Source organism: Python bivittatus, unplaced genomic scaffold (genome assembly GCF_059951505.1).
Source record: "Python bivittatus isolate LINGU-HERP-01145 unplaced genomic scaffold, Pbiv_v1 ctg000850_np1212, whole genome shotgun sequence".
Lineage (NCBI taxonomy): Eukaryota > Metazoa > Chordata > Lepidosauria > Squamata > Pythonidae > Python > Python bivittatus.
Genome location: NW_028277112.1, coordinates 2349619 through 2493797, shown reverse-complemented (window position 1 = coordinate 2493797; position 144179 = coordinate 2349619). Strand labels below are relative to the sequence as shown.

Sequence of the window (144179 nt, the reverse complement as noted above, 5' to 3'; positions counted from 1 at the left end):
TTGGCTCATTGCTCAAAATGTTAGACAGTATAATGAGGTAGTCCACCTATGGCATGCGATAAAATGATAGCTCATATTAATCTAATGGATACGGCTTGATCTATTCATTCTTAGTCTTAACATTGAAGGGTGGAATTCTGTGAATATACTTTTGCTGAAGGAACAAGTTTGTCAGTGAAACCAGAGAATTGGTGATTTCCATCACTCATGAATAGGTTGGGATGCTCCAAAAGAGATTAGGAGAAGATCTTTAAGGGGGAAGAAAGAAGCTTTCCCTTACACAGCACTGGATCCTGTCCAAGGCCAGTTTCTCAGACAAAGAGACTCCGTAACAATGTTTATGCTTTAGTGTAACTGGTAATGCTGTCATTGTGATTTCAGAGATCCTGAGACTTTGGCTAGACGGGATGATGGAAAAAGAGAGAGTGAGCACATTGCCCCGTCCTGGCAGACCCAATGTCTTGACAAAACATATGCTTGGTCAAGGAATCTAATCACTACCATGGATGTAGGAAGCCCAGTTGTCTTATTCTATGCAAGGGACTGTATAGTTCCTGAGAACTGCTGTTTACCTACTTCTATACTGCAGCCACCACGGCCAATTATCTTCAGGAAAACCTTCAACAAAGAAAAGAACAGCCTGGAGCACCATTGGCTGGTTCTTTTACACTGCACAGGACATACTAAACTTGTCATCAGATAATTAAAGGTTTTGTCTCCTGACCTGATGACTTCATCCTTGTAGGGTTTTTCCATAGCCTCAGAAGCATGTGATTTTCCTTTTCTTCTTCACCTCCCTGTTGCCTGATGCAATAAGCAGGCACGATTGAAACATTTGATTGCTGGTTTGCTGATTGTGTGACTTGCCAAGTCTGACTGACCCTGCCTAGCAGAAGAAGCTGCTCTGTTGACCTTGTGAGTTTATGAGCAGCATTCTTGTATGAAGCCACACAAGAGTCAATCTTACTCTGTGAGTCAGCTGATAAGGCTGTCTCCACTGCTCTCCTGATATAGGTATTCTGAAAGGCTCCTGGGGGGTAAATTCTTAATCTTCTTTGTACTTCATTGTAATTGTCACTTTGCTTACCAGAGAACAAGGGAGCAGTGATCCATATCTAAAAGCTGTGGATGGATTACTGCAGTTTTCTGGTATCTGTAATTAAAGGGATGTCTCCTAGCAGTGGATTTTCCCAAACTGACAAGGTTTAAAGGGACTTTAAAATGTTCAAATTTGGGAAGCCATTTGGGAAAAAATCTTTTATTCTGGCAGGTAGAGTACCTACTGATTGAAAAAACACACTTGTTCTAAGAACAAAGGATAAATAAATAAAATGGAATCATACTCAAAGCCCATGGTAGGTATTATCTTGATGTTGGGAGTAAGAGTGCAGTGCAATGAAAGAAGAGTGATGCTGACAATTATTTTCAGAACAGTAGATTGGCCTCCTTTCCTAGTGGACAGCCTCCATCCCACTGTGAACCTCAAAGCAAAACATGGGACCCCAAAGTGATGTTTATCAGTTGGTTTGTTCAAAGATTCAACAGACTCTATTGAATAGAGAATCCTGAGAGTACCATTATATTATTTTCAGTATGAACTATTACTGTGTGGGATTCTGTCCTTTGTCATTCTTACTTCATGGAATTTAGTAAGGATTTTGTTGCCTAGCCCAGAATATAATAAACAAAATGCAACTCTATGAAATGGGCTAGTACATTTTTTAAGAAGCAGGGCTTTTGAGTATGTGTTGGTAGGGCTTTTACTGTTCTTTGATTTGGATTAACTAGCTGCCAAGGAGTCTTCTATCATGGCCTCTTTTTTCCCCCACTGTCTTCTAATATTTCACTGCTCCAAAGCACATAAACATTGCCCGCTTGGTTTTTGTCAAAGGCATATCACTGTCAACAGGCTCCTTCCCTTCCTGGCTTCTTAGGATTGGGTTTCCCATCAGTTGTGCAAGTGAATGGTGAGATATTCACAGATTCATTCCAAAAGACACTAGCGTAGATGATGCCCCACAGAAAAGACAGGTTCTTGGGGAACCTCACCTGCTAGCATTTCCTCACTCAACTCACATGCCAGAATTACCTAGGAAAAGATGCCTGCATTTTCAGAACAATGAATGGCTATGCAAGAGTGCCAGAAAATGGGGAAAACATTTAAAAAGCTGCATTTCACATCTTTATGCTTCATATAAGGTTAATAACAGCATGTAACTGGTACATTTGCTTTCAGAGATGTAGAATGGCCTTCTAAAGAAATTGTCAAAGTGCTGGGTCATATGGAGTTTGCATTAACTATGAGTTTGTAGAAAAATCCTTGAGAAGGGCAAATGTAATAGTACAATGGAGACCTTGAAAATGATCACTCCTTTTTGCCCAGAACAATGGCTGAACTTGAGGTATCGGTTGTGCTGGAGGAGACAAAAAATGTGTTTTTTACACATAGTGGAAATGCTACATCGAGAAAAAGAAGATAGCTGAAATGGAAACAACATCAGACTTCCATCTCTGCTGCTTCCTAGACCTTGTACTTCATCTGAGAAAGAGAAAGTCTTTCATGTGCTCATAATCACTAGAAAGACTTCTGTCCACTCCTTACACTTGTGCTAATGGAAACAGACTCTTAACTCAGTTGAAGGGAAAACATCCATTACATGCTTTATATACAGAAAGTCTCAGCTTCCATTCCTGTTCACCAGTTAGAAGGATTACATATGCCAGAGACATTGGAAAGGCGCTTCCAGTCAGACCAGATATGGCTGCCTAGTAGGACAAATAGCTTGATGTGATATAAGGAAGCTTCTGGTATAAGTGAGAAGCGTAAGATGCTAAATCTGCTGCCAAATCTTGCCTCTGCTAGCGCAGCTACCCAAGAAGAGAACAGAAGAATTTTTCTCTCACCTCAAGCAGGGATGTAAAAGATGTAGGGTTTGGGGGGTTGTTTTTTGTTTTCTTCCTTGAGGATTTATGGCAGGATGAATGCTAATAGCGCTGAAGCCCGGTTAATATTCATTCTTCCTGTGGGGGAAAAATCCATCTCCTTTTTGTAAATGTACAAGGCAGACCAGTCCCTTGGCCTTCCCTTTCTTGTTGCAGCAAAGTGTTCTGCTTGGCTATGGGCTGAACCATTTGCGCAGGCGGCTCTTCTTTCGCGATGCTTCTTGGACCGATCATGGGACCACATAACGCCGTGCAGAGAAGCAGCAGCCTGAACACAGTTCCTACTGTGCTATAAGGATGCGCAATGCTTTTGTTATTAAAAAAAAAATAAGAAGAAGAAAGAGGCAAAAACGTGCAATTTGTAAATGTTTGAGATGGCTGAGGGTCTTGTTTTCTTTCTTACGGTGCCAAAAATACTTCCCCCTCTCACAGCAGGGCAGGATAATGAGCAGAGGCGGCTGCTTCTTTGTGCTGCTTCTTGGAATGACGACTATGTGAGCATTAGACGTGGCTGGGGCCACCTTTTACAATTCAAAAAGCATGTTGGATCTATTATTATTTTTGTTTTTGCTGCTGTTATTTTTAGAAAAGACAGAACCCTAACCAAACTATGTTTTCTGCTAGCATTTGTCTTGCTATGAATCTCCTTTGCTCTCAGAACGACCTATGGCAGAGTTTTTTTGCATCCCTAACATGTATAGGATTCCACCGTTACCAAGCGCCCAGTCATTCATTGTAAGTTTTACTTTACTTCTCTTCACGTCACGTGGATCGGGTGCTTTGAGCACAGGATCTGCCCATTTTGCAAATTCCTGCCATTATATTTATTTGGCAACATACTATAAACAAGAGAAATGGTAACGCTGTATCAGCAACAGATGTTCAGTATAAAGATGTCAGGATGAAGGACGAGACTGTTATAGAAATGCCTGAAATTAGGGCAATGCCATTTATGCAGGCAGGAGCTATGAGAATGTCGCCTGGCGTTTTCTCTGTTGCCTTCTGAATGGGGATGTGTTTTTGTTGCACATTCACACATTTCATTTGACTTGGTTACCATTCCTTGCACCAGCTGCAAAATATGGGGATGTTTTGCTCCCTCCAAGTGGTGTCAGGTCATGTTTAGAAATCTATTCCATTATTTTTTCCCCCCTAAGTGTTTCTCCAACTTCCACAGTAAATATGTGAGATGTTATCAACACCCCCTTTAACAAAGCTGGCACTGAAAATACCTTCACCAAAAAGTTCATGAACTCGTCTTTCTCTTTCTTTGCCTAAAGGTTCACCTTGGTTCGATAGAATATGCTGAACCCACTGTGGATTCTTTTCTCTTCTTTTCTCTTGATTTACATTAAAATAACGATGCACTGAGACAACTGGGCAAGCAGAGAGGGAATTTCATTTTTCTCCTCCCTCCCAGGAGCCCCTGGTTTTGGAATATTACTGTCCATCCTTTTGGTGACATCATTTGTTGAAATCCCGAGCCTCTGTTGAAACTCATAAACTAGGTAGACCTGGGAGACTGCATTTCGCCCATGGGACAGAGATTTCTATCCTGGAATACAGGTTTGTACCCTTTCCTACCAAGGCCAGCAAAATACGCTCCGATTTAATTTTAAATATTTGCCAAAATACTCTTGAAGTTCCTTTAGCAGGATATTATCTCTACCCGGATATAATACAATGGAATTGCATTATACAATTTTGAATAAAACATTTTAATTTAATTTAATTTATTAAATATATAATGTGTATTATATAATTGTTCTTGGAAGTAATATGCATGACATAGGGATTGTGGCATATTTGGGGCCACAATCACTCATAATTTAACATAATCATCAGCTTATATGTCCCTCGGAAAATCTGTGTTGGTGGACACTTGAAATAAAGCTTTTTCAGTAATAACACTCTAACTGTGAAATTCCCTGTCACTGGGGTTGGAAAAAATAAAGAACTGGGTAGGAAAATGGAATGGCCAGTTGGAGGGAAATAGAACTGGCAAACATTACAATGGAGTCCATTTAGCCTTCACGTTTCAGGATCAGAATACAATTACCAATTACTTGAGAGCAATCACAGGAGAAGATGGTTGTCTTCATCTCCTGCTTGTGAGTGCCTAGTAATCACTACAGTTAGATCTGCTTTGGCCAACCTGATGCCATTATATATTGCAGAAATTATGAATCTCAATGTATGTGGAGAATGCCAGTTTGGCCAAGGTTGACCTAGATGGACAGTTAATCTTATTCAGCAAGGTGCTTCCTATATTTGTGATTATTTTGTCCAGTTGTGGCCTATAAATTTTCATGGAAAAGTCAGGATGACTTTAGGGTTCTAGGTATCTTTGTTCTGATCCTGGCTGCCTAAAACCATAGAGGAAGTAAAAGCTCTATCTGTTAGTAAGTGGAGGATAGCAACAAAGATGGCAGTTGATTTGATAGTGGTTGGAAATACAGTACAGGATAGGCCTTTGGTTTGATCTAGTGTTTTGTTTTGTTTTCACATTACAAGGTGATAGGCTCCTGTAGCAAAAGCAATTAGCCTTGCAACCCTTTAAAGATTAACATTTATTGTGGTGTAGTTATTTCTATTCATCAGATGCATAAGGCGTTATTTTCACTTCCAAAGAAGTGCTCAGTTTAATTAATTTTTTTGAATGCTGGATTTGGCTCCATTTCTTCTGCGGTATATTCATGTATATGTTGACAACATTGGCCACTGAAGTGGATGCTAGTCAACAAGAACTTATGCTGACTTTAAGGTGCCGTAAAACTCTTCATTGTTTTATGAATCCCTCCTGGCTCCTTTGAATGATGCCAGCTGTTTACTTCATTTCCTGAAGTATTTTGCAGCTAAGGAAACTCTACAGTCTGAGAAAGAAAGTTTGGAAAGCAGAGCTCTGCTGTTGTCTTGCTTCATCTTCCCAGTGCAAGGAACAATGGCTTGAGCTACTGTGGTTCAAATGTGGTTCAAATAGGCCTGTCAGATGAGTTGGAAAGGCGGTTGTAGATGGACTTAGGAGCTCCTGCAGTAAAGCATGTTAGAAAACGTGCAGGTGATGTAGATTAATATGATAGATATGAATGCAAACTGAGGTCACTTCCGTAATGGATACAGGAACTTTTCTTAGATCAGAACAAATGATTTGCAGCAGGTTTTTTGCTGTTGTTACAAGCTGACAGTGGCTGTCCAGGATCTCAGAAATTCTTATATCACCATCTCAGGGGAGGGATGAAACATAGGACCTTCTGCCCTATAAAACATGTGATCTGTCACTAAGCTATGGATGAAGCTGTCCATTTGTCATTCTTTACAGAGGACAGTCCTATGCTTGAAGGTGTCCTGGTCAATTATAATGACCTTAAGAAGGAAGGACCTTGAAGTAGCCTATCAACAGATTGCACCTGAGCAGGTACCCTAATCTGGTTAAAAAATTCCTCCCTATGCTTGAGAAATTGTAGTTACTGCTTCAATCTTTGTTGTGTATGTATATATTTAGTACCCCAGCTTTCATTTAGGGGTTCAAGGTACTATACATAGCACTTCTTTCCTGACAACATTAGCCCTGTGAGGTTAGTTGGTGGAAACTGAGTGATTGGTCCAAAGTCACCAAAACTCACCAAAGTGAGTTTTCGTGACTGGTGGTGGTGAACTTGACTTTGGGTCACCGTGGTTCTACTCCAACACATACATTTCATGCATGTCATTTTGATTTTGAGCTGGGATGATGCATTTCTTCCTTCTTGGTAATACATAAGTAGCCTTCAATTCTTGTTGCTGTGTTGCCAGTAAGGTGCCAACTGGCCCTTTGTGTCCAGAAAACCACTGCATTGGATGACAGGGCTGCAGTGAGCCATACGGGAAACTTGAGGGGTCTAATAATCTTCACTTAGAAGCAGTACCTAGAATTATGTGTTAAGTCTGATCATAGGTGCTTCAAAAAATAAAACAAAGAACCACTGGGGGAAAGATCCCAACAGAAAGCAGCTCTTACAAGCATTTGATATGGCTTAGAAGAATTCCTACAGCTATCAGTATGATTTAGCAATATTTTGTTTCCAAATATATTTGCTAAACATTAACCTAGCCATTAACTCCATAATCAGACCTTTCCATTCATATGGATCTTATGTACTCTGGACCTTAGAGTTAATGTGTCTTCATTTTACAGGAAAAAAGACTGGCTCACATAACCTTGCTTTTTCATGCTTCTTAGTAGGACCTTTTTTGTGTATTGCTTGGCAGGATACATATCAGAGCTTTGATTACAGAAGACTTACTTAACAGTTTCACCTCAAGTCCGAAGGTTCAGCCAATCCGATATGACTGCCCTTTCTGTGTAGTGTGAGTCAGAGAATGAAGGAAGTGAAATTTTGCAGCCAACACCACACTGGTTCCCATCCCCCAAATAAATTTTGAGGAATGTTAATTTGAAGAAGGAAGCAAAGCAGAGTCTGGGAAAAGTAATGTGCAGTCAGGCAGATGCTTACTAGAACATGTTCTAGATTCTTTTTTATGGGAATGTTCCCATCTCAGGGGGTAGATGGGTGAACAATTACAAGGTGCTTATATTTATATTTGCAAGGAACTTGTATAGATAACTGCAATATTCTTATCTCAGGAAATAGATCAGGGTTCTCAACTTTTTTGCAACTGAGGACAGGATCAGGCTAAAAACAGAAGAATAAGCATTAATAACTGCTGACATTGAATGTGTGAAAGCTGCTGTTCGTTCCACTGATGGAAGTCATTGTGTTGTTGGAAAAGCTAATTGGATTCTACCCTATTGGCATAAGGTAGTGGGGAATTTGAGGGATATGTCAACAACCACAAATATATTGTGCACAGTGTTCTCTTATTGGGAAAGTGGCAGGTGGTTATTTGCTTAAGAGGACCAGAAAGGAAGACATTTCAGTTACTTTTTTCCAAGGTTGCTTAGCGGATTAGCACGCTACACAAACATTCCAGACATTGACAGTTGCACTGGTCAAGTCTTCACGCAGCAATGCAGAAATTACTAAGTATTAGTCAAAACTGAAGTGATTATCAAGGAGTGATTGACTTAGTGGGGTGTTTAATGGGCAGTCATTCCCTCATTTAAGCCTCAGACAGCATTTTTGAGACAGACAAGCCATTAAAGGAAGCATGCTCTTTGAGTGAGTTACAACCAGAATTGGCGACATTCTAAACTTTCAGGAAATACTGGCCCTTGAGTGTTATTCTGTTGCAACATTCAAAAGCTGGCTAGGATTCAGCCATTTTTATCAGGCCTATCAAAATGCATCTATTGAGTCCTCCTCTTTTGTGACAGTTAATACTAAAAAGGGATGTATCCACAACTGAGCGTATGAGTGAAGAGATGGAATCCAGACTGTTGGCAAACTTTACTAAATAAAACTAGTTCAACAGGAGCTCATTTGAAGAGAGTGCTCAGAGCAGTTGATAGGCTTGACTGCAGTGCATTATATAACACATTATGGAGAACATGCTAGAATTTCCTTGATTTCAGCTAATCGTTAGTCAGAGTAGATGCAAGCTGATACATGTGCTCTGTATCCTGGTCAATACTTGCTATCACACAATCTTTGGATCCAAAGAGAAATCAGCCCTGAGACAGATCCCTCCCTTGACTCTTCTGTGCCAGTGCTTCTGACCATGTGGCATGGCCAGCCTCCCAGTATATATTGCTGGTAACTCATGGGTGGCACTTCCACTCAGCAATGGAGAACATCTCTATATTTGGCTGCAGAGCCTGTCTGAGATTCATGCTTAGTAGATTGCTCAGTGTGTATGTGTTTAACAATGTGAGAGATTGAAGACAGGAAAACATATTAACACCTTTTACAAGGTGATCTGAGAGGTTGTAATTTCTTGTTATATTTGCATGAGGGAACTTCAGATTTGTTTTCACTAGAAACCCCAGTTCCACCAGCTAGAATACTAGCAAAATAGTGGTTCCAGATTTGGAGGAATTGCTTACCACCACCCATAAACCATATACTGAGATGACCTACATAAGATTCATTTCAGATTAAGGATTCTAACAACTAATGCACAGGAAAAACACATTGCCATTATTAAACAGGTAGGGGTCAGAAAGCCTTGCTGAACTGTCTCCAATCTGTGTTCTGCCAAAAGATCTCAATTTATCCTGGAACGTGTTCTTTGGCTGCCTCTATTAAACAGGTTTTGATGCTTTAGAGACAAGTGGGAAAAAAGACCAGTAGAGAACTCACTGAACAGTGACCCTTATTCTGCAAAAGCAGTGACCCTTCTGGTCAAAATACCATCTGGCAAGATCAAGAACAACCCAGGCTGGTGACCAGGTCTACCCTCAGTACTACTATATACACCTATACAGCTTAGCGGCGGCTGCTTGCTTCCTCTATCACAGGATGGAGGCAGACCTAATGGTTTGTCTCATGCACAGAGTTCATAATTCTTCACCAGTTCTTTGGTACACCTAGGTATTTCTGTTTTAAGAGTCACCAGGAAGAACTTTTCTGAATTTGTCTATTTCTTAGGTAATAGGCCTGGGCAGACAATTTGGGCCTTTCCAAATTCTCCCTCAAATCTATGAAATGTATGAAACAGTCATACATACTTACAATTTATTTAATTCCTCTTTCATTAAACTGAATAATAACCAGTAGGGGAAAAATTATCTTCTAGGCAACACTACTGATTTCCTTGTTATATTGCTGTGGGTTCCCCGCCCCTCCCCTCCCCCCCCCCCATATATCTATATTGTATCATTGATTGTGCTGGACTCCTGGGATAATGAGGAACTCTCCTGGGGAAATTGCTCTTGCTTTCTTACCCTTGTACCCTACTCTTGCTTGTGGACTCTCATGGATGTTTAGCTGACCATGGTTGGAAGTAGAACACTAGGCTAGATAGTCCCTTGGCTTGAACCAATAGGCTGTTCCTCTTTTCCCATGGTCCCAAATTATGAGGAGGTTTCTGTTAACATGAATTAGATTTGCAGAAGGCTGGGGTAGGTGATTATTCTATTCATTTTAGTGGCTCAGGCACATAACATCAGACTATCCAAACGCAAAGACATTTAGATCCTAAATGCAGTTCTTCTTCCCATCTACCACTGAGTCTTATGAAATTCATTAAAATGGCTTTTGGCTACATTAAATTGTATTCCCTCTTTTGTTCCTAAGCAGTGGATCTTTCAGAGCTGTAGTAAAGAGTGTGAAGCCATGAATGTGGGAAAGAAGGAAGAGGTATGGTTGCAAACAGCTCTGAACATACAGTGCATGTATTAAAAAGCTTCGAGTATACAAGATACTAGATACTATACTTTTATACTAGGTTCTAGTATAAAAGCTAAAAATACTGGTTACTAGGAAAGTGTAAATGTGGGAGCATTTCAGTTCAATGAATCAAGTCCAGTTTGAGATAGAAGATAGATTTCTAGGACTCCATTTCTAGGACTCTCATTTCTAGGACTGAATTTCCACTGTGGGTAAGGCATGCATGCACTATATTGATTGATTGATTGATTTTCTATACTGCCAGATTTCCCAAAGTGGTTGTTTCGTATTTTGTAGAATTATGCAAACATTTTAGACCACTGTAAGATAAGTTTATGAATTTTATGCTTTGGACAGAAAAGAAAAATCTGATGAATCCTGCCCTATTTACAGACCTAAAATAAGAAGCCATGTTGCTTTTTGGAGTGGAAGTTTGGGTTATCCTAACTGGGAGGATTTGAACAGGAAAGCTCTAGGGAAAATCAGAACTGCAGAATAGATTAGAAAAAAGAAGAAAAAAACCCATTCCTTATCATTTCCAAGAATGCTGCCCATAGACTGTATTTAGCAGAATGCAGATTAGATCAAACTTGGGATTGCAGCCACCAGGTTTACTTTGTAAGAACTCTTAGGAATTACCGCATTTTTCAGTTTCACATTATAAGTCCTTGCTCTCTTAGTGTGAGTTTTGGTTTCAAATAAGTCTATATCTTATGTCATACTTGGCCAAATTTTAGATCAGTTTAAGATAGGAGCATAACTTAGCTTAGCTGGTCTGAAGTTTCATCCTGGACCTTTTGAAAGCCGGCAGAGATTTGCTGAAAAAGCCTTCAGTGTCAAACCATTCTGCAGCCTTAAATGGATCCAGCTTCTTCTTTCAGCTACCTCCAGATTTCTGAAAGGAACGTTCAATCAATTTTGCTCTTTAGTAGGTTTGGGAAGTGAACTGATGTTGTCAGCCAAATCCAAGAATGAATGGCCTAGTTTATTTTATTTCTGAGTTTTGCTGTTTAAAGAATTGCAAAGCAGAAAAGAATTCCTTCCTTCCCACAAAAAAATCCATTTAACTGTCTTTGTTCTCTCACTCAGTGACATAAGTATGAATAAGAATCCCTTCTTACTTGCACAGACCAATTTGTCAGCCATTTTGTAAAGTGTAATTGGCATCTTGAATGTGTGTCACTACACTACGTGTAGCTCCTAGTTGGTGGGATGTGGGTAAAGTATGTTGGCTTGCGAGGTAATATTTAGACTAGGGATCCTAACTGGCACAGAATTGTGTGAGCATGCATAGAGTAAAACTGAACTTTGATTGTGGTTGTAGTGGCCAAAATGTGTAGGCCAAAATGTGCCAAAACTGACCAGTACTGTCCTTTCATCAAGCAGGGAATATTTCATGTGATATACATGCAACCAAGGCAGATAACCTAGTCTACACGTCCTCTCAAAAGCATGATGTGAAAGCCTAGTTTGACCAAAACCATGATGGGCAGCAAGAGATGTATGTATGAGCCCATATGTTGATTAACCATAACATATAGAAAATTGCAACTTGGAATGTAAGAGCATGAATTAATGATGGAAGTAAAAGAAATAAAAAATGATATCTTGTATGTCCATAAAACTAAGAAAAAAGGGAAAGATGTAATAGATCTGAATAAGATAGCCTGATCTTAAGGATGAATACATGCAAGGAATTAAGTAGTGTAGGCTTAAAAAAGCAAAAAAGCTAAAATATATGTTGTAAAGATTACTTTGGTATCCTCTAAGTTGTTGTTGAATATGAAAGTAGAAATCCATGGATTGCTGATAGTTGCACATTATGCTTTAGTAAATGGTGATAATGGAGGAACCAGAGTTGAGTTATGGTAAAAACTGAGCAATGTTCTGGATAAATGCAATCCGGGGGAAATTTTTTTCTGCTAGTTGCAATGAATATATAGGTGCGAATGAGAGAGTTCAGAACAAGTGATTTGAGCTTCACTCTGAATTGTTTAAAAGCTGGCAAGCCAAGCGTCCAGTGCAAAATAGGTATTTTGATGTTTGATCATATAGAAAGAATGAATTTGTGTAGAATTTTATAAAAATAATGAAGTACAAGTGAATAGGTCAAGAGGAAGTAGAAGATAAAGACAGTCGTGGCTGGATGAACTTGATGAAATCCTGAAGAAGACAGAGGTGAGAATTTTAAAGAATAAAAGGGAATGTATGGAGTGCTATATGGGTATGGTGGAAGCCAGGATGATTCTCAATTATAAAAATGTATGGACAAATATAGTGAATGGCAAGGGCACCTGCAGGAAGGGCAAGGGGAGGGGGCAAATGATGGTATGCATATAACAGTGGCATCACACAGATGCCACCACTTAGATACTTGCATCAGACACTGGGACTCAATAAAGTATCACATGTCATTTTAGCATCATTGATAGAGCCAAAGGTCTTCATATAATGATACATTCCCTATTTTGGGAATATAGTTCTTATTTACATCTTTAACTATTATGTTTATTTCCAGAGTTGTGTTTACATATGCTATAATTTGAAACAAAAAACAAAGCTATGGCTGAACAAGACCAAATCACATTAACTGAAGAACCCTCAATTTTTTGGTAACACCAAGGCCAAAAAAAAAATAAAAAAAAATCTGATATTCAGCTCTTTTGAAACATCCATTCTGGGCACCAACAGATACAAAATAATATTTTCTAACAAATTAATGCCATTCTTAAGTCATAGGAAGTATGTTTTCCCTTCTTAAAACCTGGACCCATTGAATTTCCAAATTGGGTATTTCAATTCTCTTTTTTAAATTCCATATAAAATTGAATTGTGGGTTTCGCTTCAAGCTCTCCATTGATTAAGGTTCCTGGGATTACTGGTATCTCTGAGTCTATTAAAACATCTGAGTTAGTATTTAATCAGTACATTTCAACTCTGTATATTGCTGAGTGGATGTTATAAGTAAATCATATTCAGAACACCATCTCTCTTAACAACCATGATAAATCAACTAATTAAAGGTATTTATCCCTTGTTTGGTGCATGTGTTTCAATAAAACATTTTCCTTATTATCTTCAACTTTGAGTTATACTACAATGTTAATTTCTCATGCAATTTAGGCTGGCCAGTGACTGAAATAAAGTACTTTGTTTTACTCTTCATGTGATTCTGAATCAATATGTAACTGTGTACCTTTTAAGAACCAAATATGTCTAGCAGCTTTCAGAGCTGGAAATGAAGATTCCCTATTCAATATACTTGGCCCCTGAAGGTTGCCAAGATTTCAAAGGGGTTACACACTTGCTCTCCAAAGAAGCCCTAAGACAGCACTATGCATTTATATGGTCCCTTTGAATGAGCGTTGACTCCAGGCAACTGCCTGGACTAGTCCCTGCAGTTTTCTTGGCAGCATTTTTAGAAGTGGTTTGCCATTGCCTTCTTCCTCAGGCTGAGAAAAAGTGACTAGCTCAAAGTCACCCAGGTTTCTATCCTAGTGGCTTAACCACTACAGACAGTCCTCAACTTATGACCATTTGCTTAACAACTGTTTGAAGTTACGACGACACTGAAAAAAGTGGCTTATGACTGGTCTTCGCACTTATGACCATTGCAGCATCCCCACGGTCACGTGATCAAAATTTGGGTGCTTGGCAACCAGCATGTATTTATGATGTTTGCATGTCCCGGGGTCATGTGATCGCCATTTGCAACCTTCCCAGGGGGCCTCTGACAAGCAAAGTTAATGGGGGAAGCTGGATTCGTTTAACAACCACGTGATTCGCTTAATGACTATGGTGATTTGCTTAATGACTGCGGCAAAAATGGTTGCAAAATTGAGTGCAACTCACTTAGTGACCATATTGCTTAGCAATGGAAGTTCTGGTCCCAATTGTGGTCGTAAGTCAAGGGCTACATGTACACTAGTCTGGTGCTCTGGTTCATATATATATATATATATATATATATATATATATATATACACAGTACATACATGAAAGCTTAATGGTACAATGGAAAATCTGGCAGGTTAAAGCCACATTATCATAAAGTTGCCTCAAGTTGGCCAAAGATATTTGAGGTACTTTGGGATGCATAAAAAAGTTCTCATTAGTTTGCCTATCTATAAATTATCTGACAAGAATTAATACTAGAATCTCTCTTAAAATATACATTAATCTGAATGTAATATTCATTGAAGACATATTTAATTCAACATATTGTAATATATTTCGAGAAAAATATAAATCCAAATATTTTATGGAGTCTGTACAAATTAGAAGTGCTAATTTCTCACAGTATTCTATATATATTGTAGATCCCAAAGGCAAAGATTGTGTAATCAGAACGTAAATCATATTACTACACCTCAGTGAGCTTTAGTAATGACACTAGATAATTATCCAAAATGACCATTATACCATTAGTGTATAGAAACAATTTATATTCAGTATCAAGTGCCACCATACATTTAATATCTTCAGACTGTCTAATGAAAGAAGCTAAGGGTTCAGGAACCAAATTAAAGATTAAAGGAGATATGGGTCACCCTTGATGATACTGCTTGCTGGGTCGAGAAAGAAATCTATTTGTAATGGCTCACGCATTACCAATTACCTTATACATTATCTCCACACAGGGTATAGATACCAAATTGCAATCCAATAGATGCTGGAACCCTGTATCTTCTTAGAACAGACTTCATAAATTCAGTCTGAACCATATCAAAGACCTTTTCAGTGTCCGAGATTAAAACAGCCAATTCTAATTTATCTGCCACAATGTCAAAATATCAATTTTCAAAAAGATATTATCAGATGTTTGTCTATTTTAATAAATCCACACTGAGATGGGTGAATTATCAATGGTATTACTTTCTGTAGCCTCCTGGCTAGTAGCACACTTAATGTTTTAGTGTCCATGTGAAAAGGTAACTTGCACATCTAGTGGGGTCTTTCTCAGATGTTAATATTACTATAACATAGGCCTAACAAAAAGATGGAGGGAATATAGAAAGATTAAACAATTGATTTTAAACTTATAACGACGTAGGTGTTAACAGTTCCATTAAAATTCTATACCATTCAACTAGAAATCCATTTGGTCCGTAAACTTTCCTCAACCCATAAGTTGTATTGTCTCTATCATTTCTTGTCAATGGTTGTGCCAGGCTTTTAAAAAATCTTCCTAAATGTTTCCTAAAAAATTACTAATTTGCCATTCAGTTCCAGATATCTTCAATTTATATTACTGAGTATAAGAATCATAAATGATAATTAATACATTTGGTCACAGTACATAACTGAAGTTATTGGCCAGAAATTCAGATATAAAATGTTTTTGTTGTTTTCAACCAATGAACCAACAACTTTCCAGGTTTCTTCTCTGATTCCGAATAGTTATGATAATGCATTTCAAAGAATATTCAGATTGTTCCGAATATAGTGCCCCAATTTAACCTTAGTTGTTATAAATAGGATTCATCTGTGAGGTCTCTGGCTTAAGAGAAAAGTGAGTCTTTAACCACATTTTCCAGGTGTATAAGATTGTTTCTAAGTCTCTTTTTTGTGAGACAGTAGCAATAGTGGATCCACAAATAAATGCTTTAAATGCATGCTCACATTTTCCCACATTAAATATGTTGGGTTCCCTCCTTCATTATTCTGGACAGTCAGCATGTTCAACCCTGAAATGGCTATTTCAGGTGTTCTGAGTGTGAAACAAAAGGTATGGTTGTGGTTAAAACCACCTGGTGAAGCATCACTTTGAGTGGCCTTATGAATCAGCTGCCTTTTTTCAGACTTTTTCATTATAGCCAGTATTGCTCTAGAGCAGTGTTGTCCAAACTTGGCCACTTTAAGATGAGTGGACTTCTCCATGGCTGGCTGGGGAATTCTGGGAGTTGAAGTCCACTCATCTTAAAGTGGCCAAGTTTGGACAACACTGCTCTAGAACCAGTTCGGTGTAGTGGTTAAAGCATCAGGCTAGAAACCAGGAGACTGTGAGTTCTAGTCCTGTTTTTGGCACAAAGCCAGCTGGGTGACCTTGGGCCGGTCACGCTTTCTCAGCCCTAGGAAGGAGGCAATGGCAAATCACTTCTGAAAAACCTCACCAAGAAAACTGCAGGGACTAGTCCAGGCAGTCGCCAGGAGTCAATACTGGTGACTGACTTGAAAGTACACATGCACAGAATTGCTCCAGGGACCAGTCACATTGCTGATGTTACTGGGTTACATCGGATGGAACAAGGTAGGAGTGGAGGGTTGAGAGAAAAGCAGTGATTAAGGGCATGGCCAAACAGGAGACTACTCATGGCTGCCTACCTGCTTGGGAAGTTACTTTTTTTTTAAGGGAAAAAAAATGTTATGGGAAAATTAGTTTTCCCATTGGAGTATAGGTAGGTTACATGTGTTGTGCTATGCTTCATTTTGCAGGTAGCTAATGCACAGGTCTGTGTACATGTACTATCCTCTTTCACACTTAGGTGTCGCTAATGATATTGAGGTTGTACAAATATAAAGAACTACTGCTGCAATATTGCTGTGCTTGGTCTGTTAAGCTTAGGTGGGCTTGTGCGCTCTATACATGCTCTAGTGTCCTGTCAATATTGAGCTTCAGAATGCATTTAAAAATGCCAACATATTTTGTTGGTTTAGGCTAACCTTTGGTATGGGCGTGCATTCTATTATTTAAATACATCATCATCAGCAGCAGCAGCAGCATCAGCATCATCATCTTCATCATCATCACAGCCTGCAGGTACCACTAGGTACAAGCAGAAACATCAGCAAAAAACAACAGTTATTTTTGCTGGCATGGACCTGGCAAGTAGGCTAATAATTCGTCAAGGATATGATTTTTTTTAAAAAATCAAAACGTTAAAAAAATTATAGAGGAAATGTCCTGACCTCCCCCCACCCCACAAAAATGAGCTGCTTTATTTGTTCTGTAACCTGTTAGCTACGCAATCCAATGGGTCTATTTAAATGGAAAAAATCCCTTGTCTATTCACTTTACTTAGAAGGGGTGGTTGTGGGAGATGTTTGATAATAAATTCTAGCCTAAATGTTAATATTTTCAAATATGATTTCAGAATCATACTTTTTACCAAATTTTCTGCAATGTAGGTTTGTAGGTAGCACTTAGGGACTATGACCTTACATACTCCAGTGCCCTTGGTGGGGAGGGGGAGAAGAATCCTGGATTTTCATTGTTTTCTAGGGTAAAATATTCAAAGTCTTTCAAGTTTTCTCCTGGAGCAACACAGAATGTTATACTGAAATGTTAACATATATTTTATTGCATATTTCACCAACTCACTAACATGAAGAGGGATTACATTTGTGGCCTTGGTCCCCAGCCTCCAAATATGAAACTTTGAACTTAATCAGCACATGTACAAATTATTATTCTATTTATATTAAATGCCTATCGCCACTTATTCAGTGAACCAAAAGTTAGCTAAATCGGTACAGTTTGCACCACAGGCTAGGTTGAAATTTCATGTTTTAGTTTATGGTTCTCTGTGTTATGCAGACTCAACATCTATCTCTTGAAGGCTTGATCCTCATGTTCAGGGATCCAGATGATTTTTTTTTTTTTTTTTGCACAAGTTTCTTGATTATTTGTATAACTTGTTTATATACAGATTTTATGCAGGTAGAGCTAATTAAAAGGCGAAGGTTAGGAATGGGTATAGCAGGTGTCATCTAACTTTTTCCTTGATGCATTGCTAATACAAACATTTGGGGTTTCAGAACAGGACTCTAAGCAGTCTTCTCTAACCTAACACACTCTCCGTTTTTATCACAACTCAAGGATTCTTACACTGCACTAGCTGCGAATTTTGGGGACTATAGTACTGTATACCTGGAAGGCCCACAGCCTTGAGGAAAGTAGTTCATCTGCATTACTGCAGTTGTGAAATTGACATGAGTCCATTCTAACAGGGGTTTCTTTTTCTTTCTTCCTTGGCACATGTTGGTTTTTTTTATAGTCACTATGCCTGGGGGAATAAAAAGGAACTAATAAAGACTGGTCAGAGACTTTTCATGTGCTGAGAATGGAATGAAGCAATTTCATTCATGGTTAGTGCAGTGCTGAGCAGTGTTGAAAAGTAACACCCCACGCCTTTGCAAATTTCATTTGTTTGCTTTCTTCTGAACTGGTTTGTTGACATGGGGAGGAAAGAGATCATATAAAAAGCAAGGAGAATATGATAGTCGTGAAATATGTTGAGAGAATCTGCAGCCTACAGCCCCTCATATACTCCTCTCTTGGAACTGCTGTCCATTCTGCCCAGGAAGGGACAAAGTCCACTGAACTGAACAGGCTTGGAAGCAAAGGAAGGAAAGAGCAGAGCAAAAGCAAAAACATGGATGCTATCAGGAGTGTCTGTAGGGTATGGTTAAAAAAAGTCAAGATGGTGGCTGTGACTAATGCACCATCGTGGCTTACATCTTGACTTTTTTTTATTATACCCTGCAGATACCCTTGGACACTGTAACCGTTAGCTGTACATGCAAGAGTAGGATGCAGTGCACATATTCTGGGGGTGCAGGGACACCCAGTGATCTCATAAGATGGAGAAAGGATGGAAATTTGTGGGGGGGGGGAAGAAAAGGAAAAGAGGAACAAAGCTCTTGTTCAGGTAGTTGCCACTCTTGGGTTACATTTTGCATAATCAAGGCAAGGGCATCTCGTTGATTACCTGCATGGCATACCAAAAGGTTCTTGTTGAGTGCTGTAAGTCATGATGAGTGTTTAAAAAACTCATTTCGCTGCAGTAAAAGCAGCCACCTTTTCTAAGAGAATCTGATTCAAAGCAAAGGGGATGGGGGAAAAAGAGAGCAGAATAAATGAGCCTTTAGAGCTTATTTAGAAAAGTGTTCTAGCAGGAATGTCGAACAAGGAGAGACTGATTGGAGTCAATGAGATTGTGTTTCTCCTTTTGAACACAGTGTAATTATTGAATACCCCCTTGGCACACATTGTTATTTCATGGCAGAATTATCTCTCATATATCTTTCATCTCTGTAGCAAGCTTTTTTGTCAGGCACTAGACAAGAATAAATTCATTTTCTAATGCTTGCTGAAGCCATAGGACTATTTGGGGATGATCAGCATACAGTTGAACAAAGGCACAGTGGTTGTTCACTTGAAGCATGCAGGATCCAAACATCAAACCTGGCATTAGCACCCAGAACACTTGGGCAGCTCCAGAAGATCCCTGCAAGCCACCATTTTCATCATGCACAATATCACTATCAGTATCATTGCAGAAGTTTGTGAGAAACTTGAAGGGTTTCCTGTTGCATCCACTGCCAATGCTAGGTAAATCCACAGAAAGGGCTCAGAGGGAGGCACTTGCCAAGGGAGCTGTTGCTGTCAGAAGGTTTTCTTCAAGGGATTTCCATAGTATTCCAAAAAGAGCAAACCATCGTTCATTCATTTCTCTCTCTCTTGCTTTAATAATAGTGAATGAGTGGGAATGGGAAGTAGAAATAGACTTTGGTACTGGCTGGAAAAGACTGAATTTTCCCCTGTGTGCTGCAATCCTAATCCAGTTTAGAAAAGAACTGACAACATATTTAATATGACATATATTTTAGTCCCTAATTACTAGAAAAAAAATTAGAAGTAGTCCCTTCTTTTTCCAGTTTAAAACTCCTGACTACAAATATTTCCTTATTTGGGTATTATGAAACATTGAGGATTGTTGCATTAAGGCCAGACTAAGATATTTTAGTGCTTTCCATACTTTCATGGACAAAAACCAATTAGATGATCATGATTGCAAGAAGAGCATCAGGACAGTATCTTTATCACATCTAAGAAACCCGGTTTAAGATCATTTCTGTCCAACCCCTCGTGGTGGTTTGGTCTGTCTATATAATAGCAGAGCTCACCCTGCATTTATTTGGGAGAAAAGAGTGCAATTTATATATTTTCATTCTAGCACACATCCTGTGAAACAATCTGCATTTTTAAGCAGCTCCATGCCATAATCAGCCAATTAGCCTTTCTAGAATGCCCTGTATTTCTTTTGAGAAAGAGAAATGCTTTGCTGGATCAAACAGGTCTAGGGGTATACGAATTGAGTCTGATCAGATTTGAATGACCAAATCCAAATTTTCCACAGCTTAAGTTGATACCCAGCACTGATTTTCTAACAGTAGCTGATGGTCTTGGAAGCACAGCATAAAGAAAATGCCTATTTCTTGTGCTTAATTTCAGAGCTGATTTTCAGAAGTACATAGTCTTTCTGCATAGCAGCATACAGTATCACAGCTGCTAGAGAAAAACGTAATCATTTAAAGCTCAAAATAGTGGACCTTTGCATAAACATCTAAAGCAAATGTATATAGTGCCCAAATTATGTAGAACAGAGTTGGTTACAAGATTGATTGAGATTTAATGGCAGATCCCTGGGTGATTTGCACTAGATCAGCAAGGATTTGGACTCCCAATTATTTAACCATAGCAGCAATGAAATTACTCCCATTGTAAATGATGGTGACAGTGATAATGTTCATGTGGATCTGGAATAAATAGAATTGTATTATTTGGAATTACTAAGGGTCTGTTCAGTTATGATATTCAGAACCAATTCAGATTTAAAATAGATTATTAAATGGTTTGAAGTTATTATTCTGTTTATTGTTGTATTATTATGTGAATAATATAGGACAATGTTTCTCAACCTCAGCAACTTTACGACGGGTAGACTGCAACTCCCAGAATTCCCCAGCCAGCATGCACTGATATAGACACTTCTCAGAGTTTGAACTGGTTATACAAATCTTTTAATGAAATGAAATATCTTCAGCACCAGGCTCTGGTTAATAAATCTTGAGGTTGTAGTAAAAACCAAAGTTAATTCTGAAATATGCCCATCCATGTAATGGAAATCGCCTAAGCCAGGGTTCTTCAACCTTGGCAACTTTAAGATGGGTGGACTTCAACTCCCAGAATTCCCCAGCCAACCTTTGCTGGCTGGGGAATTCTGGGAGTTGAAGTCCACCCATCTTAAAGTTGCCAAGGTTGAGGAACCCTGGCCTAAGCAACTTTCAAAATACTACTGTAATAATGCCATTTGAAAGGCCATCATTATCTATACATTTACTTAGCAAGAGCAATAAATAAAGGATCTAATTTCAGGGAGGCTTTCCAAAATCTCATGGCACCACAGTTTCCTTTTATCCTCAACCTGGAAGCTTCTGTTCACGTTCCAAATAAATTGAGGGATATATTTTTTACTCTGATTTGGTTAAATAACTTATACATGCAGGGTCTCTCCATTGTGTGTTTTCCTTTGACTATCCCATGAATTTCCCATTATATTCTAAGAATTGTAACCCATGACTATTGTTAATTGCTTGTCCGTTTATGTTGTTGTTGCTTATATTTTCAACCCCATTTCAAAATAAAATTCCATATTAAGAAAAGAAAAGACGAAGAACTCTCCTTGAACTGTATTGTTGCACTTACGCAGGGCATTCTACCACGAGCCAGCTTATTTTTTGAATAAATGCTATATACCGCTTGTGTACTCTACATAGAAATAATTCAGGGGAAATAAAGATGCAAATCATGTTTTCTTACATCAGGTTTGAAAAGAGAGGTTTTCGAAGGGCAGGAAATGAGAGCTGCTGAAAAAGCATTGGGTACAGTTTTGCAGAGAAGCCATGTCGTCACTCACTGATTTGAAAATACTAGATGGAAGCCCTAGAGATAACTGTATATGCAGAAAGAATATTCATTTGCTTCAGCAAATGCTGCCACGCTTTGTGGTACACCTAGAAGCCATTTCACATTGTTTTGTATAAACGGTGCTCTTCGGTTTTCCAAAATGTTACTTCCTGATTTCAGTTGACCTCCAGCAGCTAAAATGTTCCTCTTCTTCTCCTGTTGTCAGTTCTCACTACAGGTTGTTCCTTGCTTATCACAGCCTTGTCAGTTTCCATGGAAATGGGAGCAGAAGGATAAGGGAGGTAAGGAAGTATCTCATGAAAAGGAAGGTAGATTTTTAAATAATTTCTTAATTTATTTTGCAGTCATTGCAGGTACCGTCTGGGGCATCTGGGGTGGGGGTGGGGGCAAAATGTCAAGGTGGCATGACCAAATTAATTTTTTAAAAATCAAAGGCTACCACCTTTTTACATGCGTTGCATGTGCAACACTTATGAAAAAGGGCTGGGGCTTCAATTGCATGGTTGTGCCTGCCATCTTGAAAATTTTGCCCCTCTCCTCCCCTCCCCTCCCCTCCCCTCCCCTCCCCTCCCCTCCCCTCCCAGGAAGATCCCCTTGGGATTTTTGTTTCACCTTTCATAAGGAAGCAATATTTCTGAATTAAATATTACTTCCTTATTGAGTTTGGGTATTATCCACACATTCTTGAGTTAGCAGAAAAGTATTCTGGAATGACATTTTCTGCCTCCACCCATTGATCTCTATCCTGCCTCTGTGTCAATCTATGTCAACATGTGGTAAGCAAAGCAATTGGTTCATTCCTCCAGCTTTGCTGCCTCTGACTACTGTGAGTCACTAACTTTTATCGCACTATGACATGAGGCAGAAATGGGGCAGGTCTAGTTACAGGTCTCAACCATCCCTAGACTCTTTCTTGACCCTTCTTTCTATACTTGAGTTGAATAAAGTGTTTTTTTTTTTTTTTTAAGAAAACAGTCTGGAGTCATGAAGGGAGCTTAAATCATAAGCAGAACATATGGTGTGTTGTATCAGGAACTCTTCCTCCAGTTGGGTCATTGGTTGCTGCCCACCACAACTATTTTATCCTGAGCTGCTGGCCTGGTGGAACTTGAAATGCTTTTTATAAAAGTTCACTGGTGAAATGCAGAAAAGCTGAAGCTTTTTTTAAAAAAAAAAAGTCAGGTGAAAGTGACAAGAGTTCTGCCTGTTTCCCCTTTTAAACCAAGTGATGGGAATAAGGATAAAACTGTGGGTTTTCTTTCTTTTTACTGGTCCACTGAGGACACATCAACTAGGAAGGTGTCAAGTAGTTAGTGGAGGAGAGCTGACACAAAAGATCTGTCAATGGAGCCACATGTCCTCAAAGACCCACCCATGAAAAGGAAAGTGACTAGTGTTTCATTTCCTTGAGTGGGTGGGAAGGTAAAGAAGCAGGGTATCAGCACCTTGAGGTAGACCAGATCAAGAAACGAACACTGCAGATATTCCAGGAATGCTATTTTTTTGTAGTTGGGCATATTAACTGAATCTCGAAAGCCTGTCCAAAGCCTTCTCTAGCCCCTTTTAGGACAACAAGGTCAAGGCAGGGCAGTTCTGAGTCTCCTTCTCATGCTTTCTACTTTCCCAGGACTGAGCAATTGTTTTCTCTCTCCTACTTCTTCTCAAGGCCAGAGCTAAATTCCTCTAGAAGGAATTTCATTAATCCACCAATGGAACAATGGTCCAGACAGAACACCAGCCCATCCCTGTGGCTAAAGGGACGGAAGGGATGGCAATCTGGAAAGGGATTTCCTACATTGGCTTCATTTCCACCTGGTTTACATAAAGGAGTCAAGCAGCTTAAGACTGCAGTGTGGAAATGCATACAGATGAAGTAGACCAGACTCGAGAATAAAGAGGGCATGCCTGCATCAGCCTGAAATGACCAATACACACCATTTCAGTCTGACTCTGTACTAGTCACTTGACTTAATCTCAGTGACAAAGCACTGCAGAGTATATTGTACATACCTTGTAGGTGCAATTGACTAAAGGGGGAAAACCTCATCTTATCACCAGTACAACTAAGGGCAATTCAGTTCCTGGGCTGGAGATGAGATATGGGGGACTTGGCCCCTCAAAAGATATGGCATGTCAGGACCCAGCGGGACAATAAACTTTTTCAGAAGAAGATTGAGCTGATGAACCTGGGAATTTAGATACTGAGGAATCAAGCCACCCTACTAGCACTGAAAGCCCAGATGCAGATCCTAATACTTCCACCTCTGATGCAGGGACCTCTGCCTTGGGCCTGAAGACAAAACCTCTATTTCCTGACAAGGCACGAGGCGGTGGTTGGTGGTTGGAGAGCCAAAGGATAGCTAGGCAAAGGAGTGGCCACTGACAGAGGAAGGCTCCTGATGAGACTTGAAGCTTTGAGAAGCGAACTCCAGTTGCACCTAAAAGGAAGTACAGAAGATTTTGGAATTTAAGCCTCCCTCAGAAGGCAAATTCTTTGCTAATTTAAATTTGGTGATACAAACCATACTTTGGAGAGATATGTCTGCCTATGTACCTTTCTTAATCTCTACACTGCACCCAACTACTGCAACTAGAGTAGTACTACTATCACTCAGTGCTGGACATAGATTCCTTGTTGGTACCTTGGGAGTTGGTCTGACTTGAACGCTGCTACTCTTTGGCCTCTTGCAACTCTGATGAAAAGTTGGTAACAGATGTATGATGCTAAGTGGGCTTCTTTTATGACTATTCTGCCAATTCCCTGCTAGTGCCTTGCTAGGCTAAATAATCAGGACATGTTCTAATTCAACAGCCCACTGGTGGGTAACTTGTTGCCCTCTATCCATGTGTGACTCTGAATAAATAGGACTATCAAATTTGGGTTGCAGAACCCCAGATGATCATTAGGTGGTTTCAGAGAGATACAAAAAAATGCTTAGTCCTCATTGGCATCTAGTGATTGGATTTTTGTACTTCAGGTCTGACAACCTTACTTTTTACTTAGCTTCAGAAAGCCCTTTATAAGGGAACAGTTTAGACAATGGATATAGTCCTGGTTCACACGACACATAATGTGGCTTCTTTGGTTTTGACTTAGCATAACAATTGACTCATCCAAATGTAGTTATCAGTAAACTATCCTGAAATGAATTTTGCCTTGGAGTGATGAAACTATGCTGACTTGAGGTTATACAGCTGGAGGGCACCAGGGCAGAGAGGGCTCACTTAACATACCCAGCAATAATTTGGGTCCCATTACTATTAAAAATTCTAGCTTCCTGATCTATATCAAGGGATAGATGATAAAAGTTGCTGAGTAATATTTTTTGTTATGATATATGTAAGAAAAGTTTAGCTTACGAGGCTAGGGTCTACCATCTGCTGAATATACAGTATATGCCTGAATTTACTTTTTTGTAGGAAAAAACATCCCACAACATATACATAAATCCTACAATTCCCCTTTTGTATTCAGGTGCAAGCATATGGGGGAGGTATTTGGAGGGAGGATGGTGGTAATCTAGAGTGGATTTGTAATCTCTTGCACGTTTCTGAGACTACATAAGTCTTGTGGCCTTACCCTCATTCTTCTTGTCTTATACAAATAAATCATTATAAATGTAGTCTAATATCCAGTTTTCAGTACAGTTACTATTGACAAACAATAGCTGGCAATAAGGCCTTATTTACAAATCAGAAGTTGGAATAAAATGTTATTTTGATATCCATGATGACTCATAAACGATCAAGCATGAGGCCATATGTTGCAGCTTCTTTAATGCTATTGTGATATATTCAAGAATGTTACAACTGAACAAGAAAGTATTTCAGTGAGTCTTGTTTGTATGTCTCTAATATATCTTCTTGCAATATGTAGGAATGGGGTAGCAAGAGGATATACTGCCGATAATCATATGTTGTTCATATTGATCAACTTTACGTTAGTTTCTCTATCTGCTGTTTCTACTCCATTTTTATAGCTCAGTTTCAGAAGTATATTTTCCAGATTAGAGGAAGTAATAGTCTTCCCTATTCTGCATTGGTCAGATCCCACTTCTGTTGGAAGTCTAAATCCAATGACACTAAATCTTCAGCATCTCATGACCTATTGCCCATAAGGGGCGGTGGGCTGTAGACAGAGAATTAAGGATTTACTCTCTGTCCCCACTTTGTCTATCAGTCTACCTGCTCTTCGTCTAAGAGATTGCTAATCTGAAGTCACTTTCTTCTGTCTTTCTTCCCAAACACATACACACAGAGCATACACTCTTTGAACTTCTTTCTGGTAGGATATAACTAGCTAGGTGCTAGGTTTTGCCTGTTACTATAATGCATTTTCTGTAAATAAATTCAGTTTCTGTATTACAAAACCTGCATAATTAATAACTGCTTAGGTCAGGTTCCTGCTTGTACACAGAGAGAACATTTCACTCCCAACAACTTCAAATATTGGGTAAAATTTTGGGCACCATACTTTAAAGCAGATTCTGTCAAACTGGAATGGGCTTAGAGAAGGTGCCAAGACTCATCAGAAAACTTGAAACTGACTCTTCCATCCTATACTTTTTTCACACTCCAATCTCCTACAATGTCGCTTGAAACCAACCTCACACATCTTCACTTCTGCTGACCTTGAAATATTGAGAATGTTCAGGGAATACCATGAATCAGTCAATGCTCATATCTATCTGACAACAGGAGATTGCAAAAGCCACAGTCCAATCAGAGTCCTGCTCCCTGGTTTGCTATGGATCTTGGAACAAGGCCCTCTCCCAATATTTTTAAAAAGGGAGATACAATAAATGGCCAATGCCCCCATCCACATTTTCATCAAGTACAGTTTTATGAAAAAATATTTGTCCCTTTTGGATTTTCTGAATTTGTGCATATCTTTGACACTGAAAGAAGATAATACTGACATTTGGCCTTTGTTTTATTTCTTTAACAAGCAAAGTCATTGTACTTGCAATATGCTAGTGTGAAAAAGTAATCACTCCTGCTAGTTCAATCAATCCAATTAAAGGAATAATTAGAGCATTTATATCCATATTTCATTTAACTATTGGGATGATTTGGTTTTTCTCACCACAGCAAAGTTGTCCCCCCATGGATTGTAGAGGCACAGTATGTTGTGCTCAATTTTTTTCTGTAAAGGTTAGTGATGCCTATCAATCCAGAAAAGATTACAAAACAACTTCTAAAGCTCTAAGGTTCTACTGATCCTTGTATCCTCAGTCAGATACAATCTTGAAATGAAGAAAAAGTGGGACAATAGTGAATCTTCCCAAGAGGGCTTACCCTGTTAAAATCTCTCCAAGAGTGCAGCATAAAATTGCCCATGAAGTCACAAAGAACATCAGAACAACATAGAAGAATCTGTAGGCCTTTCTTGCCTTGGGTAGAGTCACCATCAGAAAAGTGCTGAGTAAAAATAGGATTTATGGAGGAATAGCAAGATGGAAGCCGCTGGTCACCAAGAAGAACATTGATGATACTTTTCTCAAATTACTAAAGAGTACCTGAATGACTTTTCAGACTTCTGGAGAAAAGTTTATAAATGGATGAGTCAGAAGTAAGACTTTTCAGGCTACATGGGTGTCATTATGTCTGATAAAAATCAAACGCTTCATTCCACAATAAAAACCTTATACCAATTGTCAAGCATGGAGGTGGAGATGCTTTGCTACTTCAGGATTTGGAAAACTTGCCTTAAGAAAGAAGATAATTCTACAGGAGACCATTGGACCATCTGCCTGTCAGCTGAAGTTCAAGTGGATTATGCTGTAGGATAATGAGCCCAGAAGAAAGTTCACAAGAGAACAAGCATTAAAGAGCAAATCAGGTTTTTAGAATGGCTAAGTCCGGACCCAAATGTTGTAGCTGAACCTGAAATGAGCTGCTTATACTAGAAAATCCTGAAATGCTGAGCCGAAGCCGTTTGCCATGCAGCAATGTGAGAGGTGTGTCATCAATTACAAGAAGCATTTGGTTGACGTCATTGCAGCTACAGGTGAGGCAACCAGTTACTGATTCTAATTGATTCTTTTTCATACAGACTAATCCTTACTTGCCAAATTTGTGAGTAGAAGCAGAACAGGGCCAGTCCCTTTCAGCAGAAAAGCAATGCTGAAACTCTCTCTTGGTTCATGCCCATATAGTGAGTCTCTAGGATTCACTCCTGGAGTCTCACTATATGGACATATCCAAGTTTCAATATAGTATTGGGCCCCCATTGCCTTCTTCCAGAATATCACATCCCTACAATTACTGCTGCTTAATAAGTCAGTTTCTTTTTAATGCCTATAGATTTTTTAGGTATGAGCAGGGTATTATCTTGCTTAGTAAATGTGGTGAGCTAGTCAGCTTCCTCACTATGATTTCCTAGTCAAGGGCATTTTATGAAGATTATGTTGCACAAAGTTGTAATTCCAAGATAATTCTGTAACAACGGCACTCTGGACCTGAGCATTTGCTAGCTTTCCTGTTAATTGTTTACACAGGTTATGAGACAAAGCACATTTCCTTTTTGGTCTAAGGGTGGGAACTCAATCCAGCCCAAAGGCTCGAGTTGTTCATTTACCATTAATAGTTCTCAGGAGATATTGGACTGAAGATGAACTAGAAGATTAATGGGTACAGAGATTACTTTTAATCTACTCATTGAGCTGGTGACAATGATGTGATCATTTTCATTCTGACATTTAGCAGGTTACTTTGAAGGAGAACCATAGCCAAAGCTGGGATCAGGGTTGTACTAAAAGTGTGGTATAAAGCAGATGTATGGAGAACAAGACTAATGAGCAAATGTTTCAAATTCTATCACAGGACATATTTTTGGAGGCACATGCTGGTTTTGTGATACCCCTACACATGTAATCAGTTCCAAAGCTGTGTACTCCATACCATTATTTGTTAGTTTCTAGTTCAGCTGCTGGGTATCCAAATTGACAGAAAAGGGAACTTTCCTTTTGCCGTGATGGTTCTGCAGATTGTCTTTTGTTCAATTGACGAATTCTTGCTTCACCCTGCTTTAGAGATCCTGGAGTTTTTCAGATAAGGATGAGCAGAATGCTAGCAATTTTTTTTCCTTTCACTGTTGCAGATGTGGGTAGGTGAAAGTGCTCCAAGGCTGTATTGTTCCTAGAAAGAAACTTCAGTCTCCAATTTAATATGCCTGTCTTCAGACACAGGAATGATGTGAAGTTGTGGGTGAGGAGGATTTTGTTGTTCTGGAATCCATCAGATCTTTGCTCAAATGACTGTTTTGTATGGACCCATTAGTGTTCCATGATATTTATTCTTTCTAGAGTCATCAGTGAACATGACTTCATAGTTAGTTGGAAAATGATTTAAAGGGATTGGGAAGTGAAACAATGGTATGAGAGAGTGCCTGTAGTTACCTGGTTAAATACCTTGGCTTGCTAAGGTATTCAAGGCAATCAAGTTATCGCTCTGTTTTAAAGCAAGAGAATAGGGAAGGTGATGGAAAAATATACTTTCTTTCACTGTCTTAAACAATGTTTAAGTGCAGAAACCATACACAGATCTTTACAATAAAAACTGAGGAATTTGCAAAATTATTGAAAAGTCAAATGGGCACAAACCTACACTATAATTAAAATTCAGGCTTCCAAGTGAGGTCTAATGGTGAACTGGATGTACCTGAAAGAGCAGGGATGGCATTGCAGTGGAGATTGGTTGCCAGATGGCAAATTCTGGTCAGCAGAGTCTCTCTGGACAATGAGAGACCATGAGATCGCCCACCTCCACTCTGGACAGCTGCTCCTCATGAGAAGATCACAGGAATTGTGGCTTTTGTGGCCAACTTGTGAGTCAAGTGGCTAGGAGTTGAGGGATTTCAATTGTGCTCACATCTGCAATGTAGCCTATAATGGACATAAGGTTCACAAACCCTCATTTTCTTAATCACTAATGGATAATAGTCAATTTAAAGTTAAAGAGAGATATCCTGATTGGCAGGATAAGGGAAAGCTACTTGATAAGTCAACTGTCTTTCTGGATCAACGAAAGTGAAAAAAATATTTTAAAGAATTTTAAATTACTAGCAAAAAGCTTAACGAGGTTTTGATGTAAGAAAGTTTAAATGGATAAAGGGGACGGTAATTTTGAAAGATGAATTTTTGGTGAAAGTGCTTTAGAAAATATTGGAACTAATTAGACAAACCGACCAGATTTTCATGGAAATGTTTGTTTAACATTAAAGAATGCAGACAACTGGTGGATTTTACAAAACAAAGAAGATAAAGGCAATATGAGACAGACTGTATGACTATAACTAATGGAGTGTCAAATGAGACTAAAGTATTAAGGACATAGGAAGGCAAAACAGAAAAAAAGAGGAAGCTTGCCTTTTAATTTTTTTCCCTTGTAATTGAGACAGTTTCACTTCTGGATTACAATATTAGAATGCCAACTACCAAAAAAGTGGCAAAACAGAAGAAGGGAGGAGAGGTGTTAAAGCAACCTACAGAAAAGAGGATTACCCCAGATATGTTGCAGAAAATGAGGAATTGGGCAAGAAGGTGTCTGAATGCTAACTTGGCAGCTTTTGAAGAGAGAATGGAAGAAAGACTTATAAAGATGAAAGAGAAAATGAAAGAAGAAGTTAAGAAGACTGAAGAATCTGGAGGATGAGTAACTGGAGATGTAAAACAAATTAATGATAAAGTGGACATTTTGGAAAGCAAGACAGAAGTTATAAACAGACAGCGGGGAAAAGGTTTAGATAATTTGGCGCTATTAGAATTGAAAGAGAAAGAATTCTGCTTGAGATTCAGTGTGATTCCAGAGGATTTTGGTGAAGATATCAGAGAAAAGGTTGTTAAAGCAGTATCAAACTTTTTGGAATGAGATGAAGAGGATACAGAGGCAGAAACCGACAAAGATTTGTGAAACTAAGAAATGTTCCAAGGGATATCCTTGTGCACTTTGTCAGGAAGAAGACTGGAGACCAAGTTCTGCAGCAGCATTTTAATACTGGTCTGAAGATTGATAATATAGATGTAATTGTGCTTAAAGAAATTCTGATTAGAATACCGCACAAGAGAAAAGAGTACTTCTTTCTGAGTGACAGACTTTAGCAGAAAAAGATTCCATTTCAGTGGGACAAAACAAATGCTCTTTACTTATAAACAGCAGAGGTTTTGACTGTATTCTGTGCAGAAAGCAAAAGAATACTTGGAAAAATTCAAAGAAGAAATGGAGGAAATGCAAATGGATGTGATAGTGACAGAGACTACACAAAAGTCTCAACAGGTGCAACAGGAAATTCAAAAGGATGTTACTGCATTAGGTGCTACAGGTACTGATTTTTCTAAATGTTTGGCCAAATTATGGTTAAGGCACTAGGCTGGAAAGCAGGACACTGTGAGTTTTAGTCCTGCCTTAGGCATGAAAACTGGCTGGGTGATTTTGGGCCAGTCACTTTCTCTCAGCCCAACTCACCTCACAGGGTTGTTGTTCTGGGGAAAATAAGAGGAGGAAGGAATATTAGGTAGGTTCACCACTTTGAGTTATTCACAAAAATAATAAAGGGAGGATTAAAAAAAATCTTTAAAAAAATGCTTAATGTGGAATATAAATGGAGCAAATGCTCCTCAAAAGAGGAAAAAATATTTCATTATTTGAAAAAAATTAAAACAAGATATAATTTGCCTAGAAGAAACACATATTAGAAAAAAGGATACAAAATATTTGATTTACAAAAATTTGGGTGAAGAATTTATTTCAGAAGGAACAAAAGAAAAAAAGAAAAAGAAAAAAAATTGAGTTGTTTTGTATATAAACCCCAGCTATTACCAGAACTTATATTGACTGATGAACATGGTAGATATGTTGGGGTAGAAGTTAATTTGCATGGGGTTAAGACTCCAATATTGGGAATTTATGCCCCAAATGAGGACCATGTAACATTTTATAAAGGACTTATGGATAGACTAATGGACTTTTCTTATGAAAATTGGTGTTTAATGGGGGATTTGAATGGAGTGATTTCCCCACAAGAAGACAGAACTTCTGAGGAAAATGTTAAAATGACACAAGGTAAATTACCAAAAGTTTTCTTTGTTTTTATGGATAATTTAGAGTTTACTGACGTATAGAGACATAAAAATGGCAATACAAAGGAGTATATTTATTTTTCTGAAAGACATAGATCTTTCTCAAGAATAGATATGATTTGGATTTCAAAGAATTTAGCTACTAAGAATTTGGTTCACACTACCAGAGACTTTTTCAGACCATAATCCAGTGAGTTTGGTTTTTAAAAAGAAAATTAGTTCTTTCAGATGGAGATTAAAGGAAATGTTGTTTCAAAAAGAAATAATAGTGTAGGACTGTTAAAAGAAATTAAAAGATTTTTTTGAAAACAATCTTAATAAAGGCACAGATGTAAGGATGGTTTGGGATGCAAGTAAAGCTTTCATGAGAGGATATCTTTAAGTTCAATAATAGTGAACTTAAAAAGAAGAGGCAATCAAAAATGCAAGTTATTTTGGATGAGATAAAAAGAAAAGAAGAAGAATTAAAGAAGTTTCCATAGAAGATAAGTGTTACCCAACAATTAAGCTTCTACAGTGACACTTGTTTATGTTAACAGTAAGAGAAACGGAAATAAAAATAAATTATGCAAAACAAAACAAAAATTAAGTTTGCAAATAAACCAGGGAAATGGTTGGCATATAAATTGCAAAAAGAAAAAGAAAAGAAAATGATATTAAAATTACAAGAGGGAAATACTGTAATAATAGAAAATGTGAACATGCAAAAAATATTTTATCAATATTATTCTAATTTATGTAAAGGACAAGAATTTTCTGTGGACAAAATGGATGAATATTTAAAGTAACAAAATTTACCGAAGTTTACAGAGAAACAGAAACAGATTATGAATGAACCTATAACAATAAGGGAAGTTTGCGATGCTACAAAAAAGACTAAAACAGGAAAGGTGCCTGGACCAGATGGTTTACTGGCTTCTTATTACAGATATTTTGAGGATGAACTGTTATATCCTTTATAAAACCTTTACTAAATATGATGAATTCTATTCTACAGAGAAGAAAGATGCCGGACAGCTGGAAAGAGGCTAATACAGCATTAATACCTAAAGAGGGCCAAGATTTGACTTTAACAAGAAACTATCATCTGATAAATGACTATAAGTTGTTTACAGTGATTTTGGCTGAGAGGTTGACAATAATTCTGCAAGAATTTATTCATGAAGATCAATGTAGGTTTTTATCTAAAAGGCAGTTAAGGGATAATATTAGAAATGTGTTGGACATTTTGGAATATTTGGAGCAACATAATGAAAAACAATCTGCACTGATTTTCTTAGACACAGAGAAGGTCTTTAACAATTTGAACTGGGCCTTCCTGATCAAAGTTTTGGAAGATATGAACTTTAGAGAGAATTTTATCAAATTGGTAAGATTGGTTTACACCTCACAGAAAGCACAAATAATTGTTAATGGAGAACTAACAAAAGCCTGTGAGATGCAAAAAGGGACAAGACAAGGATGGCTGTTGTTTCCATTCCTTTCCATTTTAGTTCTTGAAGTATTGAATAGAGATATAAGACAAAATGAAAGAGTTGCGGGAGTAAAGATCAAAAGAGAAACTTATAAGTTAAGGACATTTGCTGATACTTTGGTGCTGGTTTTGGAAGATCTGTTAAAGGGAATAAAAATATTAATGGGAAAATTAAAAGAATTTGGTATACTAGCAGGTTTTAAGATTAATAACAGAAGATGAAGATGTTAACAAAAATATGAAAATAGAGAATCAAACAGAACTGATGGGGAAAACTGGTTTTAAGTTTGAGAAAAAATTTAGGTATCACTATGACGAATATGACTTGTATGTTATTTCAAAACAATTATGTTGAGATATGGAATGAGATTAAAAATGCTAAGATAGGAGAAATTACAATTGTCACTGCTGGGAAGAATTTCTGTGATAAAGATAAATGTTCTGCCTAGAATGATGTTTTTCTTTCAGACAACACCTGTTTTGACATCTGATATACCATTTAAACAATGGCAAAAAGATATATCGAAGTTTATATGGCAGAGGGAAAAGCCACAAGTTAAATATAACTTGTTACAAGATGTAAAAGAAACAAGAGGATTGGATTTACCTAATCTGAAATTGTATTTTGCAGCTTATTGTTTGGTTTGAATGAAAGAGTGGGTATTGCTGAGAAATAAGACTTTTAGAGTTAGAAGAACATGTCCTGAGATTTGGGGACATGCATACTTGTGGTATGATAAAGTTAAGGTTAATATATATTTCAAAAATAATTACGTTAGACATGCCATATTGAGAATATGGAATAGATACAATCCCAGGCTGTGCCCAAAAATACCTTTATGGCTCTCAGCACAAGGAGCATTTTATAGACAAGAAATAATAGGCAAAGATAAATGGTTGACATATCGTGAGATACTAGAATTTGATCAAGGGAATATAAAATAAAATCAAGGGAACAACTGAAGACAGAGGGACAGAGTGGTCAATGATTTTCTTGCTTACAGTTATCAGAAAGATTTAAAGTAAATAAAAGAATTCATGGTATTGAACAATGTAAGACAGAATCTGAGACGGAATTGTGTACAAATGATGAACATGTGATTGCTAAAATGTATAAACTTTTATTGAAATTTTAAGCAGAAGAAAAACAAGTGAAAGAATGTATGATAATGTGGGCTAAAAAGTTTGGTTTTAATAAACAAGGAATAATGGGAAAATAGATGGTTGAAATGATTGAAATTTACATTATAATCTATGTAAAACTTAAAGAGAATTTTTATAAGATGATGTACTGTTGGTATATGACACTGAAAAATTATCTAGAATGTATAAAAGTACTTCAAATTTATGTTGGAAATGTGAACACAAGAAAGGCCATTTTGTCATGCTTGGTGGACATGTAAAAAAGCTAGAAAATTTTGGGTCCAGATATTAATCTAGACATTAATTTAATCTGGATATTAATTAATATTAATCTTTAAAATTCAGAGGATTTTAAAGATTAATATTCAATTGAAACCAAAAATTTTCCTCCTGGGACTGATGTTTAAACAGTTAGAAAAGAGTCATGGAACACTGTTTTTATATATGATAACTGCAGCGAGATTATTGTAGGCACAAAGGTGGAAAGATTTGGCAATACCTACAGTGGAGGAATGGTTGGTGAAGATGACAGAACTTCCTGGAATGCTAAATTGACTTGTTTGATTAGAGAAAAGACAATATCTACATTTATTGGTGATTGGAAACCCCTTATGGACTTTTTGCATAAAATTTTTTAAAAAACATACTTGTGATTTATGATTTTGATATTTAGACAGGATAGACTATAGAAAGGTGTCATGATGTAACTTTAGAGAGAAGGTTAAAATATAATTGCCCCTATAACTGCTGTGAAGATCAGAAGCCATTTCTTTATATCTTTTTTCTTTTTCTTTTCTTTTACTTCCTTTCCTTTTGTACTTTTCTTTCTTTCCCATTGCACTTTTAGCTTTTTATTCTTTTTCTCCCTTTTCTTCTTTTTTGTTCTACTTTAGTTTGTATTAGCTCTTACCATTGATGTTAAAACTTTCAATAAAAATTATATTAAAAAAAAACTAGAATTAAAATTCAGTTCTTGTTTTGGTGGTTGGATATATGTAAGTTTATACGTAGGTTTATTATGTATGTAGGGTTTTAACTTTTTCATTTCATTTCATTTTCATTTTAAAAATATTAGCACATTTTTAAAAATAGAGAAACTATGAAGAATAACAAAAGCCAAAATGAGAGAAAGGTACAAAAGAAAGAGAAAGGCATCTTGAAGGATTGATTGATTGATTGATTGATTGATTATGTGTCGGTGTTGGTGTTGACTTTTTTGTGACTACATAGATTTTCTCCAGGATGACCTATTTCCAATCTGGTCCTTTGGATCTTTCAGCAGTATGCCCATCTTCACTATAACTGAGGAATCCGCTTTGTTGTCCTCCTTTTCTCTTACCCTAGCCCTAACCCTAACCTCAACCCTAACCCTTCCACCTTTTCCAGTATCATAGACTTATCAAGGAGCTTCACATTCACATAATGTGCCCAAAATATGGTAATTTAAGCCTGGTCATTTGTGCATCAAGTGAGAACTCTGAATTGATTTGTTCTATGATCCATTTGTTTGTTTTCTTGGCTAATTTTAGATGTGTGAAATATAATAAATAAATTTTCTTTAAAAAAAAAAAAAACCCATTGAATTCAAGTTTCTGTGACCTGAGTTTTTAACTGTGTGATTCAGTCTGGCTGATTTCAAGGAGCATATGAATTGGTACTTAAGAATGATAGGACGAGAAATGATACTCATTCTGAAAAAATGCCATTTAATACCTCCTTGTTTGTTCTTTATTGGTTGCTCTCATTGCTCTTAAACAGCCCTTTACTTTCCTAGAAATGAATAATAGCAGATTTGGATTTTTGTCTTTCAGAAAATGATGTTTCAATCAACCCATGCCAGTTCTTACTCCAACTAATTTTTTCTGGGTCCCATCATTTGTACTCTGAATATGAATGTACCTGTCTGTCAGCGGATTATACTTTCTTCCAGTTTCTCATTTCCTATCAGGGACAGCCCTACAAAACCAAAGAGAATACTTATACGTCTAAATTGTTGGATCTTAAACCAAAGACAAATAGAAATGAGACAATGCAAATTACTGAGGTTATGACATGTATTGATAATTCCTTTGTTCATTATATTTATTTTTGTTTTAGGTGTATCTTTGTGTCTTTACAGAGTCCTATAGCATTTCAAAAGTTTTTTTTTTCTTCATATTTTCCATGTACTGTATCAGCATTCTGAATACTAGGTTGTATACATCTATATTACTAGTCAGAACTTTAATTTATACTTTATATAAACATATAAACAAAGAATTAGTGTACTCATGGAAGAGCAGAAAAATTATTTTTGCCAACCAAAATTCTTTTTCAGTTGTTGAGTGCATTATTGTAAGAGCATCCAAGCATGAGTCAGACTCATTCACAGAATAGATTCCATCTAGATGACCTGTCCACTATGAGATAACTGTGGGAATAGGTTTAATTAAAACATGGTTTTCATTAACTATCCAGGCATGTGTTAATAGTTCTTAGAATAGCAGTGTAGTGAGGTGAATGACCAAAGCTGAGTCATGAATGAACACATCTAAGAACTGTAAAAATCCTGTGAAAACATTTATCATCCTTGCTCCAGCTTTCCTATCTTGAACTTAGTTTCCCTGTGCTTAAATTTAGATGTTAATCACAAATGTCTATATATGTCTTTTTCTCAATCTTTCCCCTCAACTTTCTGTGACTGGTTCCAGTCACTGTTGATGGGGGCAGGGGTAGAGGAAATTGGTCAAGCCTAATGCCACTGACATGTGGGGTGCCCACATGCTCCTGCCACTCCTGTTTAACATCTACATGAAGCTACTAGGCAAGGTCATTGGTTGGCATGGGGTCAGGTATCACTCTCAGTTGGGCATCTCAACCCAGGGCCAACCAAGAGATGCTGTCAAGGTCTTGTTCCAGTGGCTGAAGGCTGTTGGGTCTGGTTGAGAAAGAACAGGCTTAAATGCTACCTTGACAAGACCAAATGACTGTGTGTTTCAGATTCTCCTGGTATCTTTAGTTCTGAATATGGTAGCACTTCACTGGATTGAATGGTGCACAGTTTGGAGTTCCTCCTGTACTTACAGCTCCTACTCAATGAGCAGGTAGCAGCTGTGGCAGGGGGGTTGTTGCCCAAATTCATTAGTGCATCAATTGATGCATCAACTGGTGTATCCTTTCCTGGACTAAAAATCCTTTCTCTTGGTCACTTATTCCTTAATCACCTTACAAGTGGATTATTGCAATGCAGTCTACATGGGGCTACCCTTGAAGACTGCTTAGATGCTGCAGCTGATCTAGAATATGGTAGTATGATCAGTTACGGACACAGCCTGATATGCCTATGTAACACCTGTATTGCATGAGCTGCGGTGATTTCCAGTAAAATTCTAAGTAAAATTCCAGGTGCTGGTTGTGAGGTCAGGGTGTATGTGTGTGTGTGCGTGTGTGTGTATGGTGTACTCCACTTCTCTAATCTTCCATCCTGGCCCTAATAAACTTTGCCTCGCTAGCTTCCCCAGGATTATTGCACTGTATACTTCTAGATTATATGCCTGGCCTAAATCTAGTACTAAGCAGAAGTTGATTCAGTGTCTGGTACTTGAAGGTTATTTTCCTTGAGTAGCCTTAGTTTCAGTACATCATCGCCATGCCAGCGGTGTTATAATCTGTGTTAGGAGGCTGCAGACTTTTCAGTAAGAACACAATGAAACATTGTTCTCTCCTACATTTCACATTTATTAAAAGATTTCATCTTCTCCTGTATAATGTCTGCATCGCAAAACAAATCATCAGCTTGCTTTGATCCTGGCACTATTTTATAGGCTTAATAATAATAAATCTATGTCTTGAAATAGTTTCAGCAGATTACAGCAATCAATCAACATTCAGGGAGCCTCAAACCATTAATGTCATCAGCACTGATCCAGCACCCTGGGAATCTATCTAAATCAGCCATTATTACTAAAAATGCTCCTTAAGACCCTAAGATAAAAGTAGTACTTGGGAGCATAAATTGCAGTCCTTTCCTTTCCTTTCCTTTCCTTTCCTTTCCTTTCCTTTCCTTTCCTTTCCTTTCCTTTCCTTTCCTTTCCTTTCCTTTCCTTTCCTTTCCTTTCCTTTCCTTTCCTTTCCTTTCCTTTCCTTTCCTTTCCTCTCCTCTCCTCTCCTCTCCTCTCCTCTCCTCTCCTCTCCTCTCCTCTCCTCCCCTTTTTTCCTTGTCAACCATTTGGGACATGATTGTTATAGTGATTTTTTTTTAAAAAAAAATCTGAATAAGGTTTTGTTGAAATGATATTTCACTTATAATGTACAGTACTGTATCCATTAAATATGAAGGGAAATTATTCTAAACTTCAGCCTCAAATGTTTGTGCTAAAATCAGGACCAGATCAATATTTAAACAGTGTTATACCTTTCCATTCTTTCAAGAACCAGTTCTTTAAAAACACCATTCTCACTGTTAATGTTGCTGATTTAATTCCAGGATTGCTGTGCTCCATGTTATTTAACCTGGATTAAACATTACCCCGCCATCAAAGCATCTGCATTGTTACATTAGGAAACCCTGGAACTTTGGCTCCCTGGGAGGTGATTGGTGTCTGTGCAGCTCTGGCCCAAATGAAAGACTTTAATACCGGATTATAGCACAGGAAGCCTCCAAAAATTTAAGGAACTCAAGGTCAAAACTGCCCAACCGAAGCCAATTCTGCACTGCAGCCTGAGCTGCTTTTCTCCTGTGCTATTCCTGGCCATTCCTGTAACCAACTTTAAAATAATTCTAAAAATACCAATACCAATAATAATTTGTTAAATGTATCTGCTGTCCAACTCCCAGCAACTCTGGGCAGTTTACAGATGGTTAAAAATGATGATATGGATTGCAATGATTTGGCAGTGAGGTTGGCTGGTGCTCAGTCCAGATTATGGCCACCACGGGCCCTTGACTGGTCATTCCTCTGCTTTTTACCCTTCCCATCTGTGCAGGAAAGACAAGTCTTACTGCTGGCCCCTTTTCCTTTTAGGAAATGTTTCTGCCTGTCTAGTCCCCATTTTTTTCCTTTGCTTCCCAAATGTTTGCACACGTAGATATCCTCATTCCCCCTTCCCTCGTTCTCTCCTTTGACACTAATACTGACATTTTTTCCCTTATTATATCATTGTTGCTCTGATGCTATGGTGATTAAAGCAATGGGGACAGGGAGTACCTTTATTCCTACATCCCGTTGTAGGTCCATAGAAACTTTGTAGGAAGGAATAACTCATGGTTCAGCTCCACAGAAGAAAAGTAGCATTCACTGAAACTTTGTAGCTTCATCCCAATATGCCTACATTACAATTGAAAGATTTGGGGGCAGGGAAAGAATGGGAAGTACTGTGGGTGGGAAAACAAGGGAATCATGCTTCACTCAGCAGAAACCAAAAGGGTGCCTACTGGGAGATATAAAGTCTGAATGGAGTCATGAGCTTCTAGAGGGGATGGGAAAACATAGGGCAGTGTTTCTCAACCTTGACAACTTGGAGATGTGTGGACTTCAACTTCCAGAATTCCCCAGCCAGCCATCCTGGCTGCAGAATTCTGGGAGTTGAAGTTCACACATCTTCAAGCTGCCAAGGTTGAGAAACACTGACATAGGGCAAGGAAAGTTCCTTGACTTAAAGGACCATCTTTAGATCAATTGCAGGATTTTAAAAAATGGCAACTGCTGAGGAATGGAGTTGACAGGAACCCTGGCAGTCCAGGTTGAAATGCCTGCACAGAGCCATGACCAGCCACTGGAGGGAAGGAAGCATGCCAGGTGCTGTAGACAATTGGAGCTTGGGCAGTCACCTTAGACTGCAGTGGCTGCAGACCATCCACTTGGAAGGGCTAAAGATAGCTTAGGATGGAAGACATCAGTTTTGAAGTGGAGCTGCAAGACAGGCAGAGGGAGCATCTTCTGGGAGTGGGTGGAGGTTGATGTCATCTCTTCCTGCTTTAAGAAGCAGTGGGTGGTCCATTTTGGTGATGGGGTAACCAGATAGTGTGGATCTGCCCAAAGTGTACTTTTAAAAAAGTATACTCTTTCTAGTTGAGCCACCATTGCTTTCTTCTAGGATGTTTCTTCAACTTCCAAGTCTAGCCTACAACCCTGGACTAAAACTGGCATATACTTAAACTGTTGTAGCCATTTAGGGTGCATTGCAAAAAGTATTCCATAATACTATTATTTAAATAGCAAATGTGAGTGAGGATGGCTGTTGTGTATATCCACTTTAATTTTGGAAGTGGAAAATAAACTTAGATTACCCTGAAACCTATATTTATAAACTTGCTTGTCATGGAATTGCCTCCAATCATTTTGCACTGGAAGAATTTGGAGATAGCCTTAATGAATTTGCTGCTGAACCATTTGTATGTAGATAGCAGTTTCCCCTGTTAGATAATCTTCCAGAATCAGTACTGATACTATAAATCTATTCTATATTTAGGAACATTGTCTTTCTTCACCAGAGGACAGGCCTCTTCATAAAATGGTACATCCTATTTATTTTCCTAGTGAAGAAAATGAGAAAGTTCAAAACTAATCTTAGTAAATCCTTAAGAAAATGTAAGGATTGCTCTTCATCCAGGGTTTGCACAGATCCAGGATTGACGGGTCATGCTTGTGACTCAAAATGTTGCAATTATCTGTAGGTTTTCAAAGCTGAGTTGATTCACTTCTCTGAACTATGATGCAGGAGGAATATTGGGCCCATGCAGAGGATTTATACTCAGTGACCGAGAAGGAGTCAGGAATGGAAACTGATGGGATCTGGAGCCAACTCCAGGACAAAGAGGGAAGACTGCTCCTGCTACCTGGATATCTGCAGCTCTAGAAATCTTCTTAGCATTCTTCAAATTTATGAGAGACAGCAACAGTGGTCAAGAGCCAAAGAGCTAAAGCCTCTTTAGGAATAATAGTCTGTTTGATAATAACCTCCTTAGCATATCAGCAGTCTGAACTGAACCAATGCAATCCCACTGGTTTATATAAAACTGGACAGGTCAATATGACCTGTATTGGCCACGATGTCTTCAACCTGTGTGCTTCTGCAACCAGCTGCCAGTTCCCTTGCCTCTTTCCCTACAGACTATTTGGTTTGTATCCTAATCTTGCTCTTCACTTGAACCCTCCTGGATATAACATTTTTGCTGCATTGGCTGACTTTGGATTGTTGATGGTCCCTTGCCTCCGCTTCATTTCTGAGCCGGTGATTGGTTAGGAACATGTGGTAAGTCCTATCTGTCTGCCAAATGCAGTTCCTCCTCTGGGGAAGAGGACAGAAAAGCTGCAAAAACACTGGCTCTGTATTAATTTCTGATCTTATGGTTTCCCATTGGTGGGAACTCTTGCCTTATCCCATCTCCTGACTCCTCTTTTCTGCCTCCCTGCAGAGGTAACAGTGCCACTGTGTCTAGGCTTCAGCCGAGCGGAGGGATGGCTTTTTCTTGCTATAAAAAGAAATGTAGTGAGACAAGGACAAAGAGAAGGTCAGTGTTCTGGCTGGATGCCCATTTTTTACTCCCCTGTTGGCCATCTGGAAGGAGTACTGGCTCACTCAATGATAACTCTGCATGGCAAGGAGAGCAATGTAAGGCACTTGCAGGTTGGTGCAAAAATCTTTCTGAAGATTTAGGATGAAATTGGTACCTGGATGAAAGTGACCTCCCTCCCTCCCTTCCTTTAAAATAAATTATCAGAGATAACTTAAGACACTTGAAATTTAGCATAAAAACATCCAGATGCCACTACCCCCAGATCAGTGTGGGTAAAAATATGAAACTAAGAAAAAATGCTGCCATTTATCAGTATCCCAAGGCCTCTTATCCTGCCAAAAGATAAGCTTGGTTGTGAAAAGCAAGCATGCCAGAAAGAAGAGTCACGACTTTACATCTTTTGTAGCTGAACAATAGCAACACACTCAGCAGAAACCCATAATTCCTGGAATGGACATTATTGTTATTCTCCTGCTCTCATGATTTACATGCTGCCAACATCCTTGGTCTTTTATTTTTGGTAAAAGCAACAATTTCCCTTTTCAAGCAACCATTTACTAAGTTTTGGGGAACATGTAACAGATTTTATATGCTGTGTCCTTATTGGATTAACCAATTTTCATTCCTTACTGAAGACTGAGTTGTTGTCACTGGATAATTAAGTCCTGAATGGAATCCAGTAGAGCAATTGGTGATAAGATAAGCTGTAAAGGCAGCTTTTATGATATCTTTTTACTGTATAAGTTTAAAAAACAAACACAAAACCAATTACCGTAACAACTAGAAGCATCTGGGAAAGGTGACTCAATTATGAATTATGTTTATTAACTTCCTATTGGTTAAAATCATAGGCATGAGCTCATCTAAATAATTTATTTTAGTTAGAAGAAGATGAAGTACAGATTTTGAGTTAAATATACAGCTCAGCATAGTAATCTAAAAGGTAGCAACTTTACTGTTTTCAGAAGAGTTTTGTGACATATTCCCAAGCCATGTCACAGAGCCATAAACTCTTACTTAGCTATGTTTATATTAAAGTATCTAATATACATTGATGATTTATTATCAGGAGCATAAGTCCATACAAAGAATGAAGTGACAGTAATATTTAGCATATGCGAAGTAGTGCTTGATTATACCACAAGAAATGACAAACTCATCTGTATTAGAATTAATGGATCTCCCATAAATACGAATGTTATACAAGCAGTACTTATTATAGACATAATAAAGGAAGATGTTGAAAATTCTATGGTAAATTCTAGGAGGTGCTAAATGCAAAATCAAGAAATGATGTAGTATTATTAATAAGTGGAATGCAAAAGTGGGAGAAATGGAGCAACCTAGCATCATAAGAAGATCTAGATTTGGGTAAATGCAGTAATGCAGGAATCAGATAAATACACTTTTGCAGGTAGAATTCTTTATTGCCAACACCTACTTCAAGCAATATAAACTCTACACAAGAAAATCACTAGATTGACATCAGAGTCAAAAAGATTATATGTGTCAGCCAGGTCACTTCCAGGTAATGATTGTAGAACATACTATCCATTATTGTGGTCCAACGTATGGATTAAAAGGAAAACATCATTGTGTGTAGGTTTGCCAGTAAGTTATGACTTGGAAAACATTCAGAATATAAGATCAATATAAAGAAGTGGAAGAGATTTAATATGTTTAATTTATTTGACAGAGACTCTGAGAAACTTTGGAAAGATATAAGAAACAGGAAAAAAATAGAAAATTTCAGAGAAGATCCAAGTGGCTTTCTAAACAAGTGTCAGGATAGCCAGGAAGAGCAATAGGACAGAAATCTTGGATAACAGGAACATACAATGAGTGAAGGCAGACTTTCAAAACCAAGCAAGAAAGGACAAGGAACGGTGTCACAAACATTGATATCAAAAATGTTTTAATATATAACAAGTGAAAGGAAAATGAGAGACTTTTAAGAAGAAAAGTGACAGATTTTTTTTTTCAGCTGAAGTTACACCATTCCAGAAAGACATTGGGAGTTTAAGGAAAGATGAAAATATTATACTGAAACCTACAACTGAGATAATAGAATAACAGAAACGTTTTTTGGAGAACATATTCAAGACCTGACTCCACTAAAAGTGAAGTATGGTAGACAGCAAAATAGCTGTCAGATAAGAAACTGCCAGGGGCAAATGAAGTGCTCAACAAATTGTTTGAAACTGCAGGAGAAGAAGTAGTTAAAATGCCAACAACTATTTTAATAAATATGGAACAGAACTGGAAGATTGGAAAAGATTGGTGTATATATCTATACTGAAAAATTGAGGCATAACAGAATGTGCAAATTGCTGAATACCTGCACTAATTCTTAATGCTAGTGAAGTTCTGCTTAAGCCTTATACGGTCATACATTGAAAGAGAAATGCCAAATGAAAAGCTTCAGCTGAACCCTGGTAAGACGGAGTGGCTGTGGGTTGGGGGCTCCTCTGTATCTGGAAGTTCACCATCCTTAGTTCTGGATAAGGTGGCACTACTCCAGACAGACCCAGTATGTAATCTGAGGGTCCTCCTGGCCTCACGACTCCTGCTTGAAGAGCAAGTGGCAGTTGTGGCCAGGAGGGCCTTTGCTCAACTACATGTTGTATGCCAGTTATGCCCGTTCCTGGATTGGGAGGCCCTCCAGTCAGTCACTCATGCTCTAGCCATCTCCCACATAGACTACTGCAATGCACTCTACATGGGGCTACCCTTGAAAAGTATCTGGAAGCTACAGCTGGTTCAAAAGGCAGCCGCATGGGCAATTTTGGGTGCCCCAAAGATGGCACATATCACACCTTTGCTGTGTGAGCTGCATTGGGTCCCAGTTTGCTTCTGGGTCCACTTCAAGATGTTGGCTATCATCTTTAAATCCCTACATGGCATAGGACTGGGTTACCTGAGGGATCATCTCACCCCCATTATATCGACCCATCCCACCTGGTCAAGCAGAGAGGGTATGCTGCAGACGCCGTCGATGAAAGAATGTCAACTGGCAGGGTCCAGAAGGAAAGCGTTCTCTGCCGTGGCCCCCGTCCTATGGAATACCCTTCCCCAGAAGTGAGGCAGGCCCCTACTGTCTTGACCTTCCAGAAAGCAGTCAAAACCTGGATCTGCCAACATGCATGGGGCAAGAAAAGGGGCAACCAACCCTGGGGGTGGCTAGCACCTTGAAGGTGCTCCCATATGTTAATATCTTTTCGATCACCAGCACCTTGGAAGATATTATTAATTATGTATGTATTTGGTTTTATTGTATTTTTATACTATTTTTATTCTATTTTAACTGATATTTATTTGTTGTTTTTACTGTAAACCTCCCAGAGTCACTTCCTCGTGAGATGGGTGGTGTCTAAATGTGAAATATAAATTAATTAATTAATTAATTAATTAAAAAAAAATAGTGAAAGCAAGAAAATACAAAAAGATTTAATATTGCTTCATTGACTATAACAAGGCCTTTGACTATAATTATGCCAGAATGCAGAATATATTAAGGCTAATGGGTATAGTAGAACACCTGCTGATCCTTACAGTGAAGGAGAAAGTACTGTAGCAACTGAATTTGGAGAAACAAGGTGATTCAGAGCACGGCAGAGAATGAAGCAAGCATGCATATTGTCCCAAATCTACTTACATTTTACAGATAAAATATCAGAAGAATGGCACAGTTAGAAGAGCTGACAGCTGGAATGAAAATTGGAGGTTGAAACACTAACACTTTGATTTATGCAGATAACATCACTTTAGTAACAGAAAGTAAAGAAAACTCAGACGAGTTCACTATGAAAATTAAAATGCAATGTAAAACATCCAGGCTAATATTAAATATTATTAAGAGAAAGGGAATACAGTATTTCCCTGCATGCTTGGGCTCGAGAATAAATGAGTATGGACAGTGTGTTGGGCAAATGAAAAGAAGACTAATCCTAGAGAGGAAGACAGTGACAGATTTAGGCAAGATCATGAAGGATAAAGATATTTTAATGACAATAAAGATCAGAACAGTTACAGCAATGGCCTTTGCAGTGATTGTGTATGGCTGTGATAGCTAGATCCGGAGAAAGAACAAGAGAACAAAGATAAGATGCTGCAAGTTAGGATCTGGAGACAATTACTAAGAATACCAGGGACCCTTAATAATATATAAAAGTTGACTGGTCCCAGGAAGCTTGATCAGAAAGCAGAAACTCACATACTTTTGACATGTGATATGAACACATGATGGAGTAACAAAAATGGTTATACTTGACAAGGGAGGAAAGTGGAAGACAGGGAAGTCAATGGATCAAATGGATTGATGGGGATCAAAGAGATTATGAACATCCTTGGAAGAGCTTCAGGTTATTAGCTTGGACAGGCCAGGTTGATGAGTATCTGTTGATGAGATTATCTGCAGCTGAACTTTACTCAGTGGCTGTGAACTAATAAATGTTAGGTATGTATAGAAATTAAATGGTAATATGAAGCAGAATAGAAGCAGGGATACATTGTTGCATGGATAAGTAGTATGCATCTTTTTAGGATATGATCCTTGCCAAATGCCTGATTGTGGCTTATTTTCGTTCCATTGATAAGAGGGATTGTAGACTTATAGGGCAAGTCACTACAGCTTACAGTGTATTAGATCTCTTTCCCTTGATCTTTCTAATTTTTTTCGTTTATTAAAATTATAAGACTAAAACACACTGATAGTGACATGGGTGAATTTCATCGTGAGAGCAGGCATATTTAAGCTGGTATTGTCCAACAATTTGTACTTCAGTTCCCATCACTCACAGCCAAAAAAGCCAATAATTGTTGATGCAACTTCCGAAAACTGATTTATTTATTTATTTATCATATTTATATAGCTGCCCATCTCATACAAGGTGACTCTGGGCGGTGTACAACAATTAAAAAAATAAATACATAAAAACAACTACATATAAAAAACTGTAAAAACACACAGAACAGGAGGGGATAAAATTAATAAAGGAGCCATCGTAAAATCTCCCCAGTCCCCTGGGAGCCCCAGGCTTGATCACATCGTCAGGTCTTGAGGGACTTGCAGAATGTTAAAAGGGATGGAGCTAATCTCACTTCCAGGGGGAGAAGATTCCACAAGGCGGGTGCCACAGCAGAGAAGGCCTGCCTCCTGGGACCCACCAAATGTTATTCTCTAGCAGGCATCTATATTGATCCTTGATATAGAGCAATGTCTCATATCCAGAGATTCATAGATCAATCCATTATTTTTATATTTACAATATAAATTTTATATTTTATATTTACAATATAGAATTGAGGATTATTTGATTCCATAATAGTTCTAGGGAAGGTTTAGGCTCTTAATCAGTGTTCAAAGGATGATAGCTCTGTCACGGCCTTGTGTCACTAAGAGTCTTATCTTATCTGGCTAAGAAGATAAATGCTAATTCATCTTCTGTCCAATTGCTTTATAATCTAAACAGGAAATACTTCTTGGGGGAATAAGATGAGATGAAGCCATGCCAGAATATTCAGCTCTGCGCTTTACTCTTGTTTCATGACCTCTTGTTTGTAAGCTGCCCTCTGTCTTTATCTAGGGTCTTGCAAACTGAGGGGCTTTTCAAAACATCTATCTTTAACTTCCGATCTTTCTCTTAACCTGTGCAAACTCTGGACCAGACTGCATGCACTGACAGCAGACTCCTCTCTAAAAATGCAAATCTGCACCAATCTCTTCTGAGGAGCAGGTGGTGAATCTGCTTTTAAGAATATAAGAGCTATGTAGTAAGGGCAGATTAGTCCTTCATCACTTGTATCTTGCTTTCCTGAAACCAATCCACACACTCAACCAAGGCTTTATTTCTTACCCAGATTTTGATAGTAAAACTGAACCCCAATAAAGAAAAATATTTGAGGAAGGGGTCATTAATTTATTTGTATAAGTCAATAAGATAGTTCAAGTGCCTGGGAACAAATTGCAGATCGTTAAGCCATGAATGGGGGAAGGGCTCAGTGCCTGTCACCAAGGTTGATGGTTCTAGAATTAGTCATACTTAAATTCACTCAGATTAATGAAATTTAAGTTCAACTTGAATAACATAAATCTGCTTTCAGTATGACTAGGACTGGATCCAACCCAGTTGTAGAAAGAGGTGGAAATTGCATGAATTGCTTTAAGATGAAGGGCTTTTTTTTCTTTTTAATTGTACATCAAGCCATCTCAGATTGGTGGATTTGTTGTTTGAGCTGTATGGATTAATACTGGATTTCTAGGCCTGGGCATATGTATTACCATTATTATTAATTTAAGTTTTTATTTTTATATTACGTTTTGTTGGTTTTAATCGTCTGTGTGCTACCTAGAATCACTTTTGTCAGATGGGCAGCTATAAAAATTGTCTCAATCAATCAATCTTAATTACATGGGAAGACCTGGAATGGCTGTCATTGCTTTCCACATGTAACCTCTATCACATTGTACTTTTTTCTTGTTTGAGAAAATCTATTAATGTAACAGTTGAGCAAATGTATCTGGACAGATGAGATCTGGTCATTTTCTGACCAGAAATAACCTTCACAAGTAGGTGTAGATCTGGCAAAGATATCCGAAAACCACATTTGGAAAAATGTTTTAAATGGCTTCTGTACTACATCACTGCAGACGATGGTATTTGACTCTAGGTCAACAGTTGCCTGGAAATTTTGTTCTCAAAAATCCAGGTTTTATGGAGTTTGCAAATTCCAATAAGACATGACATATTCATTTCATATTTTGAAAGGAGATATATGTTGAAACTATATCCTAAAGTGTACATACATAAATGCAAATGTCCCATTTTTAATGATGTACAGGTTAATGTGAAGTTTGAATGTAACTGTGTGTCTATATGTAAAAATGACATAGAGATTGGAATAGGCTGATTTGTCCATTGCCAAAATTATTTATTTTGTAGGTGGTCTTGCTAAATATTTCTTGACTAATCTCACAAAATTCAGGGAACAATAAATAGCTATCTCCAGACACAGGTCTTACAGAGTTGCAGTGCTAGTCTTTAAATGATTTGTCTTCAATTATTTGGAATCTTTCTCATGAGCGAATACTATTACATGGAACTATTAAAGGAAGCAATAAAAATCACATTCAGTTTCTACAATGCCGAATTCAGAGCAGACTATAGCCTGTGATACAGATATTTTACATACATCCTGTACTGGGAAAATCCCAGTGCAGCCTATTTAACTACTTGGTGGAGGAGCAACTCTGTTCCCATCTGAATCTTTCTGGCCTTGAACAGAAGATATCACATATCAGGGACAGGCTCATTTTCCTGTAAGAAGGTCACAAAACCTTAGAAGAGCAGCAGCTGAAACAGCTACAGAAACATTTGCAAGCTGTGATTAAGGTCTGTGGATCCATTGTCTGTAAACAGTTTGTCAGGCTGAAAAATTTGCTAAAGCACATTCTGGATAAGGGTGTGAGCATTATGGTGGGAACCAGTGGTGCTTAGGTCAGATAACCATTATGTAAATATGCAATAACTACTTGGCTTCAAGGTTGCTAAGCCTCATGCTTAGCAGGTAGGAGGAAGAAGTCTCCACTTATGGGCAGGCTATAAAAATAACTGGCAGTAGCCAATCACCTGTGGGGTATGGCATCCTTCTTGTTTAGCATAAAGGTTTTAGTATAACCAAACCATGTTTCTAAGTCTTTGGCCAAGGTTAATTGAGTAATCAAGTAGAGCTCAGGCTCACATTATCAAACTTTGGACATATTAGGTGAAGGCCTCGCTCTCTGGAGAAAACTCTAATGCTGGGAAAGGTAGAAGGAAAGAGAAGAGGATGACCAGAAGCAAGGTGGATGGACTCAGTTACAGTGGTGATGGGTGCACTGTTGGAAGACCTGAAAGGTTAGGAACAGATTGTCATGGAGAAAATCCATCTATGTGGTTGCTAAGAGTCAACACTGACTTGATGGCCCAAAATCAATCAATCAAAACTGTAAAATGACAGGATGTTAGCAATTTACCGCAAAATCCTTGTCAGGGAAGTCTGACAGTTTGACCATGAAGGAGAGCACAGTAGTTACTGATCTTCTGGCAACTCTGCTGCCAGCCCAGTTGCCAATGCCTTACTTTGGTATCAGAACAGGTGACAATCCAGGGAGATCAGTTAGCTCAGATGATGAGTCAGCTAATCTAGGAGGTCAGACAGAATGAACCATGACAGGAAGTTTCCCCTCTAGTGTGGGCTTTGGACTGACCCTGCCATTGCTACTGGATTTCTCCAGCTCTGCATTCCTCAAAAGCAAAATGCCCGCTTCCCTGCCAGACAAAAATGATGAGAATCCAAGCAAATTTATTTGCTCAGTGTAAAGTACATTTTTCCCTGAAATCAGGTTAACTCCCCATTGACTAGCCTGGTGACTGAGGGAGTGCCAACCCCCTTTTGATTCAAAACAGCCCAGAATGGGACAACTACAAAAATATTGTAGCACTCTTTAGAACTAACTTTTAGGATTCAGTGAAACAAGTGATTGCCAACTATAAAATGCATTACATATGACAGCATCCAGGAGTATACTGCTGAATTCAGCTGTTAATGGAGGATATAGGCTCAGATAACAGGTCTAAATTGATCACCTCAAAGAAAGAGTTTCAATTGAGATATGGGATGAATTCATTCATCAAGGCGACCCTGGTACAATGACAGCATTAACTCACGTCTGTTTGACCATTGACAGAAGATGAAGAATTGCAGGAGATGACAACCAGAAAGGGTAGTTGCCACTTTTCACTTTCATACCTTTATTCCCCCTTCAGTCACACTTGAGAGATTTGGTAAGTTGAGCCAAGGCAGCGGGAAGCCAGCAGAGGAATAGCACTGCCTGATAAGATTTTGTGACAGTGTGCAAGGCTTTTGTCTATATGGTAGAGAAGCTGGCCACTTTGTATCTGAATGTCCTGTTAAGACTCCCAGGATACCAGCAAAGTGTCACAGTTGAGGGAAAAGGTATATTTTGTGAGAAGATGCCTCAAATCCTTCAGATCTGGCTTGTCAAGAAATGAGGCAGTTTCCTTGGCTCAGAAGTTAGAGCAACCAGAAATAAATGCCGCCTAGACATATGTAGCTGGACATTGACCTGAATCATTTCTGTTACCTGCAGACACAGACTAGCACTGGAATACAACTGCAGGCCTTTGTGGATTCTGGTGTTATGAGCAACTTCAGCTGATCCTCCATTGCAATGAAAGATATTTTTCTCATTAGCTTGTCCAACCTCCTGTTAGGGTTGAGGCTATTTATGCTGGTTGATATACTCAGGACCCATTTCAGAGCACACAGAACCTCTATAAACCACAATTGGCAGCCATCAGAGTCCATGCAACTTTATTTAGGTTCTCTATTACATTTTCCAATAGTCATGGGAAGGGAATGGCTGCAGAGTCACACCCCACATATTCATTGCGACCATGATGATATCATCTTTGATTCCCTGAATGCAAGACACACAGCCTGAAAGGTCTCAAATCACTACAATTTATCAACCCACATTAACCCATATTAGCATAATCCACACATTTGGTAGGCTAGTTTGGAGGCTGTATTAGTTAATACAGCCTCCAAACTAGCCTGCCAAATTGTGTGGATTATGCTAATATCATGGCTGGTGTGGGTCTTCCGGGCTGTGTGGCCGTGTTCTTGAACTTTTGTTTCCTAACGTTTCGCCAGCACCTGTGACCGGCATCTTCAGAGTGCAGGAGCACAGACAGAAGCAGTTCTCTCTGTGCCCAGGGTGATGTGACCCTTTTGTGGGTATTTATAGAGATCTGAGGGGGGGGGAAGGGGGGATTGGGTGTGTGTGTGTGGGGGTTGAGTTACTGAGTGGCTGCTTGTTTTGGTGTCAGAATCTGTGTGTATCTTCCTGGGGATTAGGCAGGGTTTTTTCTTCTATTGAATTGTTAATGAGGGGCTGCTGGGGGTGATTAGCAAGTTCATTGTGTGAACTGTTCACATGTCCTGGTGGCTGAGCTGAGTTCATTGACCTTTTGCAGGCTGTATTGTTCAGGATTGGTAGCCAGGTTTTGTTGATTTTTAGACTCTCCTCTTTTTTATTGAAACTGTGCTGGTGTTTGTGAATCTCAATGGCTTCCCGGTATAGCCTGGTATAGTGGCTGTTGGTGTTGTCCAGTATCTCTGTGTTTTCAAATAGGATTTTGTGTCCAGTGTGCTTGAGAGCATGTTCAGCTACTGCAGATTTTTCTGGTTGCTGTAGTCTGCAGTGCCTTTCGTGTTCTTTTATCCTGGTATGGATGCTGCGTTTTGTGGTCCCGATGTATACTTGCTTGCAACTGCATGGTATGCGGTATACTCCTGTGGCGGTGAGGGGATCCCTTTTGTCTTTTGCTGATTTTAGCACTTCTTGTACTTTTCTGGTGGGTCTGAAGATTGTTTGGAAATTGTGTTTTTCCATCAGTTTTCCCATGCGGTCTGTGACCCCTTTGATATAGGGCAGAAATACTTTGTTGGTGGGTGGCTGTTTTTCTTCTTCAGTCGCATGTTGCTTTCTTGGTTTGATGGCTCTTTTTATTTCATTTTTGGAGTAGCCATTCGCTTGTAGGACCCAATTAAGGTGGTTAAGTTCAGAGTTTAGGAATCTGCAAAACCATACCATGCAGTTGCGGGCAAGTATACATCGGGACCACAAAACGCAGCATCCATACCAGGATAAAAGAACACGAAAGGCACTGCAGACTACAGCAACCAGAAAAATCTGCAGTAGCTGAACATGCTCTCAAGCACACTGGACACAAAATCCTATTTGAAAACACAGAGATACTGGACAACACCAACAGCCACTATACCAGGCTATACCGGGAAGCCATTGAGATTCACAAACACCAGCACAGTTTCAATAAAAAAGAGGAGAGTCTAAAAATCAACAAAACCTGGCTACCAATCCTGAACAATACAGCCTGCAAAAGGTCAACGAACTCAGCTCAACCACCAGGACATGTGAACAGTTCACACAATGAACTTGCTAATCACCCCCAGGAGCCCCTCGTTAACAATTCAATAGAAGAAAAAACCCTGCCTAATCCCCAGGAAGATACACACAGATTCTGACACCAAAACAAGCAGCCACTCAGTAACTCAACCACCCCCACACACCCCCAATCCCCCCTTTCCCTCCCCCCGATCTCTATAAATACCCACAAAAGGGTCACATCACCCTGGGCACAGAGAGAACTGCTCTTGTCTGTGCTCCTGCACTCTGAAGATGCTGGTCACAGGTGCTGGCGAAACGTTAGGAAACAAAACTTCAAGAATATGGCCACACAGCCCGGAAGACCCACACCAGCCATCGTATGCCGGCCGTGAAAGCCTTCGACAATACTATGCTAATATCGTTTCAAAGTGGGAGACACAGATCTTTCCTTTCCATTGGTTCTGTGATTGTATAATCTTATTCTTGGACTCAGGTTCCCGTGAAGCACCACTGACCAATTTCAAATATAAAGTTAGCCTGCCTAAAGGAATGTATTCATAAGAACTTATAGAAATGCTATATTCTGTTCTTTTCCTCTCCTGAAGAACTCTTCCTCTAATTGAACTCTTGGAACAGTTGCAAAAAGCATAAGTCTATCAGTTGGATCTCATGGAGCTGATTCTTATGAAAGAGGGGCATGGGTGTCCTTGATTCTTCTTATAGAAAGTTTGAATAGTGTCCATTGGCTAATGCTCTTGCAAACAGTTATAAATCATAATTGCCAGGATTTTCTGGAGAAGTCCTTGATTATTTAATTATTTGTTGATTTATTCCACACCAGTCAAGTCTGAGCAGCCCTTCAATATTTTCATGACTTCATCTTTATACTGAACTACAGAAATGCATCTTCCACTTGTCTATGTTATAATGTTTGGGCTACTATATTTCCTTGAAAGGAATCAGAAAGATCCTGCTCAAGAAGATTTTATACCATCTTGGGAGATTTCCCATCTACCACCCTAACTAGGAATAGACAATCCTTTGGGAGTTTGCCATTTTGCTGAAAGTGTGTTCCTAATTATGCTGCACTGATCATACCACTGGCTTGTCTTACTAAAAAGGAAGCTCTCTTTACGTGGGATTCTGACAGCCAGCAGTCTTTTTTCAGCTGAAACAGTTATTCACTTCTCAGTCCATCTTCCATCATCTACTCACCCTCTGTAGTGGTTGATGCTTCTGATTTCTCCATTACAGCTGTGCTTCCTCAATCTGGTCCAGAACTTCTGAACAACTTCCTCTCCTATACATTCATTTCTTTCCATGTTTTGGCCTACAAACCAAAAGAAATGGACATTTCTAACAAGGAGTGTTTGGCCAACAAGGATGACTTTCAGCATTGGCACAATCTCCTCAAAAGTGTTAATACCCTGTAGAGATTTGAATGGGACCTTGGGGAATTGAAATACTTACAAACACACAAGACAGCATTTGCCTTTTTAGCAGCTGCATCACAGTAGTGGCTCACGTTTAACTTGTGGTCAAATCAGGACATCCAGACTCCTTTCACATGTAGTATTGTCCAGCTAGATCTCCCCCACCCTATACTAGCAAATTACATTTTTTCTTACCTAAATGCAGAAGTTAGGTCACCAAGGAACAGCTACACAGCTTCAAGGCCATGACAAGCATCCGTTAATTCAGAAAGACAGAAAATCCAGGAATTTAAAATCCAAGGCTATAAAAGTCATATGTTTTACCACTGGCAATGGGCAATTAATTGTTGTATATAGCTTCATTCTTCTCTACAGAAAACATTCAAATCTAGCTAGATCATATCTGTGAGTTGTTTAAGTTTAGCAAAGTTGTTGAGCTAAATTGTGAGGTTTAGGAGATCTGAGATTTACTACTGACTCCTGGTCAGAGGAGCCTGACTGACACTTGGATAGAATTTGTAAATAATAAAGAAAGTCTGTCTGTCTGTCTGTCTGTCTGTCTGTCTGTCTGTCTATCTATCTATCTATCTATCTATCTATCTATCTATCTATCTATCTATCTATCATCTATCATCTATCATCTATCATCTATCATCTCTCTCCCTCTCTCTCATCTATCTATTGTCATCATGTTTGCATTGTGACAAATTCATACATGACTTACACATCTGCAAGGAACCAAACTGGGGAAATACGAGCTATAGAATGATGAATTTACACAACATATTTAAGTTAAATGAGGAAGAAGAAGAAGAAGAAGAAGAAGAAGAAGAAGAAGAAGAAGAAGAAGAAGAAGAAGAAGAAGAAGAAGAAGAAGAAGAAGAATCTCTTAATTCTTCCCCCCCCCCCCCCACAGGCACACACTATCAGGTTCAACATTTATTCTCCTTTTTTGTGGCTCTGCTTCTGCCTCTTCTTCAGGACAGCTACCATATTGGGGCTGCAGAGAAACAGATGACCACTAGATGGAAGCTAAGAGTTAGCCATTTCAATATCTCTCTGCTGCCATCTAGTGATCACCTGGCTTTTGGCGTCTAAATATGGTAGCCCTTCTCTCCCCACCTCTTATGGTATGGTACTTATTGGGAAGTAAGACTTCCCAATAACTCCCAAGGGATCTGCACAGTGGAGAGGCTGAATGGTCTAGGTGGGAAGGAAGTAGGTGAGGCAAAAGAAATAGCTGAACCTTGAGGCAAGCTTCTAAGACATCCTGAAACCCCATGTGTGAGTCAAAGAGTGGGGAAAAAAGCAAACAGGAAATTGTGTATGCGTGTGAGAGAGAAATGTATGCATATGTGAAGGAAGAGATTCTGTACAGGTCTGGTGTGTATACATCTAACACTACTCTATTGTTATAGACTTCTGGGAATTTTTTGTTGTTTTGTTGTAACTAAAAGTACATTTTAATGATTTTAAAAAACACTCATCAAGGTCACCATCTTCCTTTCTCCCTTAGGATAATTGGCCAACCTACCACACACACACACACACACACATACACACACACAGGCACATGCACATGCACAACTAAAACTTGCCAAGCTTTAGTATGTGGTGTGCAATTGCTAGGTCTTTCATTGATCTAGTTGTGTGAATACAGCTCCTCAGTGCCTGTAATGGCTTTTACCAGAGACCATGTTTATCTGGAGAAGCCCGCATAGTGCTTCAAATGGATAGAAAATATCATTCAGATTTGAAAGGGTTGCCATTCACGGTCATGCCACGGCTTTGTAATCCCATGTCTGTTTGTTTTTAAAGTAGCATTTGGGACAAAACCAATAATGGATCATTTGTGCACATTACAAGAAAAAGAGAGAGGCTATTTTCAGATGAAAATAACTGTCTGAATTTATTGATTTTATTGATCTTGTTTAGTGTCAGGAAGAGCTGTATTTTTGAAATAAGCTGGATTTGGCTTCTCTGTGTTTGAAGGATTTCTCTTCCTCCCTCCCTCTTGCTGTTAAGATTCATTTGGATGCTTTTAACTTCTTTGAGGTCAGACTAAGAACAAACAAGCACAAAAGACTTTGCTGTGTTCACATTAACAGCAGCATCCATAGGCTGTGATAAAAAAAATCAAGACAGTGGCCATGATGGTGCATTAGAAGTTCTGTAGAACAGGGTTCCTCAACCTCAGCAACTTTAAGGTGGGTGGACTTCAACTCCCAGAATTCCCCAGCCAGCCATGCTGGCTGGGGAATTCTGGGAGCTGAAGTCCACCCACCTTAAAGTTGCTGAGGTTGAGGAACCCTGCTGTAGAAGCACATTAAAAACAGTGTTGATCTTGTCATTGTGGCTGCCATCTTGACTTTTGACCTTACCTGCAGAGACCCCAATGCTACATTTAATCTAAATGTAAGGTCATGTGGGAAAATGAGACCTGTGTTTCTTTGGGTCAACAGCAATCTGCTGTTTGTAAGCTTGGTAGTGCCACAGAAGGAAACCCTTCACAAACCATGGCAGTCATATCATTCCAGCTTCAAAAAGATGGCATGTTACTTTGTGATTAAACCTGACATTATATGTTCTTCTCATGCCAAGTTGCCAGACTGCCAATAAAAAGATGTTACACTCAGTAGACTGGAACCCTAGGCTTAAAGGCTGTTGAGAAACCCTAAAAGTGATATCCAGATAGTTCTTTGTTTTGCTTTGCTTTATCTTGCTTTTCTCTACTTTCTTTGTATTTCAATATTTTAACAATAAAACATGGATTATTTAAAAAAAGAAAAAAAGGAACCCTGAAAAGTGAATGTAGGGAGGCTCTAAATATAACTAAGGGAGTTTCTCCCCTCTCCCCTCACAAAAGCCAGCTAAAAGTATGATAAATCTTGGAGGAACTGACCTCAGGTCAGCATTTCTGCTGCTTCCCAATCTATTACAGCCTTCCGCCTACAAATTGACAGTGAATGAAAGCCCTGGCTTCAGATTTTTGAGCAAGGTCGATTCTGTAATTCTTCTCCCCTGTTCAGTTAATGGGAGGCATAGCAGCTGGAAGAACATTTGCCGTGGGTTGCGTGTAGGCTGCATTAAGGATCAGCATTTAAGCACACCATTTCAACATTGATACAGAACCCATTTAGATTTCAGCTGCGAACATGTTCGATCTTGTTCAAGACTGAGCCTCTTAGAATCTCTCTGCAAGAGCTGAGAACTGCAAGAAATTAAACTTGCTTAAATGACCTTTGCTGTAAAAGGTTGCTGCTGACACTTTTTTCAGAACAATAGCTCCTTGTCTATTAGTGATGACAATATAGCATAAGCTGGTCCTGTACTCTATAGACATTCCGTTTTAGTGGAGGTTATGACTTCCCAATCCCTAATATTGCAATTATTCAGACCTACATTTGGTCTTTGCTTCACCGCTGAATTTGCAGCATCAGTACCAGCAAGGAGGTAGCTGATTGGAGCATTAGGAAAAACTTTGGACATGTTGTCCAGTCCTGTATCAAAAGCTCCCCAACCTGGAAAAAATATACTGTATTTCTATTGTACCTCCACATTCCACCTTGTCAGTGTGAATGTAGCCAAGTCGTAAGGCTGTCTAACATGGAGTCTCACACTTCCACCTCATTGGGTTGTTCTGCCCATCTGACACCGCACCATATGATACATGTTAAGGCTTTGAGTACTTTGGATTAGAAAGTGAAAAGGACTTAGGACAATGTATAGGCACACATTAGCACCTGTTGACAACTCTGTAAATCAGATGTCTTTTCCTGGGATCACACTGCAGTTGGGAAGGAAGGCTGTGTGATCCTGAGAAAAGATGCAGCTGCTTTAAGTAGTTACCAGTAGTCCTATATGAACATCCTTGAGTGCCCTGAAACATCTATTCCCTTAGGATTGCACAGCACTTCAGATTCAAATACATATATTCTTTATTTCTTGCATGTAAGAGAAGAGTAAGTTAGCAGGTCTCTCCAGAGAAAGTGTCTTTTGATCATAGCATCCTAGAGTTGAAAGAGGTAAATTAAGCCACCGAGCCCAACCCCTTACTCAAGGCAGAAATACAAATTAAAACATCCCAGACTGATGCCTTGAATATAGCCAGTGAATGAGAATCTGTTACCTATCTTGGTAGTTGGTTCTGTTGTGGAACTGATCTTTCTGTTAAGAATTCTTTTTCACCTAACATCTGCTAGGATTTGTTTTCTTATAACTTAAATCTATTATTCCATGACCTGTGCTCTGGGATGAGAAAGAATAGGTTTTAATCTTTCTCTCTGTGACATCCGTTCAGATGCCATAGTATTCTAAATCTTCTAAATACTGAGTGTGTGTGTGTGTGTGTGTATATGTGTATGTGTGTACGTATGTATGTGTGTGTGTGTACGTATGTATGTATGTGTGTGTATGTGTGTGTGTGTGTGTGTGTGTGTGTGTGTGTATATATATATATATATATATATATATATATATATAATATTTTATAAGATTTAATCTAAATCTTCTGTTCTCCACACTAAACATACCCAATTCCTTCCATCTATTCTCACAGAGCTAAATTTCTATCCATTTATCCATCTCCAAACCTGTTCCAGTTTCTCTGAATTCTTCTTAAAGTGCAGTGTTTGGAACTGGATTCAGTACTCAAGATAGGATCAGTGCAAAGTGAACCAAAACAATTCCTTTACAGGTAGTTCTTACCTACCAATGGTAATTGGGATCAGGAACTCCATTGCTAAGTGATGTGGTTGTAAGGTGCAATGCCACATGACTGCACCAACTTATGACAGCAGTTTTGTCAGACCCAATTTCTGTCGTTAGGTGAATCCCACGCAGTCACAGCATCCTGCGGTCGTGTAATCACCATGTGCAACCTCCTGCCGGCTTCCCTGTTGACTTTGCTTGCTGGAAGCCGGCAGTAAAGGTTTCGAATGGTGATCATGTGACCACAGGATGCTGCAATGTTGTAACTGTGAGCCAGTTGCTGAGTGCCCAAATCACGATCATGCGACCGTGGGGATGCTGTAATGGCTACAACTACAAGGACCCATCATAAGTCCCCCTCATTCAGCGCCATCTAAACTTCAAACAGTCGCTGAACGAGTGGACATTAAGCGAGGACTACCTGTACTTCCTTATCCGAATAATTAATAAAATGTTGAAGAGTACAGGGCCCAGGAATGAACCTTGTGGCACTCCACTCAGTACCTTAGTACCATTTGATGAGAAACTGTTGAGGAGCACTGTTTAAGTACAATGTTCAAGACTGCTATATATCCACCTATGCTTAACCAGCTTACTAATCAGCATGTATCAGGATATGTTGTCAAGTGCTTTGCTAAAATCAAGATATACTGTGTCTATAGCAGTCTATTAAAGAAGTTACCTGATCAAAAATAAGACAAGATTACTCTAGTCAGGTAATATTTGTTTTTGACAAATCCATGCTAACATTTGGTAATCATCAGATTGCTTCCCAGGTGCTTATAGCATAGCTTTGGATCTGCTCTCAGATCCTCCCAGATATTGGTGTCAGACCGACTGATCTGTAGTTCTCTGGATCCTCCTTTTCCTTCTTTTTAAAGATAAATAGTTCTGTTCCTCTAGCTCGCTGGCACTTCATCAATTCATGATTTCTCAAATAAATAAAGGTTAAATGACCCTCAGTTAGTCCCTTCAGTACCCCAGCAACTTGAACTCAGGTTATTCTCTGACTATGTTTCTATCCATGCACATAAAAAGGGGCAGGGCCTCAATCACCCAGTCTGCCCATCATTTTGATGTCATTGACTCACTGCAGACATCTCTGTTTCTATCAATATTAAACCTTAAACCTATCATTTCATACTGTTCTTCACAGTTGCCTGGTCCAACACATATCCTCTTGTTGGGGAGGATTGAGCCAGAATAGGAGATGAGTAATTTTGCCTTTTCTTTGTCACCTGTTAGCATTTGAGCAGCGGGTATACAAACTCCTTTGCCTTGCTTTTATTTTGAACATATCTGTAGAAGCCCTTGCCTTCACCAATCTTAGCTCATTCTGAGCTTCAGATTTTCTGATGCTATGTCTACAGATCTGGGATAACTCAACTCTTTCTTCATGAACTGTCCCGTTTTCCATCTCCCATAAGTGTCCTTTCTTGTTCTCAGATCTTCACTAAACATTCTGTTCAGCTACATTGGCTTTTTCTGATGTCCTCTATTTTTTCCTCACTGGAATTATTTGCAACTGTGTGTTGAGTATTTCCTCTGTTGGAAACTCCCATCTACCTCAAGCCCAGTAGCTTTACTACCCTGCCACCAAAAGCAGGAGGATTCTTTGGAAACTCAAAGTTGAATTGATTAGACATCATGGAGCAGTAGTATCTGAAATTACCTCTTGGTTCTGTTGAAAGACTGTGTAAATTTGATTATGTTGGATGACAATCAAACATTTCACCACCCGGACAAGGCCAAAGTACAACTAAGTCGACGTAAGCACCTTCATTTGAATGTTGGCTTTAGTAAGCTGAGAAAAGAGTTTCTTCCTGTACGTAATAACTTATATTGATCCAGGCTTATAAGGGAAAGGGAAACTTAAGTTCACAGGCATAGGGTGCAAAAGAAGAGAGAGCGGGAAAGAGAAAGAGAGGGAGAGAGAGCACTGCCTATATATAAAGATGTGTGAGCTTTGCACTTAAAACTTTAAAAATGTGTGAGTTTGCACCAGAGAAGAATCCAGACTAGACAAAGATATTCCTATGAAAGTCATAGTTCCAAGGAAGTGGTCAATTTCTCTGTTCAGCATAGGTTTGTGTGCCCCCTCCCACAGGTAGGTTGTTTGGGGGTGTTCCTGAATCCAGAAGAATCTTGATATTTCAATTACATACCATCTTGGAAGAAAAGGAACTTGAAAGAATATTGTATGTTCTGAAAACCTCCAGCTTGACTACTGCAATGCACCTTTTTTCCATTCCAGGAACTTTAGTTAACATACAACTCAGTAGCCATGTTTGTCTCTGGAATGATTCAAAGCAACTAAATTGCAGCTGTGCTAACAATTGTTTATTCCTACCCTATGGCAGGTTCGTTGTCTCATCTGACATTATATTGTAAAATATGTTCTCTTAATTAAAACAACTTATGGGAACATGCAGAGCAAGTGCACTTCTGGAATTCTTTCCAACCCCTTTACTAGCGGGGGTCATAGAAAGCATCTGTATTTTCTTTTGCATGTTGAAGGAATGTGTTGCATATCTGTAGTATTTGTGGGTGCATTTTCTTCCAAGGAACCAAGCAGGGGTGGTCCACATGTGCACCTGTGGATAAATGTCAGAAGGTCTAACCAGGATGGGTACTTATATGTTGCCTCTGTATGTGTGTGTTTCTTTCTCCCTTCGTGTTTTGTATACGTGCGTTTGTATGCACAAGGAAGCACAGGGTAGGCTGCATACACTCTGCTCTGAGTCATGTTACGAGGAGGGGAGGAGGCTTAGAATGGAGGCATCAGTAGCATTCTGAACCTCTGTCCAACTGCCTCTCCCATAGGAATGTAATGGGGGGATTTTTCCTCCAGAATATATTTCTCCACTGTCTCTAGATGGCACTGGTTGATGTTTGAACTCAAATTTTCTTTTGCTGTCCTCTGAAACTAGATTTGGTTCCATTCTGTTCAGTTTTCAAAGATTATCTTGCTGATAAATAGATAGAGGAACTGTTAGACCGGCTCCTGAGCTTATTTACATAATTTCTTTCCACCTTTCTCTTGAGTTGGAAAGAATAAAAGGAGGGGAACGTATCATGCTGCACAGAAAGTGTTAGCTTCCAACATCATCTTTATTTCTAGGAATGATTTTGGACCCAAAAATAGAGTAGAGGAAAGCAGGAAGCATCTGGGATGGAGGGGGGTGGGTGGGTGGACAAGTGAGTTGAGGGGGTTACAAGTAGTATTCCAGTAAATCAATGTTTTGTATGTTAATTCCCTATAGCAGTCATTTTATAATAATTTTGGAGATTCCTGGTGTAGAATTATGCAGTTTTCAAGAATAACTTCCATCAAACAGCGTAGCTCGTCTTGTTCAGGAAACCATCCCATCAATGAATATGTGGAAAGAATCAAACTAACACCTGTTCCTCCTATCCTCAATCACTGTGACTTCAGGTGAAAGTCTAAAAAGAGCCCTAATCAGGAATGTGGCTCTCATTATTGACCAGGTAACCTGGAGCTTCTTATAGTTCTAATTCAGTAATATCAGGAAGCTCAATATTTCCTCAAGGATCTACACAAAACGTGACGAACATCTCAAGAACTTGTATTCAGCAACTCTTGTCATTCAAATTAAGAAAGTTTAAGAAAGAGAGTGAGATTGAATCTGATAGTACACTTGAGAGGCAATTGGTGAATTCTTCTAATTTTATTCAAAGATTTGTTCTACCTCATGTATACTTAAACATGTTCAACTGGGTGGTCTGCTCAAAATGATTTAGGACCTTGCTTAGTCAAATAATTTATTTTGTGTTAGCATTATTCATTTTTAAAATAAATGAGAACCACTGACAAACAGTTTGTATCACTTCTCGTGACCCCACCTTGCAACTTCTGCATTATTATTATTATTATTATTATTATTATTATTATTATTATTACCATCATGATCAATATCTGGTCTGCATAAGAGCAGCTCATCTATCAAGGGGGGATGCTGCATTTTAATGGGCATTTAGATATGAAATATGCAATGAAATTCCTGCCCCACATAGTGACAACAGGTGAATATGCTTGTCTGCACTGTGGGTTTCAACATGTATTGTTGTATGCAACTAAATCTCTCCAATACTGTCTGTGTATGGAGAAAGCTAAGGAAAACATCTACAGTGGCTTTTGAAATAAGTTATTGCAATAACAGTCAAAAATAAACACTTTTCCTCTTTCTCCCCCCTCCCCCCGTTACAGCTTTTTTTAAAGCATCCATTGCATTCATGGTTCTGAAATATACTAGTGCTTTCGGGCTCTTAGGAACCATTTGGATTTTCAACTTCATAGGTTGCCTAGCACATCGCAATGACAAACAATTAACACATTCTGAAGATCTTTCATGGATGTTTCTAGTAATCCTAGGATTCAAATGTTATTAGACTTCCAAGAGCTTTGGAAAGTTCAAATTTTTCTTGCCTGTCTTATCCTTTCCCAGGGTATCAACAGCTGTTTTCCTTCTAATAGCTTTGTTCCAGCAGCTTTGTCCTAGTTTGTCTCCATAGAGTTTCTAATGCCCTCTGCAGATTCCTCTGCAGTTATAAATTTAACTGTCCCTTATACTGAATACTATGCACAGGAGGAAATAAGGGGTGATTTAGAGGAGTGAATTATAGGGCAAGCCTGAAACCTGAATTCAGATCTGTGCGGTGCTATCAACTTGGACTGCGTGGGCTTCAGCAAAATCATTATCTCAGGCTCTCAGCTAGGTTGGAATAAGGAGATAGGAATAAAAATAAGTCCAAATGGCATGTTTTATACCATCTGCTTTTGTTTGTCAAACAAGGAGTCTCAGCCTTGCCAGTACAATGACCACCCAGTGAGAGTGGGCATCTGATACTTCATTAGAGAAAAGCATACTTGTCTTGTAACTTCCAAAGCTGGGACTAAATCCTTCCTTCTGGCCATGGTTCTACACTTCAATAACTGCAAGTTTTTCTTTCTCTCATTTCTGAATTTCTCGGATGAATTTCTGCATACATTCATTAACCAAGGCACCTTGTTAAATTTATCTGCAACAGACACAAAGAGTTAATAGAGAACAAATCATTCTGTAGGTCTGTCTTGACAATTTTTTTTTCCTTCTAAAATTGGAATTGGCTCTCTAAGAGGATTTTCCAGGATGAATTTCAGTTAACTGGAGATTGGCTTGGGCTTTTATGCATAGCAAAGCATATCCTCAGTCTAGCCATTGAGATAACTTAAAAATAGAGACATGGATTCAAATGTGCACCAGTTAATCTTATGTTAAATAGCAGTAGCAGTCCAACAACAACAGCAACTTGTGAGGGAAAGGATGTCACCCCAATCTGATCTGTCACTGAATTTGGTCACAAATGTTCTTTTCCAAAGAAGTTCATAAATAGTTTTCTAAACTCAACTTCAGACTTGGAAATTTTGCTACATTACAATGGATGTGATTGAGAGCATGGTAGGAGGTACAATCACATCTCCCCAATCCCTTTCCTCCAGACCATGAAGAATTGCCTTCTTTTCCCAGGCAACGTAAATGAAAGCAGATCCTGGCAAGGTTTCTCCTTGGAAACCAGCACAGTCAGTCACTGGAGATGATGCAAATTAAGTCCAACAATATCTGGAGGACCACCAGTTTCTCTCTATTGTCCTAGTGGAAGAGACTGGTTACTCAAACTGAAGAGAAGCATCATAAAACACCAGAGAATAAATTCCAAATTTAGAAATTAAAATCTGCAGCAGCATGGATATACTTGAAAAATACCAGCTTTCTGTACTGGGTGAAGGAGACATGGGCAAACCAAAAATGTGCTGGGCAGGGAAGTACAATGGTGCTAATATAATTACTACACCAATCACTGGAACATGAAAGCTTCCATTAGTCAAGAGCTGGAGACAGAGAAAGCAGGCACTCTTCATCAATGGTAAGTTGAATAAAACGTCCCGTTTGTCTCTGAGCTAATGCTGCATGTTGGAGGTGTGCCACATGGTTGGGGACAAGACTCCCCCAACTGGCCAAACAAGCATGGCCCAGCAAAAATACATTTAGGGTTTATTACCAAACTTTGTCAAAGCCTGATGAAGTTGATTGGGGTGAGAGAGCATCCAGCATTATGCATCCAGAATCACTGCTCCAGACATGGAAAGAGGTAGTCATGAAAGTCTCTCCTCATTTGTGGAATTCACTGGATGATTCTGAATCCATTCTCTCTCAGAACCATCTTTTTCAAAGGGCTGTTGTGAGGATAAAATGAGAGGATAACTATCTGAAAATCACAGAGGAAAGGCTAAAAATGTAATAACAAACAATGAGTCTGTTCAAGGTCATAGCAAACCTATGTCCCTATTTGCCTCTGAACAAAGGGAAGGAAATTATCTGTTCCCCATCTTGGATCTTATTTGCTGGACTTGGGCTAACCTAGTGTTTTTCAAACTTGGCAACTTTAAGATGTGTGGACCTTAACTCCCAGAATTCCTCAGCCAGCCAGAAGTCCACACATCTTAAAGTTGCCAAGTTTGAAAAAACACTGGGCTAACCCTTACCATGGCAAGAGGAGACATTGGTGAAATTGCTCTTCATGACCAATTCTCTAGGACTGGCTGGAGATTTCAATCAATTCTCAACATGTACAAACCTTGTATGATGAAAGCAAAGTGACACCGGGTTCCATATTCAGCCACTTTTTGTCTAATCCAGGGTTTTTCAGACTGCTCCATGGAACCCTTGGGGTTGGGTGACCGACTGAAGACAAAACAAACACACAAACAAAGTGAACAAAGATTCACTTGAACACAACCAATTTTCCACCACTGGAGCTTTGCCTCTTGATTGGGGGTTCTGGAATTTTTTTTTTTTTAAGTAGTGGGATCCACGGCCTGAAAAAGGTTGAAAATCCCTAGTCTAATCATTGTTTCTTACATAAATCACAACTGGCTAAGTTTACACAATGTGCTAAACCATAAACCACGCTTTAAAAATTACAGTTTCTAGGTGACCACAGACATCTCCCTCCTGCCAAGTTCCCTGTCCTATGGAAAAAAGGACACTTAACTTTTTTTTTAATAAAAAAATTCTACCACACAAAGTGCCAGCTTCCAAGTTTTTTTTAAAAAAAACAACTCAAATCCCTGGAAGACCTCATAAAGTTTCTTCAAAAGTAAAAATGATGGGCAAAGGGCAGTCTAGATCTTTGTTTGGAAATTGACCACTTGCCAAGAAAAAAAGCCTTAATCTAAGCAGGCGAAAGGGCCAGAACAAGCATTCTAGTAAATTGGGGGTTTGTAGCTGATTATGTCCACTGTGGCAACCATTTTGTGACTGAGCAAGCTGTCCCCAGCAGAGTGCCCACTTCTTCTCAAAATTCAAATGTGCTCACCAGCTCAAAAGATTGGGGGCCCTTTGTTTAACTTCTTCATTGCCATCTTTATTGGCTCTTCTGCTATACCATAATAACTTCAAAGTATAGCCTAGTTCACCATACTACTTTATCTTGCTGTATCTGGGACAAGTTTCATGAAATGCCATATGGAAAGATTCACTTCTCTGTGCACTTGGATTTTGGGGGTAAGACATAAAATGTTCAAAATCATTATCTTATTGCAAGAAAATGTGCTGGGTAGGTAAGGCATCTAAGGAAGCTGGGAAACCCAGGCAGGGGAAGATCAGCTCCCTAAGTAAATGCCTGGGACTAACTTCTGTGGCACCAGAAGAAAAGCTAGACAAGAAGAAGCAGGTCCCTGGAGTGAAGGGATAACTAACAACCTAATCTAAGCATGGAGGTGAGTTCTGGCCAGAGAGATTGGGGAGACAGATGATTTCTGAATCAGATAATGAATGGTATTGTCTCTCAGTTCCATCCTTTCCTGTGGTAAACAGAGATACTGCTGTTCCAATAGAAGAAATATGGGTAGCTCAGGGTTGAACTGTGGAGTCCTTGGGGTTCTCTGAGCTTGGTCGTTTTCTTGCAAACGTTTTATTACCCGGCTAAGTAACCTCTTCAGTGCTGGAATGGAGCAGGGTTTGTTCTCTGTTTATATATAGTAGTTTGCCCTGCCAGTGTTGGTGGGGGTGTTTTTTTTTTTTCCCTCTTGGTAGTTCCTTGATTAGGGTTTTTCTCTTGGTAGCTCCTTGATTAATACCCTGATCAAGGAACTACCAAGGTGGGGGGGACGACCACCCCTACCAATATATATACCAGGGCAAGCTACTATATATAGAGAGCAAACCCCACTCCCTTCTAGCACTGAAGAGGTTACCTAGCCGGGTAACGAAATGTTTGCAAGAAAACAACCAAGCTCAGAGAACCCCAAGGACTTAGGGTTGTTGTTATTGCTGTTTTTCGAATCAATACCTAAACTTTTAAGCCCTAACACCAATGATGCCTTTATGCTGGTTTAATGGGTGAAAGAATCAAGTGAGAAGCTATAGGAATAAAATATTTTAAGGCTTAATGAAAATTGAAAACAAAAAAGAATTGAAAAAGCAGTGCAGACGCTTCATACAGGCTATTTCCTCAAATATATTAATGACTTTTTTGATTTCAGCTGGGATAAGTGGTGGAAATGGAGAAGCCAAAATGTCGAATGGTCCATGTCTCTGCCTGTCTGTTGCAGTCAGCAGAACTGTGTTGTTGATGTCACAGGTGTTGCTCAATGTGTGAATCATAGGCTGGATCCACACATTGTAATGTGTGTGTTGTTAATGATAGTTCATTGAATAAGCCACAATGGCTAGGATTGCACATTGTGCTAAGCCATAAATCATGGGTTGCAAACCACAACTGGATTTACAAAACATACAAAGCTAAATCAAACACATACTTATGGGTGAACCTGTCACACATAGATTCTGCCCTTTCAAAAAATAAGAGAAAAAAAATTATGAATAACCCAAAATGACCTAGTGAGCTTCATGACTGAGTAAAGATTTGAACTGGGAACTCTTCAGTTCTGGTCCCACACACTAACCACAACTTACATCAGCATTTGCCCATTCCACCTTCTGCTAGGATAAAGTAGTTCTACAGGCTATCAAAGGTCTTTCTCATCAGCTCCCCTCGATCCTTAATTGCTAGGATTCTTCATTTTGAATTAGTTAATAGTGATTTGAACTATGGTAGATTCTAATTGTTCTATGTTTTATTATTGGTCACTGTAAGTGCTAACAATAGACAGGATAGGATGTAAATAGTATTAGCAACTATGATAGTTTATAGATGATGCCTGAGACTGAGGCTGGAATTCATTCACTGAAAACATGTTCTTTGATACTGAACTGTATTTTATCAGTCTTTGTTATCTCTTTACACACTGTTCCCCTAGCTCCACGGGGAGGAAAAATGGCTATTTTTTTTCCATATAGAAATCTCTGGAAAACCACACTGTTAGTCTAGAATAAAAACAAAACTATAGCGGTATCCAAAAACGGTTGGCATATAGAAGACAAGAACAATAGACCCAATTGGGTCTACCCCTCTGACCCAAGGTTTAGAATTTTGTAAGTCTGAAATAGAAGCTTCAACCCTGATAGAAACTTGGGTCCCATAGGATAGGGTTACCATACTTGGCAGCCTCAATCCAGACAACCACATGACAGCAGAGAATCAGAACTCCTTGGTGCCATCAAGTGTTCATCTGGATTTTTTTAGTTTAGTTATGATAGACATACTCCTTGTGATCTTTTTTTCAAGAATTTCCCCCCCTTTAAATACTAGTCTTCATGTTATATACAATTTGTACGGCAATTTGCAAGTTTCAAAAACAATTTATCATGTTTATAAATGATAAAAATTGTCATTTCAAAAAGGGTTGGAAAAATATCAAAAAGGGTTAGGAAAGTGTAATATCCCATTGTTAATAGGATACATAGCTTCTAGATCTAAGTCATGCTTTTAGAGCAAAAAAAAAAAAAAGCAAAAACTTGAAATATGAATAAATTTGTTTTATCCAAAATTCATTTGGGTGAACATGGTTGTACTATAATACCATAATATTATACCCAAAATGAAAAGATAACACATATCGTGCTTTGGGGTTTTTCAAACTATTGTGGTGTCAAAAAGAACAGGGGAGAATTTATGGCAGAAGAAGAGTTAAATCTTAAATCTGTTGTGCTCACACTAATAAGTGGAAAAGAGGCATAACAGAAATGCACCCTTTTTAGGGATAGTGATTTTTGGCAGAAGGCAACATTCAAGGGAACTGGAGGGTTTTTGCTATGGGACAAAATATCCCAAGTCTTCCTTAAATGCTCCCATCTCACCTCCGTTTTGACAGTATTAGTGTTGAAATATGCCCGATGTGGCAAAGTCAACAGGAAGTTACAGCTCTCCCTGATGAGGTAGGATGATATGGGGAGACCTGCACCATAGTGTGACCTTTGAGAAGGTTCTTAGGTCTAGATAAGATTGTTGTATCAGTGAGTTATTTTCTCCCTCATATTTGGAATTTGGAGGGAAGGGAGAATCCTGTGAATCATAAATATGAGAAAGACAAAAAAAAACCCCTCACTTATTATTGAGCAGTTAACACATAAAATGCAGTTTCAAAACAATCTTTATTCATGTTGAAGACCTAGTACAATTTTTAAAGCAACTTAAAAACAGGACACAGCTCCATCAATTTCAGAAAGCCAACAACATTTTTTTAAGGAGGCGCATTTGTTAATATTGCCTTTTAAAGACAACGTGCAACACCCATTTAGCCTCTGCCTCCCTAAAAAAAAAAAAATTAAAAAAAATAGAAACGAAGTTTTTAATGTTTTAAAGACATTTAACAAAATAGAGCTTATTATTTTTTTTAAGGGGAGAAACTAAGAATAAAAATAGCAGCATTTTGGGCAGCTAATGCAGTCTCATAGGGACAAATGGCATTGTAGCTCTTCTCTAATTTTGTATGTGGCCTGTTTCATCAGTTTTTACTAAAATTATTTTGTACAAAAACTAAAAATATTGCATTTTGAGCCATGTCCCATGGGAGGCATTGTGCTTGGAATCGCCCATTTTGAAAGCAATCCTGAATAAAAGTCACCATTGGAATTGCTTTCCCAAATGAATACCATGCATAGCAAAGCACTGTGTTAAATCTAACTGATGTTCTCCCCAGTGAAAAACATCACAATATTTTTCCCCCAAGCATCATAGCTCATTGTTAACTACAAGACAAAGCAACTTTTTCTACATAACAGCTGACACTGAAACATAAGATTTGGCTTTACACATTAAAACAAATTGTAGAAACATGATCTTTTCCAAGCTCTATATACCTCAAATAAGGTAAGGTCAATTCTCCAATGAGTCCAGTGTGACTCCTGGTGACATTCTGGACACAACCATATACAGTAGTTTTCTTGACAGTAATTTGGACGTTGTTTGCCACTGGGATTTTTCTTTTATCACCCAGTCTAGCCTGCATGCATCCATGTATCACCAATGTTTTTATTAGTGAAGCTTTAGTTAGAAGGGGAAACAAAAGAAGTTTGGATGTTTCTTTTCAATAAAAGAGAAGTTAAAATATGCTGACTTTAATACAAGAATTGCATGTACAGCAAACTTCCTCTTCATTCAGATATCATTTATAAAATAAAATTTTAATTTTCTGAATTAAATTTATTAACATTTCCAATGATTTTATTTCCTTTAACAAAAAATAAAATGGATTAGAGAATTCTTAGGGTAATTGTTGACACTAATACTAATAAAAGCCCTGAAAAACCCTGTCAGCTTATTTCCTTCCAGGCTTAGAGACTTGGGAAATTTGGAGAAAAGTTTCACTACGCGCTTAGATTCACTGAAAACTGCAATTAGAACATGGCCCATTTATACACTCTCTCTCTTTCACAAATACATATACAGAAGTACATCAAAACCACAAAACTAAGCCTCAAGTTACAGAATCCATAACTTGTTTTGTCTGAAGTAGCTGTATTCATGGTATAAACATGGTAGTTCATATCTTATAAGCCCTGTTATGTTCTTGTTGTAGCTCAGAAGTTTTGGGTTTGTCTCTCTGCATCCTCAGAGAGGGACACGCATACACAATTGTTTTGTGTATGCACTGATGGTTGGATTGGTAACCATATATTAACAAGGGTCCTGCGCATGCAGTTCTCAAGGCTTGATCACTATATTTAACTTAGCTCTAGAGAGGCTGCTCGCATGATTCCCAACAGAATACCAACAATGCACAGCACGAAACGGTAAATGGAAAAGTGCTGATCAGCTGGCTTTAACGTGGGAGGACAGAAGCTAGGCCCCATCTTTTCCCCATCAAAGGGACCTAGAGGTAATCAGAACTGATAGAGCCAATTAGATGATGACCAATCAGGTGTAGGACCCGATGATGCACATCCATCTCTCTCTCTCTCTCACAAAGTGCATTTTAGTAAATTACTTGCTATTCAGTGACTGGTCATAATTTGCCCTTCAAGAACAATAATCAGAGCAAAATGCAGATTTCCCCCTCTTGAAAAATCTAGTGGGAAGAATAAACAAACTGATTAAAATTGGCATACATTTGGCTTGATCTTTGTTCTATGAAATAAAATGCAATTTTCAGTCTACTTCCTTTTGAGTAGATCTTGGAGTAATTCCATTGACTTTCGTGAGACTAAACACCAGGGGATTACTGCTTACAGCCTACAAGCAGAGCCCTAGTGAGCTCTCTTAAGCTTGTAAAATCCCCATTGGCTTTTAAAGGGTCTTGAGTCTGCACATTCCTCAGGAAAGCAAAGTCAATAAGTTCTAAACAAATGCTTCCAATATAAAATAGACTGGTAAATAAAAACAAGAGGACTAAAGTTAATTTATTCATAGTGTTACCAAACAATAAAAATACATCTACAATAGTTTTTAATGCCTCTTTAGAAGCACAGATTGCCTATGGGGTTGAAGCCATAAACAGCTCTTCCATATGATCCATTTTCTTTTTGCTCATTCACTATATAAAAGTCTTCCAGAGTTATTTAACATTAATCTGTAAAACTATAAAACACAACCATGGTTTTTATTGTGTTGGTCAAGAAATGTAGAATTTGGTTCAATACTGTAACACTGAGGTTTTATATTTCTTTCATTAACTTAATTATATGGGTACCTGATTTATTTGTCCTTTTGGATGACTTTTTAATTTTTACCTTCATTTAAAATATAAAAGTAACAAATTAATTCTGGGAGTTAGGTGTCACAGAGATAGAGCTTCCTAAAATTATTCTGGTTTTGTTACTCAAAACAATATGAAATGTAAAAGCCAAATGTATACCTAATTGTATACATTTAAACAGTAACTGAAAAACAATTCTTCCATGGGATGCAAAATGTATCTTGATGCAGTGTCTAGAATGGTTGCTCAAAATTACACATGACAGATTACTCTGAATGATTAAATTTGGTATTTTAGTAGTCAATGTTTTTCACCTGCTTATCGGCAACATTCAAAGTAGAATAGAAGCCTTTTCTTTCCACTAAAACACAATCAAGACAGTGATCTAAAAACTGAATATAGTGGATACCATAATGTGAAGATATTTTTCAAACAATATTGTTGGACTCAAGTGATATTTTTGCAATAGTCATTTATTTTTATTGAATAAAGCAGCTTTTAAGCTTATCAGGCACTGCCCAACAAAATATTTAGCTGAGAAATTAATCTTGAATTGTAACCTTGAGCTAGCAGCCCAATATGCTACAAAAAGGGAAAAAACCCTGTTAAAATAGTTCATAGTTTTAATTCTGAAGCCAACTTTTGCCAATAACCTGTACATTTTTTTAAAAAAAAAGGGAGAGAAAGAAGACAACATGAAAATTAACACAAAAAATATGAGCTAAGAAAACATGTTGAGATGACAAAGAAAAAAAAATAGAAACAGCTTATCCTTTAGTTACACATGAAACAAATATAGCCTATAGAAAATGAAGTATTGCATAGCAGTGTAAGGATTCGGCTTTTGGGGGGAAAAAAAAACCCAAACAAAAAATGAATAGAATGAGTTTGGTACTGACAGTATCCATCTATGATAGTTAGTCATCCCGAACTATGTACATATTATATATTGTTTGTCATAAAAGTCCAGTTTTCTTCAGTCTTAAATATCTTAAAACAGGATTTTAAATGTCTAAACAAAAACACTTCCTGGCACTTTTATTACCATGTTCATTTCTCCAACGAACACCCTGTCAGAGACTTAAAGTGTCCCTTAAAATTGAAAGTGCCGTTCTGCTACATATCGTTCACCAGAAAATCAGCAATCCACAATGTCGGGCAACTTCATCCACTGCACACCGCACACCGCACCATCGAAGTCATGACTGAGAAATCCTGCTGCCATTTACACGGCCCCCACTGCACGCTGGGGTCTTCAAAGTTCCAGCTTTAGAGCTTGTAAAGCTTCAAAGGGATGGTCAACAAGCACCATGGTTAAAGGCCTCTATGTCCCTGCAGGGAGACAGATGTAGCACTTCTCTCTCTTTTGCTGCATTTTTACTTTTGCTTAGTTTTTTTTAAAAAGCACTTTAGATTAGAAATGTGTGTCCACAGCTCTCAACTGTGACCTCTCCTACTGCGGTTGTGAAGAAAGCTTCAGTTCCATCTGAAGGCTTTGACGCCTTAGCTCCAACTCAAAAGCCTTCTTTACCCAGAAGCCTCAAGACTGCCGAATTAACTTTGTGGGTATTTAATAAAAAGAGACAACCCCAAAGGATTAGCATCTTCATCGCCTTTGCTGTGCATAAACTGGATAGGCTAGTGTGACATTGAGAGAGTCATTGTGCTGCACTAATGATGTATGCTGATAATGTAGCACCAGTTCTTTCAGCGTGTTGTACAAGTTATATGGCTCTGCAAATCCATACCCAGTAGGTGTTTTGTTGATGACACAATGCTTCACTTCACTGTCCACACTAAAAGGAAAAAAAGGATTTTTAAAATGTTGCTAGCAGACATTTGCTTATATAACTTGTTCTTTATATTCTTTGATCCATTATTCTTATTATATTATTATATATCCATGATCAATATTCTTTGATTCATTATTACTGTAACCCTATCGTTGTTTCATTTAATCAATTAATACCATATTGCTCTGTCCTTCCATCATAAGTAGATAAAGTTGCCTCTTTCTCTGTAACTCTTCCAGTATAATTCCAAATAATTCTTATAGGTCTGAGATTTCAGTGCTGTTCATATTTACCAGTGTTTTGTAGCAAATTGGTCCCCTTGGCTGATGGAAGATTCTCTCTATCAGCAGTAGGAAGAGAAGCAGTTTTGTCAATTGTTCCTCACCCCACAACTCTGTTCTTGCTTTGAAGAATTTCCCAATTCTCCAAAGAGTTTTAGCAACTGCAATGGGAGTCTGAGTGGAATGGAACAAAACTGCTGAAAACCATCATATTCTGCTGACCAAAGCCTCTACTGAATATAAGAACCTTGTATCAGTGGAGGGGAATCCAAGTGCATACAGCCCCTAGGGGCTTACAGAATCTATTGTTATTAAGTAAGCCAAAGCCAAAACCAAACCAATTTAAACATGAAGAAAGAATACAAATTAATGTCAGCTAGAAATAAATTAGCCCCTATGTGTGGAACACTAGGCAGGGTTTGGTGGACATTTAAAATTAAAATGTATGATTTCATGCAAACAAATGCTTAAGAGAGAGTAGAACATTACAAAATAGAGATACAGTTGGATCTCTTCTGGAATACTGTGGATAAACATAAAGTTAGCTAGAGTAGGTGGGTGGAACAAATTCAGGTAATCCTTGGGTTACAACCACTCGTTCAGCGACTGTTCAAAGTTATGATGGCACTGAATGAGGGGGAATTACAACCGGTCCGTGAAGCTGTGGCCATCTCAGCGTCTCCACGGCCACATGATTGCAATTTGGGCAGTTGGCAATTGGCTCGCAATTATGACGGTTGCAATGTCCCATAGTCATGTGATCACAATTTACAACCTTCCCACAAGCAAAGACAATGGTGAAGCTGGCAGGAGGTTGCAAGTAGCTCCCACTTTATCTGCCTGTGGTGCCCACCCACCCACCTGCCCATGCTCTGTAGCGCCTGCCTGTGGTGCCCACCCACGGCACCTGCACATACTCCATAGTGTCTGCCTGCAGCACCTACCTGCCCGCCTGTAGCTCTCACCTACTGCCCTGCTTGCCTGGGACTCTCACCTCTTCCCACGCTGCAGTCACATGAGGTCCTTACTTAACAACCCATGTGGTCCTGGGGTTACAATGGCAACCAGGACTGCCAGGATTGCTGTCACTAAGCAATGTGGTCGTAAAGTGCGATATCATTGCTTAGCAATGGAAATTCCAGTCCCAACCACCGTTGTAACCCGAGGACTACCTGTAATCTGGTATTAAACATTCTTTGCAAAGAATATTTATATTTATGGCCTATCATATTCTGAAGTGAGGTGGTCAATTTATGGGTCTCAGAACCCCTTGCTCTCTCCAACACAACACCTAACTGCTGAAAGGCTGTTGCCCATGTTACGAAGACTTCAATACCAAGTATTTCAAGCCATAAAACCAGTACAATAATCCTCTGAAGGACAATCCAATCAGATGTATGAATCTCAGCTTTGGTTAATCATCACAGGGAGGGAATGGGGGAGTTCTATTCATTGCTGAAGAAACAGGGTAAACATATGAATACATACACAACAGAACAGGCATAGCAACCCTGCTTGCTGCTTTCCCGAACAAGGAATGTTCCATCTCGTTTTCCACGTAATAAATTTTCAGCTTGACTTCTGTTGATATTTCCAACATTCCATGTACGTTCATCATGATGAGGCAAATCCTCATCATCCTCTACTATAGAGTATTGGCTGTTCAAAAGCAACATAAAATAGTTAAAGACCAAGCATAATAAAAGAATTTGTAACAAAATCGAAATCAAACTGTTTGACCCAAGGTGATTTTGCCCATTATAAGGCCTGTTGATAAGTTTTCAGAGAAGTCAATATTATATAGGTTGACTCACTGTGTGTGTGTGTGTGTGTCTCTCTCTCTCCCCATCCACCCATCCTTATTAGATTTATAAAAATAAATCTAACTGAATGTTGCTTTTTACTTTGCTGATTTAATACATTACATATTTTGGAATATTCAGCAGCAATTCAATGAAAACTTATTAAGCGGGTCTTATTATTCACGTGCTCCAAATAGTTAAGGTTAAAACTGTTAGAAAACATAAATGTAAATTCTGGAAAAGAATAGATCACTTAAAATAAGTAGGACTGTGCAATACTTAGGGTTTGATTTCAAAAAAATGCTTCAAACCACATGAGGAAACAAGTATATTACCCTTCTGCATTTAATGCTGCAGTGTCCTTTTCCTGAATCACCTGCAGCTGCCAAGACAGCTGCACAATCCCAGGAAAAGATACAGCTGCTTTAAAGAGCTATAGACAAGTACCACATTCATGTTTCTGCTCTCTGTACATTGCTAAAATTGATGAATTGAGCTTTGTATGCAAGGAATCCCTATAGGAAATTATTCTTTACTGAACATAATAGGGCTACAGAATTTTCTGCTTAGAAAAGTTATCAGTAGGTAGCCAGAATTATAATTCTAGTTTGCACATGGATTTTAAGAACTGGGTGTAAAGAAAAACTGAATCATGCTGATCTTTAGATGGATTACCAACTTTAGCCATCAATGCAATGACAGAAGGAGAAGTTTAATTTACTACTTCTAGATATCTTTTGATCTCCAATGGGGATTTAATTCTTAGGCAGAAAAATTGTGGTTCACAAGCTAGGATCTTGGGTTGATAAAAATACTGTAATATTCACATGTATGTTATAAGAAGATTTATAAAGATTTACACTCAATTATTAAAAATGCAATACACAGAATCTGAGATAACATCTATCTTTAGAAAAATTTTGGATACTCACTCTTCTGAATTTTCATTGCCAAGCCATTCATTCAATTTCTTTTGTCGTACACCCTTCTGAGTCAGCCACCTAGAAAGCAGTTTTGAAAACACAGTTGGTCAAGATAACATTCACAGAAACTCAACTGGAAGAAGTGCACTTAAAAGGCTGGAATTTACAACTACTTACATCAAGTACTGATCTCTGGTTTTTCGAAGCTGTATAAGGTCTGGCTTAATGCTGTTCATGCGTTTGTCTATTTCTCTATATTCTGCAGCTTGCTTTTTCAGGTCTTCTTCCAATCGATGTCGACTGTCCACAATTTCACTGATTCGAGATTTCAGCTTTTCATAGTTGTGCATAATTCTGGAGAAAATAATTTGGCATGTTCAACTGTAGCCATATTTTACACCCCATTCTGATTTCCAGTTTTTCTGAAGACTTTTATATATTAAAATATACACTTTTGAAACACTGCTAACCAACCTTTGTATTTCTTTTTCATTCCCTTCCCGTTTGAACTTTTCAATATATTCCTTGCTGTATCTTTCTTGTGTTTGGCACTGTTCTTCAAATATTTTTATGGTTTCATTAAATGCTTCAATAGCAGTTCTTTTCATTTGGATTTCCTGGACAGAAGAAAAAAGTGTTTAACAATACTTTAAGAGTGACTAATTGTGTTATACCTGAAGCACTTTTACGATATGATTAAAAAAAAAAGTATTGCTAAAGAAAAGAATTCAAAAAAGATGTCTTCTATAGCACTTATTAGCTCAGTATTGTCTTTTTTAATAAGTGGTGGCTATCCAAGGTTTTAGTCTACAGCAGTATTTCTCAACTGTGGCAACTTTAAGATGTATGCAGTTCAACTCCATACATGCTGGCCAGGGAATTCTGGGAGTTGAACTCCATACATCTTAAAGTTGCCAAGGTTGAGAAACACCGGTTTACAGTCTCTTCCAGGCCTAATTGGAAATAGCATGGAATGAACCTAGGAGATTCTGCTTGCAAAGGATGTACTATCTCACAAAGCATTTGCTACCCCTATAGCTCTTCTCTGGCTGAGTTGTAGACACTTCATTTACCATCATATGGAAACTACTTTTTAAATCATTGCCATTCAAAAACAATCTATCCTATACATAAAATGTATACAGTATATGAAGCATTCAAAGAATATCTTAGAGGAATCGCTTTCAAAATACTTGAAATAGTTCTTTAGATCACTGCACTACCACAATTTATACAGGTCTACATATGTGCATTTATATGGACATGATTTACAATATATACCATACAGTGCAAACACTTCAACTAAATAGTAATTAATCTAAGCCACTGGTTAGATTTTCTGTGGTTATAACCTGCCTGATTTTAAAGAAAAGGTTTATTACTGGTTTACTGCTGAAGTTACTGCTGGAGACTGCAGCAATACTTCAGTAATATGTTGATGGTTTAGCACTATTAATCAATCCCAGCCTTGCCTCAAACCATGCATTTTTTTTTAATTGAAGTTGAAAGGTCATGATTTAGCCTCCAAACTCCATAAACCTGAGTTTTACTGGATTAATGGATCTGCTGGATGAAACACCTTACATTTTAGATTCTAGTTGACATTCAACACTGCTAACCTGAGATGTTCTTGTATAATCTTCATATAGTCTGTCATATTCCCTGTTCTTTTCTTGGAATTGAATATTATATTCATGTAATTTCTTTCCAACAGCTTCAATGCTATCTTCTTTAACCACTTGATCCTAGGAGGATAAATAACATGGAAATACATTCAATGAACACAGAGTTTCCTACAGCATTAATACTTTTCATAAAACAGTAATCAATCAAAGTTTATAATTTGCAAAAGAATGATCATCCTAAAGCTTGTGGAATGATTTCTGCACAGGACAGAAAACATTACTTATAATGCTGCCACCACAGGCATGAGTCCAGGACATCTCTTGGAATTCCTCGCTGTGGAATAAATTTATGAGTTCATCAAATGAAGTAAGTTATTGTACATGAACCACAAAATACATTTTTGTTTGTTTGCTACTAAAAGTTAATAGTGGTCATTGTGGAATTTGGCTTACTATACAAATAATTAGCTCCTAATTATCAGTAGAAAGGTAATTTTCATGCTAACACATATTCCAGGTGTGAAGCTGTATTAGCTCTCAAGTTGTGAAAACAAAGAAAAGCATCCTTGGGTACCTTAGTTAGTAAATGCCATTTTATGGCATGAGATTTTTCTTCTAGGCAGGAGCCCAGAGGTTGCTTCTAATAAAATGAACAAACTATTTTTTAAATTAAGAATTGCTTGCAGCATTTCAGTGTAATTTCCACAGCATTAATATTATTAATCATTTTGAGTTCCCATGTCTTACAAAATAATTTAAGGCTTAAAATGTAATTTATTAGTATTCATGCAGCAGAAAGAGAAGAGAAATATATATGCATACACACACACACACACACACACACACATACACACACACAGAAACATATGTTACCTGTTGATACTTGGATACTGGATAAAGTAATTTTACATCCAGTTTTGGATTATATTGAGCTAAAGACTCATTCCGATAGTGGTTTATTAGCTCAACCACAGAATTGAATGTTAATGGATCTGAAAAACCATATTTCCCATCTCGATGAAAGATTTTGATTAATTTATTATTTCCTCCTTTCCTGTAAAGTTCAGAAAAAAAGATTCAGCTATGTTCATAATTATTTTTTTTCTTCTGTAATACGATGTGAAGATACTACCTGAGTCAGCTGTTTTTACCTTAGTGTGAGAGTGTAGTCCCCGTGCATTTTGGTGGAGGCATCTCGTACCAGGAATGTACCATCAGCAGTGTCACGAAGTTTCTCATTGACTTCTTCCCTATTAGGGAACCAAAAGCAACCTCAGGTTTAGTTTCTTCAAGAAAGAGCAGTCCTTTGTACAACTTTCCTCATCTTTTCAGATTGCAAGGTAAGCATTTGGGATCTTTCAGTTACTCTAATGGAATTGTTCTTTTTGCTCAAAAAATTGTATTGTGGAAGAGTCTGATGGTAGCTTGTATATGTAAAAGAAAAAGTAAAAAGGATAGATACATTTTGTATTTCTAGTCTTGTGTATTAACATAATGAGTTTTAGATGTAAAAAAGTAGATGTACCTACTCTGGATATGCTTGCAATTACATCAAATTAGCACAAAATGTTTGGTGAATCTATATTTTTTATTTCTAGTAAGTGTCCACATACTTTTAAATGTTTTAAATCCTGTGCAACTGGAAATTGTGGTACAAATGTTTTAAAGCTACCACAATATAGTGCAGGCTAAGTACATGTATGTACAATCACCAAGATAAAAGGTATCTTCTTTCTCTTACCTTGAAATATCTCCCCAGTACCATTCAGCATCTTGCAAAGACATGTTATTATTCATACCGTTATTTGTTACAGTGTTGGGTTTTGGAGGCTTTGGAGGCAATGCTGCAATGCAATAGATATAAAAAAAAAACATTTAGCTTAGCTGTAGCCTGCAGGCAATACAATTTTAAATGCTTTAATGAAACCACGTTTAATTTACATCTATTAAATTATTGCAAGTTGGATTTTCATTTTTTTTTTTTTGGAATCTGCTGTATTTTTCAACTTGTCTCCTAGCAGTCCAAATGGCATGCATACAAAATTAATTCCTTAGCAAAAAAAAAAAAAACGATACTAATTTATCAGTACTGGATGTGATTTTTTTCTGGGTAAATGTGCACAAGACTGCAGCCTCTGTTATCTGACAGCCTTAGGCTGCCAGTCAAGAGCTCCTCCCCCCTCCATCTAAAACAGAACACAATTTAGACTTCCAAATATATAAACTGAAGTTAGTCTCCTCCTCATGCCACATCCTTTGTATTAATTTCTTTGTGTATCACTTTATATAATGCAATTATATTTTAAGCCCTCCTCCCCCAATTTAATTGCCCAGGAGGAATTGCCTTGCTATCCAACTCCAGTCCTGCTGTGGTTTAAGAACAAATCAGCAAATTATCAGTACTGCTATATGTTTTAGGACATCAGCTGGGTTTCTTATGCCTTTTTTCATAATGAGCTGCCCCAAAACACTTTAAGGAACCAATCCGTGACCCAGATATCCCTTGTCTTAATCTGAGCAGTCTATAGGATAAAACTCTTCCAAATGGCAAGATTGATTCAAACCACATCTCTGTTGCTCAATGTCAAGGCTGCGTACGTACACCCGTGGGTGGCAAAGAAGATACTGCAGCATTCCCTGGCTTACCAGCTAAAGGGGGTTATGATTTAAAAATATATAAACATCAAGCAAGTTCACCCCTTAAGTTCACTCATGCCTTTGTCCACCAAACACATTTATGAAACACATAAATCAAAATGAGCACTGCATTTTCAGAGGCTTAAGGAAAGGCAACAATCTGCTTATCCTGTGCTAAATGCTTGCAAATAAAAAGGATCACGTCTAATAAATGTTAACAGTGTCTAACAATTTTAAATGCCAGCATTGTTTTAAGAAAAAAGCCCTCTGATTGCATTCTGAGTCAATCGTGATGCAGAAAACAGGATCACCTTTTCTGTATAACAGACCTACAGGTGAGAGAAGAAACTAAAACAGAAACACATGACAATTGCAGTTTCATCTAGCAAGGAAAAAAGAAATTTGCACAAACCCCCTTCCTGACTCCTTTTCCTGTGCATTAAACACAATTTAACAATATCACAAATTCCTCCTAAACATCTGATTCTGCTCTAACAACAGCTACTGTAACATCCAGAATCTGCTTGCCTTTTCAATCATAATGCTGCAGTATAGTATTACCATTACCTGGTGGGTCCATTTCTATGTAAAAAATCAAGTCTGTACCACAATTTACATCTGTCCTAGGATACTCTAGATCCAATTCTTCCATGTTCCAGACTGTGTTGTACATTTGTATGACTTTCAGCAAGAAAGCTCAGTTAAAAGGAAACAGTCAGGATCTCTTTGTAATGGTGTCTTGGAATTCATTTTAAAACCTCTAAGGGGCTGCACTGTAACCTATTACATCATAATCCCCAGCCAATCATGTCAAAAATAATGTCACTGGACCACTCCTATTTCATCATTTTTGCTATTCATTGTTAATCTTATAACAATTGTCATTTCAGAAAGAGCAGGCACTAATGATCGGCTCCTGATCTTATTTATTAAAAAAGACGGAGCGGGTTTCTCAGTTTACACTGAATCTCCCCTCCCCCTTAATCCTTTCTGCCTGGCGTTTGGTACATTCCACTGCTGGCAGGTTGACAAAGGGTGATACGCTGCAGCCGGGCGCTTCTCTTTCACTACTGTGGGATTCTTGGTTGACGGGGAGCTGTTCCCTCCTGGACCCAGCAGTGCAATATCAGTGCATTGTTTAGTTGTGCTCCGAAGCCATGGCGGTGCTTTTGAAGAAAAACAGAGAAGCCAGAAATCGCAAAAGGTATTGCCCAGTGCCCATTTTATGGACATTTGGTTTAGAAGAGGCTTTGTCCTAATAAAATGTTTTCAGGATGTCATTTGTTTTCAAGCAGGATCGGCATAGGTCATTATTCACAAAATATTTCAATTGGAAGTCTCAGCTTTATGGGCTAACATTCCAATTAGCTTTATTTTTTAAATGAAGAACAAAAAAGCCTAGGCTGCAGTAAGGGGAAAACCAAACCATTACCTGTTATCTGACTTCCCAGCCAATAAATGTTTGGGAGAATGGTCTTTCAATATACTTGGTTTGCATGGATTTAGTTGACCCGATTCCATAATTTGCTAGTTTTGCAATTCTTAAACAAGATCTTTGTGATAATATTCAGTTTATTAGACTTCATGTTTTCTTAAGCCCTGAAAAATCTCTCAACTAAAGCAAACAAAAACAAAGCTCTTTTTCTTCTTAAGCCTTAGAAAAATCCCCCATATGACAGAATTCATCATGCAGTTGTATCCTGAATATATAACACAGTACCACAAATGAAGGCCAGACATGGAGAGTATTGAACTCAATAGTACAAATATTGCCACACAAATGATTGCACTGCTATTGTTATGGGATGTGTCCTGCAACAAGCCACGAATAAACATTTTTACCTTCAAAGCACTGCACATAAGAATAATCTTGTGACCCTTTTTATTCTCTGAAAGAACCAACATTTTGTAACTGCATGCTTATGGCACCAAGAGTGGCAAAACGCATGTACAAACTCATTACCCTACCACAACCATGTTTAAGCCCATCCTGAAGCCGTTTTCCCACCCTCTCCAGTTAAGGTGGTCAGGCTCCAGAGATTCCTTCCTCTTGCTTCAAGTAACAGGACACTTCAGAGAATCCCAGACACAAGCTCAAATAGTGAAGTTCAGGGTTTAGCCCACCTGCTATCCAAATAGCTCTGTCGCCAAAGCGCATTGCTTACATAGGTTATGTGAGACATAAAGCAACACTGCTAACTATCAGTCAGTTATCTCTCTCTCTCTCTCTCTTTTTGTATTTTCCCAAAATAGCTTTCAACAAAGTACTTTTGTACAGGTGGGAGAAGAGGACTTTCTCACCATGATTTTACTATTGGCTAAATTCTGGACAGTTGCACTTGTATGATCAGGTTACTGCTTAACCCAAACTAGTCTAGCTTGCTATGACATCACGTGACAAACCAGAAAGAACAAGATTCTGACAAACCGGTGATTTTCCATAGTTCCAGCATATGTTGAACAGGTATCAACTTTAATTAAAGCACATTTTGACTATTAAAGCGTAACTATCTAATCTGCTTGATTGCAGCATATAATTCTAATTGTGATATAGATTGAGAGATATCCATATATACGTACATCCATACACACACACACACACAGAGTTCCTTCCTGTAAAGATTCAATCTCTCTCTCTCTCATTACTTCAAATTAAATCAAGGATTACTTACTTTGTATACTATGCATGGCACACATTCACCCCTGTATTTCACAATCTGAAAATTCCAGATTAAATGAGGTCTTAGCTGAGCTTCACAGATTAAAATAAAAATTAAATCAGCCTTTCCTTGGATTCAAATCTTCTATGAAACAACCAGGAAGAAGTATTTCCAAAACTGTAATAAATTCTTCTGCTTCGTAGATCCAGAAGAAAAAGCTGCAGTAGGTAGAATCAGAAAGCTCCACGTCTTTTTGCCTTTGGAAAGAATCAATCTCTGTGCCTGCTAAGACTATCGGCCCATTTCTGTTTCATCACTGAATTTAGCAGGCTTTTTCTTTTTAAAAAAAAAAGTCCTCTGTAGCTTGCACGTCTCTCCGAGATAAAGATCTCAGTTTCATGATTAACTTGGGCAGGTTCAAATATTTGCTGAGCAAGGGATTTCAGGTGGGGGAGGGGAGCTGGAGTCAAAGTCAGAGTTGTCATCGGCTAACAAGTGGCCAATGCAAGACTAACCGGTCTCATTTTAGCTAAGTAAATGAGAAGACCATTGTAAGTAGCCTTAAAACAGTTTCTATAACCAGCTGCTCTGTGCAATGTTGAAGGAGACTGTCAAGAAAAGCATTATGAGCAGCCAAATACAGGAAGTGGCTAAGCTAGTTCGGGGGGGGGGGAGAGATCGAATGAAAGCCATCCTTGTAAAGTTTTGTGCCTCGAAAAGCCCACAAATTTAGAAGCTCTTTAGCATTCACTACACCACCTTCCAATGGGTCACAATGACAGGTGCTGTCTGAGGACTCCTCAGATGAAGCTGTACACCACTGAGTCAATTTAAAATCAACTTAAAGTCTAACTCCTCCCCAACCTCTTGCTAGCTTCAGCTTCCACAGAGCTTTTATAACATAAAGAACAATCTTGTGCATCTTTATTTGCAAGTGTATCCCACTGTGTCCAATGGGGCTTGTTCTCAAGCAGATGTGCCATAAATTAGAGTCCTAAACAAGGACATTATTTTGGTCAAGGGTGGTCAACAGCACTGTGCAAGATAAAGATTGTGACATGAATCTTATTTGATCAAATCCATTTCGCTGTATCTGTGTAGAAAGAATGAATAAGAAATTGTTTACCCTCCTACAATTGGTATAAATGGATGTCGGAACCCACAAATTTTCATTAAAAGAAGAAATCTTCTTTAAGCCTGACAACACGGGAGGGGGGCGATATTGCAGAAGTTCCTATATCAGCCAAAACAATGGATGCCCTAAGTACCTAAGCATATATAAATCCATTAGTCTTGTGGCACAATTTTATTTTACTACTGAATAAGCATTTGTGGATTTTATTGGGTTGTCTTCAAGAAAGAACAAGACTTTTTTTTTTTGGCAAAGAGATGAGTATTCTTTGGAAATATAAACATTGTTTTTGTTCTTTCTTTATATCCCTCTTGCTGCTCTTGACATTCAATCAGGGCATTGTTGAGAATGATATGGGTTATAATGGCTGCTGAAGGAGAATGCCACAGGAAGCATGCTCCTCAGCTGCTTTTGCTTTCTAGAGAAACTTTCACCTCTTGGTCCTCTGACTCTATGCTTTTGGCTTGAATACTGAAGAAGAAATGGAGGCAAAGAGTAGATACAATATGCCAGTTCTCTCTCGGAATATTAAAAGGTAGGAGTTGTGAGAAGGAAATGTGGGAAGTAACTTTTGAAAAGAAAGAAAGAAAGAAAGAAAGAAAGAAAGAAAGAAAGAAAGAAAGAAAGAAAGAAAGAAAGAAAGAAAGAAAGAAAGAGGGAGGGAGGGAGGGAGGGAGGGAGGGAGGGAGGGAGATGGATGCATATACATACACAAACGTAATAAATAATTCAAGGGAAAAGGTATGCCCAAACTATTCTTGAAATTGGCAACAGAAGACTGATGTTATAGGGTAGTAATTATCCTTTGCATCATTATTCTCCTCCAATATCTTCCCTAAAACTGGTTATCATGCGTATGGGTTCCTGCCCTCCAGCCAAACTGGTTGTATGTCTGCATGACTGCTAGTTTAATAGACCTAATTTTCCATTCTGGTTCTCTTAATTTGGTTTTCTTTTTCCTTCTGGGCTCCCACTGCAGCCCACCATAGAACTAGAACCATTTGGACAACCGTATTTGTTTCTTACATAAAAAAAAAATAGCAAGTCTCAAGAGTGAGCAGGCTTTTTAATGCTACTGCCTTTAAACTTCAACTACAATCTGTTTGCTTATAACTATATTTAACATCTTTTGTAACACTCCACCATGCAATACTTGGAAGAACTCTGTCCTACATATAGTCTGCCATTATCCAGCAGTAAATGAATTATATTAAAAGAAAATCCTGGACAGAAACAAGCTTTCTAGAAACATTATTCTTCCACACATTTTGCATCTTGCTTTTGGCAATAGAAAAACTGGATAACCACTGATGTAATAAGCTACTAGGACTTTCACCAGAGGCAGCAACAAGATGACTAGGGTGCTCGTTTTATGTTCCCTTTTCATAGCAGAAGCTGCCATTTACTTAGAAGCTGCCGAATTATTTAGATATTTGGCTCCATTTTGGCTAAGGTTTTAATCAGGAGTGGGAAACCTGCAACCTGCAGAAGCTATTAGTACAGTATGTTATTGATCCTCAATCCATCTTTGTGGTACCTAGCAGCCCACAAACTGCTACAGACCAACTTTTATTGGGAGGAAGGAAGAAGTAAGAGGCTACATCCTGCCCCAAATAACTGTAAGATTACAGTAATAAAAAACGGATTGCAGCATCCCAAAGATAGGAATTGCTCCATGTTATGTTTAACTATTCATGAGTTTGTTGTCCTGTATACATGGATTTTACCAGGAGTCAGTGCCAACAGTTATAGTTGGAGGTGATATTTAATGTAGCCCCAGTCTAGTCCTTCCATTCCCTGAGGCAACACTTCTACATAGCTCAGCACACACAGGAGGGCAAATCCATTCACCTGTCCATGGCATCACACGGAGGAACTAAATCAGTGTTGTCCAAACTTGGCCACTTTAAGGTGAGTGGACTTCAACTCCCAGAATTCCCCAGCCAGGGGGGAATGGCTGGGGAATTCTGGGAGTTGAAGTCCACTCACCTTAAAGTGGCCAAGTTTGGACAACACTGAACTAAATGATCTGACTAGCTTGTGAGTTCAGCTTGCAATCTGCTTCATTTTTTTCTCTTTTATTAAATGCTATAAAGGCAGTACAGTGGTACCTCTACTTACGAACGCCTCTACTTACGAAATTTTCAAGATACGACCAGCTCCGGCCCCAAAAATTTACCTCTACTTACGAACTTGCCTCTACTTATGGACCGGATCTGCGGCCATTTTCCCTGCTGCCACGCGGTCGCGGCTTCCTGTGGGCGAGATTGCGGTAGCAAGGAGACGTTCGGTGAGGCTTGTGGTGTGTTTTGTGGCGTTTGGAAGGTTTTTGAGGTTTAAAAATAAAATGCACATGTTTCAGAACTGTTTAGCCATATTTACATTGAACCTTATGGGGGAAATTTACCTCAGGGTGCGACCAAATTCGGAGGGCGGATTAGCCATATTTACATTGAACCTTATGGGGAAATTTGCCTCATGGTGCGACCAAATTTGGAGGGTGGAACGGATTAACCATATTTACACTGAACCTTATGGGGAAATTTACCTCGACTTGAGACCAACTCGAGTTGCAACCAGAGTCACGGAATGGATTAAGTTCGTAACTAGAGGTACCACTGTACTTCTAGGACTGGATTTTGACATTTGAAAAGATTATGTTTGATGACCGAATTCTCAAAGCAAAAATTGAATGAGTACACAGGATCTAACATTCAACTATGGCTGCTTCAGTGATTCTATCTACAACTCCTATATTAAAGAAACAGCTGAAACCTCTGATAGAAAGTACAGTGCTGAATTTAGTAAAAAATGGTATGCAGCTTTGTTGTTATTATTCGCTAAAAAAGAGAGCCCTCTGCTGGACAAACATTGTAATACCAATTGGCTTCAAGTTGAGTAAAGGGGTTGTAATTATGTAATGTCAAATAGATTAGATTCTAAGCACAGATGACTTATGATTCATGTTGATACTGAGATTTGGGTAACATAAAAGCAATAATGCACTTTATACTTCTCTATTATAAAATATGTCATGTCCTCATTTAATTACCATAATATCTTCTTTTCACTGCTCGATTAACCTAATTTGACCCATCCTATGTGTACTTACACAAAGTACGTCCTACTGCATTCAAAAGAGCTTATTCCAGACAGATATGCATAGTTTCAACTTTGGGGAGGGGATTTCCCCCCCACTTTTTGCCAAAGTTCTCATAAAACCATTTGTACATAAAATTTAAAAATAAGTAAGATTAGAAGCTTTCTTCACCCATAATATAGCCAATACAGTTTAACTAGTCCATGTTTTTTGACTAACCACTATGTATGCTTTTCTTAATTTACTGTGTACTAAAATAGATCTCTTACTTTTAAGTTTTATGCTCATATCCAGTGGCTAGTAAAAAAAAAAAAAATCTTATTTCACATATATCATCACAATAATCTCTAAGATTCCTCTAGATTATAGGTCACTATTAGCATCTGGAATACAAATATCAAGATAGAGACAGAATGTATTTACAACTTGGTAAAAATACCATTGTTTTCTAAAATCAATCAAGTCCCAGTTCTGCTTTCAAGAAAAGCATTCTGCAGACAAGTAAATGAAACAATGGAATGTTTATGTTTGATGCTCAGAAAAATCAGATAAATCTTTGTGCCGTGAAATATGGCATCCTTCTCGAAAGAGAGTTAATTCTGAATGCAGTATGTTTTCCATGCATTGTGTTTGTGCTGAAAGGGATCCATTGTATCAGATACAAATGTTTTTGCTGAAATATTAGGCAATCCCTGTCTGACCGATGGCTTTAAGGAAATCAGTAACAAAAATATAAAAGTGATGAGACCAAAGACAAAATATTGCGGTGTGCAATTACAGGTAGTCCCCAGTTGAAGAACAAGTTCTGTTCCCAAGGTCTGTCCTAAGTTGAATTTGTATGTAAGCTGGAACAGTATTCTTGTATAATACTGTATAAGTAGTATTGTGTAATTAACTTGAACCATTGTGTATTTAACTCGAATCATTGTGTATTTAACTCAAATTTTGCTACAATATGCTCTGTTCTTAACTATGGGTCATCCTTAAACCGGGTATTCTTAACCCAAGGACTACCTGTATTTGAAGCACTCCATCATGTATTTGCCCTACCTCTGGTTTGCATTCTCCCTTGTTATACAATAAGGTTTTTTTTCCCCTTAAAGATCTTTGTGCTTCTATAAACCTAAGGATTTCCCCAAATCTGCTGATGTCCCCCTTGTGTGTGTTTGAGAGGTGCCACCAGTGCTATAAAAGGATTGGTATTCAGAGGACTCAGATCATCAGCAGGATACATTTGCTTTACTTGTTAATTTTACCAAGTTCTTTGCCATTGTGCAAGACAACAGTCTTAAGATGGCACTGGAAGAACTTTGTAGCTTTTGTATGACTGTCTAGAAAGTTCATGTCAGAGAAGTTATTTGAATCCAAGTCACATTACTTCCCAGTGCGCTACACCTAATATCTAGTCCACTAGCAGTTACTGTTGTGTTCGTAAATACAGAATATGATAAATATATATATGACAATTCATTTAAAGCCACATCCACAATAAAACATGCACTCATTGCAACACTGTTGTAAAACAACTAATAAAGGCTATGTCGTTGACTTTAAGTTTGGGTATGTCCACGCAGAAGCTATATTTGGGTGAAATACAGAAACCAGACTAGCAGGAAATTCACTACCTTTACATACCATGAGAAACGGCTTTGCCACTGTACACAGTCCAATACACCACACAGATACCTTGGGGGCAGTTTTTATTGTCCACATAGCTTGTGGGCGGTTACGTGCTACAGCTCTGAACTATCTTGTGCCAAGATGCACTAGCTGTTACTAATCCGAGATAAACAACTTTCAGTACAGTCCTTGCTATTTCACTTCTATACATTATGACAAACACATAACAGTTTAAAGAAACAAAGACAACCTTCCTGCATATCAACTAAAAAAAGAGATAAACAAAAGAACAGCAAATACCATTAGCAAAAAAATCACGCTGCAAATAAATATACCATTTTTTAAAAGCATCCCCCATGCCACATAAACTTTAGAAAATGTGGCAGTCGCTGGTTGCAAAACAGAACAAAAATTGAAAACAAGAACTTCAAAAAATTTCCAAAATACGTGTTTTCTTACCTGGTGCAGGTTGTCTTTCATTCAATTCACTTGTAATTAACACTTCCAATATTTTTGTGTGTTGTTCAGTACTGTCAGAACTGTAAAAAACAAAATAAAAAAAAACACTGACCATATATTACAGGAAAATAAAATAGATATTGGAAGAAAAAAAATCTTTATAGTTATCAGGACTCAGGAACATGCATCTTACCTGGCTATTGGAGATCTGAACAATAGAAGGCTAAAAATTTCAGCCAGAGATTTTGCATTTAAAGGGTTTTTGGTAGAGACCTGGCAAAGTCTGGAGAGATGTTTAAGTAGATACTGGAGTGTGAGCCAATACTGTTGAGGTATGTTAGGTGATCTGATGAGTCTCTTTAGCACTTGAGCATATTCTTCTGAGTTCTGTACTTCTGGAAAAAAAAATTCCTTATCAGCTTGAAATCATCAGCAATTGTTCTAAACAGCCATGGAAAAGCATCAGTTTTGCAGGAAGACATTAATTCATTTAGTAAAAACTGAAACACTTTTCCTTCCTTAAGACAGTGAAAAATTAAGCAAGCATGGGTGGGAAAAAATCAACTCTATAAAAGTCAAAGTGAAACAGAAATATAATTAGGTGAAAACCACTAAATGTTCAGCATATGCTGGAAGAAGTCTCTCTTTTGTGTAGTATCTCACGTGACTGGGTAATTCTGAGATGAGGCAGATAAGTCTCAAAAATGCAATTCTAACTTTGAAAGTTGTATCCTGTCCCTGTAATGAGCAACTGAATTTGAAAACCACCACTGAAAAGGTTAAGTCCACACGGTCTGAATTCAGTACGAAGAGACAAAGCCTTATCTCTATGTCTTTATTGCACTGCATCCCAAATTGCAAATGGACTTCAGAATCTTGCCTACTCTAATACATTTACCTTGTGCATACTGATAAAAAGTTAACAATTAGCTCTTTCTACATACGAATCCTTGATTTGTTAACCAGTGTTTGAACAAATATTATACTTGCCAAGTTACACTGAGTTCTTAACACTAAGATCTATTTTGTACATTACGTTTCTAAGATGTACCTAAAAATGTAGGGTGAGCTAGTAATTTACACATACATTTTCACCCATGTGTATCCTACAGCTATGCATGCCAGAAAACAAGATGAGCTGTGGATAATCCCAACTTATGTATATCATATAATGGAAGAAGCTACAATAATGTCCTTCTATTCATACTGCAAAAAGAATCAAACCCCATCAGCAGCATCCCACAGCAAACCAAAATGATATGCACAAAACGATATAATCGTGCCAGTGCCATGTCTGATGCAGTGACATAAATTGTAGCATTTGCATCACGCACGTGACACTGTTTGCCTCCCTCTACCCTCTGTGGACAGCCACAACCCCCCATGCACTGTAAAAATAAGGATCCTCAGAAACCTAACTCTATACCAAGAGAAACATTCACACACATACCTTGTGCTACAGAAATCATTTCATTGTAAACAGATGCTGGAATGACAGGATTTGGCAAGTCGAGAAAGTACCTCTTCAACGCATCTGATAAAATGTGAAGTTCAATTCCATCAAAATCCACCGTAGAAGCATCTAAAAAGACACACAGAGACATAAAACATGTTATGCGTTATCTTTTTGCCAGGAGCTAAACTTCACTCAAGGAGACCAGCATTTAGATGCATGGGTATCTACAGCAACCTGAAGTTTTATCAAAATGATGAAATGTGTGCTCTGTCCTTTACATGCTTGGGTGTGACCTCATGACACAAGTTCAAAAGGGGCAATGTTTGTGCTGTGATGCACTCTCCTTTGTCCTCCCCACAACAGGCAGTGTTGAACAGTACCTGCATTTAAAGCTCACAAGAGTTACCTCTAGGAAGGGAATGCTGTGCAAAACAGTCCTGCCATATAATACTTTTTGTAGCATTTCTTTCCACTTCCACTCAGTAAATTGTGGAAAATCCTAATATGTGACAGTGGCTACCAGTGGCTCCTGAACCTTTTCTTACTGCTGCCTGAGCCAGGTGAGTTTGATGGGCTGGGACACTAGACGCTGCTTACAGAGACATTTGTAAAGATGATGTGTTTTTACTGTGATGGACTGACTGGGTTCCTCTGCATACAGATGACAGAGGCAAACTATTATTGACTGGTAAGGATGGTGGTATTTTCAGAGATGCTGTGATTGGGTCTCTTATGATTTACTTTTCAATTTACTGGAATATCATTAATAACAGGCACCCCCCCCTCCAGTTAGTCCATTTAAATAAGGTTTCACTCTACGACTATTCCAAATACTATTTCTGCCACAGTATTTGATACATCCCACATAATGGAATTTGAATGTAATAAATGGCATCGTTATCCGAAAGCAAATTACAGTGAAATTAAATTATTACCCTGTTTGATTTCTGAAAATAGTTGTGCTTACCACACTCGATAATTTGTCTTAATTCACCATTGCTGCTTGACCCTTGTGACCTGTACAATGATGAACATTCCAGACCTTAAAAAAAGAAAAAAGAACAGATTAGGTTTTATGATCCTGAAAGTCTCCTGTAGCTTTGGGTTGTTTACATTTCATCCATGTTCTTGTATAATGATGTCCTCAATCTCTCCTGTACAGAGACAGTATGTCTTTCTTGCAAACTCTTGACTGTGTAACATTATTAATCTAGTTTTATATCCAAAATCCTAACTTTGAGAAAGACCAAAACAAATAACAAAACTAAAAAACAACAACCAAACCAAACCAATATTTGAACGCATACGATGAGTTCCTAGAAAAGATATTGAGGAGGAATAAGCTCTTCAAAAGTTCTAACCATCATAATAATACTACAGTTAACTCTGGTTGGAAAGAGAAAGAGATATTTTCCAAGGTAATAGACCTTGATTCAATTTAGGGTCTCCTGTTGCTTAGTTTAATTTTAAAAGAACTATTTATAGCAGTATAATAATGAAGACGGAAGAGGGGGTTCTGATCATCACCTATATAGTGTAGGACCCTCAATCACTTGAGACATGCAGAAGGCCCACAAGACAGAAGAGCAGAGAAGGAGCCAGACTGACACCAAAGTCTACCCTTAGTCATGGAAACTCACGGAGTGACTTTGAGCCAATCACTTCTCCTCAGCTCCATCTATCTTTGACTAGTTACTAAGGTGGAAAATGGGGGAAGGGAGTACTAAGACTGCTGCCCTGAGCTCCTAAACAAAGGACAGGGTATAAGTTTAATAAGCAAATAAAAGTGGACAGTACTGCAAGTCTCCAAGTGTAGTGAGGCAAAGGAACTGAATACTGCAGGAGAGTATTTCTTGTAGTAGCTTCTGAAGGGCTTAGGTTTAGGACATCAAATGAAATGAAATGAAATGAAATCTTGCATTAGTTAGCACTCTCTCATTATTTGAAGTTATCTTTTGGTTTGGGCTATGGGGAAAACTGTTCTTACAGTGACAAAACTGTTTCTGCCCCAGTTAGCCTCCACTCATTATTTTGTAATTATAGCAGTACTGGTAGTCTTTGCTTACCAACTGCCTTGTTTAGTGACCATTCAAAGTTACAATGGTATAAAAAAAAAACATTGTGACCAACTGCCACATTTATGACCTTTGCAGTGTTCTACAGTCATGAAATTGTCATTTGTGTGCTTCACAACTGGCTTCCAAAAAGCAGAGTTAATGGAGAATGTGGAAGTAAAATCGCAAGTCATGGTCACATGATGTCTCACTTAATGACCATGGCGCTTAACGACTGAGTTGCTGGTTCCAATTGTGGTCGCTGAAGACTACCTGCATTGTTAAGAGTAACATTTCAACTGATGCACAACAAAATGTCTCTCAACATCCATTTGCCTTTTTCAGAAAAAGTGACATAGTTTCTATCTTGATGGGACCTAGGCTCTTTGGCGGAGTATTTGATGGGAAAATCTGAGAATCACTGATCTCAGAAGCTGAAAGACTTAATCTTAATTTATTAAGAGTTGTTTTGAATACAAAACACAGTTTCTTGTGGCAGTTTTTTGCCTTTGTATTTTGGAAACAACCAACTGCAAATAGTTTTATCTATATATTTGTTTTTATATACCTTTTTATATAATACACTTGGAGACAAAGAAAACCTAAGGCAAGTTGGAAGCGAATACCCTGTTCAATGTAAAAGAAAGTCAAGTAAGATTTCTTTAAGGTAAACTTTTAGTATGCTGATGTAACTAGCATTGTACATGTTGAAAGTAGCACAGGTGCTATTTTCTTATCAAAGGAAGTATTTGAGGCTGCTGCCATTTAACACTTGGCCCACGCAAGAGGAGTTGTGGGCAGCAAGCACAACACTGAGAAATTTCGTCAAACTCTCTTATACTCTTTCAACCTTCACCAATAGTAAATCCTTTTTTAACTTCAGTATCAACTGAAAAACTTAGTAAAAAAAGTTTCAAATCAAGGTAAGAACTGATAGTGAAGCAATCTGGTGGAGAGAAAAACTTAAATACACAATTATTCACATGGCACTACTAGGATAATAGGGTAGAAGCATAAAAAACTACTTGTTCATGTCTTTCTGTATGTCTAGTACAGATATAAAACTAGACATATGTTCCCATCAAATACTCCACCAAAGAGCCTAGATCTCATCAGACATAGATATATAAAGTAATAGAGAGCCAGTTTGGAGGAGTGATTAAGGCTAGAAACTGGGAGACCATGAATTCTAGTTCTGCCTTAGGCACAAAGCCAGCTGGGTGGCCATAGGCCAGTTGCTCTCTCTCAGCCCTAGGAAGGAGACAATGGCAAATCTCGTCTGAAAATCTTGCCAAGAAAACTACAGGGATTAGTCCAGGCAGTTGCCTGTTGTCAAAACTGACTGGAAGGCACAAACAAACATCTAGTAATAATTCCCTTGCATAGGAACTACTTCTCTATTATGTATGTATGTTTTCTCCATTCTACATGGGGGAGCAAACATATTAAACTGATGTGAAGCAACTTAGATTATCCTTGATAAAGAGATTCTTCTGTCAAACTGAAGAGACAAAATAATTTGCTTCAATTAAGCGAAGTGCATTGTCCTGAAGTTTGTGTCTGACTCCTACCTGTTTTAGGAAAACTTGGTTAAATATGTTAATAAACTAACTAGCTGCATTCACTGTTCAAGCAACATGTGGGTATCACATAAAGTAAGTCTAAATTAAATTTCAGAATTTCTTTTACAATAAACTATAACTGTACAAGAAATGTGCAGAACCAAATATATGATTATGGGTTCTGACAGTACTACTTATTTTTTGCAATGCGAAATCAAGACTTTCAAAAGTTGTATTTGAATTAGGTTTAGATAAAATTAATATGCCAACTTATTCAAATTTATATTCTACCCTATTCATACCTTTTCTTTCAATGGTTTCCACTAATTTCACAAGAAGGGGTGGTGCATTTTCTGGAGGTGAAAACTGCTCACAAAGATCTGGAAGTGTAAAGACTGTAAAATAAATAAATAAATACTTAATTCAATAAAGATAGTTCAGCTACACTTGAAGTCTATGAAAAGCCTGAGATACAATGCACCTGGTTAAGTTTAAAATACTGAACAAGTTCCCTTTATCAGCTGCAAAAGTCTATGCAAACAGTTTTTTCTTCTATGGTTCACATATTAAATTGTACATGATAATTTTGTTTAAAATAAAATTTGATTCTCCAACATCAAAGTTTATTTTAAGTTAAATAGAAAAGCAGCAGTACCACGAAATGGGCATTCCCATGTTTTCCTCCTTTAAAAAAAATGGCTCCTCTGAGGTCAGATATCTAGTTTGTATTTATGGGCACGCCCATGTAGTACTTTTCAACATTCTTGTTATTCTTTCTTGTTCATTTCCCTTGTCAGGGGGATGAAGCAGAATTATTGGGCACACTGAAAGATATCCTAGGTACAGATTTTATATAAGCTTCTCATAATAAATAAATAAATACTTATGCATCTAAGTTTATCATCTAGGACCAGCTGAGAGAGCTATATACTTTCTTTCACTGAGAGACAAACTAGCTAGTGATTTCTACAAGATGCAATAATGCAGTGAGGTTTTAAAAGCTAGCATTCTTCACAACACCAACCTTTGTTTAGAATATATATATTTATATATATATATATATATATATATATATTCTATATAAATATATATATTCTATTCTAAAACACATACACACACACGGGTGTGTGTTTTAAAAGAATGTTCTAATACTTGTATAGCCATTCTAATAGACTTCTTGCCAGATTTAGATAAATGGAAAACAGCCATTTTGAAAGATATACAAGAGATAAATACTGTTTCATTAAAAAAATGAACACAAAATATGTATCTATATGTTGAATCAACATACCTGCCTGGCTATTTAGATTGGCAGGAGAGGCCCATTTGAAGATGCCCTCCCGCCAGCAACTTGAAGAGTCAGTCTTACAAAAAGGCCTTCACCTATGAGGCTTGTAAGCGGTGGAATGTGATCTCTAAGGAGATATATTTGCACATACCACCCTCCCCCTTGCTTGTGGTCCTTTATTTAGAAAGATGATAAAAACACATCTCTGCCAAGCTCGTAATTATTCATGTTTCATTTTAGTGTATTAATTTTAATTTATATTTTGTATTTTTATTGCTCTAAGTTGCCTTGATTGTTGAAGAATCAGAAAAGTAGTGTAGAAAATCAGAAAAATAATAAATAAAATCTTTCCTATATAGATGTAATTTTTTTACACAAGATAACTGTACATCTCTGTGTGCACTCTCTCTCACTGTCTCTCTCTCTACACTTTTATATTAATTATACACAATAAAACATATTTTAGAAGAAGCTTTTTTCACCTTTTCCCATTCCATTAGCAAAACTGAATGATTCAGGCTTAGAAATATTCTTGCAATCAACTGGGATGCTACAAGAGAGAAGGCTGAGCTCTGAAATATGTCAACTGCTATCCCATTTATATTTACTTGGATATAAATCCAATGTTCAGTGGGGCTTGTTTCCAAATACGCACACACTATTATAACCTTAATCTGCTGGACAATTTAATTAAGGTCTTTCTAACTTCCTGCAAAAAACCATTCCAGAGAGCAACATTTTAAAAATACTGTTTTAATGAGAAAAGGAAACAGGGCATCTTTTCTTCCAAGAAGATGCTTGTAATAATTGTGATGCTCCTGGAAATGAAACTATGCTTTAGAAGAAATATTGTTACTTAAAATGCAACTTAACTAAGATACTATTAACAAGGATTTTCTTACAATGACAAAAATGAATTTGCTTTTTGAAAATATTCTTCATTTCATTCAGTTCAAAACTCCAATAGGTTTTATAAAAATAATTGAAATTGGATAGAAATGCAAGGACATCCTCCTTGTCCCTGTCCACTGCAGTTCCTTACACACACTTCACTTTTCAGTTTCAGAGAATTCAGGACCTTCTAGAACAGGTTTTGAGAGTGCAGGAATAAAGTTTTCTGCAGAAACTGCTTATACTGAACAAACATCCCACTAGATTCTACTCACAGTAGTGAAACATGTAAATTAAATCATGATGAAGAAATTATTATTATTATACAATATCACAAAAGGCCATTTTAACACACTATATTAATAGCTTTTTAAAATGGACCTCTTCCAGCTGCAAAAGCTTTTGTATAAATTTCCTGTACCATTAAACTATAGCTGGGACTTTCAACAGTAAACTTTCCACTTTTGATAGGGGGGAAAAAAACCCAAAACCCTTTGTGATCATTTAAAGTTAAGAAAAAAATATATCAGGAAACATTTGCATCCCAAACTAAACATCCTATAATGTTCTTAGAACAAAATGCCATTTTGCATGGTTTACAAAGAAGGCCACATTTATTCATGGTGCTTTTACTTTTTAAAATGCTGCTGCAACATATGGTAACAGATTGGAATAAAGCTTAATATTCCACCCACCAATGCCAAAGCAAGCTTTGAATATGGATTAGATATAATAGAGCAGAGAATTATACATGTATCAAAAGATTATAACCAGAACTAAGCTAAACAGATAACTAAACCAAACCAAACCAAACCATAACAAGAAATAACTAAGAATATAACTAAGCTAGCCTATAACTAAGACTTTATCAAGATACTAATGCCAACATGCAATCTGTAATGAACATGCACAAATTAAAAAAAAAAAAGTAGTCATCAACCATTACCTGACTTTAAAACTATCTTCTGTTTTGAAGTGTGCTGTAAAACTGCACAGAGGTTTGGAGACCAGAGTCCACTCTTAAGAATCTGAGCAACTTTGTAGATTCCTTTCCTACAATCCAATATCAATTTTTCACTTAAAGTAATCATCTTAGTTTCCCCACAAGAAAAAGCACACTCTTCAGTTTTATTTCAAGCCATTTTATCTCCAAAATTTACAAGCCATTGGTCCTAAAGAGCCTTCTTCACTGGGCATTAAGCATTTATCCCAGGTTGAACGATAAGGCAGAAATGCTAGTTCTATTTTTATCTTGTCACAGTAATAACCAATCAAATTAAAAAGAGATTGGGATTCCCTCCAATATACAAGCTCTCCCCTTTCACTAATAGAGACAGGCCTGAACAGCATTTAGCAATGACAACGTGTGAGCTGACAACATACCTTGCACCTAAACACTGCCAACATAGTTACAAACTGTAAGATGAAACCAGCACACAGCTGCACCTTTTGGAGGAGTTCTCAGTTAAAAGAAATTTTCAGAGTTATTACCTGGCAAAGATGCATGGAAAATTAAAGCTAGAAGATCGGCTCTGCAAGTGCTCAAGCCAAACCTTTCATTACTGCTTGAGGAAGCATGAAAGTGGATATAACAAAAATTATAACTTAACCTGCCCTTTAAACACACCATGGAAAAAAGGGATTCATTTAGTAGAAAGTGTGCAAGAGACAAATATTATGACTTACCTCCAAACCAAACTGTTGTTGTTGTTATGTTCAGAGACTTGTGGAAAAGAAATGTGTTGGAGCAGAACTTGTTGGAAAAGAATAATTTTGTATCTGCTCAGCAGACTGTTATCATATAGACAGACATGACCCAGAGATGTGAATTTTATATTGGATACTGTACAAGCACAAACCAGACTTCCATCGCCAGCCACTTTTCAGCTAAATAGAGAGCTGAAAAGGTTTTCAGGTTTAATGTGAGAAGTAACAATGATGAAGAAGGAAGAGAAGATTGTGCTTCAGAAGGAAGTTAAAGCTTCTCAAGAACATAGGTAATGAGATTTATCCCCAGTGATTCAGTGGGGATTCAGTAATTTAACTTTCTCTGTGATTGGACCCAATATGCTCAATTAATAATAGTTGTCAGGCCCAGGGTCAGGTGCAATTATGAGATTAAGAATATTAAATATGAACTCCCATGCACATTTTATTAGATGTAAGACTCACTAGTTTTATGAGATCTGCTTCCAAACAAAGCTGCAGAAATTTATTAGAATTAGTATTTAGGAAGAAAACTGCTTCAATGCAGATGAGTAAGCAAAATAAACAAAACAGACACGCCAAGGTCATGCCATATTCTCAGTGATATTGATTAATCAGACTGAATATTGGAAAAGTATTACAAGTGGCAGCACATGTAATCAGTCCATGCAGATGAAACAAACAAGCAACCATCTAACTTCTATTCTAAATATAGGACAATTTGCTGCTTTTCTATTTTTTCCCCAAACCTCACCTTTTCAGTCCTGAGCCTGCTTATAGCTGGTAAGAAGACACGAAGGTATTCTGGTGAAATGGCCATTCAGTTGGATGGCTGAGAGAAAGTAGTTATTCCAGACAAATCACTAGCAGTTCAAGGCTTTTTGATTAACGGAATGTAGACATGTTTAATGTTTTACTTATTTTAGTTCTGTTTCCCCTTTTGAAAATCTTGTTGCATGGAAAAACAGGACAGAAAAGAAATAAATTTTAGTTCTCTAGTTCAACATTTGTTTGCTCTTTTTGACTCTTTGGTATACAAGATGGTGCAGCTAATCTTCAAGTAAGATGTCTGTGAAATGACTGCACCATAGAAAAAAATGAAGGAGGTTATGAAATGAGGCCAGCTAAAACCTATCTTGAGGTTTTAAATACATTTTTGCAAGGGATTGACAATCTGTTTTGCTTACTTATAACAATTTGTAAAAAGGGAATGTTCATTGTGCAATGAATATTTCCATTAACCTGAAGTATGAAAAAGGAAGCTTGACAGAATGATGCTGAAAGAGGTTGTGGTTGGTTGAGGAAAAAAATATTAAAGAAAATATCCAGAGGGAAAAAATGATGAAAAGGAAGTCATAAATGCTGTGAGAATGTTGGAAAATACTAAGGTTGCAAGGATAAATGGTATAACTGGAGAAGTGTTACAATATGGATGCAATATGCTTATGAAGTGACAATAAGCTTAATGTTTATGTGAAGACTGCAACTGTTTCTCAAGATAGGAAAAATGTGGCTATTGCTCCCCTATACATAGGGACAAGTACCAAGAATAAATTAAAAAACTACAAGGGGTTAGGTTGTTAACTGTCTGGGAAGTGTTGACAGAATTTTGACTGAAATGAATACAAGAGGTGGCAATGAGCAAAATTTGAGAAGTATAGTGTGGCTTTATTGCAGGAAGGGGATGTACAGAAAAGTGTTTTGCTATTTAGCAGTTCACTGAGAAATCTATGGATGTGAGAAAATTTACTGAATGTTTGTAGATTTAAACAAAATGGAGTATAAAGTGAATAGTCTTGAATTATGGACTTTTCGCACAAATATAGAATTGAAAGTTGGCTGCTGAATGTGATAAAGAGTATTTATAATGGATGTAAAATATGTATGAAAATAAATGCTTAGTAAATGAATAAGGATGTGTGATGACCCAGTACCATGAAGACTGTGATGATGTTAAAGGGTAGTTGGGTTTGACAGAAAATAGACTGAACAGTTGAAAGTTAAATGGTGTGAAAGCAAGGCAAATATATGAATTTGGATACCTTGGTAAAATGTTTACTGAAGATAAGAAATGGAGAAATTTTCAGATAGGCAAATGCTGGTAGAAAAAGTAACTGATGGTATGAAATGTTGGTTGAAAAACACACATATAGCTGTATATGCTGGGAAAGGTAGAGGGAAAGAGAAAGAGAGGATGACCAACAGCAAGATGATGACATCAATAACAGTGGTGATGAGTGCACCACTGGAAGACCTGAAGGACCAGGCTGAGGACCTCCTGGAAAAAAAATCTATATATGTGGTCATTAAGAATTGACACTAACTTGATGTCACTTAATTAAGAGTATGTTTCTGCCCACAAGAAAGGATCAAGAAGAGAATGAGTGCTGAATGAATACAGACTGAATACAAAAGTGAGTGGCCAGCATGAAAGAAGAACACCTAGGTGGTTTGGTCATCTACAGGGAATGAACGATGACTAAATCACAAAACATGAAAATATATGAAGGAAGAATGAAGGGTTGAGAGGAAGGGGAAAACTGAGAAAGTTGTGGCTGGATGGGGTTGATAGGATTCTCAAAAAGAGAGGTGACAAGTTTAACAAATAAAAGGCAATTTATGAAGGGTGTTCATAAATTCACTATCATATGGTGGAAGCCAGAACAGTTTTCAAGGAAGGAAAGGTTTGGAGAGATTTTTATTTTATTTTAATTTATTTTAATGTATTAACCTCCCAACTCCAATGGACTCTGTCAATGGATATGGTGAGCAGTGCTGATATACACTAGATTTAGTTATATTTCTTCTATATCTTTCTTATTTCATATATTTTAAATTTCATTTTCTTACTGTTTCTGAATCCCTTTCTGCACTCTGCATAACTTTCTTACCCATAAGGGAACTGCATGAGTAATGTCACTCTAGACTGGGAAGTCAAAAAAGATCCTGGAAGAACGCAAACCCCTTTCACCCTGTTACCAATAAAATGGCATGGACATTTCCATGAAGAGACCTGAACTCAGCCTTGATTTGAAGGAGACTTCATTTTTTGGATTGACTTTATTTTATAAAGGATGTTTCATGCTTATATGTGTATCAGGTGTGCCTTTGTTATAAATGCAGTTCAAAGTTTCTTCCTTTTTCAGAGCTAATCACCAGGGTGTGTAAAGTGACTGATTGAGTTAGCAAAAGTTTTAAATTAGAATCAATATAATACAAAGCAAAACAGATTTGGGGAAGAAAGAAAACATGATTTCAGACAAAACAGCCTGGTAATATTCATCTCCCAAAAATGAATTCCTGGTTTTGAGCCAACTTTTTGTAATAGTGCAATATTACGCTCCTGTATTATTAATTATTATAATGAATGCTCCAAAATATGTAAGCTATCCATTTAATATGCAGCACAGCTATCTCATGTTAAAAGGAAGTGATATTGTCTGTGTGATAGGGAGGAGTTTTGTACATGATGTTCTATCAGATTAGGCTGTGGTAACTTTATGAATTATGAGCTGTCATCCAGTTTTTCATCTGCTAAAGAATTTACTTCTTGGAAATGGGAGCTATAAATAAGGCAACAGATGTTTTTTATTGGCTCCAACTGGAACCTTTTTTTTTTTTTCCAAACATGACTACAAGTGAAAATATCTCTTATGTGCTACTACTCCATAAGCTGCATATAAAGTAGCAATTTTCATTTTAAAAGTAATGACACTTTTTTCTATCCGCTTTCTTTTTCAAAATCCAAAGGAAAAGTAATACCATGAAGATATAATATGCATTTTGGAGGAACCAAAATAAGAATAAAGATGGTGAGCTTCTCAGAGCAATATATATTACAGATATAAAAAAAAAAAAAAAATTCCCCTCTCACCCCTGTGGGTGGTACATGTCTTCCTCAATCTCAGGTCCTCTACCAGAGGCCTGGGAGTTTGAGGGTTCTGTGCAGTATCTTAGCTGTTCCTAGCACTGCACTCTTCTGCACAGAGAGCTCTGATGTTGTTCCTGGGATCTGTTGGAGCCACTCTCCCAGCTTAGGAGTCACGGCCCCGAGTGCTCCTACCACCACTGGGACCACTTTGACCTTTCCACATCCTCTCTATTTCCTCCTTCAGGCCCTGGTACTTCTCCAGCTTCTCATGCTCCTTCTTCCTGATGTTGCTGTCACTTGGCACTGCTACATCTATCACTACCGCTGTCTTCTGGTTTTTGTCTACTACCACGATGTCTGGTTGATTGGCCAGTACCTGCCTGTCCGTCTGGATCTGGAAGTCCCACAGGATCTTAGCCCTGTTATTCTCCACAACCTTCTGTGGAATCTCCCATCTGGACTTGGGGGGGTCTAGCTCATACACTCTACAGATGTTCCTGTACACAATGCCAGCTACTTGGTTGTGTCGTTCAGTGTATGCTGTTCCTGCCTGCATCTTACAACCTGCCACTATGTGTTGGACTGTCTCTGAGGCCTCTTTGCACAATCTGCACCTTGGGTCCTGTCTAGTGTGGTAGACCCCTGCTTCTATGGATCTGGTGCTTAGTGCCTGTCCTTGTGCTGCTATGATCAGTGCCTCAGTGCTGTCTTTTAGTCCGGGCCTTTCCAGCCACTGATAGGATTTCCCAATGTTAGCCACCTCAGCTATCTGTCGATGGTACATCCCATGCAGGGGCATGTTTATGTTGTTAAATATTGTGTAACATACCATGAACATCAATAGCATTGTTAAAATGTAAGACTATAGGACATTTTCAAATAAGTTTGGTCCTGGGCCCCTGGACCCATCCCCTACTCCCTAAAAGGCCCCATACCCTATCTCGTTCCTTATTTTCTTTTGCAGTATTTCATTTTAAATAGGAAGCTATCATGCTAAAAAGAGAAAGTTCAGCTTCCAGCATAATCTTTATCTCTGAAAATAATTTTGGGCTTTGCTTACATCTTGGAAACTTTCTTGAAAAATAAATATGATAGAGACAGTAACCTGAAGCTCTATTTGGAAGTTTACCCAAAGAGAGAGACCAACAGTTGAGGGGTACAGATAACCCTGGGAGGTTAAAGGGGTAAATGAGGAGCAATCTTACTAGTTTGATTGTTGCTAAAAGGCTGTTTGTAATTGGCCACACCCACCATGGTACTCATTTGTGAGAGCATCAATAACCTGTTCTCAAAAACTCAAATCTGCCTTTCTCAGTCCCCAAAGATGAAACTAACTGGAAAGGCATTTATACATTGTAAAACATTGGCCTATCTCCCAAGTGGGCCAATGTTTTACAACATTCTCTGCACCACTGTACCTCCAAAGGCAGCTTTCACAGAGACTCAATGATCAATTCTGTAATGCTTGGTGAACCTCATACCAGGTTGGTGCTCTTTGGATTTCTGCTAGAGAAACTTCTGCTGCTAATGTTGTGGAAATTGCCATTTTCCTAACAGAGCGGGCCATGATATTCGCAGATACCTATAGACAACTGGCAGAATATGCCAGAGCAATGCACTCGCTGATCCTATGAGCACACTGTTCTCTGCCCCAAAACAAAGCTGCAGGTGTCCTGCAGTATCTGGAGGATTCTTTCTTATTTACTGAAGACAGGTATTTCTTCTTATTCTTACTCTCTTCCAGCACCATATTAGTGGACTCAATAAACAACTTCTTGTCCATGAAGAGTTAGGATGCTAGAGTGGCCCTGGATTGGTGTTCAACTTGCCAATGCATGAGCCACAGCTCTTGATGAGTACCTACTCCTAGTGCCATATAGCAAGCTGTAAACTGAAGTCTGCCCAAAGTAGTATCAGCAATCAACTCCCGTCTTGGCAATTTATTGTCCTAAGGCAGACTCACAGGTCTGGATTATCAGGGTTGTTGAAGCAATAGAAGTGATCGCCAAGTCACTAACCCCTCCAAAAGGAAGTGTCTTCATGAACCAACATCCTGTCTGTCCTATATTCTGTAGGATTTGCAAAAAGCTCATTCTCCTCTTTCTGGACTACAATCTAAAGATGAGGTCTACTGCGGGATAGCTGCAGTCTCTTGTTATGTTGTGTGCAAGCTGTTAATCATGAAAGAAGTCATAATATGATAACATATTTGACCACTAGGGGAGGCCTTGAACAAGCGGAATCAGGTTTAATTTTTTGCAGAGTAACATTCATCTTAAATGCTTTGCAAATTGGGCAGTAGGGTCTTGATTCAGACTATGCGTACTTTAAAAGTCTTTGCCCATATTGAAAAAGTGCTAATTCATTTGTATGTCAAAATAAGGCAAGCACACATGTCTATCTCTTTACAGTCAAATCCATACTTCTCAAGACTTTCTAAAATGTATGTATAATCTATCTTTTGCCAACACCTGTTCTGTATGTGGAAGTCTTTGTTAGGCTGGTTCCATGGTTACTGGTAGGGCTAATCTGAATTTATTTCAGGTTTGTAGAAAAATGCTAAAGATCTCTTCATGGGGTTTTATAAGAACAATGCAAGTATATATCAGGATCTTTTTGGTATCAATTTTAACACTATAAAGCAAAAAGTTCAAAACCAGGTAATTCAGAGTGAGCATATGCTTTCTGTTCTAAATAAGAACGTCAAGATGTCACAATGGGCTTTGGGTTCATAGGACATGATCCAAATCACAGTATACAAGACATCTCATGTGAATTTTCTTCTTCCTTCAAGAAAAGGCAAGTCCCTGGTTTCATTAGGAGCAGTAATTCATTTTAGGAGCTTCCCCAGGCCCCCCACCTCTCCACCACTCATTAGCAGTAAGAAAGCAATAAAGTGAGTTAATTCTCTACTGGATATGCATGCATTTAAGTGTGGACTAAATACAGGTATTGCTATTCTTAAATTTCCTTCCTACTTTGAAATAGGGAGGCTTCTTATGCTGGCTGGCATTTTCCTTCTTGGACTATCTTTTCTCTGACTGGCAGGACATGGTCTCCCTCTCTTGGCTTCCCAGAAACCATCAATATTAAAAATATGGGAGCTCCACTTTTCTTTTAGTGAGTCTTTGGACACCCCCCCCCCCTCCATTTCAAGAGTCTTGCCAACACTTTGAACCAACAACAACTGAGCTCTTCCTGGAGCTAATGGACCGCTGAAGCCGCACAATGTTTCCACGAATTGCTGAAGCTGCGTGTTTTTAATATACAGCCTGTTTTTGGTAGTTCATTAAAACATTGCACGGCTTCAGCAATGCCATCCGCCAAACGTCGTCTGCCATTTTTAGTATCAGTCCTTTTGTAAGTATGAGTTCCGATTTACATACAAATTTGAGTTAAAGACAGAGTTAGGAATGGAACTTATTCTTAATTCGGGGACTGCCTATACACCAGATACACGGATGGTGATAGCCTATTGATACAAACTGTTTAGATCAGAATGTTTGATTTAAAAATGGCTACTTGTACAATAAATTTTAGAGCTACTTGTGTAAATTTTTCTGCTTAAGAGAAAATAATTTTTTAAAAAGTGTTGTCTCCTAGTTAGGTTTGGGAACCTTCTCTTTTTTTCATAGCCCAGTGCATTATTCTTAAAATAACTGAAGTTTACACCACTTACAGGCCCTGAAAGCATACTTTGTACATGATTGTTATCATGTACTGAATTTGTATATGGAGTTAGGACATGTTGTGTCCTAATTAGCTTTTCCCCTGAATTTTACAGTAATGAACCAAAATAGGTACCAATTAAAACGGAGTATTTAAAAGAGAGGTAGTATGCCAGTTGCCTTAATCTACTGCACCTCATCACTGCTTAGGCAAAAACCAGCAGAAATGTTCTGGAGAAATGACATGTTAGCTCTTTTCATTCTAGGCATGCTTTTAAAACTAGCAGTCTCTTTCATATAGGGGAAGCCTTAATATACATTTTAAAAAACCCAATCTTAATTGCTACAATTGTGGGAAACATTTCACAGTTTTGTTTCTATCCAATAGTCATAAAATATAAATGTATCCTAATCATTGTACTTTTGAAATTGGGACTTTTGAACTAAAATTATAATGGAATTAAGCTTTGCTCATACATTTTATATTTTAAATATTCCCTAAAAGAGGATGCCATCAGCTTATAATAGTGGCTAAAACAAGTATAGTTTGATGTGCTAAGGAGTAATAAGCCTTAGTAGTAGCTACTCCAGAATGGAATTCGGCTAATGTACTTTCACCTTGAAATAAGTATTAGCACCTCCACTGGAAACTATACTATGCTTATCCAAGATTATCTGACTTACTATGTTTAAAAGAAAGAAAAAAAACTGCTCAGACATTTAGAAACTTCCAGTCTTTCTAGAAGTTAGAAATGCAGTAAGTCAATTAGTACAGATATTCTTAAAGCATCTGATTAAAAAAAAATAATTTGCAATTTACTTCTACACCAGAGCCACAGTTACTCCCACTTTTTACCTAGTAAGGTTTATCGTATAGTTTCCTAAACTATAAACACAATGTTCGGGTTCTTCACATTCTCCAGTTGTAATATTATCAGCAGATAAGCTTTGCTTTTAATAAGTTGATTTGCCAACTCAAATAGCCCTCTCCTAAGACAATCAAATAATGAAGTGCACACACATGTACCTTCATATAATCTATCAGAACTTGCTCTGCCCAGCAGAGCAAATGGTTTCCTGCAATAATTGCCTTTATATAAATGTACATTCAAAACTCGTTGACATTCAGAAACTATAGTTATTGTGTTCCATCCATCTCTTGTTCACCACTCCTATTTTCCGTCCCTATTTCTTTAAAATGTCATAGTTTAAAAAGGCAGAGGAAAAAAACCAAGGAACAAAAATAGGTATGCAAATGAAAGTCATACATATAGTGAAGTTCCAAACAAATAAATGGAGACCATATTTACAAATGAAGATAAGTAAAATTCTATTTTGGTTATTATGTATGTTGTACACTGTTATGAAAAGCAGCATAATTTATTTTTAAAAATAAACAAACAAATCAAGTTACATTTCAAAAAAAATTTCTGGCAGCACTTCCAATGCTGAGACAAACAGCTGTTTAATTTGAAAAGATAAAGTTTTACTATCAGAATATAGAGGAACAGAAAGACCAAATAAATATGCACTTCTGACAACAGTAAATTAAAAATGTGCACCAGTTTCACAGGCACTTCACCTGTTGCATATAGCAAATGTGTATGGAGGGGCCATTCTGGCTCCTTTTTACTTGTAATATGCGCATTTCCAAACATCTCTTTAATATCTTTATATACACATTATTTTCTGGTCAAATCTTAAATCCACATTGTTCAAAGATTATAGACAGCCAGTTTGGCTAAGTTAAGGCACCAGGCTAGAAACCAGGAGGTGGTGAGTTCTAGTGCCGCTTTAGGCACAAAGCCATCTGGGTGACCTTGGGCCAGTCACTCTCTCTCAGCCCTAGGAAGGAGGGAATGGCAAACCACTTCCGAAAATCTTGCCAAGTAAACTGCAGGGACTTGTCCAGGCAATCGCCAGGAGTCAACATTGTCTTGATGGCACCAAAAAAAAAAAAAAAAAGATTCTTCCACAAAATCTACTCTCCAGTTAAGATCGTTTTCAGAAGCTCTAGATGATCCCCCTTTGGACAGCCTCTTATGGAAGTGTAAGTCTACTGTTTACTTTTGTTTTTTTTAAAAAAACTTTCAAGTGCCATCCTAAATCTTTTAGGGATATTTTAGACTCGTTTTAAAATGGCCTCATCTACTGCTTTGTTCTGCATCTTATCCACTAACCTCACTTCTGTATTGTTGTTCTTACTTTGGTGTGTTAGCTATAGGTTGGTGGGCTTTTTAAACTACACTTTACTGCACGTGGTTGTCAGAAGTTGTTCCTGGATGAAGTCAACTGATTGTGCATGTCCAGAAGCAGCTCCAAAGAGGAGCCCAGAAAAAGATGCGACCATGTAAGTATATACAGTTTGAAAGAATTTGGTTTATACACACTCCTGTGTATTCTGAAGGATCTAAGGAAACACATGTAGATTTTAAAGCTGTATTATTACATCGCATTGAAAGTTCTTTTGTTTCAGGGACAGGCAACCTTTTTGGAGGCCACACCTGAAAGACTAGGTTAGGGACAGATTGTCTTGGAGAAAATCTATCTATGTGGTCACTAAGAATTGACAGTGACTTGATGGCACATAACCATCAATTGTTGCTTTTAAGTGTGATACACTTATTTAGGGCTTACAATATAGTTGCTGTGTGTTTCCTGTCTCAAAACTGTTGGAAACTATTGTCAGTTTTCAGCAGTCATGGTCACAAAAAGGGAACTTGGAGGCCACATGCTGCTCTGTGGCCACAGACTGTCTACCTCCACTCTGTATTACAGAATCTGTAGGATGTAGAATGAATTGGATTTCTCACTGTTACACTTAGAAAGGCTTAACTCCTATACCCTGTCCCACCCAACAAGACTGCAGGAGCCCAGAAATGCCAAGGAGTTTAGTTTCCCCTCTCCAAGGTCAGACAGAATGATCAAACCTATAAGGGAAGGTTACAATTTCAGAACATTTCCATCAATTCTCCAAGAAATTTTGTCACTGGATGTTTTGATTTCCACAGGAAAAAGGTCGTGTGGATATAGGAATGACCAAGAAAGGATGTTTTAAATGTTGTTTTAAAAAAGTAAAGCATGGGGCAGAGGGGAGAGAAGACATTTCAAGGGGGATTGCAGGAGTAATTTTATTTTTTAATATAAGTACAAATGGCAGTGTGGAAAGATTCTACAGGAGAATTAGGAGGATAATCCATAAGGCTTTGGAGGACTGCCCACAACCACAGATAGTAGCTATACACCACTGGTATAAGATCTAATTAGAGTATATGGCACATGAAGTGGATATTATAGCACTTACAGTAACTCACTGTAGTGACTTTGAGAAAAATAAGCAGGTGATCAGTAATCAGAATATCTCAGAAATGCATGCTGCACCCAGTATCTGCTGATGCAATATGACTTTCCCTTACTTTGCCCTATTCTGCACATAGCTTCACATCTGTTACAGAAGATCCCCAATGAGAGATGCATGCGAGAAGGAGAATCTGAAATGTCATGCTATCAGTGGGCACACGTAATTATGGTCTTTTACCGCTGTACTTGTGGAGAGAGCCACAGAGATTACCTTGGAGCAAATATACAAAAATAGTTACAAAAACCAAAGCATGTGTTAAGCCCAGGAAACAAAGAATGCATGAAAAAGAAGCTAAAACTGGCTTCACCCTAACATACTGGGGTATGAGATGGAGGGAAAGGAAAACACATGCAGACTTTCAAGATTCTGTTACCACAGCCTATACCAATAAAGCATAGTTCCAGTCAAACTTAGGGAGTTTCTTTCCTGATCTGGCCTCCTTCGAAGGACTGACAGTACTATTCTAGCTACTTGGTAAAAAGTCTTTGACATTTATTTCCCAGTAGACACGTAGATATAGGATTGTCTTATAGCACTTTATGGCATGCATTTTTGCCAGCTGAAGCTTACTTTATATTTAAGTACTTATGTATATTCACTTTCTTAAAGACTTCTTTCAATTGTTGCAGACTACAACCAATCTACATATCATACCTAAGGACCAACTGTATTTCAATCTCCACTTCCATGTGCAAAAGATGAGCTACCTGTGACCAAGTACTCTCATAGATGTTTTTCACAGGTTTTTCCATCAATATCAGCTGGAACAAAATCAGTCATCTGAAAAAGCCAACCATTAGCTCCTATGGAGTATGTAAAAATACTTTCCAAACAGTACAACACAGAAATTAAGTGATTACTGATGGGAACAGCAATAATTAATCCTAGTTCTTTTGTTTTTTTGAAAGTCTAACGGAAATGAATATCCAAGGCTATTTTTCAAGACTAATCTTATTTTATGGTACTTTTTCAGACAAAATTTCCAATGGCTAATTTTAAGAGGCAAGCCCAGAAGATGCATAGGTCTGCTCTATTTTTGGTTGGTATCTTGTAGGAGAAAAGTGGCAACTTGCCCTTTCCTATTACTGTACTGATTAAATTTCTATAGAATAGTTGAGAACAAAAGCAAGAATCTTTTGATAATTTTGTTGTTGTTAAAGTATTTTAGCACTTCCTAATTGACATTTAGGAAAGAGAGCTTGTTCATCCTTGGTTCTTTTTTAAAAAAAATTCAAACAAACACTCTTTCAACAAAAATGCTGCATATAAACTATGTCATACAAGCTAAAAAAAGACATTTAGTCCTTTCTCTTCAATAAACTGACTCTACATGTGTGTTTTGGAGGAAACATCTGGAGTTAAAAAACTAGACCAACCTATATCAGTCTTCCCCTTTTCAAGTTAGTAATGCAATCTGAACAAAGATCCGTTGATAGCGGTTTTTATTTTAATGGTGCTTTTAACAATAATATATGTATTAATGTTCAAGTACCTCAAGTTTCAAATATTTTTTTTTTAATAAGGTTAGTAAATAGTCATGTATTGGTTCACACGAGATAAGAATTTTCTGCCAACAGGCACAGAAACTTTACACAGACTTTTGATGAGGACTTGGAACTTTTATGAATTGTTTCTAAGAGCGATTTATTTTGGTCAAGCATACAAAAAAGCATTACCCTGCCTCCAACCGTATACCTAAATTCACCAGATACATCACCTTACACTGGAGAGACAACAGAGAGCGCATACGTTTTGCAAAACCAACCAACCACAACAACAACAAACACTATGTTGCGGAACAGGAATTCTTGTTTGTCAGAGACAAACAGGGAAATGGCTAGTTAAAACCTGGGAAGATGGTAAAGCATGCCTTATTAGGAAGCAGTGTAGGAGTGAGGGAAGGTCTCAGAGAGCATGGTGAAAGGACAGACATGTTGATTACATAGCAGCCAACACTGTCATCTAGGCTATCTAGAACAGCCCAATGAATAGGGCTATTCTAGTCAGTCTTTAGTACCATGCTTTGAAGGAGCTGAGACATGCCTGCAGTTATCAGGACCTCTTCCTGTCTGCTGTGTTTCACGCTTTCCCTTCCTTGCTCAAATTGTTCTGCAATGTCTCACCACAACACTTACCTTAAAAACTACCAAGAGTTAACAGATCCATCTTATAGTGTGTATAAGTTAGCAGATCTGTCAATAATGCACTATAGGTTAGCAGTAACATCAATAGTGTACTAATTGAAAGATGCATCTTGTGTGAGCTCTGAGGAGTGAATCACTAAAGACACTTGCCAATTTATTATAAACAGGAAATGTGTTACATGAGGTAGCTATTGCCACTCTCTAGGTCTCTTTTTCATAGTGCCTAACCAGAACACGCTAAAGATGCCTAGCAGTTAAGGTTATTCAGTTTAAAGAGAGTTGTTACTGTCATTACAAGAAATCTGTAGCAGAAAAGAAATTGTAAAAAAACAGAACTAGCACTTAATTTCTTTTTAACAAAAGCTTTTACATAAAAGCACTATTATGCAGCATCAGTGCACATGAGTTGTCCCTTTACTTGGATGAACAAAGGGCCTTTAAATCTAAATATCTGATGTAAAACAAAGCATATACAACAAACAGTTTTTGCTATTTACCATTGTGTTAGTGAATATGATTCTTCAACATTTTCTCCTACTACCAGGCAAGACTCTGAAGCCCACAGAGATCAAGTCAAAATTAAATGATGCCAGGAAAAAAAATCCCTCAATAATGCTTTTCATAAAAATGCTTATCTAGGCCAATTATATGCTGCTATTTTGGATTTGAAACATCTCACTGAGTTTGCAAGATCTCTATGTCAATGTACACTCAGGTATAGCTTAATACGTTCAATTTCTTGAGTTTCTCTTAAGAGAAAATAGTAATAATAAAATATAAAGATATTTCTCCCTTTTGCCCCTTCCCCAATGTTCTATCATTGCCAAAGCACAATAAACATGCTATCCAATAAATACTGTGGTATATAATACTTTATTACATCTATTAAAATTTGACTAGAAGCTGCATTATTTTGCAGCTTTTCTTCTTATTTATAATATAGGCAGCAGTAATTACCTACCCTACAGGATTTCAGTGTGGACTGAATTTGACTGAAAAAAAACAAAAGAGCAAATGTGCATGTGATATGTTGACTTCAGTAATTTTTATCCTAAGTAACACTACAAACAATTACAGGTAGTCCTCGACTTACGATTGGGACCAGAACTTCCATTAGTAAGCAATGTGGTCATTAAATGAGTTGCGCCTGATTATTTATTTATTTGCCATGGTTAAGCGAATCATGTGGTCATTAGGCGAATCTGGCTTCCCCCACTGACTTTGCTTGTCAGAAGCCCCCTGGGAAGGTCGCAAATGGTGACCACGTGACCCTGGGATACTGCAACCGTCATAAATACATGCTGGTTGCCAAGTGCCAAAATTTTGATCATGTAGCCACAGGGACGCGGCAACGGTCATAAGTGCAAGTACCCATCGTAAGTCATTTTTTCAGTGCTGTCCTAACTTCGAACAGTCACTAAACAAATGGTTGTAAGCCGAGGACTACTTATACAGCACATTAACATTTATATAAACAATCCTTGTCCCCCTTTTAATTAAAATGATTTCAACTTAATTATGCCAGCCTTGTTCCTGAGGTATGTATTAATAATTAGAATCATATGTACCTCGACTTCAAAAATACAAAGGATTTTCCATTTCTTAAAAAGGGGGGAAAAAAGCAATGGTAATGACATTTTTATAATTTCACACTGCTGAAAAACTATAAAGGAAAAGTATGAACAGGTATGAGAATGGAGGATAAATAAACTTTGCTTTTTGCAAGACACTTGGAAAATGAAGATTTGATGCAAGTCTGAAGCATTTCTTACAGACAAGGGCCAAGGCAACATAATCAAATCCCAACCATTTCTGTATACACACACATTTACAGAACTTTGATTATGACAATGCAACTACTACTTTCTCTCGTTTCTCTTTTTTGATCCCCCCCAACATTGCAAAAGACATAATTTCTGCAGTCCTGTTTTTCTTTTCATCCCCCCACAAATATTAATTCTAGCACAGTATATAGATTATATCCCTATATGATTTTGACTTTGATGAGTTGATATTTCAGAGTGATAATGGATCAGGGCCACCAGAAAGTAAACAGTAGAGTGGAGAAAAATCTAAATGTTAGCATTTTTCAATATGTAGAAAAATATTGGTAGCATCAATATCACAGCATTCTTAAGCAAATCAGCAGTAGAGTTTCTTTTTTTAAGAAGGAGAGCTTTTCCATAAATATTTGTTAGGAAAAATTCCACGATTGAATGAGTTTGCATCCATCCACAATATTAACGCCAATCTCATCAAAAGGGAATAAATATGACCTTTTAATCAGATTTCATTTATAAAGCAACATTGAAAGAGGAAGCCTTAACTAGAGTTGAATATGGTATTTTCCAGTTTGAAATCAGAGTGGAATTCTCTCTTTCACTAAACCCCATAAGACTATCTCATAATACAACCCTGTACTGCAGTAATACTACTCTGAGCATCCTAAGTTTTTTACACAAAGGGACAGAAGTCATTCATTCATGGTGGTGTTTGCTTCTACATCTCTTGCAGCTGGTCAACGCAGGGTATTTCCACTCCACAGCAACAGTTGGAACAGACTGCTAGGTTCCAAGAATTATCAGATTTCCATTCTCAGAAGTAACCATTGAGATGGTTACAGCAAGATCATTCAGTCAAAGGGGCAAACTTCAACTATTAATAAAGTGAAACACAAATGCAAACTTGTTTACTTAGAAATCCTGAATGTATAGCGCAATGCAGTTATGGCAAAGTTATCACCTAGAACAGAAAGTAATCACAGCAGACAAATTGTGCTATTCATCTACTTGTCAGCTCTCAGGAACTTTACATAATATTCAGCTAGTGCCAACTATCAGTGAAAGATATGTGCCAACTACAGTGGCAATGAATTGTGTGTTCAACAATATATAACGGTCTTGTGCTTCCCCAGTGTGCATCTCATTTGACCTAAGGAAACGCACAGCCTGAAACCTGTCAATGATACTTCTACAATGTGCACTGAATACAGAAGAATTACTTGTACAAGAAGGCTGGTAAATCAAAGGAATTTAATAGTTATTAATAATTCTCCTACTTAATAATAATTTATTAGATTATTAATAAATGTTCTACTTAATGATAATAATTTATTAAACTTGTATGCCACTTCTATATGTCAGACTTTCTCTATCCTGGTGACATCCAGATCTGTTAGGACTAAAACTTTCAATATACCAAACTAGCATGGAAATAGATTGGGGGACAGCTATACTTACCCTAGAAATAAGTCTTACCAAAATCACAAAGAGATTTGTTTCTGAGAGGCCACCTGAATGTTTTACTTCTAAAATAATCAGTCAAATAAATACATTCAAATAGTTTTAGCTATTGGAAAATATATTCATGTAGCACATAAAATTATTATGGTGTCCTTTTTAAAAATGTTAACTAGCACTAAATATGATAGTTTCAACTGATTAATTCCATTAGTTTAGGACCATTAATTAATTAATTAGGAGCATCAGAATATTTTCCGGACCCTACATCATTACTTAGAGACAACAAAAAGTCTCAGAAAGATGTGCTACAAATGGCTGTGTCACAGCTGGGAAATTCCCCTCCTCCTTTGCTAAAAAGATTAAGTAAATTTCAGAAGCACTGTAAGATCTTCATATTTAGACAACAGAGTTTTTAAGTGTTCTTGTATGAATTGAGTGTCTATGTGTTTATGTTTGTGCAAGGATTCACTTATTGCAATAAATTTTGGTTTAGGACATAGCGATTTTAACAATCAAGTACAATATTTAATTGCACATCTTTTCTTTTGAAACAAAATTTAAAGTGAGTAGACTGTAGCTATACTGAAACAAAGTAAGTACCCTAATCCTCCAACTGACAAAGTTGTGGCTTTGAATCTATAAACTCTACTATTAAATATAATTCAAACACCTTTTTCATTCCAAGCTATTAAAATAAGATAATTCCTCAGATTTTAGCCTCCAAACTGATTTCATGGTCGTTTATCATAAACACACAATTCTAAGCAAGGTACAGAGGCTTATAACCAGCTGCACTGTAGACATCTGGGTTCTTTCACAAGAGGCAGCATATCTGTAAATAGCATTAAATAAAGATTTAAGAGGGCACAGTGGTACAGAATTATCATCCTTGGAAAGGATTCAGCAGTTGCAAACAACCACATTGCAGGAAAAAAAAGGTGATCCCTTTAAATTCCTCTAAGTGAAACACAGCTAACCTATTCCATCTTGTAAATATTACCTCAATTAAAAGGTTTCTGTGATTACGATTAGGGCCTACATGCGGCGGGGGAGTGAGGTGGGAATGTTAAATAGCCCAGTATTCCATGTGACATAAAAAAAAAAAATCCAAAAATAGACAAGTTGAAAATGTGTGTGTTCTTTAGTTTCAGCAGGAATTACTGGAGTAAACACAATGTTTACAGTGGCTGATGATGCATCAATATATTACCAAAATCTTTCTAATCAGGAAAAATATGATTTTGTTACTTTATTAATTTAAATCCATCAATTTGACATCTGACATATTTCCGGTATTATGAACATTTACCAGCAGGTGGAGTCAAAGAACAGTTTAAAGACAGGCACCAATTTCACTAGAGTTTGTGCATGGAAGGCGGAGGGTTAATTATTGGCCTTAGTCATATCTTTGCTGAAAAACAAAATTTATTGGAAAATAGTTGGACTAAAAACTTTTGTTATGAATTAACATCCTTTCTTGTTAAGATTAATATTTCTTACCTTACTATGCAAGTCTATCAACTCATCAGTGCAAAAGTACATGCCACACAAAAAAATCTGTATTGTGAATGGCCACTTCCTATGGATAATTTTCACTGACTCTATCTTCCACATGCCATTTTCCTTTAATATTTCCCAACTTCCCTCCTTCTCCCAATTTTGGATTTATATCCAACACTCTCCTCTCCTGATTCTTGATGTACGCTATAAAATATATGTATGCCTTTAAGGTTACTCAACTGTTGTTGTTGCAACAGGTTTCCTCATATTTGGTTGCTATTCAGTGACAATTTTGTTGCTCCCTTGTATATTTAAAGAATATGTGCAGTTCTTTGTAAGGTCAGGTCTTTAGTTAGTATCTGAAAGTGATTAACACAGCAATAAAACTGCTGCAATAATTATTCTTTAGCTTTTTTCAAAATTGCCACTTCCCCCAAAGTGGTACTTTACAGTATAAAACATCCAGTATACTTTTCAGTATAACAGATTTATAAAATCAGTAACAACATTAAATGACAAAATTTAAAATAAGCCAGTAACAGCAAATTAAAAGTAAACTACTACATTAATTAACCAGGAGCTCTTAAGAGTATCATCTGTAAGTGTGTTTGTGTCACCTGTTCAAGTTTAGAGTTTAATCATATAGACAACCCGCTCCTCTGTAAAGGTTTGGGGCTACAACTTGAAAAATTACAAACCATTAGCATTATTAATAAAGGCCAATATAAGTTGCAATCTAAACCATATAGAGGGAATCAACTGCCTTTTCCTATCAAATTCCCAGCCTCAAGCACAATGCCTCATCTTCAACTCTTCTCCCTTCAATAACAATGCCTCTAGGAACTTCTCCCTACTTCTCTAATTCCTCCACGAATTGGCCTTTTTCTTCTCATCAGACTCTCTCTCCCCCAAATATGGCCATCCTTTCCCTTTCCAGTGAATTCCAGGCATGCTAATGGGGTGGAAGAAACTTTCTCTCCTCCTTCTCGCTAACAGTCCTCCTATAATGGAGCCATTCCAGTAGCACCAATGGTTCACACCTCTGCATGCAGATGTGTCTTCAAGACGAATGTTCTGAATGGATCTTGGAGAATGTGCCATTAATGTTCTGTCTGGGGCAAAGCAGTTTCCTGTCAGGATGGGCTTGAGGTTCCACTCCAGGCTGTGCAAGAGAGAAAGCCTTCTCACAGAAATAGTGCATGCACTCATGCACATTGCCATTAGCTGCTCTTCCTAGCACGGCATCAGCATATACACAAACTGAGATAGGGTGAACATAATGACTACACACGATGACATCATGACACAAACTCCATCCTTACATATTTATGTGCTGACATTTGATGCAAGTGTTTAAAGTGTGGTTTTTGCATCATGACATCACGATGGTTTCATCACTTGTTTCCTTCCCTCACAGATGCTTATGCAGCATGGTGGTCTCAAAATCTATGCTAGAAGAAGAAGTGTACAAAAGATACCCACTCCTGCATTTCTGAAGATGCAGTGAATATTCACAAACTCAGTGTTTTCTGGAACAGTTTCAGTTTCCTCTTAATGGAACTAATTCTTAAATAAATGTATATAGGACTGTCCTGGAAGACTCTGATAATGCCTCTGGCATGAGGGACAAATTTGATATCTTAGACCACTTCACATGAGAAATGGTAGGAGGCAACTTAGGTGTGAGTCAAACTACTCTGATGGAGTTTTAAAATCTCCTGTTACCAAGCTGATTGTTGGTGATATTTTTGTTTACTGGTATTTTAATTTCTATATAGAGTTTATAACAACTTGATTTTTAAATTTTAAATATTTGTTTATACTCCTTTCATCTTTGAATAACTAGCCCTAGTGAAACAAACATGCCACATCAGTACACAGTTACACTTGTTATACAATATTCACAGTTGCAGAAATGGGCAGCAATCTGGGGATACTTTTAGTATTCCTGTAATTTCTAGTTAGACTATGGATTAGAGCTACTGCATAAACACCTGTGTTCTATTTATTGTGCCCAAGGAACAACAGGCAAGATGTCATCCCTTTATCATAGGCTTTAATTACCTAATTCTTAAAGAAAAGCCAATAAATTTGGAAAACCAAATAATTCCTCAATATTCTCTGTTTAAAGAAACAGCTGTAAGGAAGTTGATGTTTCTATGAATATTCAATAATATTCCTATATTTAGATCTTCATAAATAGGCAAAAATAATTTTGATTTTTTTCTACTAATATACAATTTCCAATATAACTATTCTTGATGTTACTTGTATAAGTTGGGCACTATTCCTAATAATATTTATACAGTGGCAATACTTACTAAGGATTGTCTACCGTGTATAATGCTCCTAACTACATTTTTCTTTTTGAATAATCCTTTGATCAGAATATTTATCAAATACTGTGTTGCCCAGCTTTGTAGATTTTATCAACAGATTAAACAAAATTAACAAAATGCATTTCTCTTAAAAAAAAAAAAAAAGGTTGCTATGAAAATCTATTCCTCATTTTTGAAAAGTTTCACTAACACTGAATGGGCAACTTTCCTAAAACTGCTTCCCTAGGAAACACGTGCAATGAAGTCTCATGGCTTCTATGTAATTATATTCAAGAGGAACTGAAGCGACTTCTTAACCATTTGCTTTTGCCAACTGGTGCAATATGTGATCATGTGGCTTCAGGGGAATAAGCAATCATGGATATTGGGCATAGGAATATTGGAGTGAAGAGATGTATATTCTTCTCCAACCTCCTAAGAGGATCAGGAGCACATACAGACCTTAAATGTCTAAAATTTTAACATAAATTATGCTGTGGTAGAATTTTATTTAGTGAGGTTTAGCAGAGGTGGTTGCCACTTTCTGCAAACTACTTCCTCACAGTGTCCAAGAAAAGAAATCATATGGGCTGAGTAAATGATTACTTCCAGTATCAGCATCACTGGAAGAAATGTTCCTGGTATTTGAAGCCACAACATTTATGCACATTTTATGATTCTTCTTTTAAAACATGACCAGAACAAAAAGCAATATAATCAAGGGAAATGTAAGCTTTGAGACTAGAAGAAAATGAAATGCAAAAAGTACAAACCATAATAATCATGGCACATACTGCCAATGATGAGTCAGTTACCAATTTGTTAAGATTTTAAAGTTGCCACAACATTTTTTGCTGCAGCAAAACAAACAGTTGCCCCTCTGAAACTCAGTTCTACATTAAACTTACACTACTGCTTGGAATTTCTGTGCTGTAGGAAAAGAGAATAAATTGTTTTTAACAACATTACTTTGACAGCTTTATGAATTAAAATGATCCCAACTGCAAGTAAAGCTTAATTGAAACATCAGCCTTTCAAATATGGGAGAGGAGTTCCAATCAGATGTACTTGAAAAATATTGTAAGTGCTCCTAAAAACAACAAAACACTTGTCTGATTAACCAAGACAACGGAACTAAGTGTCAAGCTGCTTAGTTTGATTAACATAAGCAAAAACATAAGTAAAGCTTGTTTATGGAAAACCTTGTATGTTTTACAAAAACTTCGTAGAAAACGTACCATAGCTAATGTATCCGAGAGAAACCACAACAGAGATCTACTTTGTAAACCACACAAATGGCTTTTCATTTTCAATCTGATTCCAAACAGTAAAATAAGAAAATACTTTTTCAGACTCTTCACTACGTACTGGCACACAGCAGTTTGAAACTGTGAAGTCCATAAAATATAAACTTGACCAAATACAGTCAAGCAAATCTTACACCAGACTCTCCTTATATTCAAAGTGCAGAGCAACAGTTGATTACCCTGGGAAGATTCCTGCTGGTGTGCTGCCCACATCCATCTGGACTGCATAAACAATTAACCATTTTATTCTCTGGGAATTCTATTTTTACCATGTTTAATAATTTAAGCTCCAAATGCAATGATCAGGCACTGTTAACATCTCAGCACCCATAACAGAAGTTTCAAGCTTTCTTTAAGATATGTCTCAAGCATGCTGAAACAGAAGTTTAATTATTTGCATATCTATTGTATCAGTAATAGATTAGGAAGTAACTGCAATTCCTACATATAGCCATAGTAGTCATTTCTGTCATTATTACCACTTTTTGAAGACTGGCTTCTAATCAAACTTTCATGGCTTACACTTTAGAAGACAGGACCTAATCATATACATGACATTCTGCAGTCATACTGCAGCCAAGGAATAATCAAGTTGGAAAGGAGCCATAGACTTCATGCATGGAGTTGCAGCAATGGAGAAATAACTCCCACATATGTTAACAGTACACTTAAGTGCACCTATATGGTACTTTTTATTTAGAGTGATAGTCTTGCTTACAAAAGGCTTATATTTACCTTCAATAATCTGAATAACTTTTTTCTAGAACACTAATAAAATTTGTCGCTGCAAAAAGGACTCCAGATATGTACATGCTGTATGACCTCTTTTAGTCTGGGAAGAGTCTGCCTGCTGCCCAGTATAATGCTTCACATGCAACAGACAAACTCAATGGAAAGGGTATTTCTAGGCTTCCCTCTCCCCAAGCACTATTGGGAAATTTTCTGGAAGAAATCTGGTGTTAAGTAGAAGAAGGGGAAATTTGATTCCAGGAATCTGTTCATATATTGGACCAAGATCACTTTGGACAGGACTGTTTTATTTAACTATAGCAGAGGGATGGTGGAAGAGAAAGAGCAGATAAGATAATAACCACTTACATAAGTATATTGCCACTGACTTCAAATTGGGCAATACTGGCATATACTGTAATTGGTTAACTCTATTTAAATGTTAGATTTCTGATTATCTTCTAATTGGTAATACACAAAGCCACCCACATAATTTGGCTTCAGGTTTTGAACTTTAATTAACCCAGTATAATTATCAGTCAAGTTATTAAAAGATTTTGAATAGAGACCAAAATGCACATATTTTGACTACAAACAACAAAGTTACATTCAAAACCCTTTACATTTTTATAGTACAATAAATCCACGATTTTAAATAAATATAGAGGCAGCAGTTAAATTTGTCAGAATGTCCTCTTTCCTATAAATTAGAACAATAATTTACTTGACTGTCAAAAACCCTATGTATTCTACAGGACTTTTTGATTTTTCCAAGATTTGGCACTCAAGACACTGGTCAGACCTGCCATCTTTGCAGACTGACTTGCTTGCGATACCCAGCTTCCTTTTCCTTCCACATTCGTATCTTACAGAACAGTTTCAGCAGTGATAGGAAATCCTTGCTGAAATCCTGCCATGTTCCAAGGAACCCTTTTAGAAGACGCTGGTAAATACTTCCTTATTTTTAATAGATGTTTGCTTACTTTAAAGTCAACCTTAAAAGAAATGTGAAGTCAGAGTGAAATAATTTCTAGTCTCTGTTACCAAATGAACTTGTTTCTTTTACATTTACATTCATTTACATTGTTTAACACCCTATACAATATTTGAACTAATTTCTGTGACTTCCCACCTGCAGTGTTAATATTCCACAGAATGAAGTGCTAAAGAATCTAAATTATCTGAGGGAAAAGAAGCAAGATAATACTATCTGGTATTCAGTTTGTTTGGCTAATAATAACAACAACACACTAACCTGGTTGATCGCTGTCTGTTCCTACTCTTGCAGGACTTGGTGCCATAGGTAGCGGCCGAACTGGACGAGGCTTTGGAGTAGGGGGAGAAATTTTTTTCCTTCCAATATATTCTACGTAAGTTCCCGGGAAGTCTCCCCTTTCCCCAGTCATTTCATTATAGCCATTCAACCAACCAATTTCCTCAGGTTTTCCTTCTTCTCCATCACTGAATCCAAGAGCAACTAAAGTAACTTTATTCACAGTTAAAATATCTCCCAAATGTAAGTCAATGTCTTCTTCTCGTTCTTTTTTGTAATCATATAAAGCTTTGTATTGGTATCCTTCTGCACTCATTTTGGCAATTTTTTTAGCACGATTATTTTTAATTAACAGCAACCCAGTGCTACTCGGATTTATTGTATATACAATTAAAGGAGTTCTAAACAGGGCAATATATGAATTATGAGAACAGTAACTCAAATATGAAAAAGGCACCACAGCTTGTGGTTGTTCATTGATGTTATTTTTGTTTCTTTATATTTAGATCAGGAGAAATTGTGATTTAGATTCCAAGTTAATTCTTTTTCAGAACTGTTTGGCACTTATTGGCAGAGTTTTTCAAGGTGAGCTGAATATTACTTTTTGCTGACCCTCCTTCTGATGGATTTACCATAATGTTCACTTGTCTTGAAACTTTTGTTGTGAAGTTCTGCACACATACTTTACCTATGGAGAAAAAACATTGAGACACAAGATCAGTGTAATTATTCAGGTATTGATGGTCCTGCAAATGCTTATACACTATGAATCTCAACATTTCTGATTCGTGAACATGCAGGATAGGGCTGATGGGAGTTGGAGTACAAAATACTTGGAGGGCTACAGATTGGCAGCTTTTGCTCAAAGTAACTTTTACAAAAATAGAGCATCACTATAGATCAAAACGAAGGATAAAATTCTGATTTTTTTTTCAAATCTGCATACAAAACTCCAGAGGGTCAATTAGGTCAGAAAAGGATCCTTCTGATTGTAAACTAGACAGGATAGAAATTCTCTCTGCTGCTTTGGACACTAATATGTGTCTGCTGACATCTCCCTTGATGACAGGCTGTTTTAAATATTTTTAATAAATAGCTAATTGAGTAGCAAATACGCTACAAAGCAAAACATCCTCAAGTATAATGTGTCCTTTGCAACAATGCATCTGAGATCTATGTAGACCCCAGAGGGGTTCTTAGAAAATAAAATGGTGGATGGCTGTAGACCAAAACTTCCCACTTTTGCCCACTTGCCAGGAAAAAAAAGACAAAAGAAAGCTTAGATAGGAAACACCAACAGGTAGATGAAATAGTGAAGAGCCATTTAAGCTTATGTCTTCAGGTAACTGGGTCTTTTGTAACTAGATATATCATTAGGGCTGCCCTTTTTTAAGAATGCCTATAATGTGCTCTCAAAATTGCACATGTGCCCATCAGCCCCCCAAGTTCGGGGAGCCTTGTTCTACTACATATCAGCAACCTACAGAACCTACTCCCTCTGGTGTAACATCTATTCTTGAAGTAAGCTATCCTATGAGCAAAAATGAACAAAATCATAACTAGGAAGCCACCCTAATCTGAGCACATAAGATTATCTCTTAATGCCCAAGCTACTATTGCATCTATTCAATGCAATTCTCCTCTCAAACTACAGAACCTCTGGTCCTCCCCTTCACAACAGCACAATGCCATGGCTAACCAGCTTCCCTGACCAGAGCTCAGCAGCAAATCACTGACCTCCTAATTTTACATAGCTAAATTCATTTCCTATGTTAGGACTTAGGCAGAAATCTCACATAAAATATGAGCTAGATAAGGACCTTTATAACAAAGAACAATGAAGCCAAACAAACCAGATGATTGGGCTTTAACTGCCTTTTACAGTCAGTGGTTCAAACCTGCAGCTTTTTCTTCCTAATTTTCCCACAAGCTAACAGATTCTTTGGGCAGTGTTAGTGGCAATGAAGCTGAGCTGTTGTAGAGTGTTCACAAAGATGTCAACCACAGACTAAGAACCACAGGCTGTCCACTTATTTCTCAGTATGAAAACCCCAATCTTCCCCCATGATTATACAATGGTGGCTTCATCTTACCTGCAGCCATGATTTAAACAGCCATTTCTCATCACTTTGCATACTGGAATAAACGTAGTTCTCACCTACCCTTAATCCAATATTTTCCCACCACGGTTTCAAGCTATGTAAAATCTTTAACCTTTTGCTGACCATTAGCAGGCAAGGTCAGGCGATCTGTTGCAGTTATGGCATGAAATGTATTTTGCACAAGTTTGGAGCTATGGATACCAGTCAGCTTTTGTTCAGCCATTTCTCTCCCAAAATTTGTCCTTAGGGCTTACGCTTAAGAACCATTCATTTAGTGACCATTCAAAGTTACGACAGCACTAAAAGCTACTCATGACTGGTCCTCGCAGTTATGACTGTTGAAATGTCCTCGCGGTCACATGATTGTGATCCGGGCACTTGGCAACCAGCTCGCACTTACGATGGTTGCAGTGTCCTGGGATCACGTGATCTCCATTTGCAACCTGCCCGGCTGGCTTCCAGCAAGCAAAATCAATGGGGAACTGTGCAATTCACTTAATGACCACAGTGATTTGCTTAATGACCGCTGCAAAAAATGTCAGAATCGGGTGCAGTCATGCAATGCCTCACTTAATGACTGCCTCGCTTAACAATGAATTTTCTGGTCCTTACTGTGGTTAAGCAAGGACTACTTGTATTTGTGTTTTCATCTGTCATCTACCCTTACCCCACCCACCCAATTTTTGAAATCGACCATTCTCTGGGCTTCCAAAGTGGTAGAGAAGAAAAGCACAGGCCTCTACCCTTCTATCTGGAGAAGAAGAGAGGGCATACCTGGACAACTTTTAAATGGCATCAGTGAGGAATCTACATTTAGATGCAGTCCACCCTCTCTCCCTTAATACAATATCCTAAAATAATGTTGAACTGAGTTTTGGCAGATTATTTGCCAGTTTTCTGTACTGTATTTATCAGTTTCAGTCACTTTCCCCACTGAAATAAGGGACATGGTGACAAGCAGCTGGTTAGTTTCAGTTATTTAGCTGTAGAGAGCCTAGCTAGTTGCACAATCAGGACAGGGTCTGTCTTCCTTCTCTCTGAGGCTATTTCAATCCTTGTCTCTTTGTGCCTGCATCTGATTATACTCTCCAAATTAGAATATTTTTGGCACTGCTCAGTTAATGAGGATACTGTGTCTTTCAGCTAAATTTCCCTTGTATTTTGACCATTTTCAGTGTGTGTGTGTGTGTGTGTGTGTGTGTGTGTTGTTGCCCAGAGTCCACTGGAGATGGGTGGCCAATAAATTTAAATAAATAAATAAATATTCTCTGGTGACTTCTATGCTCCAGCTTGGTGATGCATGATAAGATCTCCATCTTTTCCTTGCATAGCTTTTTAGTGGGGTGGGGGATGGGAACGTCCATCCCACAAGTTCAGGCTCTCCCTTCTGGCAGGTAGACTCTCCACCCTGGCCTGGCAACTTGATTGTTTCCTAACCATGGATCCGACTTGACCTACTGAAATGCATCTTAAAAGACTGAGGACAAATGTTTACTTAAGCCATCTGTAGCCTGGTTCTCTCTCTTCTACCTATGTCTGTGTTTACATTTCTGATTAAAAAAAAAAAATCAGATACAGTTCTTAACCATTTTGAAACCAGCATGGAGCCCTAGAATTCTATGGGTCATTTTTCAGTGCTGAAATTCTAAGTATGTTTCTTCTTTTACACTCCTCCACTCCCTTTGATTGATTTAACTTCCTAGAACAGGTTAAAAAATGCATATTTTCTTCTGTGTGAACTCCCTCTCCCCTTTGATAATTTAGTTTTGGGTTTTCTGCACACCTGTCTACTAATAAAATGCGAAATAAAACACACAAAAAATTAGAATATGTTTGGCACTACTCAGTTAATTTTTTACTTTTGTAAAGTATATCTTTATAATGGGGAACCTTCTTCCCAATAGTTTCTTCATTTTATAAAATTTTAAATGTAAATATACAATGGGATGTGGAAGGAGAAATCGACCCACTAGCCTAGAGAAGCCAATGACTTGTGAAATTGCAGAATTATAAAACAATGCCACCTCCACCTCATTCATGCTGATTGGTGGATGTTTTCCACAGGCTGGTGAGATGTTGAAGATAAATGGCAGTGAAACCAGAGGAGGAAACCAATCAACATTAGGCACATTTGCAGATTTGGACAATGAAATTCAGCAGGGAATGGCTACAGAGGCAGGATAAGGACTGCCAATGAAGACAACATATTTTATGATGGTGTTATTTTGTGCTGACACAAGGGAGGTGCGGGCAGCACTTTAAATCAACAGGGAGAAAATGGTTCCTGCTTTGTGACTTCTTTACAAAGTCAGAAAAAACTGTTTTTGTCTTAAGCCATGAAACTGTCAATGCCAACAATTCTCTAAATGCATGCAGCCTCTCCCCACAGAATTGGGCAATGCCAAACAATAAACACACAACTATATCAGTCTATTCTTAATCAATTCAATATGACTACAGCAATTCATACTTTAATTGGTCACCAGTGTTTGAGCATCAAATTGACAAAGCCAACATTTCTTCTTTTGCCTATACATGCAAGAACAATACACAGTAAGATAATCTTCTGCATTTTATCATACTTAGTAGCTTTCATATTTTTATCACACTCTAACAGTGAAAATATTGTAACATACTTTCTTGTCAAATTTCACTACTATTGCTAGGGCCTTTATCTTAAAGATCTGCTATATTCCTGTGATTCAGTATTCTTTTCTCTGTAATCTATTTTCCACAAAGCTACAGCCAAAAGTGAGCAAAACCAGTAAAACTATAGAGTTCGTTTTTCTTTTCTGGATCAGAATAACAGATTTAACATTTGGCATCCTTCCAAACAAATATGCCCTGTTGCTCTGGGATGAATCTTTTGAGAAGTAGCATAGTTCCCATACAACCTGTTCTTCCTTAGATGAAGCCATGTTTCTATGTTCATTTTTTATTTTCATCTGCTATATATCTATCCACCCACCTACCCACTCAGCCACCCACTCATTCATCAACACAGTCATATGCACAGAGAGGTACCCACCCACACTTACAAAAAAGTAGTATTTGGAGAGATTTGGAGTTAATCTTTAAAACCCACTGGTTTGATTATGGAATAATGAAAAAAGTTACAGACCAAATATAAGTTGAAAAAATACAAACACAAATGCAAGCACAAACACACACAAATCATTTCTAAACAATGAGTGTCTTATAACAATGTATTACTTCACTTGTACTGCAGCAATCAAAAATGAAAATTCAAATCAAAATCTGCAACTTGGAGAAAAAAGTAAATCAAGCTAGAAACGAAAAATAAAGGAAGTCATGGAAGCTTCTTTCTCATAGAAATACTGTGACCAAACACACATGAGCATATCATAAGCAAACAAACTTAAAAACAAAACAAAATTATTAATGGAGAAAAGGCCTGTAGCCATTTCGTTTATAGTAACATAAATGGTTTACAGGTATCTGAATATTGCAAAGGCTAACGCTGCCTTTGACACTTTTATTAAGACACACTGTAAAAATCAATAATTAGTTTGGTTATCACTGACTCATAAGCAACAGCAATGATACAGACAGAACAGTGACACCAGAGAGCAAACTCTGCAGATACATTTCTGCAAGGCAGCATAATTAATGTTCAATATAAATGTTTCTATAGTTTCAAATACCTGTTCTATGTCCCAGCAGGTGGCAGCACCTGGCTGATCTTACCTGGCTTAGAAGCTAAGCAGGGTCAGGCCTGGGATGGGGGATCTCCAGGGAGGCTACACTAGACTGGGAGGTCAAAAAAACATTTTAAAAGGCTGCAATGGCAAACCCCTGTCTATCTGGATGCATCCATGAAGTCCCTGGAGTTGAGTTTGACTCAAGGTATAGATCATCTTTTATGAATCTGCTTCATTCATCAGTCATGCTAAAAGGGGAAATTAACATTAAATTACAATCCACAGGTAAATCAGAATAGCTTTCAGTTCTCATTATCTCAAAAGCATGTAATTTGCAACTGCAATTCCTTTTCTGTGTGATCTATTTCATAAGAAATTAAAATTTCATGTTCTGATCAACCTGCAACTCCAGTGAAATGCAGAGATTTGGGGAGAATCGACAATCATTATTAGTTAACTTTCCCATATTGCTGCTTATTATCAAACTTTTTGTAAAACCCAAACGCCATTTGGGTACAATAGTTATAGTATATGCTACTTATTTTTATTTTTTTTTCAATCCTGCCTTTCATCTAGTAATTCAAGGCAGCATCCATAGCACTTTCTCCTCCAATTTTCCTCAAAGCAGTTCTCTAAAGCAGTTTGGGCTGGGAGAAAGTTACTGGCCCAAAGCTCCAGAGGATCATCCATAGCCTGAAGGTAAATTAGAACCAGGTTCTAGTTCAATGCCTTACCCACTATACCACCCCAGATCTCTAAGATGTTAAATTTAGAAAAAAATCCTATGAATACAAAGTATCAGAAAGTAGTTCTGTACCAACCACCATCTATTTAATACAACTCAAAGCTTTTTTGCAGAAAACCAAGAGAAACAGGGCCTACCAAAGCAAGTGTTATCCTGTGTAGCAAATGATCTTCCTTAAATGTGCCTATTCTCCTCCTTTTCTCATTCTTTTTCATACCTTACTGCAAAGTAGACATTCTCAATCTAAAGAAGTCACCAGTAAATTACCCAGATGCATTGCATAGTTTCTCTTCAATAGTTCTTTTCCATTATTTTTCTATGCTTTCCAACCAAAAGAATTAGAATGCATTATTAAAATAAATTATTTCTGCCCCCTTCCAGACACTGCCTGAGTCAAGAGTATTTTGTTTAGAGACTTAGGCATAAGGGCAAACTGTGTACCAAAAGAACAGGGAGGCAATAACATACACAGAAACACTGAGACCAAAGCACCACTTAAATCTCAGAGATTGTCTTTTTAATTTTACACGTGTGCATGTGTGCATACACATGCATTATATCCTTACCCTGTAACAATAATTTTATATTAAACTCATGATCTTGGAAAATATTTCAGTGATTTGGGATTCATGATTAAAGTCTTAACACACAGCACCAAGGAACTTCACATTAATTTGGAAGGCTTATCACTCCATTGCTTATTTTAGAACTTCCACACTATACACAACAAAAATTGGACACAAGAGGGGAGAATGCTTAAGTATTAATTAAATGTTCTGAAGTCATTTTAAGTACACTGTTTTCCTTCCTAACTCTTGCAACAAACAAGAAAATATACTTAAATACACCTTGCCTTGAGATATTGGAACACTGACAACATTCAACTTAATATGCGTACACTATGTACCAGAAAATTAACACTTGCCCAAATCTTCCACATGCTTTGAAATATTTATTGTCTTGTTGAGAAATAGCTTTAAGTTCAATAAGGGTGTCAGGAAGAATTCTCAGTTTACTTTTGTTGTCATATGTATTCTGATATAGTCAAATAGTATTCTCTTAACACTGCAAAATCTGATTACTTACTCAGATTTTGTCCCCCGCTTCAGTACAGTAGGATACAGTTCAGCCCCCACATATTGAAATGTAAAAGAGATTATTATAATATAAACAAAGTTTAGCAGAAACTCCCTTACCCATCAGGATTAATGATATATCACATAGAAAGAGAATACATTTTACTTTCTTAGGTACTATACTTCCTTACACCCAATCACCTGTGGCAAATTTTAGTATGTTCCCCACTACAAAGAACCCATTTCCCTTTCTGCTATTTGTCCACAGACGTTAGCATTAGGGCCAAGTAGTTCTCTTGCTCAACTCCTCTCTGGTTGTTATGCCTTAATCCTACATGCTTGTCTTTAGCACAGCTAGCAATACTGGCCAGTTATCAGTCTTACAGCACTCTCTTGTCTGCAGTCCATCAGAGAGGAAAGTGACTTTCTCGTGACAAGTCCAATTACTTTCTTGAGCAAGAGTCTTGGTATCAATGTTCAGCTTCTGGAGATACGCTGAAGTACTCTGCCTAAACACATTTGCATGACCTTATATTTAGAAAACAAAATCAGACGTTTTTGAAAGAAGATACACAGACCTGTCCCTATTTAATCCAAAACTAAGTCATTGCCTATAGCTATGATTACATAAACTGTCTAGAACTGATTAATTATAGAAGTGTTTACACAGCTTATTCATATACATGACTGTCAAATAATGCATGTAGCATTGTGGATTTAGAATCGTCAAACAGAAACACAGCACCTCCATTAAATTTATATGGCTCACATTTTATCTATCTGCAGTTAACATGGTTTGATCCTAAGAAGTAATGGGGGTCATCCAGTTGCACCTCTGCAAAGATCTGTTTTACACTATCAATTATTCAAAAAACACCAGAATGCAACTGAAGTCAAAAGACCACCACCAGATTAAGGTTGCAATCTTAATCTGTTTACCTGATTATAAATCCCAATGAACTCAGTCAGACTTATTTCTGAGAAGACATGCACAAGATTGTGTTGTAAGAACCACTGCTTTAGCTGCTCACACTAGAGAGATGTTATTAACTTATTTATCATATATACATTCAAACTATTTTTTTTTAATATTATGGATATCCCAAGTAGTTACTTCTACATCAGGGCTCCTGAGATTATGTATTTGTAAACATTTAGTAAGTAACAGCTCAGTAACACAAACTACGTTAAAATACTTGACTTCACTTATTTTTTTCAATTCACTATATAACGCTTTGCATTTGCCATCTAGATAGCAAAAAATTCCATTTGCATTTTCAGTTGTCGCACCCATCCTACAAACTTTTCACATGACTGTGATCATAATTTAATCTAACATAGCTTCCAGAGGTTTCCTGAGTCTGCGGTGCTTAGAAGATAACTGCAAACAGGAAAGTTGTAATGAAAAATCAGCAACCAGAAGAAAAAGATAATATCAATGCAATGAATGCATGCATGGGAAAGTGGATAGTTAATTGAAATTTAAAAGAATGATAAATAGTTGATAGATGCTAAAGATATCTCTGGACAACTATCATCCCAATTCTGAAAGAGTTACTTAAGCATAACTCCAACTCAAGTCAATCTACTTCCATTTACATCAACAAGTATTGGATTCAGAACTGAATTTTAATTACTTCTACAATAAAACAGAATACAATAATTATGAACCATGTACTACCTAAATTTCATTCCAGTGAATTTTTTTAAAAAGTGTCACAACTGTCTTATTATTGGTGTGAGGTTTCTCAGGAGTAGCACTACCATGAATCCTAGCAACCTGGATTAAGAGACAATTAATTCCTAAATAAGGTTGAAATCACCCTTCTAATTTTTAGTTTTGCCAACTTAGCTTATAAATATTTTACTCCACAAACAGTCATGACAAGATGTGCCATAGACACAGAGCCAAAGGGTCTCCTAACAGCCAAAATTGTGAGAAAGACCACTTGCTTTCCAAAGATTTTTGGACAGAACTGGTATCACAACTCCTTGCCTCACAGCTGTCAGATACAATTTGCACATACAGCTATTCCAATGGTTGGAATGAAGAATTTGGCATTAAAAAAACCCACCAGACTTTTCTCCCTCCCATGCACTCAACTCCTTCAACCACTCATTTGTTCTTTCAGAACCAGACACTCTGATTTCCAAGAAAGTCACAATTCTCTTAATAAGAGCTATTCTTCCCAAATGCCACCAATAGGCATCAAAACACAATGTTCTCAGCAGCACAAGAAGTTCTCTTAGCGGCTCACTACACTTCTTCACTGAAATTTACACAAGCCTCCAAAAATATCACTGCTATTCATTCAACCCATGGCACCTCAGCTGTACATGGCAGCAATCTAATCTTTTCCACCACCCACAAAACGTGAAGGTTTTATTTGTACGCGATTTTAGTACAGTACCAAGCTTTATTTAGCGTTCACTACTCTAGCACCTCAGTTTACAGCCCCTGCACGCTGTTCCTAGGCAAGGAAGAAGGGTCACTCACTCCTGCATCGCTTAAAAAAAAAAAACTTAATATGCTAGCAATGAGTTTCCTCGCCACTCCAGCCGAGGCAGGATGCGTTGGATAAAAAGCACAGGGAAGCGGCGAAGAATGTGAGAAGGGCGATTAATGTCGATCTTGAACTACAGAGCCACAAAACCGAGGCGCTCAGGCATTTTATGGGACTGGACCGCTTTCAAGAGTTCGCCTACCCGTGCTGCAATTCATGGCAAATTTGACTGCGGCCGGCACCATCACCTTCGTCGGACAGGAAAAAACGTGTTGAATGTGGACATTCCTGCAACATCCTCCCCCGCCCCCCTCCGCTGCCAGCGCCGTCTGCCCGCAGTCTCCGGCAGTCCCGCGTGCCCGGAGACACGAGCTGCCGCGCACGCAACCGTTGTGACGGCTGCTAAACGCCTCGGCGCATTTCCTACCGGGCTGCCTCCGCGTCCCCGCCCACAGGGCCCCGGGCTGCTCGGGGCCCCCATGCAGGTCGGGCCCCAGCCTTGCAGCGGCTCCTGAACTTCCTCCGCTCGGCAGAGCTCGAAGCCCGGGCGGGGGGAAGCAGGAATGGGAAGCTGCCGTCCACGCGCCGCGCCTGCAGCCCCGCGCCCGTCGCGGGGAAAAGCAGCAGCCCGGCCGGCAGCGAAGCCCGCGGCCTCGCGCGCCCCTTCCCGCCCCCGGGCTTGCAGGAGGCCTCGCTGCGCCGCGCAGGATCTCGCCCGGCCATGCACCGTCCCGGGCCGGCGGGCGGGCCCCTCTCGGCGTCGCCCTCGCTAGGCCGCCCAGACGCCCGGAGGCACCCCTCACCTTCGGCGGCCGCCTCTCCGGAGCTGGCCCGCGCGCCTCCGAGCGCGGCAGGGACAAGGCGAGTGCGCAGAGCCTGCCCGCTGCTTCGCCAGCACTGCGGCAGCCGCGCCGCGCCGCTCCCTCCCGCCGCCGCCGCCGCCGTCCCAGCCAGGCAGCCCGAGCCGCGTACAGGCTGGCCGCCCTCCCCGCGCGCCGCTCGCTCCTCCTCCGCGCCCTCGCCCCTGCCAGCCCGCTCCGCGCGAGTGGGGACCCAAGCGCCGCCTCCCCGCCTGGCTGGGCTGTCACGCTGCTGGCTGAGGAGCGGGCGAGCTCTCGCTGGTGCCGGCTCGGAGCGCTCCGCCCGCTGCCTCCTCGTGCGGGCGAGGCGGGGAAAGGGCCGCTGGTGGCCCCGGAGGGGGACACGGGGGACCGGGCCCGCCGGGGGGAGGGCGCTGGGGCGCGGAGGACGTCGGCGCCTCGCTCCCCCCGCGGGTCTTTTCCCTCTTGCCCTTGGGCCTTGGAACGGAACTGGCCGCGGCGACGCCAGAGGCTCGGTTGCCTCACGCGGGGTTGCGCTGCAGCCCCGTCCGCTCCGCTTCAGCCCTTCAGAGGAGTCGCCGGGTTTTTTCTGGCCGAGCTCCCGCGCCTTCAGTTCCAGTACCTGCAGACACGTGCACGCGCCCGCGCTCAGCCCCCCCGCCTTAGTCCCATTTATTAGCCGTAAGACCCGCGCGTTGCGATGCTGGCGCCTGTGGCGGCGTTTCTTCGCATCTCCATGCCCAGGAAAGCTGCACAGGCAAAGTTTGGTTACTGGAAGAGTACACCAGGGTTGCCGTGCTAGGGGTTAAGAAGGGGCAACCTGAACTTTCTCGTGTGCTGGAATTCCATTGGGTAATGTTGGCGCAAAACGGCCTTCCCGCGTCTGCTTTTGGGAACTGCAGTACGGTACATCTCGAAGGTACCATACAAATCTGGCCCAAAACACAACTTCTAAAGAGCTCTGTTAAAAACAGAAGACTGTCTCATAGAGTATGAAAGTGCAGTGTTCTAACATGAGAGAAAATCATTTAAATAAAATATTGATTGTAAATTTAGAATTGCATCAGCTTATTATGACTGTGAATAATAATATTATTACTCAAACAGCAGTAAGGTGTGTGCAATCCTGTACATTTATGGCAGAGTACCAAAAACATGCTGAGTTGAAATGCATTTTTTAAATAAGAAATGTGAACAATCTTGCAAAGGGATCTTGCTATTTAAACTGCTGTAGGAATGTGATCAGAAAAAAAAAAAATCAGACTTCCTCATTCTCTTACTTTCCTCATGCTAACCTATCATGACCAGGATTAAATCTGGAACCCTCATTCTTACCTTTCTCATTTACCAATTCCAAAAAAGGGCTGATTTTTTTCTGGCGTTGTGCCAAGTGATGTCAGAACTTTTGGTCTGAGAAACAAAAAACAAGTTCCTGGAGCTGTGCTTGTTTGGGTTCATTCCTCCAATAAATTACTGTATATCTGGGAAGAAACCCTTTCATCAATTTGCCAGAGGATGAAGAGAAATTATATTCCACCATTTAGGATGGGGAAACACCTGGAGGGTGGCAGCAATGGTGGACAAGTTGCTATTGATGCAACCAGCACTCTGTTGCAGTGGATCAGAGAAGGCAACATGTTGCACCACCATTGAATGAAATGCTGCCATCTCTGTCATGCTGCTGGGAAAGATGCTGGTAGCCACACTTGTTAGGGAGGGAAAAGCTATTTTGGCCTCCTTTCATTTTTTTCATGTTCATTCTCTTGTAGAAGAATCTCAGTGCTGTGTACTATTACTACACCTTTCCACTTGTGGAACTTGTTTGATTGTTTCTCAATATTATTCTTAGGAAGAGGGCTCTGGATTATAGATGAAATAGATATTTAAAATATGAAAACATGCCAATTTATGATGAAGCTCCAAGGATGTTTTCTTTATGATCAGGCATATGCATAAATCACCCATGTAAAAATTGTGAAGTTTTAAGCACTTACTGTAGTATTTAAGTGTTTAAAGCAGAACATGCAAATTTTTCTGATCTAGAATCATCTTTATTTCAAGTATGCATTTTGCAACTGCTATTAATACTTCTTCACCACCATATATTGGAATGGTGTGGCTGTTCTATAGGTTCGACACACCTAAATTGAGACCGTAATCTACTTGAGGGATACCATTCATTGCTGAAGGCCAGCAGTTTAAAGCAGATATTTGTTGGGTGTATGGGTGCTTCTTAAAATCTTGACCCCCCCCCCCAATGGAACAAATGAAAACAAGTCTTACAAAGAAAATTTATTAATCTTAAATGAAACCTTGTCCATAAAAACATGCAATATTAAACGGTGTACGTGCAATAATCCTAAAACATACGTATGACCCTTATGCACATATATATAGACATGCAATGAACCCAGATAACACTCCTGACCCAAACAACAGGCAAGACTCCCTCAAACACACTAAAATAATACATTCATACATACCCATCATGCTGTTCTCTTTTGTGATAAGCAACATTATGCAAAGTGCATAAAAGAAATAAGAAGTAATAAGGAAAAGAAATTCAAAACAGGAGTTGGGGGAAAAAAAATCTTTACTAGGTCTAGTTTATACCAACATTATTCACTTAGAAATTATTCCATATTTTCTATCCTTAGAGATTATTACTGTTTCCATTATATCCACGCATCCTTTATATTTTAAACTTCTCACCTCTCTTGGAAGACCTCATCAACTCCATCCAACCATGACTTTTTCAGAATTCCTCTCAGTCCTATACTCTTCATATATCTGTTTTGCAATTCCATCCTCATTCATTCTTTTTCTATGTCCAAACCACCTCAACATATTTTTTTATATTTGTTACTCACTTTTGTATTCTGTCCATATTTATTCATCTCCTTTTATTCTTGATCTATTTTTATTCTACCACATCCATACTTAAATAATTCACCAACTGCATTCAGCTTACTTTGAAGTTTCTCTGACAACCTACTTCTCATCACCCTATAGCAAAGAAGCATGCTTTTAGGAACAGCCATTTTGCTTATTTTGAGAGACATCGCTGTCAACAAATTACATGCTACCCGCTACCAGTCTACCTACATTTGAATATCTTAAAATATCTGAGTGATACATTGCATGTGCCTCCTCGTAGGTGGGATGGAAGCTGCGGTGTGTTGGCTTGCAAGGAAATATCCAGATAGAGATCCTAGCTTGTATAGAAGAGGATGAACCTGCTTGGGGTAAAAGTGGTCTTTGTATTTGTGATCTACTGGGCCCAGCTGACTAGTATTGTGTCTTATTAGCCTGGAATGCTGCATATGGTATAATTAAGACAAAGGCTGGTAAATTTATCCTACTAAAAAAATCATAGGAACACCCTAAAAACATAAAACACAACCAGATAATATGCAACCTTACCTGAAACCCCAAATGCTCTCACAAGGGATAAAAAAAAGATCACGACATACAGAAAAACTCCAAAATGTACAAGAAAAAGCCACTAAAATGGGTGACATTCAAACCAAAAATTCAGAAACAATTTTAAAAAATCCAGTCAACACAAATACACAAATGGAGAGAAGCCCAGCATGATCCTCTTTCCAAAACCAGTGACTGGGTGTCTTACAGGTATCAGGAATGTGACTGTTTTGGTGGCTTGGATTTATTTATCAATTAGAAGTATATAACTGCCCATCTCACAACAAGTGACTCTGGGTGGCGTATGACAATGACTCAAGGTTCAAGGTTCAATGTGTAAAGTTTAAATAGAGAATTACTGGAAAATTAAATGAAAACTTGTGCGTAGTTTCACTTGTTCTGGACTGTACACTTAAAAATGAATACTGAGTGTTTCTCACAGTTTTTATGTTGCTGGTTTGTTTGTTTGGATTTTTTGTATATGAGTGGGTGTAAGCTGCTTGGAGCCACAACATGGGAGTGGGCAGCATATAATATTTCAGAAATAAATAAACAAAGGTAAAACAATTAGGTGCAGTATCTGCTGAATATTTTTGTTCTATTGCAACATTATATGTCATGCCTGATACATTACTAGACACAATTAGGCTTCCCTAACAGTATGATGCAACAGGCCGATCGCTTCCTAAAAACTGTCAACTCTGTTTGAAAAGGTCTGTCTTACAAAATCTAAAAGCACTAGGTTTTTTTGTCAAGTCTAGAATGAGTGATAGATGCTCAGACTCATCAGGAGCATTTAATTACAACCTAGGCTTGCCAAAGCACTAAAAGAAGCAGTTTTAACAAATGAGCTACAGCTCCCCCAGCAAAAATCTAGAGGACCATTAGAGGGCAGCAAAGAGGTACACAAAGCTCAGATTCTTTGCTACCCTCTAATGGTTGCAGCCCAGATCCAGCAGCCATACTTTCAGAGGTAGGGATTTTTTTTAAGGTAGCAAGGTGATAATTTACAAGAAAGTTAGAGCATGGTTCTCAAAGTTTGCATTACCACAGCTCCCTAAACTGATAAATAAATCTGTGTGATCTCCAGCATGAATATAACAACTTCAATGGTGTTAGGGTTGGGCAAGAAATAAATATGCCACTTTTAATAATTATATTTTAATCTATATACCACAGGAATTCTCAAGCCCCTGCAATAGAGCAACTGCCCACTGTGCACTTGGACAGTCAAAATAAGGAGCAAGACCCTAAGTGAGTTCTGACAGTGGATCAGCATGAATATCTGTTCATGTTCCATTCAACAAAACCTACAATATGGTATCTTTTCACAATAAAGGTTTACTTATCTATTTTATCAGCATAGAGCATGCTCAGAAATGAAAAAATCCAATATTTCCAAAGGTTACTGCTTCTGAGCATTTTCCGCATTGGTCACTGGATATCCGAACCTTTATTAACTGAATCAGTGCAAGTATGAAATGCAGTGACTACGAACTTTATCTGTACTTGTGACATCTGTGTTTATTTTTTAGCCTTGTAAAACGGTGATAAGAGATCTGACTTATATATGACTAAAGACTTTTGCTGCCAACAAAGTCACAATAAAACAAGAGCCACATTATTGGAGAGTTAATTAGGGTCTGTGGATGTTTGACAATCTCAGAGACAAAAGTCTCCTGTTTAGAGTTATCTGTGACAGAAGAAGTACTTTTATAACCCTCTATACATAATCTATTAAAGAAACTGTAAAGTGTGACCTAGCAGAACCTCCTCTAGAAATTGCAATCTACTTTATGTCATTCTCCTGTCTTCTGTTATAGTTAAATTAAATGCTTAAAGCTGGGCATACAATGAAAGGAAGGTTTTTCCCCCCCAAGAATCATGTGGCAGATGGCAGAAAGATTTGGAGGCTATTCCATTTTTTCCAGACTTATTGTCCAGATTGAAACACAATTTTATTTTGTTGTGTGTAAGATGATTTGTAGAGAGCCAGTTTGGTGTAGTGATGAAGGCATCAGGCTAGAAACAGGAGACTTGGAGTTTCAGTCCCATCTTAAGCGCAAAACCAGCTGGGTTTGGGTCAGTCACTCTTTCTGAGCCCTAGGAAGGAGGCAATGGCAAACCACTTCTGAAAATCTTAGCAAGAAAACTGCAGGGACTTGTCCAGGCAGTCGCCAGGAGTCAAAAACTGACTTGAAAGCAACCCCCCCCAAAAAAGATTTGTGGATATATAGTAAATAATCTATACCTAGTGTGTGCAGGTATACGCCTTACAGTTTTGTACTGTTGGTTACTAGAATCTTAAAGTGTTTACAATAAGCAGAAGAAATATTGTTACCTGAGAAAGAGAATAAAACCACCATTCATTTTTCGTTCCATGCACAGAAGAGGCTGGCAAGTGAATATGATTTCAACTTTGTAATGATGCAGAGTATTCTTTACAGGTTCAGAGTGAGCCATATGGCACAGACAGAATGAATGGGGAGATGCTTCTTTACAACATCTGTAACTGGAAATTGTTGCCTTTCTCTGCCTAATGATTAGAGCCAGCCTACTGTATGACATAGGATGGATTCCTTCTTCTTCCTAAGCTTTATGTCTCCTCCATTCATAAACCTTTGTTTCTAACAACTGAGGGTTGGTGAGACTTTTTGCGATCTCACTGAGAATCAAGTCAATTAATAGAAAGGGAACACAAAATGCTGCTTTTTGCCAGCTCAGGCACCTTCTAGGATTGTGGGTTTCAATTCCCAGAATTCTCAGCAATGGCCATTCTGGCTGGGGAATTTTAGGATTTGGTCCAAACATCTGAAAGATGCCCAGATTTGGGATGACTGATGTGGAAAAAGAGGCACAGAAGAAAAGCAGAATGAGATAGTATTCATATGTAGTTACTCTAGACGTCACTGATAGATAGAAATAGCTTCATTTAACAGACCTCCATTTAATAGATTTCAGATTTAATGGACAAAATTTCAGACTTAACATCCATTTAGCAGACAATCACCATCATTTAGTGAACAAAATGTGGTAACTCCAAATTCAGTCCCAGACAACTATTTATATAATTATGAAATATAAATGTATACCAATTATATAAATTTGAATGTAATGGACCTTCAGATTTAATGAGCGCCCCTTCCTGCAAATGATTCACTCAACTGAGGTTTTACTGCATTAGTGATAACTTCTATATGTGATTGAGGGTACCACATCATCTCATAAACTCAGAAGTTATAAAATAATGTTTCCAGCTATCTCCAAAAATGTGTGTGTCTCTCTCTCTGTGTATATAAAACATGCAAATTGCTAGATAGTGCATTTAACAGTTACAGCTGTAAACAGGAAATACATGTACATGTGAAGCAAATATTTAAAGAAAAAATATATTGCTATGAAACATTGCAAAGTGTTGATAATTTTTTTTCATTTGTTTATCATATAACTGTCGAAATGGGATGAGACCATATATAGATAGGATAAAGACAAAGTGATTAACTGGTGTCAGTTTAACAAGACTGCTGTAATGTATTACTTATAAAGCCATCATTTTCAAGACAACTGAATTTTGCTTATGATGGTTTATTTAATTCTTTCCTTGTCATATTTTGAATGTTTAAGGTGAGTAGTTAAGGTGTCACCTTTTTGACAATAATATATTAAAGATAAATTCACATGAGAATTGGAAAATAATCCAAGAATATTAAAATGCTTTAACCCATAAAGTATTCTCCTATACTGTCTACTTAGTAGTGTATTTGTTAACAAACCAAGTATTGCAACATGAATTTTGTTTCTGTTGCTCCCTTTTTTTAAAGAGAGCCACCAAAGCCAGATAAACATAGCCTCAGAGTGTCTCAATACTCACTGAAGTGGGGAACATATAATTTGAGCATGTAAACGAAAAAGAAAAGGAAAAGCACTTTTAAAAAGCATCCAAATGTTGGCTAACTTAAGACTGTTTGTTATTTGTTTTTTAACTGATAATAGTTGAACCAATAGACAGGAGAGGGGGTCAAAAGCAGCTTTTACCCAATCTGCTAGTCATATAAATATGCTGGACTTAATACTTGAGGTTTGGACTTAATATTAGAGAATTGCTATGTATTAAAGCTGAATTGTTAGGACGAATGTGAAAAGAGACTGCCAAAGCCCAAGAAACAGAAGGAAGCCAACTTTACATCAGAACAAATGGTGGAAATTGCCAAGAAAAAGGAGTAGCCAAAGCTAAGAAAGACAAGACCTCAAGAAAGGACCTAACAAAAAAAATTCAGAGAGTCCAGAACAGCCAAGAAGTAATATTACAACAACATCTGTAAAGACATTGAAAATGGAAACAGACATGGAAAAACAAGGAAAATCTTCCAAAAGATCCCCAAACTCAGAAGATGGTCCCAACCTCAAACTGGCATGCTAAAAGATGCCAATGGACAGATAGTAATCTGAATCAAACTATACCGAATCAAATCAAAGATGGAAGAAGTATCCTGGAATTCTGTACATTAGGGTTCTCAACATCTAAAATACCTTAGAAGAGAGTTCCTATTTAGAAGAACCCGTAGTATTAGAAATTATATTAGCACTCTGGTCATTACCAAGACAGCTACCAGAATGGATGGATTAACTGCAGAAACATGACAAGTGATGGGAGAAGAATCAGTAAAGGTTCTAACCAAACGATGCCAGAAGATATGGAGGACAACAGAGTGGTAAGAGATTGGAAGAGGTTGGTCTACATACCAATACCAAAGAAAGGAGATTTATCAGAGTGTGCAAACTATTGTACAATATCCTTATTTTCACATACTAGAAAAATAATGCTTAGGATCATCCAATATGGATAGAGCCCTACATGGAAAGGGAGATGCCACATTATTCAAAAGACCAGAGAACAAGAGACATTATTGCTTTTTTTCTCATATGATTTTTTAAAATTAAATTTCAGAAAACAGTAAAATACAAAAAGAGTTGATGCATGTTGGATAATTGAGAAACCCAAATAATATAAAAAAGAAGTCAAATAACTATGTGCTACATTGATTATAGAAAGGCCTTTGATTGTGTTGACCATGTCAGGTTGTGAAATGTCCTTAGGAAAATGGGAATCCCAGAACAACTCATTGTCTTAATAAAAAATATATTGTTTATTTATGTGCCATCAAATTGTTTTCGACTTCTAGCAACTACATAGATAGATCTTCTCCATGACGATCTATCCCTAACCTGTTCTTTCAAGTCTCCCAATGATGCATTCATTGCCGCTGTAACTGAGTTCAGCCACCTTGCTGCTGGTCATCCTCTTCTTCTCTTTCCTTCTACCTTTCCCAGCATATATACATAGGACAAAAAGTCAGTCTGGATAGAACATGGCTGGCTCCAGGTTGGCAAAGGAGTGAAACAAGGCTATACGCTCTCTCCTCGTCTATTCAACTATATGCTGAATGTATATTAAGGGAATCTGGCTTGAAAGAAGATGAGTGTTGCTTTAAAACTGGACGAAGAAACATCAGTAACCTGCCTCGTGTTGATGGCATAACTTTGATAGCTGAAAATGGAAATTATCTGAAAGCTCTAATAATGAAAGTGAAAAAATGGGACTAAGATTAAATACAAAAAAGATCAAAGTAATGACAACAGGTACAGCCTTACCTGTAAAGCTTCTACCAGCCTTAGAATTGACAATGAAGATACCAAAGTGGTGGATACCCTCTGCCTTTTAGGATCCACTATCAACAGTAAAGGTACCAGCAGTTAAGAAATATGTCACAGACTAGCACTTGTAGAGTAGCAATGAAGGGCTTGGAAAAGTTATTCAGATGCTGTGATGTGCCTATAACTACAAAGATCAGAATTGTGTAGGAAATAGCTTTTCCTCTATTGAAGCCAAAGTTGGACTTTGAAGAAGTATGATAGAAAGAATATTGATACTTTTGAACTTTGGTGTTGGAGAGTATCAACTTGAGAATATGGATAGCAAAGAAAATAAATGGATCATAGAACAAATCAATTCAGAGTTCTCACTTGAGGCACACATGACTGGGTTCAAATTATCATATTTTTGACACATTATGCAAAGACCTAACTCTCTTGAAAAGTTTATGATGCTGGGCAAGATGGAAGAAAACAGAAGAAGTGGATGATTAGCAGCAAAGTGGATAGACTCAATTATAGCAGTAATGAATGCACTGCTGGAAGACCAGAAGGGCCAGGCTAGGAACAGATCTTCCTGGAGAACTTCTAGCTGTGTGGTCGCTAAGAGTCAACAATGAGTTGATGGTACATAATCATATATTAGAGGCATCCCAAGCAAAGTTACTTTGATGTGGACCTCATGTTCTGACTCAGTAAGTTCCATGTACTATACTTCATTCGTGAAAGATAATTCCTATCTTCATTGCCCTATTTACTCCCACTTTGAGTCCTAATAGATCACCACTCAACAACCAAAAACAAGCAAAATTATAGAGCCAATTCTATAGTTCCAAGTAAACCCTAATCAAGTTTCTTTCTCCTAACAATTATATGCAAGCATTTAGTAAAAAGTGTGAAAATGTAAAGGATTACTATACTAGCATTTCATTCGGCATTACATTATGTAATGGAACGTGGTGAAGAAGTTTTTTGCTGAGATCAACAGACCACAAATATTTTGTTTTCTTTTTAATGATAAACTGGGAGTAAAATTATCCCCATGCTTCAGCTGTCATTTCACAGTATCAGCAATGCACAGCATAACCAACTGATTTAATGCTTTTTAACATGTACAAAGTAGTACAACTCCCTACCAGCTGCTTTTTATCAGTCAAGCCACAAAAACGGTAATAAAACAATAAAGAAAAACATGGAAATTGAAAGATAAGGCTGAAACTCTGTCCCTTACCTTTGATATTGTTTCTTATTACTGATGCGCTGTACTGAGCTCCATGTATGTGTAAGTAAATGTTGCATGGATGCAGTCACGTGCAGTCACACCTTTGCTTTTTTATGTAGAAATGCAAACTAAGGGTTATTGAAGGTAAGCAAAGTAAGAAAAATGGGGGAAAGGATTAAGTACTGTCTTTCTGTTACTAACAGTTGTATATAACCCTCATGCCTCTATTCTCTG

The 144179-nt window shown here is 38.0% G+C and overlaps 1 protein-coding gene across 4 annotated transcripts; it reads right to left on the bottom strand.

Annotated features, from left to right (window-relative positions):
- Positions 1-69773: 69773 nt before the first annotated feature.
- On the bottom strand, positions 69774-133825 carry PIK3R1 (phosphoinositide-3-kinase regulatory subunit 1). 4 transcript variants are annotated; one of them, XM_007431230.4, is made up of 16 exons: positions 133631-133825; positions 122721-123426; positions 95742-95834; positions 92791-92865; positions 91818-91949; positions 90561-90762; positions 90368-90447; positions 80501-80603; positions 79911-80009; positions 79633-79813; positions 78754-78879; positions 77609-77751; positions 77312-77488; positions 77144-77212; positions 75898-76068; positions 69774-74131 (listed from the first exon to the last, which is right to left on the bottom strand). In XM_007431230.4, the coding sequence occupies exons 2-16, from the start codon at positions 123052-123054 to the stop codon at positions 73942-73944; spliced, it is 2175 nt and encodes a 724-aa protein (XP_007431292.1). In that variant the 5' UTR covers positions 123055-123426; positions 133631-133825; the 3' UTR covers positions 69774-73941. The 4 variants fall into 4 exon arrangements, with proteins under 4 accessions (XP_007431292.1, XP_007431293.1, XP_025024328.1 ...); XM_007431231.4 differs by lacking the exons at positions 122721-123426; positions 133631-133825 and adding an exon at positions 98565-98724; XM_025168560.2 differs by lacking the exons at positions 90368-90447; positions 90561-90762; positions 91818-91949; ... (2 more) ...; positions 122721-123426; positions 133631-133825 and adding an exon at positions 84069-84574.
- Between the last annotated feature and the right edge of the window lie 10354 nt (positions 133826-144179).

What these genes read in the sequence shown, in the direction of transcription:
- PIK3R1 (XM_007431230.4), bottom strand. Translation starts at nt 123,054, where the DNA reads ATGAGTGCAGAAGGATACCAATACAAAGCTTTATATGATTACAAAAAA. An exon ending in TTCAGATCTCCAATAGCCAG is followed by an intron (nt 90,448 to 90,560) that starts GTAAGATGCATG and finishes TGTTTTTTACAG; the next exon opens with TTCTGACAGTACTGAACAAC. An exon ending in AATGAAAAAGAAATACAAAG is followed by an intron (nt 77,489 to 77,608) that starts GTTGGTTAGCAG and finishes TATTTTCTCCAG; the next exon opens with AATTATGCACAACTATGAAA.